This window comes from Canis aureus, chromosome 10 (assembly GCF_053574225.1).
Source record: "Canis aureus isolate CA01 chromosome 10, VMU_Caureus_v.1.0, whole genome shotgun sequence".
NCBI classification, from domain to species: Eukaryota; Metazoa; Chordata; class Mammalia; order Carnivora; family Canidae; genus Canis; species Canis aureus.
In genome coordinates, this window is record NC_135620.1 from 34,388,484 (window position 1) to 34,532,662 (window position 144,179).

The following is a 144,179-nucleotide window of genomic DNA, read 5'->3' on the forward strand; positions in this document are numbered from 1 at the left end:
TTGTATGTGTTTTTAATCTCAACTTCTCAGTTTTTCTTCTTAAAATGGAGACAATAAAATTATCTACCACTTAAGATTGTTTAGAGAATTGTATAAGTTAAACAAGGGCTTAGTACCTGCCATATCATAAGTACCCCCATAAAGGCTAGCTACTACTCTTTTTAATTTCTCTGTTTACTTTTACTCAGAATCTCTATTCCTTGGTTCTTTCCTCTAATGTACTGTAATGGTGTATAATGATTAAAATACCCATACCTTTATGTAGGACTATGTTAAGCTTATATAAGTGTCTATTATGTATATATTATCTTTTATCCCTTGCATATTTGACAGAGATTAAAAAGATTATCTTCTGATTTACCAGAAAGAGATTCCATATTACATGTTATATATAGTAGTATATATTCCAGAGCATATAAATAACACATAACATATATTTCTTTCTAATTTGAGAATCTTTGCATGAGAGAATTGTAATATCAAATTTGTACAACAATATGAGGGAATATAGTATTTCCTATAAGTAAGTCATTTAAATAATTTTAAATTGCTCAATTACCTTTGACAAAAGCCTTAGAAAAGCATATATATATTAACCAGGCAGTCTGATATGGTTCAAATAGCACTGTATTGGATATTGGACCTGATTTCTTTTTCTTTTATGAAGATTTTATTTATTTGAGAGAAAGACCACTTGCAGGGAAGGGACAGAAGGAGAAACAGACTCCACACTGAGCGGGAGCCTGAGGCAGGAGATCAGTGCAGGGTTCAATCCCAGGACCACAAGATCATGACCTGAATCGGAGTTAGACACTTAATGGACTGAGCCACCTAGGTGTCCCCTGATTTAGGAACTTACAATGTCTGATAAGTTACTTAGCTGTACTGGACTTTGATTTATTCATCTGTAGAATGACATTTTAGAATTACATAATATCTAAGGTACTTTTCTATAATTCTCTGATTTAAAATAATCATTACAAAAATAATTTGCTAGCACTATTCCAATGGACTAATTCTCTGAGGGACTGTTCAAAAGAATAGTGTATTTCGTACTACTTCCCTCACAGTAAAAATCCCCAGTATTTTATTTTCTTGGATCCTGTGGAATAAAAATTTTCTCTCTTCCTCAATGGTATAAATATATTCTACTCCTTTTCACTACTCTAGTGTCATTGCATTTAATTTCACCAACCAAAATAAGTGAAGTGATTGAGAGTGCTAATATAATTCTTTCACTTATTACTTAACATAACCTTAGGTAATTTATTCAAATTTCTTAAATCTCAGTTTTATTGGTACAAAAGAGATATTAACAGTAGTTATTTCACTTTGTGAGAAATAAAATTATTTATTCAGCAAGCCATAGATGGAGTTCTTGCTACAGAGAAGCATTATTCTATGTGCTCCTGAGCAGTAGTATGTACATGAAGGGGTTTGGGACAGGTTGTCCCAAATATGCTACCTTTGTCTGTGGAATATTTTGAGCTGAATGCAATCATGAGCCTATAGGCTCAAGGGAAACTTTTGACCCTGCCTTAACTACATAGAAGAATTTAAATTGGGGGTCTTTCTCAGAATGAGAGTTATTACTAGGGATAAATTTTATCTGAGTGATTCATCTACATGGCAAGGCAAACATGTACTTACCAAACATCTGCCCTTATTCTTACTTTCCTGTGAATTGAGTTCCTTTCCTTTGAAGTCTTACACCCCTCTACCCCCTCTCCTTAGTTTTAGGTGACATGTATACCTCACTTTGCCTGTCTTCAGAATTTCATATCTATGTGGATTTCTCATAAATAAGAAATTAAATTTGATTTTCCCTGTTCGTCCATCTCATGTCAATTTGGTTCTTAGTGCAACTAGAGAGACCTTGAAAGGGGCAAAAACAAAACAAAACAAAACAAAACAAAACAAAAAAACGCTTCCTCTCCAACACCTGACAAATGTAATGCCCTCATGGATCCTGCTTTTAGAAGGAGATACAAACAACAAACAAGCAAACTGATATGTCAGGTGATAGTAATTAAGGTAGAAAAAGTGGGGTAAATGTTTAGAAAGTGACACCATGGTGACTCAGTCGATTAGGTGTCTCGTCTGACCTTTGGTTTCAGATCAGGTCATGTCTCAGGGTCATGAGCTCAAGCCTCAAATGGGGCTCCATTCTCAGTGGAAGTCTGTTTGGGATTCTTTATCTCTTCCTCTACCCCTTCCCCAACCTGTGCACTCTCTCACTTCTCTCTTTCTCTCTCTTTCAAATAAATAAATCTTAAAATTAAAAGAAAGTGATGGACAGGAAAAGTAAGGGTGTGATGGGAGCTATTTTGACCCAGTAGTTAACACCAACAGATACAAGAAATACCCCCAAATTTCATTTCCTTGGCATTGTTTAAATTTACATGCTGCTTATGTCTTGGAACAGTTTGAGTTAGATTGACTCACAGAGAGCTCTGTATTAAGTGAGACTATTTTATCTATTTTATCTTGCCATTGTTTTTGCAGTTGGGGAAACACAAGAGGGAAAAAAATCATGCAAGTTTTTTTCAGTCAGCCTGATATGTGTGGCACACACATCAGTTCTATCCACATCGTATTAGTCAGAACCCAGTCACATGACCCAAACTTAGTTATGAAAAAGAGTGTGAAATGTAGCTTTTTTTGGTACAGCAAAGGAAGTGAACCCAGATTTGATGGACACTCTGAGAGGGACTTTTAGTGGAGTACACCGTACAGGCTTTTCTGCAGAGGAGGTACTGTGATAGAAATGTCCTGCTACAAGCTTTGCCAATTAAGGGGGGGGGTGGGGTGCAGAACTTACCATCCCAAAATATGCCTCTTTGGCATAAGGATTATCTTAACCTGGTTATTTTTAGGAAACTGAATACATAGAGGAAACTCTGCAAATCAAGCATTAGTTATCCTTTGGTAAGGGAAATTTGTTTATAAGGAAAATATCCATTTACTGTGAGGATGTCTCTTTAGGTAAGAGTGAAAGAGGAGAATCAGTGAATCTAGTAATTTATCAGTGGAGAAGGCATGGACTTCAGTCTGCATAACAACCATGCCCTTGTTTACTGTGATTTGCTGGAAAACCTCCCCCCATAGCTGGCACTTCTTACCCCCAACATCTTCTTTTGTCTTTAATCTAAAGACGTTCCTTAAGATGTCACTTGGGCCATTTCAGGGAGTTACTTTTCCATAAATACAAAAGGTATACATGTTATTAAACTGTTTTTTTTTTTCCTCCTGTTAATCTTTCTTTTTACAGGGATGGTCTCAGTCGAGAACCTAGAAGCATATAGGAAAAATAATTTTTTCTCCCCTGCATACTCAATGCAGAAAAATTGTTCATGATTGCCCTACATAATTGAGGTAAATTAACCAGTTTTGCAATAATTCTTACTTTTTGATCCCCAAACCATTATTCCTTCTTTCTGTATTCCAAAACCTGTGTATGTATATACATCATTCTATTCCTCTTGTGATCCATCACCTATTCCTTGATTTCACTATTGCATTATATTTTAATTATTTATGTATTCCTGAAACAATTTTTAAAATCAGTATTTTAATATTCAGTAATATCAGAAAATACCAACAAATAAAATAATTCAGTTACATTTGAATTTCATTAAAAAAAGAAAAACAATTTTCCACAAATTAAAGGTCCATATATATTTGAGTGCATGCCACATTTACATACACCCACACACAATGTGAGTTTAAGTGCACTTAAATTCAAGACTCTTTTTATCATTTTCTTCTCAATAGAATTACTCAACCAGAACAGATCCATTGGTTTCCAAGGGAGAAATTTTGTAAGTAGAAGCCTATTGCTTAAAGTAATTCCCCTATGGGACTACTACCATCTGGCAAAGAAATATGCACATCAAAGCAGAGAGAAAACAGCACCTCTTAAAAGTAATTTTCTCTAAGGGTTTGCCTGCTGGTATCCTGCCAACAGTAATCTTTAAACCCTTAGCTAGCTACACAGTGAAAAGCTTTCAGATTAGGGGAGCCCTGGTTTGTGTTTCTGATTCTGAATAAAATAAATAATAATATTTAGTGGAACCAAGATATAAACAAAGATCTTTAATTTTATGGCAGGAATATCACTGAGTTATTGCTTTTCCTTCATTAATCATGTACTGCTACTAAAAATAAAATATGGAGACCATTTTGGGATATTGAGGCAACTCTAATTAGTCACCTACTATAAAAAAAATTCATGCTGATGGCTCTCAGAATATGTGTAATGCAAAATTACCTAGGTATAGAAGTGAAAATAACAGTGATAAGGAATAATAATATAAGACAATAATGGTAACTGTGCTAGTTATTGTCATTTTGTATTTACTATATGCCAGAAAACGTAAAAGGTGCTTCTCATGATTTATTTACTTATATGAAATTACAATTCTAAGATAGGTCTCATAATTAACTTCATTTTACAGATATGAAAGTTGAGACACAAGAATAAATCATTTTCCAAGGATGCCTGAGCAGTAGAGATTTTTTTTAATTTTTATTTATTTATGATAGTCACACAGAGAGAGAGAGAGAGAGAGGCAGAGACACAGGCAGAGGGAGAAGCAGGCTCCATGCACCGGGGGCCGACGTGGGACTCGATCCCGGGTCTCCAGGATCGCGCCCTGGGCCAAAGGCAGGCGCTAAAACGCTGCGCCACCCAGGGATCCCAGTAGAGATTTTTGATACCACAATATTTGCTCTTTGCCCTTTGGCCAATCATTTTTTTATTCAAATAATCCTATGATACATTCAAACATCTTTCATCTTCAACCACTTTGCATTTTCTCTCTTAACTGTACCTTCATTATTTCCTTCATTTGGCCACACATGTTTTCACCAAGTCAACCTGCTTAAACTTCTATTGTTAATGAGTTTTCTTTGCTTAAAATTAACTTTCATTTCTCCCCAGGGACCATCCCAAAAGAAATTCAATAACCCTTATGCATGGTGGCCAAGTGTTTCATAAACTGCCACTTCTTTATTTGAAGCTCACACAATACTGGATTTTTACAAGAACAAGGTTTTTAGTAAGATTCTCTTGAATGTAACTCATACCTTCTACATATACTACAAGTAGCTTAAGTTTTCTAAGTATTTTATCACTTTTGAGCTTTGTATTAAGTTTTGCCTTATGATTTTATTCAGAGCAAAGTGATGTCATATAAAAAATGCGAGACATGGAATATTTTTTAACAAAAATTTTCTTTCTAGGGCAGTCCAGCAGTTTAGCCCCGCCTTCAGCCCAGGGCATGATCTTGGAGACCCAGGATAGAGTCTGACGTTGGGCTCCCCGCATGAAGCCTGCTTCTCCCTCTGCCTGTGTCCCTGCCTCTCTCTCTCTCTCTCTCTCTCTCTCTGTCTCTCATGAATAAATAAAATCTTTTTTAAAAATTTCTTTCTAGGTATAGTTCCTTTCTTGATCTCATTCTCCAAGTAAATTGTAACACTTCTTATTTTCTATTTCATATCTATACTTTGCCTTTCTTGCCTTAACATTCTGTTGCATCCATTACTGCTCAGCAGAATTTTCCTCCATTTTTTTCTAGAAAAAAAAATCTATTTATTTGAGGACCAATTAAAAATCACCTCCTCCAAGGAGTCTCCTTTGATCTTCCAAAGAAAGGTGTTTCTCCATCATTCAAAACATAAATTTATTACTTCTAGCATATTCTTCCTTGAAAGGTGTTTAATTATTATTTTTTGTCTATATGAAAAAATAGTCTTTTCTTGCCTACTACATTGGAAACTGAAGATCAGGAGCTATTTGAGACATACAGTAGAGCCTTCTCATAAATATCATGATGACTTCTATGTAGTAGAAACAATAGTCACTACTTGAAGGCAATCCATATATGTTGTAATTCATTTAACATTGTTCTGAAGTTGCAGTGCGCATTATGCACTAAAGTAGTACACTGTATAGCTTTACCTACTTAGGCGACATAGTATAGTAACTGTCCCTTGTGCATTTAATGCATCTGCCTTTATACGGTTATCAATGCACTTTCTGATGACCTCTTCTTTTGGATCCTAATTCACCAACTGACAGGGATGGTCTAACTTCCATCCTCCATTTTTTACTCTCTATTTCTTGAGTATTGTGCCATCTTCCTCATTGCTTCTTCCAGATAATTATCACTGCTGTCCATTCCCTTTTCTTATTTCCACATTTACAGATAATTTAGGCAGAACGTGCATCCTTAAACTATGACTTCTCACCGAGTACAGAACTTCTACCAAGTTGTAAAAACAAAATCTCTTATCAGCTCTGGAACAATACCTGCAGTTATTTCCCAGTTGTTTTGGCTAGACATCTTAGTCAAAATGAATTTATAACTACTGGAAATTACCATGCAGTTTATTTGGGTTGTATTTTGTTTTATGTCTGTCTTAGTACTGTCTCCCCCACTCTTCAGAGCTCAGAAGAGTAATGAAGGAAATGACAGCTATTGATGCAAATGTTAATGCATTACTACTGGTATTATATATCAGAAATCAACAACTGTATGAAGTTTCAATTTCAATGAAGCTTTGCTAATTTTAAGTGTTATGCATTTTTTAACATTTTATTTATTTATTCATGAGAGACACAGAGAAAGGCAGAGACATAGGCAGAGGGAGAAGCAGATTCCCTGCAGGGACCCTGATGCAGGACTCAATCCTGAATGCCAGGATCATGCCCTGAGCCGAAGGCAGACGCTCAACCAGTAAGCCACCCAGGCATCCCTTAAGCATTTTTTTTTTAAGAGAGAGAGACAGTATATGTGCATGTGTGTGTGTGTGTGTGGGGGGGGGAGAGAGAGAGAGAGAGAGAGAAAGTGTCTAAAATCACCGTATTTTCTCACACTGAGAAGATACCTTTTGGTATCGTCTCATGTTAATTCTTCAATGGACTTTGCAAAGCAGCTCCTTCAAAGCTAGTTATTTCCATTCAAAATTTTTTACTGTATTTCTGAGTTAACTGAGCGAATTAAAAAATAAGTAAGGCCTAATTGATGCACACTGATCTGGGTCCCCACATCCGTAGACATTTATTCAACTTCTAATGCAGCTTCTCTTAAGCCATATTATCTAAATAACAAGAAACTCTCCACAAGAAACTCCAAGGGAAAAAAAATCACACATATCTATTCTTATTTGATTATTTGGCAATATTTAACAGTTTACCCATCCTGTTTTTCAGGAATATAATTTTTATTTTTTTTTAACATATGTCTCATCATTCTCTCATAAATCTCTACCTAAGGAAAAAAAAAATTCTACCTATTCTGTAAGCCCATCCACCTCAAACTCATTACAAAATTTTCTTCCTTGATTTTTCTCTTTAAGTAGGTCTTTTGCTGGCCCCTTTTGTTTTCTCTCTTTTCTCCACATGCAACAATCTATCCCTTTCATTTTCTATCTCTGCCTTTCACTTCTAGAGAGCTAGGTAAACTACAAATACATAAATTCAATTGCTGACTCAACATCTCTGCTTTAAACCCTTACTCTACGAAAATAAAATAATAATTCACTGAAAACTCAACAATCTCTTTACACCAACTCCAAAATCTATTCTATCCTTTCTTTTTTCACTAAGTTACTTTCTTTTTTCACTAAGATATTCAAGGAAACTAGCTTAGTGCTAGGTATAAGCTTTGCATGTAAATAATATAAGTTTAATTTTTAATGGTAATTAAATCTATTTAGAGTTACTATGTGTTCTTAAAACCATGTTAAGGGACATGAAAAGAGGCTAGAATTAAAAAAATATAATCTCTGCCACTTGTAGTTCTTTTAAATCCTAGGATATTCAACTAATATGATGTCTCCCACATACTTTTTTTCTTTAAAGATTTTATTTATTTATTTATTTATTTATTTATTTACAAGTAAGAGAAAGAGAAACAGAGACAGAGAGAGACAGAGAGAGCATGAGCAGGGAAAGAGGGAGAATCAGACTCTTGGCTGAGCAGGGAGTTCAATGTGGAGTTCAATCCCAGGATCCTGGGATCATGACCTGAGCTGAAGGCAGACACTTAACTAACTGAACCACTCAGGCACCACCAGGTACTTTCTTTAAAAGATCAACTCTAGATTAATTTTGAAGTATAATTAATACACAATGTTACATTAGTTTTAGGTGTATAGCACAGTAACTAGACAACTCTATACCTTATGCTGTGCTCACAAGTACACTTACTATCTGTCACCATATATCACTATTCTAATTCCAGTTACTATATTCCCTATGCTGTACCTTTCAATTGTGCCTTATTCATTTCATAACTGAAAGCCTGTACCTCCCACTTCGTTTTGCCCATTTTGCTCATACACACAACCCATCTCCCCTATGTTTTGATGAAAGAGAACTGAAGAAATCATTTGAACTACAAAGAAATTCACTCTTCCTTATTTCCAATGAACTAAGCAAAACCATCTGAAATTCTTTTGAAATTATTTCTGCAAGTATGACACTTTTTGAACAACTTAATACAGTTGCTACACACAAGTCCAAATTCTTGACTTGGATACATTATTTTTTTAACCTCAGCTAGCAGTTTGAACATACAGATAGTGAACAGCTTGATTTAATATATCAGCAACAAAATACTTAGCTATCCTTTAGTGGAATAAGGGGTGAAAGAACATAATATATGTCACACTTTCATTCTGGATTGAATTGTCACACTAAACTGCTATAGGAGAGGAAAAAATATGATACTTCTAGGTTCTTTGCTCACCTAATAATTACATTGACAGAAGACAAATTAACAGGAGAAAACAAACTTAAACTCATGTGTCAGAGCCTGGTGAAACTAAGAGATCCAAGGGCAAGTCAGGCAGGTGAAGCTTATATGCCATCCTAAGCTAAGGAATGGGATGAGGCTGGGCATTAAAAGCAAAGGGGATAAGTCACACGACAATGAAGATAAAAGCAGATGTTGGGTAATTAGATGTTTGCCTGACATACAGAAAGGTCATTCAACTAAACTTTTATTTGTGGTAATAGCTCTCTTTCTGGGCCAGGCCACCTACCCAAATTATTTTAGATAGTTAAAGGAGAGATAAAAGTTTTTCTTGAATCTATTAGGTCTTGATTGCCTTCAGCTCACATTAATCTGTGAGCCAAAATGGCACATTTTGGGGTGGTGTATTCCACTCCCTTTCACTGTAAATATATACATTTTCAAATACCATAATATTTTATGGAAGATACTGATGGAGAACAAATATTAAATGCACAATCTTTTGACTCTATTTTCTGACTGTAAGGCAAAAATATTTCATTTACTTTTATAAAGCAAATTATATTTTAAAATATAATAGACAAGTAGTAAAAATCAAAGGCCTACTATTTAATGTAGGCCTAAGGCATATCCTCTTGAATATTTTTGTACTTTAAAAGATGGTTCTCAAAACTATTTGCCCTGAAACTTCTCTATGTAACTTTGAATATTCCCCTAACTACTTGTTTCCATGAAATAAAAATGATAATAGAATTTGATATTCACTTTTTTAGTATTTCTCAAAGTGAATTTAAACATATGTTTTCAGATTGCATCTTTTTATACCTTTAATTTGTTATGGTTCTATGAAAATTTTAAATTAGAATTTGGCTTTATTGCATTTGGCTTTAAAATATATAGTTTCACTTAGAAATTGTTTTAAAGATTTTATTTATTTATTCATGACAGTCACACAGAGAGAGGCAGAGACACAGGCAGAGGGAGAAGCAGGTTTCATGTGGGGAGCCTGATGCAGAACTAGATCCCAGGACCCAGGGAACATGACCTGAGCGGAAGGCAGACGCTCAACCACTGAGTCACCTAGGCATCCCATAGAATTTCTTTCCCCACAGTTTTAAACTACTGGTCATCCCTTAGTAAATTCTTTTTCAGTGTTTTTTGGGTAATTTTTGTGTCATTTAAACTCATATTAGGTAGACTTAAACACATATCTATTACAGAATTCCCTTTGAAATAAATTCTCTATCATAGATTTCTGTACTCATACATCATTCAAAAATAGATGTTATTTATTATAGCATAAATTAAATTTTATCTAAAATAAGTGATTAAAACTATTAAATATGAAATATACGAGCAAGATAGTATAATTTAATGGAGGGGCCATCACATTTGGAATAAAAAATTTAATTTCCATTTGAAGCCACAATATATATCAATTCTGTAATTTTGATCTATTTGGCTTCTTGGTCTCACTTGTGTCTGAAAAGCACATCATAATAAACCTACTTCTCTAATAATTTATATGTATGAATATGAAGTCAATATTTTGGTACCACAAAGTCATATATTTCCTAGTTATTGGAGTTAATGTTTTCTTGCTTTAATCTCCAACAAATTGTCATTTGTAGGTCTTTCAACCTCTTTTTATAAGTCATAGTAAAAATGTTAGTTTTAGGTGTACAAGATATTGGTAAAAGCTGAATATTAAAACATTTCCTTCTTCTGCCTATTCCTTTATGAATCCTCCCATCCCCTTCCCTGCATCCCCCAATATTACGCACATGGCACTTTGTGGGCCATGAAATGTCCCTGTCATTTGGATGAAATTTAGAGAAAATGTCTTTTTACCAAACATTCTAAATTCTTCACCTGTATGTTAGAGCAGCCATATTATTTTTATACCAAACAAGAGAAGAATGAAACTATTTTTGAAATTTAAAAATACTTAAATAGACTATGCACATTATGACAACCATGCAATTGCAAACATCTTTTGACTCTCAATGTATCTTAAGGCTTAGGCTTACCTGCTATTTAAGGCTTACCTAATATTCATTTAAATGGTATACTATTGAGCAGTTACAATATATCTATAATTCTAACTATAGAATTTTTGTTTTGAAATTTCTTAACTACTTTCATTTATCTTCTACAGGTCTCAATATTTGCATAATCCTTGAATTTTTGTTTAACAAAACTCAATGTTTTCTAAAAGATAAATCTAAATTAAATGTAATAAAATGTATTCCATGAACTAATCCCTGTAAATAGCTATCATATCTGGTTCTGGGCTGTAAAAAGATTCAGAATAAGTAAAGTAGCTATTATAACATATCTAATTAATTTCTTACTTCCACATCAATTTTAAATTGTGAGTGTAAAAAGTCTGATATGCTAGGAAATTATATTTTATTGGATTAATTTTATATAGATAGAAATTGCAGGTGGGTGAAGGCTTAACATTTAAAATGTAATTTGAGTTTATTTTTCTCATTAAAAAACTAGAATTGGAGTTTTATAAGATAAAAACTCTATTATAAGTGATACTTTATGTCTAATTTAGAAAAAAAGTTTCTAAAAGCAAAAAAAATAGTTTCTAAAAGCTCTATCTTATTTTACAAACCAAATGAATGCAATAGAAAGAAAGCAAAGTGAAGGTAAAGAAACAGTTAATTAGCAAATTGGATACTTACTTTGTAAATATAATGGAATTGAACAGCAAATATCTTTAGATACCCAATGGTCATAAAGGACAACAAAAAATAATATACAAAATAATTTATTAAGATAGAATTTTTTAAAGGTTGACCAAAGTATTAAGTAACCAAAATAAAGTAACATAAATTAACAAATGCTAGAATATCTTTTAATTATGATATTGAAGCTCAAGCACAAAGAAAAAATTCTATAAGCATCCAAGAAGAAAATTCAAATTAGCTAAATAGAGAAAAGAAACAATAGGTTCATTTGACTGATAAACCTCTCCTGACCAGCATTCAAGGCAAAATCACCAAAGGATCACAGATTCTAAATGCAGATGCTAAAAAACCATAATCTAAGTTTTGGTTATGCTTCAATGATGTTGTACATGAGCATGAGCAACAGAAACATCTCAAATGTATATGGCTAGGTGACCAAATACATAAGAACAAAACCCCAAGCCTGACATCCTAGTGTCTAAAGCATCACAGTGAAATACAGTGAGACAATGGTAAAAGTTTAACAAGAAAATGCATAAAAGGCAGAGAATAGAGAAATGTAGAGATATCATTTAAAGTTGAATACAGACGAGCACATAGGTGGCTCAGTGGTTGAGTGTCTGCCTTTGGCTCAGGTCATAATCCTGAGGTCCTGGGATAGAGCCCCAGGCTTCCTCAGGCAGCCTGCTTCTCCCTCTGCCTGTGTCTCTGCCTCTCTCTTTGTGTCTCTCATGAATAAATAAATAAAATCTTTAAAAAAAATAAAGTTGAATACAGAGAAAGTAGCATTCAGTAACATTATAAACACCAAATATATAAAAATAAGAATACTGGATACTCAGTGATGAAAGGAACACACATAAGTTTGTCTTTTTCTTAGTGACATAATGTAACATGTATAAAAATTAGAGAAAATGCCAATACAAATTCTTGAACATAAAATACTAAAGGAAGAGATCTACATCTTGTTACTAAATTAATGAAATTAATAAGAACATTTAAAGATACATAATATCATCTATCTATCCATCTACCCACCAAAATCTGTATTTTCACTGGCAAAAAATTGTAAGAGGGTATTAATCATAACTTCTTATTTGGAGTATCAAAAATAAGCCTAAGCCTGAGAAACAGTTGCATTCTTCTTCAGTTTAATATGGAAACCATATAACTGCCCTAGATTATGCAGGAAAAAAATTGCAGTGTTCACTTAAGCTATGCTAAGCTATTATAAGACAGGTTTTGACACTTTTAACTCATTACTCACCCAGATGATATTAATCAGGGAAGACCAGATCTCTGACTTAGAGGTACTGAAGAAACTGGGGAGCTGCAGAATAAGAATGTTTTCGTAGGCTCTTTTCAGATACCCGGGAGGATGAATCCTTGAAAAGGACTGAGGCTGCTCCTCTCTCACTTGAATTCCAGTGACATTCACACAAGAGAAGTACATAAGCTATTTGGCCTACGTTTTTTGGCATTTAGAGATTGCTGATAATTTACAAACAATCTGAAATCAAGATGCTGGCTGGCAGGGATAGAAAGGGAACCACCTTGAGAACTGCCTGCAACGTTTCCGATTTGGTCATGCAAAGACACTTGCTGCCTCTGTGAACCTGATTTAGTTCAACTGAACTAACACTGAAGAAAGAGGTCTAGATGTGAGTTATTTCACAAGAATCTACCCTCAAAAGAAATGCATTGAGAGGACTAGATCCCAAAAAGCCAGGAACTGTAAGGAAGATGAGTCATAAGTTAAAGATGAGGAAGCATTGCCCATACCAGGGAACTATAGTCCAAAGTGCCCAGATAAGGGATTTATGAGGAATCCCCCCCCAAAAAAAATATATATATACTATAAGAGGAAGGATCATGTTTGGTGCCCATGATCTGCTGGATTGCGTTTCGTCTAGATGTCTAAAACCTGTCCCTTTAGGCCTAACCCCAGAGGTACTACCGACAACATCTTGCAAGAGGGAAGGAAGGAGAGGGCAGGAGAAGAGATCACCATCACCTTCCAGTTGAATGTTGTATCAACTTGGGTGATGGATGAGAGTAAGGGAATTTGAAAGTCAGCTGGGTTTGTTTATTACCTGAGACTTATTCCAAAAGGCCAAAATTTCATCCAGATGTTTAAAAGAAAAAATAAAAAAGCATATCAAAGGAACAACTTAAAGGGATCACCTGTAAAACCAAATAAATTTGCTTTAGCTTGTATTTTATCAAGACCAGCTCATTCAATGCACTAGAAAAAAAGTAGAGTAAATATTGGGCAAGCAAACAAACAAATCTTGTCAGTATTTTTCCAGGAATAAACAAAGGATAGAAGGAAGAATTACAGTCAATTTTTTCTTCATTTCCATAGCATATGGAAATGAAAGGTCTATAATCCTGTAATTAGCATTAATATCTGTTAATAAATGAACTCTGTCAAAGCAAAAAAGATTTTATTGAGAGTATTCTAATTGGGCAGAGAATCCAGAATATGAGTTCAACTCTATTGAAACAAAGAGCTGAAATGTTTTTAATATTTGCAGCAGGAGGATCACAGTCCGCCTGTGTTTGTCAATTGGCCTTTTCCAAAACAAAAGTAAACTTCTTCATATCTTCCCAACTGGAGGTCATTTACAGCTTGTAGCAAGGCATCCACCAAAACCATCCAATAGAGACCCTGAGATAGGGGCATTATCTTCTTTGATTATTATATTTCAAAGAGATGGCTCTCAGTACTTGAGAAAGACAATCCTCAGTTATAAAACAAGAAGGATATTTTTAAAGTGACTTATAGCTCATATGGGGCAGAGAAAAGACTGACAATTACTTTTTTAAAAAGTAAATGCTCAGGCAGCCCTGGTAGCCCAGTGGTTTAGCACCGCCTTCAGCCTAGGGTGTGATCCTGGAGACCCGGGATCGAGTCCCACCTCGGGCTCCCTGCATGGAGCCTGCTTCTCCCTCTGCCTGTATCTCTGCTCCTCTCTCTCTCTCTCTGTGTCTGTCATGAATAAATAAATAAAATCTTTAAAAAAAAGAAAAGTAAATGCTCTAAGGGAACGGGTTGCATATTAATGCATAAACTGCCTTTTATGCATTACTATGTGATGGACTAACATATTTCTACAAGTGAATCTTAATATCCAAATCTCACTTTGTTACATTTTTTATTCATTTAGCTTTCACTTACTTTTGAGATGAAAGGATCAAACTGAATAACTCCAATGCATGTACTTAAATAAATCCAATATTAAAAACTCAAAAAGCTGAAAAACAATGTGTTCCTAAAGAAAATATTTTAGTAGCAAACATACAGATCTAAATAATTTCTTCTGAGATTCAAATAAGTGACCTGGAGAATCAAGTACCAGAAACATCTAAACCTCAAGAAAAATAAATAAATAAATGACTAAAAATATATGACAAAAATATAAAATGATGATTATTTTACTTTTTCTGTGAATTGATTTGAGGTTTGCCAGTTTTTTAATTCAATCGATAGCTTCTATCCTTTCTCTAGCACTCTTAATCAAACATACATAACTTTACTCTTATTTGTAAGCAATATTCCAACCATTTCCCCTCATAAAATACATTATTCTCCCTCCATTACCATTCAGTTCTTCCACTCTCTCTCTTCATGTTTTTGTTTTTAAGATTTTATTTATTTATTCATGAGAGACACAGAGCAAGAGAGGCAGTCAGAGACACAGGCAGAGGGAGAAGCAGGCTCCATGCAGGGAGCCTGATGTGGGACTCGAACCCAGGACTCCAGGATCAGGCCCTGGCCTGAAGGCGGTGCTAAACCGCTGAGCGATCCAGGCTGCCCATCTCCCTTCATGAGTTAAAGCATTTTGTAAACATTTGTGGTTTTTAATCTTCCTTTTCCCCGATTTATTTTTTTCCTTTTCCTATCTCCAATGAGTCTGTATCATTGCAAAAGCAAACAATCAAACAGAAATAAAAACAAAAATAACTGTTTTCATGTTTAAGGATATGGGATTTAACAGAAGCAAGTAGGTTTAAGGAAAAGGATTGGATGGGGTGGAATTCAGGAGGCTATGTGTGATGTCACTGCCTTGTGCTACAAGCTTAGGGGATATGATCTTTAGATCTGGCTGCTGTTGCCACTGAAAGTGTTCTCCCAAGGGTCAAGTGTCCTCAACCTTTGCAGGAACAGAAATAGACAAAGCTGCACATAGCAAAGCATGTAGCACAAGTTTGGCAAGTGAATTCACTTAATGGAAACTTATTTGCATCTAAATAACGTTGCAAAGGAGGATGAGAGGTTTTGTTTTACCTGTCCAGCCTCTGCTCTTAATGAAAACTTACTAGAAAGAAGTAGAAATTGGTACCAAATGTCAACTGATTACATGCAGTACAGTATAGCCACTGTCTACTGAATATTTAAATATATCTATTTGCTTATCCCTAAATTTTAACACAGCAATAATGACAGTAACAATGCATTTTTTGCTTAAGAAAAAGAGAAAGGAAGGAAGGAAGGAAGGAAGGAAGGAAGGAAGGAAGGAAGGAAGGAAGGAAGGAAGGAAGGAAGGAAGCTCAATCTTTCCCCAAAATGGACAAGCAGTTACATCAGTCTTTGTAGTTCTTTCTGGATAAGAATTATTCTGCTTCTAGTTAACTACAATGCCCCCTACATATGCTATAATTTAAAGAATAAGTTATATAATAAATAACAATAAAAATCTTTATATATATAATATAACTGGTAAGAAGAATAACAGGAAAAAAAAGATAGTTGCTTTATATACAAAACCAAACCAAATAAGGTCAAAGTATATAGATAACCATTATATTCTTTATTTTTGTACTTTGTCATAATCTTATTTATGATGTTCTTTTACTGCTTAATTCATATGCCCTAAATTCTAAAATAGCTCCTTCAGTTGATCAGTGATTTTTAACTGATGAAGTACCTCAAATGATTATGTATGAAATATCTGAGTGTTGAGGGTATTGCTTAGATGAACTGTAGATGTTTATTAATTTTTGCCACTGGTATGGAAGTACTCAGTTATCCCAAATAGTTCCCTAGACTCCAGATATATTCCTACTATTCAATCCCACTTCCTTTGCTTCCTAAAATCATGTCCAAAATAAACTTACTTGTACTCAAATCTTCCTCTGAAGTTTTTGTTCAAGTGAATAAAACTAAAGCAATTTTAAGGTCATTTTATTTAATTCAGTAATCTCCATCGTGCCCTGTTTGTTCAATGACATGAGGAATTTATATTTTGTAGGAGGAAAACTTGATATCTGTTCTATGAAATCATTGCTGGGTCTTCTAGTGAAAGCATCTTCCTGAGTAGAAAGTCCTCTGGATAAACAAAGTCTAAAGATTTAGGAGAAGAAAAAAATGTATAAGTGGATTATTAGATATAATGGTGAAACGACCCATTTCTATTTCCATCATTCTCAGGTCCATGAACACTAACTATGATATCTCAACCCCATATATAGTTTTCTGGTTTAGAATATAAAATATAACCTTTAAAAGAGTACCCAAACTTTATGGTATGTGGCCCTGTCTGGTATTTTATGGAGACTTTGAAAAAAGCATATCAATATTCTTAGTAGACCAGCTGCCTCTCAGTAAATTAATTACATCAAAAATAAACGAGAGGAAAAAAAATCATTGCATCCTATCAATAGATACTGCAAGAACATTTGATAAAATTCAACAGAGCAACATAATATAAACCCTTTACTATCACTGGACTAGAAAGCAATTAGGCAGGTATAATAAAGACTGTAACCAATAACCCAAAAGAAGGTGCATGAAAATTGATGACATAATGAACTACTTTGTTTAAAATAATTATCTAGACAAGGACAACTACTATCGCCTTTATGGTTTAACATTTCTTTGGAGAATTTGGCAAATACAAGATGAAAACAAAGTGATTTACATCAACTTCAGAAAATATAAAATCTCCTTGTTTTGCTAAATGAAAAGATGAAAACCTAGAAAATTCCCATATTAGGTTTGCTAGAATGAGGACATTTTGTCTTAATTTAACCCTAAATATCAAGAGTAAAATGAATGAAAATATTCCATTGGCAAAAATGAAATATACGTACTTAAAAAAAACTCATGAAGAAATACTCAGAAAAGACATCTACATGAAACAATTATAAAGCCATTAGCAGACATAAAACAATATATAAAAACAATGTAAAGTTATTTATAGAAAATACTTAGATATCATCATAAAAATATAAGTTCTCAATTAATATATGTATTTATTTGATGGAATCCCAATAGAATCCTGAGATTTTCATGTAATTAAATCGAATGATCTTAAAACTGCTTTAGTTTTATTCACTTGAACAAAAACTTGAGAGGAAGATTTGAGTACAGTAAGTTTATCTGGGACATGATTTTTGGAAGCAAGAGTGAAGAAAGAGGGGTAATGAAGAAAGGGAAAAAAAAGTATTCATAGTATAATAGTTTATGTTTGTGGATCCTGGGCATGGGGGGGGAAGGCAATCACTGGGCTGACCTAAAAAGTATGGAGAACTGTGCATCAGATTGCTAGGGGCCTGGAGTGATTCTCCACCATCTTTGTTCCTTTGTTCTTTAAGGATGGCTCCAAGGAGCATTAAGTCAGGACTGCACAAAACTAGGGCCAAATAAGCTGTAGGTGTTGCAAAAGTTCAGGAGCTGAAGAAAAATCTTAGATAAGACCTTGATTTTGTCTAGGGTCTGACAGTGACAGGTAAGTCTAAATTCCCAAGGATCATCTAATATACATGATTAAAGTTAGATCAAAAGAAAGTGACAGAGTATAGCAGAAATATCTGCAACAAAAATTGAGAATAAATAAGAATAAATGGTAATGTTATTAAACCACTTAGTGGAGCATTTCCTTAAAAAGATATTAAAATGTAGGGGAGTCAGACTGGCCTAGTCAGTAGAGCATGTGACTCTTGCTCTCAGGGTGGTGAGTTCAGGCCTCATGTTGAGTGTAGAGCCTACTTAAAAAATTGTTTTCTTTTTAAATAAAAAGATATTAAAATATAGAGAGTAGACACTAATCAAATTAACTTAGTGTTAATGTAAGAATATACAAACCAATCAAACGAAACAGAGAAATCAGAACTAAATTCCCAAATATGACATATTAACAGAGATGAATGCAGCAAGTTTGATTCAGTGGAAAATGACAAACACTTTCATAAATGGTAGCAGATACATGGTATTCAACAGAGGAGAAGAATGGATTCCCAGCCTTCATCACAGTCAAAACTAAAATCCAGGTGAATAAATTATTTAAATATTTTTAAAAGCATGAAAATGTTACAAGGAAATTCTAAGATACTGTATGAATTATTTGAATATAGAAAGTCTTTTCTAGGCAAGACTTAAAATCAATAATCTATTTAAAAAATAGATATTTGGGTGCCGGGATGGCTCAGAGGTTGAGCGCCTGCCTTCGGCTCAGGTCATGATCCCAGGTCCTGGGATGGAGTCCCACTTCAGGCTCCCTGTGAAGAGGCTGCTTCTCCTTCTGCCTATGTCTTTGCCTCTCTCTCTGTGTTTCTCAAGAATGGATAAATAAATTTTTTTAAAAAGATATTTGATGAGAATAGATCTATTGTCAATGGACAAAAATAGAACAAAAATATTGTATCATAGCAGACAAAATTTCTAAGTTATTTATTAGTAATGAGTAAATGAATACATATAATAAAAATGGCAGAGATGAATTGTTATTACAAAAAAGAAAATGTTTTTAAAATTGATAAATAAGTAATAGATGCTCAATTTAATAATAGATGCTCAATTTGCAATTCAAAGATGCATTATAGCTATATATATATTATAGCAATATATCAAAAATTGAAATATGTATTTCAAATGTAGACATCATTCAGTTATTCTACTTTGAAAAATTAATCAATTACAAAGTACTTAAATAAAATCATATTTATTGTTTGCTTTGTTCCAAAATATGGAAACAAAGTGAAGGACAACAGAGAAATAAATAGAAAAAAATTTAAGAGGGTACTTTAACCAAATCAGAAAAGCAATTATAATCAGTAAACTACTTAAATTTTTATAAAATCTATGATGACAATTATGTAGACAGTTTTGAGGGAATTGTCATATTTGAGGGAAACATATTTGGTAATATCATGGCTCATCTGTGTGTAGAGATGCGAGACTGTTATGATTAAGTAGATGCAGATGGATGATGTATCCATAGAGAAAAACAGCATATATGATATGGATTCAGTTAACTGAAGAGTAAGATTGGGATGACATTACATATGATTGTAGGAATAGTGAATTTTTGCTGTGTTAATTTTTTCTTGCTAAGAATAGGTAAATAGATCACACAAATTTTAGAACACATATAATGAAATATCTTCTAATAATTGCTATTATTATTTTTATTTTTCTGATTATATAAACTAAATATATTATTAAAATTAAATCATAATGCTTTTTTAAAAAGTAATTCCAAATTTTATTTGAAATATTACATTTATTAAATTGAGTGAATATGAAACAAAAAAGGTAACAATGAATAAAGACTCCAGATACATAAATATTACATATTTATATTAAAAAGCATCCTCTCAGTAATAGAGAAGAAGATCAATTAAACAGAATAAAAAGCACAAAAGAAAGTCATTGTCATATATAATGTAGGATATAAAAAAAGGCAGTTTAAGTCATTTGAGAAAGTATTAAATACTATAGAGAATATTGAGACTTTTTGCTGGTTGAAGCATAAAGTTTGGCTTTTCTCATTATATTACAAGAAGGAAGGAAAGAAGGAAAGGGAGAAGGAAAAGATGTAACATTTAAATATAAAAATGAAACAGTAAAAGTATTTAAGTGAATTATATTTTATAAAGGGAAAGCCCTTTTATTATGATACAAAAAATCAATAAATTACAAAGGAAATTATTAATAAACTTAACTACTACAAATGTGGCAAACATATAAAACATACAAAGCTAAAGAAAATTTTAACAAAAGACAATCTGGTCAGATAAATGTTACAGTTCCTTCTGGATTTTGTAATTTCAGCTATTTTTAATTTTCATAATTATGTTTTATAGATTCTGTTACTATAGTATTATAGTTTAAAAAGCAGTATATTAGTTTCCAAGAGTTTCTGTAACAATATCCTACAAACTAGATGGTTTACCACAACAGAAATCTATTCTCTCACAGTTCTGGGAACCAGAAAATTGAAATCAAGGTGTTTGTTTTGAGGGAGAATCTGTTATGAGCATTTCTCCTTGCTTCCGGTAGTTGCTGGCAACACTTGACATTCCTTGGCTTAAAGACGCATCACTCCAATCTCTGTTTGTCATCATATGTGTGTCTGTATCTCTTTGTCTCCTCTTAGGAGGATACCAGTGATTGATTTAGGACCCACACTAATCCAGCATGGTCTCCTCTTCACTTGATTATATCTGCAAGTGCCTTATTTCCAAGTAAAGTCATTTTCATTGATGCAAGGATTAGGACTTCCATATACCATTTTAAAAGACACAATTCAACATGTAACATAATGTAAATATCTGTAATTTATAGAGTATTTTTTTTCCAAAAAAAAAATCAGTGCTAGCCTTCTGTTTGTGTCATCCTCACCCTCAGAGTTTATGGAATATGTGTAATTAATAAAAGTAAATACTAATATGTTAACCCTTTAAGACACCTTTTGAGAGATTTCATCTTGACTTTTGTCCTTTGGTTTATTATTAGTTGCAGTTATCAATATATTCGGTATCTTGGGAAGGGAAATAATATTAGAGATCCACGTAGTGTCTGCATACTATGTGCATATATGTTCATAGTCAAGAAAAGAATATATATAAAATACACACCCTGTGTCTAAAAATCATTTTGTGGGTGGGAGAAAACTTTAGGAGTCGATGAATATGTTTAGAGCATAGATTGTGGTGATGGTTTTGCAGAAACCTTGCTTCAAACTCACCAAGTTGTGAACATTAAATACACAGCTTTTTATATGTTAATCATACTCAATAAAGAGGTTTTTAAAAATTGCCTTGATCTATTCATTCTCACATGTGTTTTTTTTTTTTTCAAAAGTAATCTAGAGGCTTAAAACACACACACACACACACGAACATTGTATTACATTGTTTAATCTTCAATAATGCTCTTAATGCCCCCATCTTCCGTAGTGCTCTTTCTTTCACACTTTCTCAGTTTCTAAGTGGCATGTCGTTCATTTATACTGGGTGCAATCTAAGATGTTTTTCTATATCACAACAAATAAATGTTAATACACCTTGTAAGAGATTACACAAATGTATTTAATCTTTTCAAACCTGTTACTAATACCATATTCTAGAGATTTCACTCACTGATATTTGCCATAGCAGAACCATGGACTATTAGAATAAAGTGTTCAAAGATACATTGTTTTTAAATTTTTTCTCACATAACTATGTGCGAAAATTCTTAATAAGAACATTCTTTTTTTTTTAAATTTTTATTTATTTATGATAGTCACAGAGAGAGAGAGAGAGAGAGAGAGAGAGAGGCAGAGACACAGGCAGAGGGAGAAGCAGGCTCCATGCACCAGGAGCCCGACATGGGATTCGATCCCGGGTCTCCAGGATCGCGCCCTGGGCCAAAGGCAGGCGCCAAACCGCTGCGCCACCCAGGGATCCCTTAATAAGAACATTCTTAATAAGAATAATGGAAGATGATGCCCGTTTGTTGTCAACTGTTGCTGAATGAATTTCCTAGAATAATGAAGGAGAATAATTATTAACAGTATCATTTTTACCAAGACTTTTAGCATTACATATCAAATTATGGACTCACTGATGTGTCCTAAAAATCCTTGCTGAGGAAGCAAACCTACAAGGGACAGAGGGACTACATGTGGGTGTGCTGGGTGCCCAAGAACAGAGGGGAGTGGAAACCCCTGTCAATCACCCAGAGGTCTGTGATCTGAATAGAGAGCTCTACTCCCTGAGAGCTTGAGTCCCTTTGTCCCTCACAGGCATGCTTTTATCGCCAAACCTCATGACAGAGAAAAAAAGTACAGGGAGGCCCCTTGTTGGTATTCGGTGTTTAGAGCTGCTGCACAGAGATTTTAAAAATCGTTCTTTGATTTTTCAATTTACTCTCTTCTAAGGCTGATAATGCTTGAGGGTTGTGCTGAAGAGAGATTAGAGACAGGTAATAGAAGCCACGGAAGAAGCAACACTTGTTTTCTGCTATGGTCAATATGAAAAATTATCCTACTTTGATGAATGGAAGCCTGGTGTGCTGAGAAACACGGAAATATGGAAAAATGTAAATTGCACAGCCCTTTTACATTCAAAGGGAAATTCAAGTTATGTTTAGAACTGGGTTCTCTCCAGATGCAAGTGAATGACAAACCCTGTGTGTCCCCAAAGAAACATTCTCTATAGACAGAAATACAGAATAAGGCCTATATCTTTATTTCTCTTTTTTATGCTGCATGGCAAAACTTTCGAAGCTAATCATTTTTACGTACCATACCTACTGGAGGGCATTTCTCAAACTGTTCTCTGAGAAATTCTTGCTTTCTGGGCAGCCCAAGTGGCTTAGCAGTTTAGTGCCTGCCTTCAGCCCAGGGCGTGATCCTGGAGACCCGGGATTTAGTCCCACCTCGGGCTCCCTGAATGGAGCCTGCTTCTCCCTCTGCCTGTCTCTCTGTTTCTCTCTCTGTTTCTTGAATAAATAAATAAAATCTTAAAAAAGAAAGAAATTCTTGTTTTCTGAGATTATTACAAGGTGCCTCTAACTACAAATTGCCAATCATAAACAAACGTTAGTAACATATTTTTCCAATAATTTGTTTTTAATATATATGCGATTACTTACATATCTGTCTCTTACTTGTCTAATAAATACTGGGAATTCCAGAGCATAAAGGAGAGATGAGAGACAGTCTACTGATTTGAAGTCAGATATTTTGTTTGATAAACTAACATATATAGTGCATTCACTATATGCTAGCTGCTGATCAGAAGTTCTTTGAATGTATTAATTCCTTTGATCTTCACAATGTAAGGTAGGTGTTAAATTAATTAAACATAGAGGCCATTATACTGAGGTGGCTCTAATGCCATGGCAGCCTGTGCAAGCAAATCAAAATCTAAGCCTCTAAGTGCCTCTGGGTTATGAATTGAAACCTAAGGACAATCAATCACAAGCAGCTAAAAGGCTTTAAGCTACAGTCAATCACATAATTTCCTTGCTTTGTTTTTGTCATCTCTCTACTAGAGTCTTTCTCCAGCTTGGAGTGGACCACTCCTAACTACTTCTGGTTTTGCGCTGCCTGATTCCAATTCATTTTTGTTCAAATAAACTCTTAAAATTTTTAATATGCCTCAGTTTCTCTTTTAACATAGATAATTTAACTGTCATCATTGTATGGAAAAGTGAAGCAATCCACCTCTTAGTGTAAGGACTGAAATTTAGATAATGGATTTGATTAAAGGCCAAAAGTAAGCCCCTCCCTACAAACATAATCACCTGATTTATAATGAAGGTACAAGTTGGCTAGATTTAATAAGAAAAGAATATCCTTTTCAACAAAATGTATAGAAACAATTGAACCTCCAAATGCAAAACTGGAATATTGATTTAGAAGTTATTAAAATTTCTAGAATGAAACATAAAAGAAAATATATGTGCTTTTAGATTCAGCAAAGACTAATTATATCACCAAAAATATGCATGAAAGAAAAAAATAACTTGAATCTTATCTAAATTTTAAAAAGTTTGCATAGCCACACTGTTAAGAAAATAGAAAGATAAAGTGAAGACTGGGAGAAAATATATATAAATCACATTTATGACTAAGGATATAAATCCAGAGTATATAAATAACTGTTAAAATCAACAATAAGATGATACAAATAGATATATTACAAATATACGAAGAGACATTTTGACAAAGAGGACACACTTTATGGGTGTCAAATAAACATGAAAATACACAACATCATTAATTACTAGAGAAATACAAATTAAAATAGAAATGAGATACCACTACCTACTTATTAGAATAGATAAAAACAAAACTGACAATACCAAGTTCTGACGAGGAGATGGAGAAACTAAAACCAACATGGTTGGTGAGAAGTTACAGGCAATTTGAAAGAGAGTTTGGCAGTTTCCTGATTGATCAATCGATTGATTGACTTTAAGATTCATTGGTGGGGAGGAGCAGAAGGAGAGAATATCCAAGCAAACTCCTGATGAGCATGAAGCCCAGCTCAAGGCTCCACATCACAAGCCATGAGATCATGACCTGAACCAAATCCAAGAGTCAAATGCTTAACCAACTGAAAACCCAGGTGCTCTTCTTATTTTTAAGCTTTATTCTTGAATAACTACTTAAAAATGGAACTATACCCTGAAATATTTTTTGCACAAAATAATTTATGTAAGATTTGTTTTCACTAAGAAAGATAATTTAATCAGGCTTCATTTCACAAGCTCTTCTTGTGGGTGTATAATGTCATCTTAAAAGTTTCCTTTAGTTAAATAACCTTTTAAAAATCTAGCAAGGAATAACAAGAAGAGAAAGAAATATAATCTGATTTGTGAGCAAGAGGAAATGGGCTTCTATATATGGAACAACAAATCAAAAACAGCAATGATGTTTACAATGTGTAATCACAGATTTGTGCTAAAATCATTGAGAGATATTCAGAAGGCTCCTTTCCTTGATCAATTTTCCCAATTGCCAACTAGTATCCCTTGCACCTCTCAAATGTTTCTGGGAGTATCTAAGACAGTCTGAGCCCAAGTTGAGGTAGAAAAGCTCAAGAGACTATTTTACAATAATAGCTCCATCTCTGCTGCTTTTCTACTTGTGTTCTGTATATCTACCCATGTTTTATATAGTGCCTCCGAATAAGTCAAAGTAGTTAGGTTCCTATTTCAAGGGGGAACACATAGCCTAAATCTCTTTCCAATACAAACCCCTAACCCCAAACAATAAAGAGACTCATTCTCCTTTCTTTTCTGAGTCTCCAAGACATTCCATCTACTATTCTCTACCTGTCACTTACTCTATTCAGTAAACTCTGCCTTCACTTTTGCTGGATTGCATTTGATTTCTATCCTGCCTGATGCCAAGCACCATCTTGGCTGATCCTTTGGAACCCCCTCCAGGTATTCAGACCCAGCCTGCCTGCATCAGTTACTACTGGTAGTACTACACATCTATCTTTTCAAATATGAATCTAAGCAAAAACTCTGAGATGTTAATGCTTTGCAGATAATTATGGTAAATAAAGAAGACAATAGTTCTCTGCTAAAAAAAGATCAGAAATTGAAATTTCAAAACAGAGATATTTTCTAATATATTGTTTTTAAAGCATCCTGCTTTATTTACTTATTCATGTTCTGATTTCTCCTGTTAGGAATGTAAAAAAGTTAAAAATGTGATTTTTTTTCATGAACCTATCAGGGTGTCATTTATAACTACCCAATAAATACAATTTGTGTAACACAGCTCATATGAGAGACAAGGCAGCAAATAGTTGATTCAATTGCCTCACAAAATCCTCAGTTCTATTGTAAAAAAATACAAGCCAAGAAAGAAACTCCCTGTGGTGTAACATGAGGATCAATTATTCATTTGATTCGTGTAAACTGGCAGGAATGACATTATTTGACAAAAAGCTTTTGTTTATATGATTGAAGGCAAATGAAAAAAAGAAATCAAATAACTTGAATATAAAGGCTTTATTTACATAAGAGGCTTATGAGATCCATGCAACTGGGGTTCAGTCAAAGCAACACTTCCATCAATGTATATTTATGATTATTTTAATTTTCTTTCTTTATATACATTTCCCAGAAAGAAGACACCTCAGCTTGATGATTCCAAGAACTATTTATGCTTGAAATGCAAAGGCTTTTGATTTGTTTTTTTTTTATAAAATATTTCCTGCATTATAGTGGATATATAAAGATAAAATAAAAGCCATAAATTATAAAGTAATCCAGAAATCAAAACTAAATTACTATAGAGGAAACTTTTTTTGCTGTATTTCATTTTTAAGAATACCTTTTTTGTGGGTAGAATGTTATATATATTCATTTATGAAAATCATAAAAAAGCATAATAAACGTATACTTTGATATTCCAAATAATTAGATACTGATTAGATTTAAATGTGTAGGTGTGCAATCTCTTTTAGTCTAAATAGTCTCAAATTGGAAATTTGTTTTTACTTTTTCCTTTCCTTTTTTAATTTCTATTTAAAAATGACTTCCTCACATCATCAGAAACTCTTAAGAAAAAGCATAGCCTAATTGACCTCTAATCATTACTTCCCCAAGTTTTATGTTATCTATTAAACATGTATCTCTTTCCAAATTTTTACTTTTACAAATAGTACAAAATATTTTACTTTTCATTTATTATGCTTGTAGAATGAATTCCTAAAATTAAATTATTGATTAGCTTCTAAATGTTATCACTTATTTTATATTGGCAGAGAAAGATAAAAAATGTATGCAAGCATACAGTTTTCCTACAATTGCTGATTTCATGATGTATGATTATAAATTATGTAGAAAAATAAATAATCTTTGTTTCTCATCAATAGAAAAATATAATTTTATAATTAATTTGTAAATTAACTATTACTTTTGAATTTTAACCTTTTTAAATTTATTATTGGAAAATTATCTTTTTCTAAAGAGTTTGTTGATGCATTTATTATGAGTACTCTCCTTTATGATGTGCAAGCTCTTAATTTATAGATGCTATAGTTTGGGGTTGTCAATGTTACAAGTGTTTTGTCTTCAATAAGCCACCATTTTTTGGTGCTTTAATTTTTTGTTTATCACAAGGTACAGAAATGTTTATGTGTTTACTGAGATTTGTTTTGTTGGGCCCAGAGAAAACTTTTTAAAGAAAATTTTGGGGGACGCCTGGGTGGCTCAGGGGTTGAGCTCTCCTTTTGGCTCAGAGTGTGATCCCTGGGTTCTGGGATCGAGTCCTGTATCAGGCCCCCCACAGGGAGCCTGCTTCTCCCTCTGACTATGTCTCTGCCTCTCTTTCTATGTCTTTCATGAATAAATAAAATTTTTAAAGTAATATAAAATTCAAGACCATATTTCTTATTTATGCTGTTCTAAATATTTTTTCTAGTTTTTATAGCTTCAACAGGTATACAACCATTATATTGCATATGTCAAAATCATAATTGAATAATTGATTCTCCATATGAAGTATCTTATTAGGAATTATTTTGATCAGTCATAAATTGTATCCATATTGTATTACTAAGAACTGATTATTCTGCAACATATAACACTTCAAATGTCTATGTAAATAAAGCTTCTGTTTTACATCATAGTCTTTATATTTTATAGGCAGAAGATTAAATTTAAATAGAAATGCCCTTATTTTATTTAAGAGGATCTCAAATTTGTTTACTAATTCCAAGGGCGATCTCCATGTATATCTGTAAAATAGGATTAAATAAATGAACATCTGTGGAGCTTTTGTTGGCATACTATGAGTGTAAGTGAGGTTGGATGATTATTCCCCACTAACATCTCTTCTAAATAAACAGTATTAAGAAAGTATTCTGTAAATTAGATAAGTGTCACCTGATGTGATAAAATAAACACTAACAGAAGTGAAACTCACTAAAAAAGCAGAGCAGAAGTCATCCATTTTAAGAGATAGAAAATTAAGGCATGTAAGCTATTATAGTGGTGCCTTATAAAAGCAGTAATAGTTAAGAAAGAAAAGAAAGACAAACTTTTCTCCAGAAAATTCTTGAATGCCTTACAAAACATGAATTTTCTTTTTTTTAAAGATTGTATTTATTTGAGAGAGAGAGAAGGTGAGAGAGAGAAAGAGAGTAGGTGGGGGGGGCATAGTAGATGGAGAGGGAGAAGCAGACTCCTTGCTGAGCCAGGAGCTCAAGGTGGGCTCAATCCCAGGACCCTGGGATCATGACCTAAATCCAAGGCAGATGCTTAATCGACTGAGCTACCCAGGCACCCCAAAATGTGAAATTTGTAATCAATAAGACCACTAATCTGAGAGGAGATCTTTTGTCTCTCTTTGTGGTTGGATTTTTAAAATCAATTAGCAGCTAGATTAATACAAAGTTTGTGTTTTAGATTTATCAGTCATGCCACTTCCTCTAACCAACCACCAGGCACGCATGTATGCATGCAGATGTGTGTGCACAAACACACTGAGTTTGGAACTAATTGAGGATCAGAAAAATTGTTATTAATGAGTTTAATTAGTTAAAATTGTGAAACTGAGATTGTTGAATTACAGCGAGTAATCATTGGATAGGATAGAGACCCTGAGAAAAAGTTTCATCTGCATAGTAACATAGCTTACAGATGGTTCCCACCTTATACTATAAGGCAAAAGAGGGAAAGAAAGAGAAAGAAAATGACAGGAATATTATATATATATACATAATATATATGTATATATATAGTATATATACATATATATACTATATATACTATATATATATAGCATTAGAAAAAAGGAGGGGGAGGAAAAGAGGTAAAGGGAAAGAAGAATGCTATTTTTAATGTACCCCCCCCCCATTAGAAGATTGATAATTCACTCATTCTCCAATGAGGTTAACAGTAAAACTAAAAATTGGTATTCTTATACAAATAGAACTTCACTAAGGGCACATGAGAAAAATGAATTTCCCTCTAAATATATATTATCAAACATGTTAGAGACAAATTTTGAGAATTGTCTTGTTTCAATAAAAGAATGAAGGAAAACAAATACACATTAAAAAAAAACCCACCTGTACCTGTCATGATTTACAATATGCAAAGTGTCTTCTATAATTATTGTCTAGTCAACTATAGCAAAGTTAAATTTAACTGGAAAAATTAAATAATAACTGCAATGTATGTCAACTTAACTTTTTAAATAAAAGAAGTTATAAAACAGCTTATTCTTAATTGAGAAGCAATAATTTTGAAAATATAATTATGGATATACATTATATGTCTCATATAAGTATGTCAATATAATTCAAATGAACATTTCTACAGTCCATTACACTTTATAAAACTTTTTCTAATGCCTATCTCACAGGACCCACTAAGATAGGTGAACATTGCTATTTAGGATAAGAGAATGAGGTCTTAATGAGTTTATGAAACTTATCTAAAATCAAATAGAAAGAATATTCTAGAATATGATCCCCAATTTTATGAATTTCTTTCTTCCATGATTAGAAAGAGATGAGGAGGGAGAGACAGAGACAGTGCCTGTGCATACATACAGGCCTATATTGGTGTGTATTCTGACCAAAATGGATTTTGGTCAGAATTGATAAGATCTAAGAATGATGATATGGGCCAGGTAATAATACGCAGGACGCTTTAGTTAAAATACAATGTAAATAAATCAAAGTGAATATGCTTAGGCTGGTTGAGCAATTTATTTTCAGGTAAGAACTTATAATGGTGCTACTCATCCTAACAGGATGAAAATATCTTCTATGTAAAGCAAGATCACTCAGATAATATATAAAACAAAGACAGTAATTTTGATCTTTGGAGTATGATGTGCATTTATTTAAGAATAAAGATGACATAATAATGATATAGAAGATAGAGTATTTTTGCCCTTGTAGAACCTACCATATAATTCAGTAATTCCACTTCTGGAAATATATCCAAAGGAAATAGAAACACTATGTTGGAGAGATATCTGTACCCCCATGTTTTTTTTTTTTTTTAAGATTTTATTTTATTTATTCATGAGATACACAGAAAGAGAGAGAGAGGGGCAGAGGCAAAGGCAGAGGGAGAAGCGGGGTTCATGCAGGGAGCCCAATGTGGGACTCGATCCCGGGTCTCCAGGATCATGCTCTGGGTTGAAGGCGGCATTAAACCGCTGTGCCACCAGGTCTGCCCTGTACCCCCATGTTTATTGCAGAATTATTTACAATACCCAAGACATGGGCATTCATCAATGGATTAATGGGTAGAGAAGTTGTGGTATATATGAACAGTAGAATATCATTCAGCCAGAAAAAAAGAAGGAAATCCTGCCATTTGGGACAACATGGTTCAGCCTTGAAGATATTATGCTAAGTGAAATAAATCAGATTTTTTTTAAAAAAGGCAAATACTATATATGATCTCACTTTAACATAGAATCTAAAACAAACAAACCAAAAAATAAAAAATAAAAATAAAAATCCCTCTTAGGAAAAAAAAAAAAAAAGGTCAGATTTGCAGCTATCAGAGGCAAGAGGAGAGAAGAGAATTGGAGGAAGGTGGTCAACAGACACAAAATTCCAGCAATAAGATCAATGAGTACTAGCGATGCAGTGTACAACAGAATGGCTATAGTTAATATTGCTGTATGGTATATTCGAAAGCTTTAACAACGGTAGATTCAAGGAGTTCTCATCATATTATCTGTATGACATGATGGATGTTAACTAAATTTATTGTGGTAATTATTTCATAATATATGCAAGTCAAGTCATTAGCCTTTACAAAAGCTTATACATGCTGTATAACAATGACATCTCAATAAAACTGGAAAAAAAATAAGTACAGGAAGATGGCAGCATAGGAGGACCTTAAGCTTATCTCATCCCACAACCTGGTACAACCAGATAACACTCACATCACTGTAAATAACCCAGAAAATGACCTGAATACTCGCAGAACAAACTTTACAACTAAACATAGAGAAGAAGCCACATTGAAGAGAGTAGGAAGAAGCATAGTGGGGAGCTAAATAGATCCCCAACCTTCTGCAGGATGGAGGGATCCTCAAGGGTGGACAAAAGAGAGAAACACACCATCACAGGAAAGACAAATCCCCATAATATTTGCTTTGAAAATTAGAGAGGCTGAATTTGATGAATTCTTAGAACCTGTGTGACTTAAAGCCTAGAATATTAAAAATCAGCAGGCTTGGTTTCAGGAGAGCCTGGAGGGTGATAAGAAACTGAGTCCTCACACTTAAAGAGAAAGCACAACAAACAGCCTGAGGAGATAACAGCTCAGAAACATCAGTTTGAAAAGCACCTGGGGCATGCAAAAGAGAGAGTTGTTTATGCATCTCTGAGGAGCGGAGATCACTGGAAGACTCCTCTAGGAACAGGGAAGTTGGCAAGCACCATTTCCCTTTCCCACCCCCAGCATAAACAACACCAACCACCTGTAGGAACCAGCCTAGCACTCACATTCACTACCTAACTAGCTTAAACCAAGCCCCATACTCCCACTGTCCCATACTTCAGCAGATTCACCCTTTCCAGTCATGCTTGCCTCAGTCCCTGCACTGCAGGTCTCTGCCCCAGAAGATCAGCATAAACCGTGCCCACCCAGGTCTCCTGACCCATGTGCTTTGAGGGCCTTCATTCTAAGCAACAGCAGCAGGCCCTACCTGTGGAAGTCCAGCCTGCAGTTTCTTAAAACTGCACACACCATACAGATCTGCCTTGGCTGGCCTTGATTCTGGCAGCAACAACAGCATGTCTCCTTTTGCAGCAGACCAGCATGTACCCTGTTAAAACTGTGACTGGTCCTGGAAAGCTGGTCCCACAATGACTGCAGGTCCCCTCTCATCAGTGTGAAATCTTGCAGGCACTGTGTACCACCCCCCTTCCAATATGCTCTTGGCTAAAGGCCATTTAAACTGGGGCCACAAGTTTAAATGTGTGTGCCAGGAACTTGACAGGGGTCAGCACCACTCCAAAGTGACTCTTGTCTTGGAAAGATAACCATGCACACCACTCAGACTGAAGCCCCTGCAGCAAGCTGGGGACAGAGAGTTGGTAATTATAAGCCCCATGCACAAATGAAAACTTTTCTGGTGACAATACAAGAAAAGTATCCTGCAGTTTAATGCTACTGCACCTCTAGCAAAAGCCTAGTCTGACTAACTCAAGTCCAAGGTGGCTCCAGAATGGTCCACTAACAACACAGGGACCAAATCCTGCCCACCGTAGGCAAAGAGAGTCACTGTAGATAAGTAGTCTGAAGGAAAAAAGTAGCCAAGATAAAACAGCAGGGTGTATGCAAAGCCCATAGGAGACACCCCTGAAGCACCAGGTTCTGGTGAACAGGGGACATTGCACTCCAGGGCACCACAGGACCTCTTCTTCATAAGGCCATTATTTTCAAGAGCAGAAGATGAAGTTGACTTTCTTAACACTGAGAAACTGACTCAGAGAGGTAGAAAAAATGAGGAGAGGAATATGTCTCAAATGAAAGGACAGGACAAACCCACAGTAAGAAAACTAAATGAAATGGATATAAATAATGAACTTGATAGAGAATTTAAAGTAATGATCATAAAAATTCTTGACTTGAGAAGAGAATGGAAGATATCAGTGAGAACTTTAACAAAGAGAGAAAAAACAATCAGAAATGACGAACACAATAAACAAAATTAAAAATACACTAGATGGAATAAATAGCAGACAAGAGGAAGCAGAAGAGTGAAACAGCGACCTGGAAGACAAAGCAATGCAAAGTAATTGAACTGAACATCTGGGAAAAGAAAAAAAAAAAAAAAAATATATATATATATATATATACACACACACACAATGGGATAGTCTTAGGGTAACAGTGACTCTATCAAGTATAATACTTGAATTATAGAGAGCTCAAAAGAGGGAAAGAGAGAAAAGGGGGCAGAACATATATTTGAAGAAATAATAACTGAAAACTTCCTGAATCTGGGGAAGGAAACAGAAATGCATAACCAGGAGGCACAGATCTTTCAATAAAATCAATCCAAGGTTATCCACAACCAGACAAGCAATAATTAAAATTAAATAACATGCTACTAAATGAATAAGTTAACCAAGAAGTCAAAGAAGAAATAAAAAAATTACATGAAAACAAATGAAAATGGAAGCACAATAGTCCAAAATCTTTAAGATGCAGCAAAAGGGGTTATAAGAGACAAGTTTATAACAATACAGGCCTACATCAAGAAGCAAGAAAAATCACAAACAAATAACCGAACTTTACACCTAAAAGAGCTGGAAAAACAACAACCAAATGCCCAAACCAGCCCCCAACCGGCTTCCAGGCAGGGAAGCCGTGGCTGGGAGGTGGGCTGAGGCAGCTCGGGTAGGGACTCAGGGCGCAGTAGGGACACGGGGCGCGGGACAGAGCCTCCCATCGGATCCCCTTAGGTGCCGAGATGCTCAAGGGAGCTGGGGCAACAAACAAGGGCAAGAGCCAGGAGCTAAAGAGGACACCTCCTGGCTTAGGTCCTGTGGTGGTGGACCCCAGAGGTGGTGTCACCATAGCCATCCATGCCAAACCCGGGTCCAAACAAAACATTGTGACAGACATGAGAGCAGAAGCTGTGAGCACGGCCATCTCAGCCCCCACTTCGGAAGGAGACGCTCATGCCAAGCCCTTTTGGTACCTGTCCAAGGTCCTGGAGCTAGGAAGAGTAAGTGGTTTTGGATGAGGGTGGTGAATCTCGTAAAAAAGTGGTGAAGCTATTAGCATCCACAACCACTGAAGAGATCTTGGAGAAATTAAAGCAACAGGTCTAGAAAAATATAAAAGCAAATTTTGAGAAATACATCCTTTTTTTTTTTTAATTTATTTTTTATTGGTGTTCAATTTACTAACATACAGAATAACCCCCAGTGCCCGTCACCCATTCACTCCCACCCCCCGCCCTCTTCCCCTTCTACCACCCCTAGTTCGTTTCCCAGAGTTAGCAGTCTTTACGTTCTGTCTCACTTTCTGATATTTCCCACACATTTCTTCCCCCTTCCCTTATATTCCCTTTCACTATTATTTACATTCCCCAAATGAATGAGAACATATAATGTTTGTCCTTCTCCGACTGGCTTGCTTCACTCAGCATAATACCCTCCAGTTCCATCCACGTTGAAGCAAATGGTGGGTATTTGTCATTTCTAATAGCTGAGTAATATTCCATTGTATACATAAACCACATCTTCTTTATCCATTCATCTTTCGTTGGACACCGAGGCTCCTTCCACAGTTTGGCTATCGTGGCCATTGCTGCTATAAACATCGGGGTGCAGGTGTCCTGGCGTTTCATTGCATTTGTATCTTTGGGGTAAATCCCCAACAGTGCAATTGCTGGGTCATAGGACAGGTCTATTTTTAACTGTTTGAGGAACCTCCACACAGTTTTCCAGAGTGGCTGCACCAGTTCACATTCCCACCAACAGTGTATGAGGGTTCCCTTTTCTCTGCATCCTCTCCAACATTTGTGGTTTCCTGCCTTGTTAATGTTCCCCATTCTCACTGGTGTGAGGTGGTATCTCATTGTGGTTTTGATTTGTATTTCCCTGATGGCAAGTGATGCAGAGCATTTTCTCATATGCATGTTGGCCATGTCTATGTCTTCCTCTGTGAGATTTCTGTTCATGTCTTTTGCCCATTTCATGATTGGATTGTTTGTTTCTTTGGTGTTGAGTTTAAGAAGTTCTTTATAGATCTTGGAAACTAGCCCTTTATCTGATATGTCATTTGCAAATATCTTCTCCCATTCTGTAGGTTGTCTTTGAGTTTTGTTGACTGTATCCTTTGCTGTGCAAAAGCTTCTTATCTTGATGAAGTCCCAATAGTTCATTTTTGCTTTTGTTTCTTTTGCCTTCCTGGATGTATCTTGCAAGAAGTTACTATGGCCGAGTTCAAAAAGGGTGTTGCCTGTGTTCTTCTCTAGGATTTTGATGGAATCTTGTCTCACATTTAGATCTTTCATCCATTTTGAGTTTATCTTTGTGTATGGTGAAAGAGAGTGGTCTAGTTTCATTCTTCTGCATGTGGATGTCCAATTTTCCCAGCACCATTTATTGAAGAGACTATCTTTCTTCCAATGGATAGTCTTTCCTCCTTTATCGAATATTAGTTGCCCATAAAGTTCAGGGTCCACTTCTGGATTCTCTATTCTGTTCCACTGATCTATGTGTCTGTTTTTGTGCCAGTACCACACTGTCTTGATGACCACAGCTTTGTAGTACAACCTGAAATCTGGCATTGTGATGCCCCCAGATATGGTTTTCTTTTTTAAAATTCCCCTGGCTATTCGGGGTCTTTTCTGATTCCACACAAATCTTAAAATAATTTGTTCTAACTCTCTGAAGAAAGTCCATGGTATTTTGATAGGGTAACATTGACATTTTCACAATATTAATTCTGCCAATCCATGAGCATGAATATTTTTCCATCTCTTTGTGTCTTCCTCAATTTCTTTCAGAAGTGTTGTATTGTTTTGAAGGTATAGATCCTTTACATCTTTGGTGAGGTTTATTCCTAGGTATCTTATGCTTTTGGGTGCAATTGTAAATGGGATTGACTCCTTAATTTCTCTTTCTTCAGTCTCATTGTTAGTGTATAGAAATGCCACTGACTTCTGGGCATTGATTTTGTATCCTGCCACGCTACCGAATTGCTGTATGAGTTCTAGCAATCTTGGGGTGGAGACTTTTGGGTTTTCTATGTAGAGTATCATGTCATCGGCGAAGAGGGAGAGTTTGACTTCTTCTTTGCCAATTTGAATGCCTTTAATGTCTTTTTGTTGTCTGATTGCTGAGGCTAGGACTTCCAGTACTATGTTGAACAGCAGTGGTGAGAGTGGACATCCCTGTCTTGTTCCTGATCTTAGGGGAAAGGCTCCCAGTGCTTCCCCATTGAGAATGATATTTGCTGTGGGCTTTTCATAGATGGCTTTTAAGATGTAGAGGAATGTTCCCTCTATCCCTACACTCTGAAGAGTTTTGATCAGGAATGGATGCTGTATTTTGTCAAATGCTTTCTCTGCATCCAATGAGAGGATCATATGGTTCTTGGTTTTTCTCTTGCTGATATGATGAATCACATTGATTGTTTTACGGGTGTTGAACCAGCCTTGTGTCCCAGGGATAAATCCTACTTGGTCATGGTGAATAATTTTCTTAATGTACTGTTGGATCCTATTGGCCAGTATCTTGTTGAGAATTTTTGCATCCATGTTCATCAGGGATATTGGTCTGTAATTCTCCTTTTTGGTGGGGTCTTTGTCTGGTTTTGGAATTAAGGTGATGCTGGCCTCATAGAACGAATTTGGAAGTACTCCATCTCTTTCTATCTTTCCAAACAGCTTTAGGAGAATAGGTATGGTTTCTTCTTTAAACGTTTGATAAAATTCCCCTGGGAAGCCATCTGGCCCTGGACTCTTGTGTCTTGGGAGGTTTTTGATGACTGCTTCAATTTCCTCCCTGGTTATTGGCCTGTTCAGGTTTTCTATTTCTTCCTGTTCCAGTTTTGGTAGTTTGTGGCTTTCCAGGAATGCGTCCATTTCTTCTAGATTGCCTAATTTATTGGCGTATAGCTGTTCATAATATGTTTTTAAAATCGTTTGTATTTCCTTGGTGTTGGTAGTCATCTCTCCTTTCTCATTCGTGATTTTATTAATTTGAGTCTTCTCTCTCTTCTTTTTAATAAGGTTGGCTAATGGTTTATCTATCTTATTAATTCTTTCAAAGAACCAACTCCTGGTTTTGTTGATCTGTTCCACAGTTCTTCTGGTCTCGATTTCGTTGAGTTCTGCTCGAATCTTTATTAACTCCCTTCTTCTCTTGGGTGTAGGATCTATTTGCTGTTTTTTCTCTAGCTCCTTTATGTGTAAGGTTAGCTTTTGTATTTGAGTTCTTTCCAGTTTTTGAATGGATGCTTGTATTGCGATGTATTTCCCCCTTAGGACTGCATTTGCTACATCCCAAAGATTTTGAACGGTTGTATCTTCATTCTCATTAGTTTCCATGAATCTTTTTAATTCTTCCTTAATTTCCTGGTTGACCATTTTATCTTTTAGCAGGATGGTCCTTAACCTCCACGTGTTCGAGGTCCTTCCAAACTTCTTGTTGTGATTTAGTTCTAATTTCAAGGCATTATGGTCTGAGAATATGCAGGGGACAATCCCAATCTTTTGGTATCGGTTCAGACCCGATTTGTGACCCAATATGTGGTCTATTCTGGAGAAAGTTCCATGTGCGCTTGAGAAGAATGTGTATTCAGTTGAGTTTGGATGTAAAGTTCTTAGATATCTGTGAAATCCATCTGGTCCAGTGTATCATTTAAAGCTCTCGTTTCTTTGGAGATGTTGTGCTTAGAAGACCTATCGAGTATAGAAAGAGCTAGATTGAAGTCACCAAGTATAAGTGTATTATTATCTAAGTATTTCTTCACTTTGGTTAATAATTGATTGATATATTTGGCAGCTCCCACATTCGGGTCATATATATTGAGGATTGTTAAGTCCTCTTGTTGAATAGATCCTTGAAGTATGATATAGTGTCCTTCTTCATCTCTCACTACAGTCTTTGGTGTAAATTTTAGTTTATCTGATATAAGGATGGCTACCCCTGCTTTCTTTTGAGGACCATTCGAATGGTAAATGGTTCTCCAACCTTTTATTTTCAGGCTGTAGGTGTCCTTCTGTCTAAAATGAGTCTCTTATAGACAGCAAATAGATGGGTCCTGCTTTTTTATCCAGCCTGAAACCCTGCGCCTTTTGATGGGGTCATTAAGCCCGTTCACATTCAGAGTTACTATTGAGAGATATGAGTTTAGTGTCATCATGATATCTATTCAGTCCTTGTTTTTGTGGACTGTTCCACTGAACTTCTTCTTAAAGGGGAATTTTAAGAGTCCCCCTTAAAATTTCTTGCAGAGCTGGTTTGGAGGTCACATATTCTTTTAGTTGCTGCCTGTCTTGGAAGCTCTTTATCTCTCCTTCCATTTTGAATGAGAGCCTTGCTGGGTAAAGTATTCTTGGTTGCATATTCTTCTCATTTAGGACCCTGAATATATCCTGCCAGCCCTTTCTGGCCTGCCAGGCCTTTGTGGAGAGGTCTGCTGTTACCCTAATACTCCTCCCCATAAAAGTCAGGGATTTCTTGTCTCTTGCTGCTTTAAGGATCTTCTCTTTATCTTTGGAATTTGCAAGCTTCACTATTAAATGTCGAGGTGTTGAACGGTTTTTATTGATTTTAGGGGGGGATCTCTCTATTTCCTGGATCTGAATGCCTGTTTCCCTTCCCAGATTAGGAAAGTTTTCAGCTAGAATTTGTTCAAATACATATTCTGGCACTCTGTCCCTTTCGGCGCCCTCGGGAACCCCAATTAAACGTAGGTTTTTCTTTCTCAGGCTGTCGTTTATTTCCCTTAATCTATCCTCATGGTCTTTTAATTGTCTCTTTTTTTCCTCAGTTTCCATCTTTGCCATCAACTTGTCTTCTATGTCACTCACTGGTTCTTCCACCTCGTTAACCCTCGTCGTTAGGACTTCTAGTTTGGATTGCATCTCATTCAATTGATTTTTAATTTCTGCCTGATTAGCTCTAAATTCTGCAGTCATGAAGTCTCTTGAGTCCTTTATGCTTTTTTCTAGAGCCACCAGTAGCTGTATAATAGTGCTTCTGAATTGGCTTTCTGACATTGAATTGTAATCCAGATTTTATAACTCTGTGGGAGAGAGGACTGTTTCTGATTCTTTCTTTTGAGGTGAGGTTTTCCTTCTAGTCATTTTGTTCAGTGCAGAGTGGCCAAAAGCAAGTTGTATTGGGAAAAAGAGAAAAAGAGAGGAGAGAAAGAAGGAAAGAAAAGAGAAAGAGAAAAAAAAAGGAAGAAAAAAAAGAAGAAAAAGAGAAAGAAAAAGAAAGGAGAAAAAAAAGGGGGTGGGGGAAGGAAACAAATCAAAAAGCAAAACAAAACAAACAAACAAAAAAAGAACCACGGGGGAGTATCTTCTGATTCTGTGTAGTCCCTTGGCTTCTCCTGGAAGTTGTCCGTCTAGCTGGTCTTCTGGGGGAGGGGCCTGTTGTGCTGATTTTCAGGTGTTAGCACTTGGGGGAGCTGCTCTGCCCCCTGCCTGGTGCAGGGCTCAGTGGGGGTTGTTTACCCCGTGAGGCCCCAGGAGGAACAACCCCAGTGGCGGCGGCCAGCTCTCCAACCCTAGAGTCAGCTCTGGCAGTAACTCCGGAGCTCTCGGTCTGCAGGGCCTGGAGGCTCCAGGGCGGGGCCGCTGCTCTGCTCAGCTCCGGGCAGGAGCGTCCTTGCTGTCCTGGGCCCTCCCGGCCTCTGCCTGTCCCGGGGTGAGGCTGGATCCTGGGCTGTGTCCCGGCGCCCAGTGCTCCCGGCCTGCGCTGTTGGATTCGCGCTCCCGCCCCTCAGCCCCCTCCGCGGAGCCGCCGCCCGAGCCCCTCCGAGCTGCTCCGGGTCCCGCCGTGCGCGCTGCAGCCCTTAGGGAGCTCGGGGCACTCTCCCGGGGCGCAGGTGTCTGTTAGTGTCCCCGGGAGCCCGAGGGCATCCCCGCCCTCCTGGGTCCTGCTCCAAGTCCCTGGAGCCCCTTTCCGCCCGGGAAGGTTGGTGCAGCTCCTGCGTCTCCGGGACGGGGCTCTCCTGTCCTGGGGACACTCGCCCCGGCCTCAGCCCGGCTCCTCGCGGGGCCCCTCCCCCTTGGAGGCCTTTGTTTCTTTACTTCTTTTTCCCCGTCTTCCTACCTTGATAGAAGCGCGAACTCTTCTCACTGTTGCATTCCAGGTGTTCTCTCTTTAATTCTCAGGCCGAATTCATAGATTTTCAGGATGATTTGAAGGTTTTCTAGGTAATTTGGTGGAGACAGGTGATTTGGGGACCCTACTCTTCCGCCATCTTGCTCCTCCCCCGCAAGAAATACATCCTTGAGAAGCTTTTTAATTGCTATCAGTGAAAAGGCTGTTAAGTAGGAAAATAAATTTCAGGGCATGGAAGAACAAGAAAAAAAAAAAAAAGAAAGAAAAAAAAATTAAGAATAGGACTCAAAAAAGCAGGAATTTTAAAGGTAATGTATGTTCAATTCAGATTCTAACATCCCTGACCCCAAACAGCTTGGAACATTAGTCTAATTTTATCACGTTACACAGTAACAGCTGGAAGAGATCTTCAAGAATGACATTAGTCAGTCCCTTCATCCTGTGGCAGGGCTTCCAGAAGTTGAGAGACCTGTTCAGGTCACATCATACAGGATGGCAGCTAGAACCAAGGCCCCTTGACTTCTGGCTGGATGCAGTTTATCCTGATTGTAAATGAAGATTATTTCCATGCCACTTCTAAGGTTCTGAGGATTTCCTTCTGTAGAGTTTAAAAGTGACAGAAGAAAACCTGTCACACTGCTTTGTGGTCTTACTTTATATTTTAAAAGGCTTATTTAAATACAAAAAATGCTTTTTCTGTCTTTTAAAAACTCAATGGACCATTTTGTGACAAAGTAAATAATAATCAGGACTTGTAATTTAATGTTAATTATTTTGGAGAAGTCACTGAATTTTCATCCTCATTGGATGGTAACTACAGTCTTCAAATCTGGTAGTTCTTATGAATCTCCAAAGATCCTTAAAAGAAGAGGGCCTGAAAGCTACTTTCCGTATTTGTAAAAGCCTATCAGAAATCATATCTATATTAAAGCTTCAGAAGCTAATAATAAATATGTTGTTTTAAAATATCCAATGCAAATTATAGTGACTTGGTCAGGTAAATAATAAGTTCATTACCTTTGTTGATCATAATCAAAGTAGATATGTGCTTTTGTCTAAGTACTTGAGAAAATATATTCGTAGACAAAATGTTTAAAAATACAAAATTCTCCAAGAAGAACAAATAATAAAAAACTACTGATCCTGAAAGAAAAAAAAAAAAAAGCCCAAACAGGTAGAAAGAAAGGAATAATAAAAATTACAACAGAAATATGTGATATAGGGATCCCTGGGTGGCTCAGCAGTTTAGCGCCTGCCTTTGGCCCAGGGCATGGTTCTGGAGTCCTGGGATCGAGTCCCATGTCGGGCTCCCGGTGCATGGAGCCTGCTTCTCCCTCTGCCTGTGTCTCTGCCCCTCTCTATCTCTCTTTCTACGTCTATCACGAATAAATAAATAAAATCTTAAAAAAAAAAAAGAATATGTGATATAGAAACTAAAACAAAGGATGTGTGGGTGGCTTAGCAGTTGAGCATCTGTCTTCAGCTCAGGGCATAATCCCAGGGCCTGGGGATTGAGTCCCACTCTGCGAAGAGCCTGCTTCTCCCTCTGCCTATGTCTCTGCCTCTCCCTCTGTCTCTCATGAATAAATAAATAAAATCTTTAAAAAAAGAGAAACTAAAACAACAATAAAACAACAAACAATAAATACCTATTTGAATACTTTTTATCCCCCCCCCCCTTTTTTTTTGTCTGGTTGCTGTGGCTAGGACTTCTAGTACTACGCTGATTAATGAAGATCAATAAAACCAGGAGCTGGTTATTTGAAAAGATTAACAAAATTGATAATCATCTAGCCAGACTCAAAGAGAGAGAGAGAACACAAATAAAAACACAAATGAAAGAGGAAAAAATAAAAATAGCACAGAAATACAAACAAGTTTAAGAGAATATTATGAAAAATTATATACCAACAAATTGGACAAACTAGAAGAAGTGGATAACTTCCTAGAAACATATAACTTCCCAAAAATTAATCAGAAAGAGAAAATTTGGACGGACTGATAACTAGCAATGAAATTGAATCAGTAATCAAAAACTCCCAACAAATGAAAGTCCACGACCAGATGGCTTCACAGGTGAGTTCTATCAAACATTTGAAGACGTTTAATACCTATTCTTTTCAATCTTTTCCAGAAAATAGAAGAGGAAGGAAAACTTCTAAATTCATTCTAGGAGGCCAGCATTACCCTAATACTAAAACCAGATAAAAATGCCACAAAAAAAGAGAACCACCGGCCAATATCTCTGATGAACATAGATGTAAAAATCCTTAACAAAATATTGGCAAACTGAATAGAACGATACCTTAAAAAAAATCATTCACCATGATCAAATGGGATCTATTCTCTGACTGCAAGGGTAGTTCAATAATCACAAATCAATCAATGTGATATATCACTAAGGCAAAGGATAAAAACCACATGATCATTTCAATAGATGCAGAAAAAGCATTTGACAAAGTACAACATCCATTCATGATAAATAAAACAAAACCAAAACATCAATTCAGTTCCTTTTAGAAGGATCATAACTCAATATAATAAAGGCCTTAAATGGAAAACCTACAGTGAACATCATCTTCAATGGGGGAAAAAAAAAAACCGAGAGGTTTTCCTCTAAAGTCAAGAACAAGGCATGGATGTGCAGTCTCACCATTTTTTAATCAGTATAGTATTAGGAACCAGACAAAAAAAAAGTGATAAAATGTATTCAAATTGGTAAGAATGAAGTAAAATTTCCCATATTTGCAGATGACATGATAGTCTATAGAAAATCCTAAAGAATCTACCAGGACAGCCTGGATGGCTCAGTGGTTTAGGCCGCCTTCAGCCCACGGTGTGATCCTGGAGACCTGGGATCGAGTCCCACATCAGGCTCCTCGCATGGAGCCTGCTTCTCCCTCTGCCTGTGTCTCTGCCTCTCTCTCTCTGTGTCTCTCATGAATAAATAAATAAAATCTTAAAAAAAAAAAAGAATCCACCAAAAAAACCTACTAGAACTGATAAATGAATTCAGTAAGTTTGCAGGGTATAAAATCAATGTACAGAAATCTGTTGCATTTCTATACACTAATAATGAAGCATCAGAAAGAGAATTTTTATTCCCATTTATAATTATATCCAAAATAATAAAATAGTTAGGAATAAACTAAAGAAATGAAAGATATGCAATCTGAAAACTATGAAATATTGATGAAAGAAATTGCAGATTATACAAATAAATGAAAAGACATTCCACACTCATGGATTGGGGGAAGAAATATTGTTAAAATGTCTATACTGCCTAGAGCAATCTGCAGATACAGTACAATTCCTATCAGAATACCAAAAGCATTTTTCACAGAACTAGAATAAAAAATCCTAAAATTTTTGTGGAACACTAAAGACTCCAAATAGCTAAAGCAATCTTGAAAAAGAAGAGTAAAACTAGAGATATCACAATTCCAGGATTTAAGTTCAATTACAAAACTATAGTAATCAAAACAGTATGATATGGTCACAAAAATAGACAAATAGATCAGTAGAACAAAATAGAAAGCCCCAAAATAAACCCACAATGATACAGTTAATTAATCTTCAACAAAGAAAACAAGAATATGCAATGGGAAAAAGACAATCTTTTCCACAAACAGTGTTGGGAAAACTGGACAACAACTTGCAATGAATGAAACTGGACCACTTTCTTAAACCATGCATAAAAGTAAACTCAAAATGGATTAAAGAGATCGAAAGATATGAAAATCCTATAAGGCAGCACAGGCAATAATTTTTCTGACATCAATCATATGTTTCTCTTGAGATAACAGAAATAAAAGTAAAAATAAACTTAGGGCTACATCAAAATAAAAGCTTCTGCACAGCAAAGGAAACAACCAACAATACTTAAAGACAACCTACTGAATGAGAAAAGATATTCGCAAATGACATATCTGATGAAGGCTTAGTATTCTAAATATATAAAGAATTTATAAAGTTCAACACCCAAAAAACAAATAATCCAATTATAAAAAATGAGCAGAAGGCATGAACAGACATTTCTCCAAAAAAGACATCTAGATGACCAAAGACATGTGAAAAGATCCTCATAATCACTCATCATCAGGGAAATGCAAATAAAAAACACAATGAGGCATTACTGCATATCAATCATAATGACTAAAATTAAAAAAAAAAAAAAACTCGGGATCCCTGGGTGGCGCAGTGGTTTAGCGCCTGCCTTTGGCCCAGGGCGCGATCCTGGAGATCTGGGATCGAATCCCACGTCAGGCTCCCGGTGCATGGAGCCTGCTTCTCCCTCTGCCTGTGTCTCTGCCTCTCTCTCTCTCACTGTGTGCCTATCATAAAAAAAAAAAAAAAAAAAAAAAAAAAAAAAACTCAAGAAACAATAAGTGTTGGCAAAATGTAGACAAAATGGAACCCTAGTGCACTCTTGGTGGGAATGCAAACTGGTGCAGCCACTCTGGAAAATATCAGGGAGGTTTGTCAAAAATTTAAAAATAAGACTATCCTGACCCAGTAATAGCACTACTGGATATTTACTCAGAATAACAAAAATACTAATTTGAAGGGATATACACACCCTTACATTTATTGGAACATTATTTTCGATAGCTGATCTATTGAAGTAGCTTAAGTGCCCATTGATAGATGAATGAATAAAGAAGCAGTGTATATATATGCAGAATGGAATATTCTTCAGCCATTAAAGGAATGAAATCTTGCCATTTGCAACAGCACGGATAGAGTTAGAGTATAATTCTGAGCAAAATAAGTCAGTCAGAGAAAGACAAATAGTATATGATTCCAATCATATGTGGAATTTAAGAACCGAAACAAATGAACAAAGGAAAAGGAAGAAGACCAACTAACCAAAAGACACATTCTTAACTATAGAAAACAAACTGATGGTTAATGGAGGAGATATGGAGTGGGGGATGGGTGAAATAGGTGAAGGGAATTAAAAGTACACTTAATGAGCGTTCAATAATATATGGAATTTTGTTTTGGGAGATTTTTTTGAAGCTTTTATTTATTTATTCATGAGAGACACACACACACACAGAGAGAGAGAGAGAGAGAGGCAGAGAGAGACTCCATGTAGAGGAGTGTAATGTGGGACTTGATCCCTGGTCTCCAGGATCAGGCCCTGGGCTGAAGGTGGTGCTACACCCCTGAGCCACCTGGGCTGCTCATGGAATTTTGAATCGGTATATTGTACACCTGAAACTAATATAACACTGCACATTGGAATAAAAATTAAACTATAAATAAAAAGAAAAAATAAAAAGAGCTGAATGAAATCTTATTACCAAAATATAACACTGCACACTGGAATAAAATTAAACTATAAATAAAAAGCTAAAAAAATAAAAAGAGCTGAATGAAATCTTATTACCAATGAAGCAAAGGTCCCTTCCTTGTTCCATGTCCCACATTTACAATTTTATCCCAGTTATGTTTTTGACAGATGGTACAAGACAATATTTCTTGTTCCAGATCAGAATGAAATTTCCCCTATCAATGTTAGTAGATTGGGTTCATTGGAATCACAAACTATTCGTTTTTTTATACCTGGCTGATATACTGACGTTCAATATATGTCGTTTTTTGGGATCCCTGGGTGGCGCAGCAGTTTGGCGCCTGCCTTTGGCCCAGGGCGCGGTCCTGGAGACCCGGGATCGAATCCCACGTCGGGCTCCCAGTGCATGGAGCCTGCTTCTCCCTCTGCCTGTGTCTCTGCCTCTCTCTCTCTCTCTCTCTCTCTGTGTGTGTGACTATCATAAATAAAAAAATAAAAAACATCTATGTCATTTTTTGTTAGTTATTGATATGCCTTACATCATCTTCACAGATTTCTGAGAAAAAAAAATTTGTTGAAAAATATTTGTACAGAGGAGCACACCAACATTGTAGTTTCTATTATATACTGCTAAATAAAAAAATACATCCTTTTAGAATGTGACTTTAATAAGGAACACTTTTGTTGACTTTTTTACATGTTAAAAATCCACTTGGGCAATTCAGTTTTACTTTCCATTATTATTGAATCAAATTCAGCAGTTGTAATGAATGAATGATTTTGTCACCAAAAAGGAAAGCTTTTCCTTTGCAGAAAGAACATATTCTCTACTCTACTCTAGTTTCATGACCCTTATGAATGCTTAGTTACTTGCAGATCATGAACTGGAAGGATACAAGAGTATGCAGGTTTCAATAGTTCTGTTGCAGTCACTCCTATCTAAGGAGTGTCCCTCTACAGAGAGTTTCCAGGATTCTTAATTCAATGCCTGTCATCCTAGCAATATGCACAGGACGGAGCATAAAATAAAACTCCAATAAATAGGTTTAGATCTGTAAAAATGACTGTAATTCTATTACTTGTACTTAAGAGAGTTATATCTACTTCCAAGTATTTATATTTCACACAGGGCACAAATTACTATAAATAGTGTTTGGTAAATTAAAGCCTAGTGATTCCTTAAGACTTTTATACACTTTTCTTTTTATCCTTACATTATGCCTAAGTCACAGGGATATCAATAATTAATATAGGTTATTAATTTCAGATGAAATAAAATGAAATCCCTATTCCATGTTGCAAAATGTAGAATATGAGACCACATCTTTAAATGTTATTTTTCTATTAAGCCATTGCTATGAGATTTGCTTCTCTAAGCTTTTTTTTTTCCCTACCTATTCTTCTTCCTCAAAGGAACACTTTGAAAATTAGTTGTACTTCTGTAAATATGATTTAGATTCCTTAAGAGAGAAAGCACTCAGAATATGGAATATGTAATACATTTATTCAGTAAATTGTTACATCAAATCATAATCTAGAGAGATGTTTATTGAGTTTGTAGAGGGCAGAAACCATAAATATATCATCTTAAAATGAAATCTTATAAAAACAATTTAAAAAGGGAAATTGGCTACCATTAATATACCTTTTTAAAGCTTTTATATTACCATTATACTACCTTTAGCAGCTAGTGTCCATTTATACTGTAATTCCAATTACATAATTTAGACTATATTGATTATACCTTAATTTTATTATATTAGAGATTTTCCATAAAAATCTTATATAGTGATATTTCTTTCTTTTCATAATTATTACAACTTTCTCTAGCTTTATAAATATTTCCAGTTTATGATGCCTAACTAAATAGAGAGCTGTGTTCCTCCTCAAATTTAAATTATAGAAGAAATTTAATGATTCATTATAGTATTAAAAAAATGTGAGGGGGGATCCCTGGTTGGCGCAGTGGTTTGGCGCCTGCCTTTGGCCCAGGGCGCGATCCTGGAGAGCTGGGATCGAATCCCACATCGGGCTCCCGGTGCATGGAGCCTGCTTCTCCCTCTGCCTGTGTCTCTGCCTCTCTCTCTCTCTCTCTCTCTCTCTGTGACTATCATAAATAAATAAAAAATTTAAAAATAAATAAATAAATAAATAAATAAAATAAAAAAGTAAGTCTTATAACTGCTTAAACTTTTCATAAAATAGAGATTTTAATTTTTTTTTGAGATTTTAATTTTTAATAGGGCATCATATTACTAAGATAAGCAACAAAAATTATAGACTTCTTGTTAGGGCTTAAAAATTGCACATAAAGCAAAGATACAATCTTTATTATTTGGGTGTGTCTTGAGACTGTTGTTAGAAATAACTTCTGCAAGAAGCTTTATGATATCAAATAGCATATCCCTTTCTGTAGCTGTATGGGGAGAATAAGTAATTCCTCATTTTTATCTTGTGAGATTTCTTTCACAGTTAGATAGGAAAGCCTGTGGCTTTTAAAACCTCAAGGGTTGGGATCCCATTAATTAGCAATGAGAGTCAAACAAAACATGACTAAGAAACTCAAAACTTAAAATGTGGAGAGGAAAGGAACAAAATCAGTCTATGAGCAAATGGATTACAGAAAATGGAATATCTTACAGACATAGCCTTTGAAAGCTTGCTAAAACCTTAAACAGATATATAATATTTTTAAGAGAATTAATTTTGTTTCAGCCTAGTCAATGAATATCAAAATGAAGATTTTTAAAACTAAATTTGGTAGTACAAAATAGAGAAAGCAGTGTTTCTCTGCATAAAACTTTGGGATAGCTTTTCTAGAGGATGTTTTTACTTTTATTACTGAAAGGAAGAATATAGAAAATCAGAGATGGGAGAGAGTCAGGGAACTTCAAAAAACTGAGAAATAAGAAGCGTGAAAATTATGGTAGACATTGCCAAAAGAATGTCTAAAATCCAGTATACTTTAAGAGTAAAATTCAACTACTTCTTGCCTAAAGATTTTTCTGGTGGTAATTATGATCACCTGGTTTCAAATCCTAGCTCTGCTACCTAGCTGTATGACACTGGAGAGCCATCTAACTTCTCTCTGTTTAAGTCTCTTATCTGTAAAATGGTGATAATTCTGGGACATACTTCCCATAGCATAATTTCTTTACCTGGTGAGGACTCATTGACCTAACACATTTAAAAATGTTAGACCAGTGCCTCTAAGAAAGAAAAGCATGTACATTCCATATATTTTCTTAGAGCAGAGTTTGCAAAGTAAATACACTCTTTTCTCCACATGATAGATTGGAGGATACTTTGTAGTAGGTAAAGGGTAAGTGACTGCCATATAATCCTTTTCTTGGCATCAGTGCTGGGTAGACAGGTCTTAACATTTTACAAAACAAATGTTTCCAAGTTTTGCTTTTCTGTTGATTTCTTTTTATGTATACAAACACAACCCTTCAGTAGTTTTGTACTGATGGCTTGGTTTTCTGTGAACAATATTTGTGACTGAGCCAAAATGACTAAGCTAAAACATGCAGTAAAGACAGGTAATATGCATCTAGACCTTTTGAAGATTTAGTTTAAGTTCTATCTATTCTCTAATTTGAAAAAGGGAAGGGTGGGCTGAATATGGAGTTGTTAATAATACTCATAACCACACCACTGATTTTGCTTTTGACACCCAAACATTAAAATTCCCAACACTCAAACTCTAAGAGAACCAATATACATCATGATCTTCTACCTGACTTGAAGATTAATGCTTATGTACTGGTTAATATTTCAAGTACTCCTGAAAAAAGAGAGAGAGAGAAACCAAAAGTTACACTACCCAGGGTTGATTTTCATGGTCTGGAGAATTTGTTTGTTCATACAGCTATGGTCAATTTTAATATATGCAAGAAACAAAATTGTTAAAAAATGAGACATTTGGGATAAAAAGGAAAATATGATGACTTAAAAAGAAAAAGGTAAAGAAATTATGCTATGGGAAGATCAAGCCATATACAAGAATTTGAAGTTCAAAGTTTTGTATAACATTTCAGAGGTTCATAGATTCTTTTGCTCCCTGAGCCTTTCCATGGATCCCCTTGGGATAACCTTGATAATATTGAATCTCCTGCATCCAAATCCAAATAAGTTTGAAAATTATTAACTGTGGTTGTCATACAACCTGAAAAACCTTGTTCTGATATTATGTTATCACTGAATACTATGTATGGTGCTGTGAACATATTCTCATAAAAAATGTGGGACCCAAACACAGGAAGTATCTGAATTAAGACCATTTCATATGGAAGTAAATTGATGGATTACTTGCCCAAAGCCATAATTTTTGTTTTTCCATTATGTACATTTGAATTAATGATCAAGTTTTATCTCAGAATAAAATGAGAATTATGGTCTGAAAAATATTTATAGGATATATGATCAAATGACCTGAACTAATATCAACAAAATATCTCCTGGGTATCTAACCTTGCCCAATGTAACTAACAGAATTCCCATGTAAGGTAAGGTGATTATACTGTATGCCTAGGTAAATTCAGATTTTACTCTACACAACTACATGCTATAAACCAGTTAAAAATTAGAACATAGAACATTAGAGCCATGCTGGAAAACTCTTTGATCTAAACCCTGGAATTATTACAGTAAACAAAATGGGAGCTCTCATGGGGCTTACATTCATATAGGGCAAACAGACAAACAAACAAGCAATATCAGTAAGTAAAATACATGATGTACTTGATAATGATAGGTACTAAGGAGAAAAGCAATGCAGAGGAAAGGAATAGAATATACTAAGGGCAGAGATTTTAAATTGGTATTTAGGGAAGGCTTCACTGAGTTACATTTGAACAAAAATCTGAAGGAAATGAGGGAAAAGAGCAAGTACAAAGCCCGGACCCAAAGAAAATGCTTTCCATGTTTGTGGTCCTGGAACTTCCAGGAGACCAGGATGACTAGAGCCGAGTAGGTAAGGGGAGGATGAAAAGAGATGGTAGATTAGACATAATAGGGACCAGACCCTGTGGATCCTCATACCTGTTGGCTGAAAAAAGGTGACAACTATTTGACAGATATCTGTAGAGTCCTGAAACAGCTCAGTACCCTGCTTAAGTGCCATTGTTGTTAGAACGATAAAAGTCACTTAAGAATGGCTAACAGATGGTCATTATTTTACCACAGATTATTACTTGGAGGAAACCAGTGAGGACCTCCTGGAATTTAGTAATCATTACCTGGAAATGTAGGTGGGGAACAAGAATTCTTTAGCTTTGTCTCCATGGGCCATGAATTGCCTCGGAATGAAAAGAAAGTTATCAAATCCACTGGCATTTTGTTTTTATACATATCAGTTGACATTCCATTATAAGGATGGCAGATGGGACACCTGGATGGCTCATCGGTTGAGTGTCTGCCTTTGGCTCAGAGCGTAATCCTAGAGTTCCAGGATCGAGTCCCTCATCAGGGTCTCTGCCTGGAGCCTGCTTCTCCTTCTGCCTATGTCTCTGCCTCTCTCTTTCTGTGTCTCTCATGAATAAATAAATAAAAATATTTTAAAAATATATATAAGGATGGCTGGAAAAAAATGAAGGGAAGTTTTCTTTAAAGAAAAGATACAATTTTCTCTCCCACAGGTGCTGTTCATTATGAATACAAAGGTAAATATGACAAGATTCATGGCCCAAAAGAATTTGCAATCTAATGGTCTGATACTTTTGGCAAAATAGGCACTAAATATGGAAATATTCTATGGAGAATTTTAGTTGTCACAGTTTAGAAATCAAGAACATTTCATATCTGGTCAATAATTCATGAAGTACTTTATATATCTTATCTTATTATTTCATTTAAAAAACTGCCTTACCTACTGAGTAACTCACACAGCTAACAGATGGTACAGAAAGAGCCTGAATTTCATTATGCAGGACCCAAAAATTCTTGTTCTTCCTCTACACTAAAATCCCTTCAGGCTATAGATATGAAAAGAATTAGACTTCAATCACTGTCACTACCATTAAGAACCAGATCTGACTCAGCTGACTTACTGCATGGTACATATCCTCTTCTCACCTAATGATTGCATAGTGTTTCTACTGAAATTTTAAAGAGAGATTGATCATTTTAGTTGGTAGGGAGTAGGAATTGTGTAGTCAATGACATATGAGTAACTCCAATCTGCGGGCAGAGAGACACATAGTAGAAAAGAATGGATGGGTCATTTTCATGACATTATTTAGGAATTTTCACCAGGTTTCTGAACCAAAAAATTGGAACACATATTCTAATAAACAGGAGTCTATTTTTAGTACAACAAATTGAATTCTACAAGTGAGAACTGCAGAATATTTCAGTAAAATTTAAGCTGTATGGTTTTATATATACATATCTATGCCATATTTTAACATGGAGATAAACTTAATCAAAAGAGAATATTAGTTACATTGGAACACCTGTCAGGCTAAAAAGAGAAAAATCAAACCATTGGCTTTCCTCATTAAAGGATCTTATAAGGGTAAGATCAATCATCTGCCATTTGTAGATAAAGAGTCCAATACATGCACAGGCAAGTCTACAAAATGAAATGATGGCCAGTTTGTGGCTATGATAATTCTCATTTTTTAAAATTTATTTATTCATGAGAGACAGAGAGAGAGAGAGAGAGAGAGGCACAGACACAGGCAGAGGGAGAAGCAGGCTCCATTCCATGCAGGGAGCCTGAAGTGGCACTCGATCCCAAGTCTCCAGGATCACACTCTGGGCTGAAGGCGGCGCTAAACCACTGAGCCACCTGGGCTGCCAGATAATTCTCAATTTTATCGGCTAAGAATATTTTGAGGAATTTTGGATTATTATATCTATGAACTGCAGAGTGACATAATTTTAACTTCAAGAGTCCCCAGTACCACAGCTTATAATTTATTTTTTTTATATCAGGTGTCATCTTGAAGAATTTGAATTCTTTTAATATGTTAAATATTATATTTAAATATATTTACTTTGACAGCTAAAATGGAATGGATTTTTTTTCTGAATAAATAAAATCTGTGATATCAGATTGTTCAATTCTAAATTTTTATTAAACCAAGTTTTATTTCCTGCTGTGGATCAGGAATTCATGAATAGACCCTGTTCCAAACACATATGGCTGAGTGTTTAAATACAGAAGTTTACGTGTATAATAAAGTCTGATTGCTTGCCAAATTAAAAACCTCCTAATGACAGAGACTAAGGATCTTTATAGAAGTTAAAAAATAGAGTTTGACTATGTTTTATATGCATTTCAACACACTGAAAATTTACTATCTGAAAATAAGACGAAAAATTTAAAATACGAGGGAAAATAGTTTGTGCTTAAAAGACTAAACAAACTAATTAGATATTATGTAATTACATTTATACCAATCAATGTTTGTGTTTAGTGTATTTTTGTAGTATTCCAATATTCACCATAATTCATTCTTTCAGAAACAAATCATGTTAGCTTATGTCATCGATGTTAGCTTATTCTGAGGAATCTGAAAATTTCACCTTGTGGTGATAGCAATTATTTCTATTGCCTGATATTTTTCCTATAGCTTCAAGTTAACCAAATCTTATTTTTGTCTTTTAGGTAAGCAAATTCATTCTTTAAGTGATCCAAAGAAAAAGAAGAATGTTCTAAAATGACTAGTTTGAAATTATTGGTATTATTTTAAAAGTTAAAAGCAAATATTTTATAATGTTCTTAAAACAAAGAAAAGTGATCCGTCTCCAAAACTATGCACATAATGAAATAGCCTATATAACTCATATATCTTCAGGTCATCTTCTAATGCTTTGTTTATACACAATGTACTCAGTTCTACAATAGATCTAGGGTTTTTGTTTTGTTTTGTTTTTAATATTTTTTTATTTAGGAGATACAGAGAGAGAGAGAGAGAGGCAGAGACACAGGCAGAGGGAGAAGAAGGCTCCATACAGGGAGTCTGACATGGGACTCGATCCCAGGTTTCCAGGATCAGGCCCTGGACTGAAGGCAGCGCTAAACTGCTGAGCCACCCAGGCTGCCCTAGGTCTAGGGTTTTAAAACCTATTGTCCTTCCTACTTCTCTACATCTTTCTTATTTCTTAGCAAAATTGATGGATGCACTTTTCAGTCCATAAGAATTGATTTTTTAGATTATAAAAACCAGTACCATATTGGATACTGTTTCTAGAAAACAGGTATTTCAAATTGTATTTAGTCATTGGGTCCCAAATGCATCACTTTCTTAGGCTTTTGTAGGCAAAAATAACAAGTTATCAACTCTATGTGTATAGCCCAATGTAATTGACAGCTAAAATTATTCCTTTTATCATTTATTTGCAAGACAATTAAATTTTCCACATACTCTTTTTATGTACAAATGTTCTAATCACTTTCATTTTATAGTAGAGGAAGCAAATTAAAATAGGTTACATAATTGTTCAAAGATGCTCCTCACCTTTAATAATTGATATCACTACATACATACTAAAAAGGCTAACAGGCTATATATTTTATATATATAAAATACATGTATACATGTTTATATATGTAAGTTTGTATGTAATAAAAACATATTTCATACACACATATATATACAAAATAAATATAGACACACACAGACAATACAAACAGCTAGCCAAAGTATAAAGCTCCAATACATTGCTACTGGGAATACAAAAGTCTACATTACTCTGATAATCAGTTTAACAGTTCTTAGAAATGTAAACTAGGGATCCCTGGGTGGCGCAGCAGTTTGGCGCCTGCCTTTGGCCCAGGGCGCGATCCTGGAGACCCGGGATTGAATCCCACGTCAGGCTCCCGGTGCATGGAGCCTGCTTCTCCCTCTGCCTGTGTCTCTGCCTCTCTCTCTCTCTCTCTCTCTGTGACTATCATAAATAAAATTAAAAAAAAAAAAAAGAAATGTAAACTAATACTTATAATATGGCCCACAGATCCCATGCCTAGCTATTTATCCCAGAAAAATAAAGGGCCATTTTCACACAAATACCTATAAACTTATGTTTATAGCATCTATTCATTTGGAATATTTGGATTTAATTATCTGAAAAATAACCCAAATGTCCTTAACTGATTAAATTAGCTTTTAAACACTGCAGTACATCATACTATTACTGTTACAATACTATTACTCAGAAAAAAAGAAATCTACTTATACATACAACTTGAATGAACCTCAAAGCATTATACTGAATGAAGGAAGCCAGTCTCAAAGGGTTGCCTACTCTATGGCTCCAGTTATATGACACTCTCCAAGAGACAAACTATAATGGTAGAGTGCAAGTCACTGATAGAGAGGAGTTAGATGTTGGAGGGGTGGGGATGTTTGGAGTGATGGCATTGTTCTATGCACTGAACTATTCTGTGTATTGTGGTAGTTACTAAAATCTAGAATGTGCTAATAGACATGTATACATCTAAAGAAACTGCTGGGTGGCTCAGCAGTTTAGCACCTGCCTTCGACCCAGAGCATGATCCTGGAGTCCTGTGATCGAGTCCCGAATCAGGTTCCCTGGGTGATTCCCAGGGTGATTCTCCCTCTGCCTGTGTCTCTGCCTCTCTCTCATGAATAAATAAAGTCTTTAAATATATATAAATATATATATTTATATATATGTATATATTTATATGTATATATAAATATATATTTTTATATATACATCTATATTTATATATAAATACATATTTATATATAAATGTATATTTTATATATATTTTATATAAATATATTTACATTTTATATTTATATATTTTATACATATTTATATTTATATTATATATATAAAAATTTAAAAATAAAACTAAATATCTAGGTACATATTGTGTATATACTTATATATGTATAGGTAACTGTATAATGATTATAATGCTATTAAATAGTGAATCCAAGATTAAACATCATTCTTTGAATCTGTGTATAATCCAAATTTCATTTACTAAATTATTTGTGAATAAATTACACATATATGTAATGTGGATTCACATATATGTAATGTGGATTATACGTATGATAGATCTCTAGAAAGAAGAATATGCCAACAGTATTGTAATATATTAGGTTTCTATACTGGGACATGAAATTTGTCAGTTAAGTTAAAATGTAAAGAATACCAAGCCTATAAATAAGAGCAATATAATGGAACCTAAGACAATAAACAAATCATTATATAATTTCCCTTGGTTTTCTTCTCACATGATGAAGAGAATATAGACTATATCAGTCATTGCCATGATGATTATATGAATCAGAACATTGTTTATCTTAGGAAAGAATAATTCAAGTAGTACAAAGATCAAAAAAGGAGAATGGGTCAGAAGAATTATAATAAAATTCATGTTTCAAATTAATTTTATAGAGACATCTTATTTAAAAATTATTTCTTCTTGTCTTCATCCCCATGAGTATGTTAGTAGCCATATATACATTTATCTGTATGTATTGCTGTCCAATCATTTCTAAAGTATTACAACTTCTAAAGAAGCAGTCTTAAAGCCACCAAACAAAGTTCTCAAGACTCTATCACTTTGTCCTCTATCAATATGATATTACGTATGGCTAGGAATTTTATATATGCACCACATTAATGGTATTAAACATCTATTTAAGAGAGTTAATTGAATAAAAATGCTTGCTAAGAAACTGTTTATTAGGCTTCTTGTAATTAATACAGAATATACCTGGCTGTTGGAATTGAGTTAAATTTTCAGGAAAAAAAAAAAGCTGCTTCTGATTCTACTGACTTTACTACTGCATTCTATATTTACTCAAATCAAAAGGACACTGTGGAAGGGGGTGGGGGATGAGATGGATGTAGGCCCAGCTTTGGACTATTACTACAGTATACATAAAATTGAATTTATGTCACAGAAGTAAGATCATGTAACTATTGAGGTCACAAAGATGAGTAACTTAACAATTTTGTAGCTCAGTTTGCTTATCTGTACAAAGGCACATGGAGTGTCAATTATTTCAGTGGTTACTACCAGCTGGCTGCCTGTTAATCAGTCTAGAATTTGAAAAGATAGCAGGAAAAATGTAATATTCATATGGCATGTCCTAGTTAGAAGCCTGAAATTCTACCTGAAATAAAGAGCAACAGTAGTTGGACTAGAACATTATGTCCAGTCTTTTCTGTCACTCAGTTAATTATAGTTATTACTAGAACCTCTGACTAAAATGCTAATTAAACATTCCTATTGGTCAATTTATCTGTTGTCACTTTGGTGAATAGAAAGCAAGTTGATATCTGGAATTGCTAGGAGAATATCACCATCAACACTACCCCCACCCACAAATATATGTGCAATTACCAGAAGACTTATATACTTTTTTGGTGGACATTGTGTCAGGAAAAGATTGCATCTACTTATGACGGCTCAGCTATATGAATAGGACCTTTCCCAGATGATAGCTAGAGATATACTATGTGAAAAGGACTAAGGTAAACAGACCAACTCCTATATAATACAAACATATTAACTAAAATATTATCTTTTTCAAATTGTACTCTTTTCTAATTTGTTTCACAAAGTATTACTAGAAAACAAAAGTAGGGAGAAAAATAAAACTAATATTAATGAAATGTCTACTGTTTACCAGAAATTCTAATGGAGATGTTTATTATGTTATCATGATAACCCCTCTTGTATCAGATTTGTACTGGTATTCTCATTTTGCATAGAGTAAACTGCCTAAGAATTTTCTTAAAGCTATAAGTAGAAATGTAGAAGTTTAAGTCAATTTCTCTTTGATTATAAATGGAGTGCACTATACCAAACAATAGCACCTATCTCTCGTTGAGAGTACAAGTTCCAAACTACAGGAAATACATTTTAGCCTTGTAACAATAAGATAACAACAACAAAAGTGAGTGGAAAGGGTAGGATATGAGCATACCAGTGACAGAAGCAAGGAGAGTTTGATGCAGTATTCATGGATATTTATGTACATAATTTATATATATGTTAATTTATGTACATGTACTATCTATGTATCTAATGTGTCCACCATTTAGTGATCTTGTCATCTAACATAAATCACAGAATCTAAGTGTCATTTCTTCCCTTAACATGGGGAAATAATAGTAATCCTTACCTCACAATGTTGCTAAGAGGACCATAGATAATTAATGGAAAAGTACCATCAATCATAAATAAAATATATACATTTAGAGGGCCTAAGATGGCAGAGTAGCAGGAGGACACTAGGCTGGCCTTGTCCCTTGAATATAGCTGATAAAATATTAAGTCCTTCTGAATATCCAAGAAATCAATATGAGGACTGACAGAACAAAATGCATAACTAGAGAAAGAAGAGGCCACATTGTGGAAGGCAGGAGGTGCATATGTGTGATTTGGGAGAGAAATGGATCAGGGTGCTATGGAGAGGAGGGAGCCCTGGCTATAGAGAGAAGCAAGAGAAAGAGAGAGAGAAAGGAATACACAGGGGATGATCACACAAGAAAAACACTTACCCAAAACTACTGACAAGGAAAACAAGAGGGGCTGTTTTTTGTGAGTTTTTACAACCAGTGGGGCTCAAAGACTGGAGTTTAGAGGTCCTCAGCATGGAGCCATGAGGGTGCTGTAGTGGTCCTATGGAGAAGGAAGGAAGAGAGCCCAGGAACAAATGGTATGATCTCAGAATCCCCTAAGAGAGACAATTCCCCCATGTTGAGCATATCTGGGAAACATGGCATTGCCTTTCCAGGGACAAAGGAGTTGGAAGGTGCCATTACCCCCTCCTACCCCTCAGCATAGGCACAGAGACACGTACTGAGGGCTGCTAACCTGGACACTGGCTCTTTGCTGCACTTTATTCCAAATGCCATGGCCCTGCACTTTGGTGTGATTGTCCTTCTGGGACAAAACTACATTAGTCCCAGTGTGGCAAGACCCCCCTCCCCAGAGGACCAGCATGAGTCTGTACCATGTGAGGTCGTTAAACTTTGGAATTTTACAACTCAGCCAGCCTGCCTGGGATGGAACACAAATGCAATGTGCTGCCAGGTGGACAAACATCCCTGACACAGACAGAATAAGGGCAGGGATCTGAGGGACTCACAAAGGGAGACTGTTTTCTCTTCTGGAGGGCTTCCTAAACAGTGGTGGGTGCAAACTACCCTCTCTGGGGACAGGGAGGGGGATGGCACCATTTCTCTCCCCCACCCTTCATCACAAACTTCAATAGGCAGCATAGTGCCAACAGTGGCAGTCTAACCTGCTTACACCAAGCCACACAGCCATGCACTCTTCAGGTGCTGCTTTTCATGGGTAACTGTGCCAGAGAACCAGAGCAGTAGGCTCCTCCCAGAACCAGTACAAACCCCCTACACGCACCATGTCTACACAGTATACCCAAGAGATACTTCCTAAAGCTCCAGACACTTCCTGAAGTTCCAGCATATGACCTCTTCTTTATAAAGTCATTAATTTCAGGAACAGGAAACATTAGAGGCTTTCCTAACACAGAAGACAGACACCTAGACAAAAGCCTAGATGGAGGAATTCATCCCAAGAGAAAGAACAAGAAAAGGTCATGGCCAGGGATCTAATCAAAACAGATATAAATAATATGCCTGATCCAGAATTTAAAGCAACAATCCTAAAAGCATACCTGAGTTTGAGGAAAGCATAGACAATATCTCCTGTACCTCAGATGTAAAAGACCTAAAAGCTAGTTAGGCTAAAATGAAAAATGCAATAACTGAGATTTGAAACTGATGAGATGAAATGACCACAAAGAGGGAAGAATAGAAATGAATAAGTGATATGAAAGATAAAGTTATAGAAAATAATGAAACTGAAAAGAAGAGAGAAAAAAAAATTACATGATGAATGTAGACTTAGGGAACTCAGTGACTCCATAAAGTGTAATAACATTCATATCATAAGAGTCCCAGAAGAGAAAGAAAAGGAGGCAAAAGGTTTATTTGAAGAAATTATAGCTAAAAACTTCCCTAATCTGGGAAAGAAAACAGACATCCAAATCCAGGAGGCACAGAGAACTCTCATCAAAATCACAGAAGCAGAGGGATCCCTGAGTGGCTTAGCGGTTTAGCACCTGCCTTTGGCCCAGGGTGTGATCCTGGAGTCCTGGGATCAAGTCCCACAGCAGGCTTCCTGCATGGAGCCTGCTTCTCCCTCTGCCTGTGTCTCTGCTTCTCTCTCTCTCTCTCTCTCTCTGTGTGTCTCTCATGAATAAATAAATTAATAAATCTTAAAAAAAAATCACAGAGGCAGTCCAACACCATGACTATATGTAGGCAAATTGAATTTAATTAAAAAAATTATTAAAGATATTTGAAAAAATTATTAAAGATATAATTTTTAAAAAATTATAAAGATATTATTAAAGATTATTTGATATTAAACTTGCAAAAATATATAAAGAAAAAATCCTAAAAGCAGCAAGACAAAAGAAGTCCCTAATTCACAAGGGAAAACAAATAACATCAGCAGTAGATCTGTCCACAGAAACTTGGCAGGCCAGAAGAAAGTGGCATGATATGTTCAATTTACTGAATTGGAAAAATATGCAGCCAAGAATACTCTATCCAGCAAGGCTATCATTCAGAATAGAAAGAGAGATAAAGAGTTTCCCAGACAAATAAAAACTTAAGGGATCTCTGGGTGGCACAGCGGTTTGGCGCCTGCCTTTGGCCCAGGGCGCGATCCTGGAGACCCGGGATTGAATCCCACGTCGGGCTCCCGGTGCATGGAGCCTGCTTCTCCCTCTGCCTGTGTCTCTGCCTCTCTCTCTCTCTCTCTGTGACTATCATTAATAAAAAAAAATTAAATTAAATTAAAAAAAAAAAAAACTTAAGGAGATCATGACCACTAAACCAGCAAGAAATATTAAAGGAGACTCTTTGAGTGGGAAAGAAAAATCAAAGGTGACAAAGATTTGAAAGGAACAGATAAAATCTCCAGAAACAATGAAAAAACAAATAATAAAGTAGCACTCAATTCATATCTATTAATCATCACTCTGAATGTAAATGGATAAATATTCCAATTAAAAGACATAGGATGTCAGAATGGATTAAATATAAAAACAAAACAAAACAAACAAACAAAAAAACAACACTCATCTATATGCTGCCTACAAAAGCTCATTTTAGACCTGAAGTCACCTCCAGATTGAAAGTGTGGGTTGGAAACCTATTTATCCTACTAATAAATATCAAAAGAAAGCTGGAGTAGCCATACTTATATCAGACAAACTACATTTTAAACCATAGACTGTAACAAGAAATGAAGAAGGGCCTTATGTCAAAATAAAGGGACCTATTCAACCAGAAGATCTGACAATTATAAATATTTATGTCCCCAATTTGGAGCATCCAAATATATAAACAAAAATTAATAGCAAACACAAAGTAACCACCGATAATAATACAACAATTGCAAGGGACTTTAACACCCACCTACATCAATGGACAGATCATTTAAACATACAATCAATAAGGAAACAATTGTTTTGAATGATACACAGGAACAGATGGACTTAACAGATATATTCAGGACATCTCATTCTGAAAGCAACAGAATACACATTCTTTTAAGTACACATGGGACATTCTCCAGAGTAGATCACATATTAGGTCACAAACCAGGTTTCAAGAAGTACAAAAACACTGAAATCATACCATGCATCCTTTCTGACCAAAATACTATGAAACTTGAAGTCAACCACAAGAAAAAAATTGGAAAGACCACAAATACATGGAGGTTAAAAAGCATGCTACTGCATAATGAATGGGTCAACCAGGAAATTAAAGAAGAAATTTTTAAAAATACATGAAAACAAATTATAATGAAATTACAATGGTCCAAAACCTTTGGGATGCAGCCAAAGTGGTTATTAAGAGGAGGTCTACCTCAAAAAGCAAGAAAAATCTCACGTATGCAACCTAACCTTATACCTAAGAACATAGAAAAAGAACAACAAATGAAGACTAAAGCCAGAAATAGGGAACTAATAGACTAGAGCAGAAATAAGTGATATAGAAACAAAAACAAAACAAAAAACAAACAAACAAAAAACAACCCACAGTAGAATAGATGAATAAAACCAAGATCTGGCTCTTCAAAAGATTTAATAAAATTGATAAACCCCTAGTCAGACATATCAAAAAGCAAAGAGAAAGGAACCAAATAAATAAAATTGTGAATGAGAAAGGAGAGATCACAACCAATACCACAGAAATACAATTATATAAAAATATTATTTAAACTATATGCTAACAAACTGCATAATCTAGAAGAAATATATCAATTCCTAGAGACATATAAACTATCAAAACTGAAACAGGAAGAAATAGAACACTTGAACAGACTGATAACCAGCCAAGAAATTGAATCAGTAATCAAAAAATCTCCCAACAAAAGTCCAGAGCCAGATGGCTTCCCAGGGGAATTCTATCAAACACTTAAAGAAGAGTTAATACCTGTTCTTCTCAAACTGTTCTAAAACAATAGAAAAGGACAGAAAATTTATAAATTCATTCCATGAGGCCAGCATTATCTTGATTCTCAATCCAGAAATAGGTCCAATGAAAAAGAGATTATAGGCCAATATCCCTGATAAACATGGATGCAAAAATTCTCAACAACATACTAGCAAATCAAATTCAGCAGTAACATTGAAAAAATCATTCACTGTGACCAAGTGGGATTTATTCCTGTGCTTCAAGTGTGGTTCAGTCTTCACAAATCAGTCAACGTGATCTACTGTATCAACAAAGGAGAGGATAAGAACTGTATGATCCTTTCAATGGATGCAGACAAAATAAAGCATCCATTCTTGAAAAAAAAAAAAAAAAAAAACACCCTCAAGAAAGTAGGAATTGAGGGAACACACCTCAACATCATAAAAGCCATATACGACAGATGCATAGTTAATATAATCCTCAATGGAGAACAACTGAGAGCTTTTCCTCCATGGTCAGGAATAAGACAGGGATGTCTATTCCCACCACTGTTATTTAACATAGTACTAGAACTCCCAGCCACAGAAATCAGACAACGAAAAGAAATAAAAGGCATCAAAATCAGCAAGGAAGAAGTCAAACTACCACTATTCCCAGAATACATGATTCTCCATGTATAAACCATTAAAGACTCCACCAAAATATTACTGGAACTGATACACATTTTCAGCAACGTTGCAGGTTACCAAATCAATGTACAGAAATCTGTTGCATTTCCATACAATAATAATGAAGCAGGAGAAAGAGAATTCAAGGAGTGGATTCCATTTACAATTGCACCAAAAACTGTTAGATACTTAGGAATATGCATAACCCAAGAGGCAAAAGACACACACTTTGAAAACTATAAAACACTGATGAAAGAAATTGAAAATGACACAAAGAATTGGAGAAACATTCCATGCTCATGGATTAGAAGAACAAATCTTGTTAAAATGCCTATACTACCCAAAGCAATCTACACAGTTAATGCAATCCCTATCAAAATACCACCAGCGTTTTTCACAGAGCTAAAACAAACAATCCTAAAATTTGTGTTGGACCACAAAAGACCCCAAATAGCCAAAGCTACCTTGAAAAAGAACAACACAGCCAGAGGCATCTCAATTCCAGACTTCAAGTTATATTACAAAACTGTAGTGATCAAGATGTTATGGTACTAGCACAAAAACAGACACATAGATCAATGGAACAGAATAGAAAACCCAGAAATGGGCCTACAACTCTATCGTTAACTAATCTTCAACAAAACAGGAAAGAATATCCAATGGAGGGGAAAACAGTCTCTTCAACAAATGGTGGTGGGAATACTGGACAGCAACATGCAGAAGAATGAAACTGGACCACTTTCTTAAACCATGCACAAAAATGAATTCAAAATGGATGAAAGGCCTAAATGTGAGACAGGAAACCACCAAAATTCTAAAGAACACAGGCAGCAATGTCTTTGATCTTGGCTGTAGCAACTTCTTACTAGACACATTGCTGGAGGCAAGGGAAACAAAAGCAAAAATGAACTATTGAGACTTCATTAAGATAAAAAGCTTCTACATAGCAAAGGAAACATTCAACAAAACTAAAAGGCAATCTATGGAATAGAAGAAGATATTTGCAAATGACATATCTGATAAGGGGTTAGTCTCCAAAATCTAAAAATAATTATCAAATTCAAAACCCCAAAATCAAACAATCCAGCTAAGGTATGAATAGGTATTTTCCAAAGAAGACATACAGATGGATACCAGATACAGGAAATGATGTTCAACATCATTCATCATCAGGGAAATACAAATTAAAACTACAATGAGATATCACCTCAGACCTGTCAGAATGGATAAAATCAACAATACATGAAAGAGCAGATGTTGAGGAGAATGTGAAGAAAGGGAAGTCTCTTATCTTGTTGCTAAGACTGCAAAGTGGTGCAGCCACTCTGGAAAAAAGTGCTTAACTCAAAAAAGTTAAAAATAAAACTGCCCTATGATCCAGCAATTGCATTTCTACATATTTAATCAAAGGATACAAAAATACTGATTCAAAGGGACACATGTACCCTGATGTTTATAGTAGCATTATCAACAATAGCCAAATTATAAAAACAGCTCAAATGTCCATCAACTGATGAATGGATAAAGAAGAGGTGGTATCATTTGCATTGATGTGTCTGGAGCTAGAGTGTATTATGCTAAGGGAAATAAGTCAGCCAGAGAAAGACAAATACCATATGATTTCACTCAAATATGGAATTTAAGAAACAGTTTAACATTGGGGAAAGGGGGGAAAAAGAGAGGGAAGCAAACCATAAGAGACTCTTAACTATAAAGAACAAACTTAGGGCTGCTGGAAGGGAGGGGGTGGGGGATAGGTTAAATGGGTGTAGAAATTAAGGAGAGCACTTGTGATGAGCACCGGGTGATATATGGAAGTTCTAAATCACTAAATTCTCCACTTAAAACTAATATTATACTGTATGTTACTAATTGGAATTTAAATAAAAACCTGAAAAAATCTTAAAAAGGAAAAAAGAGACATGGATACTGTATACAGTCAATAGGAATTCTGATTATAATACAGTAATAAAAAGTACAAAAAAAGCCCCACAATAATAGAGAATAAAGAAATTTCCCCTCTTTAATTATATATTAAGCAAAGGGTTGTAATTAGGTAATGCTTTAGATGAAAATAACATTATACAGACTTCACTTGACTCTTCAGGATTTTATAACTAATTAGTTCATCCAAAAGACAAAATGACAAAGTAACTTCTCCTTTCAATAACTGACACTAACCACTAAAAAGAATTAAGAAAGTATTCATGAATATTGTGATTTATCTTCCTACACATCATTAAATGCCAAGTAAATAAATTGAAGTGAGAAAAACATTTTAGAAATACCTAATTTGGACTCACCTTCTGATATTATTCACAAAAGTATCCAGTCTGTATTTTTTGTCTTAAGTTATATATAGTAATGATTAAGATTTAGTTTCTTAGCTCACTTAAAAATGACAATACCCAACCACATAGTTTTCCAATCAAAAACATTAATCAAATTAGATTCTATTTTCGTTAGCAGCAAGGTAAAATCACCCAGTACTTATTGAACACTCATATAAGGTGGAGTAGGTGTCCAGGGGGGTAAAGAAAAGGAATAAACTATGATTTTTTATCTCAGTGAGTAATATGAGTGTGAACTATAATTGGAAGATAAGCTAAGAAAGTTTTGTAAGGAAAATTACTAAGCTCAGTAATTAGAAAACAGATACAGAGACCATGATGAAAATATTGTCGATGTAAATGAATGTTATAAACATATCTCAAAAACAGAGAAAGATAGGATTTACAGAGAATGAGTTAGGCTCATTTAAGACTCTGAGAAATGCAAGGATGGGAGGTATACCACCATAGGTTTCTTGAAACAAGATTGTTTAGACTTTGAAACACTGGTTTTAGGTATTATATCTTTTGCTATTCTCAAAATGAGAAGTCATTGCAAATTTCTGAGAAGGATAAAAATTTTATTTGGGTAATAATGAAAAATAGAAGTGAAAATGTCAGGTAAACTGAGGGGTTTTTTTTCTTCTTCTTCTTCTTCTTTTTTTTTTTTTTTTTTTTTAGCATTGGCAAAAAATACCTAACATTGCACTATAGTGATATCAGAAGAAAAGAAAGAGAATATGCTATGAGAAATCCTGAGGAAACAGAACCATTGGGATTAGAAGCCCAGGAGTTAGTAAGGAAGATAGAACTAGCAATCAAGGTAGGAAACCTTTTTGACTTCAGACAGCTTTGAAAATTGAAATATTAAGATGCGTGGGGGAAGTACTTTAAAAGCCTGTTGAATTCGAAGAAGTGGATCATTTAAGTGGAAATATCTGGGGAATCACTGCAGCTCAGGAAAGGTAGACTAAAACTCCAGAAAGAAGTAAGACAGGAAAGAATAATTTAAGGGTCAGAGGATAGAAGTGAACATTGAGGCTGTGGACCTGAGTGAGGTCTCCAATGGAAAGGTAATAAAGAGAATGTTCCTCAAGAGAAATTCGAGAAATGTCTATACATTATGCATGAGAATTTTGAGAAAAAGCATCAGGGAGAGTTATATGTTATGAAATTGAGGGGAAGGAGTATTTTTAATAGAAAGGAAATGACCCATTGGTGTTGCTCTCTACAGTAAGGTCAAAGAAGGTGGAACAATGAGGAAAAACCAGACTGACAATTAGAAAAGCTCTGTTAAGAGATTAAGCTCAGAGAAGTGGGAATGAAAATCAGATTAAGGGACTCCTGGCTAGTTCAGGTGTTGAGCGTCTGCCATCAGCTCAGGACGTGATCCCGGAGTCCCGGGATAAAGTCTGGAATCGGAATCCCTGTGGTGACCCTGCTTCTCACTCTGCCTCTGTCTCAGCCCCTGTGTGTGTGTGTGTGTGTCTCTCATGAATAAATAAATACATATTTTAAAAAAAGAGAGAAAAGAAAGAAAACTAGATTAAAAAGATTTAAGAAATTAGTATTCGATGAGCAACTGGAGGCAGCAAATAATGCACTATGCTTTCCAGAATGCTTGCAACTCAAGATTTTAATTAGACAATTCTTGAAGGGATTATACCTAGCCAGAAGTTAGAAATGTTGAGGCCTAGATTATATATAACTAACACTAAGGAGTGTATGATATGGCTGCTGGAGTCAGGTCAGGGAGGGGGTCTGGACAGCAGTGAGTACTATGAGGGCTTGTGGGCCCCACGATGGGGTCTTGCGAAGGGCAGGCCTTTCAGAGGAGGCAGCCTGGTAACCAAAATGATGCTTCCAAAGGATGAATAGGCATTAGCCTGGAGAAATGGAGGTGGAGACAGATAAGGAAGGGCACTTGGTATCAAGCAGGTATCTCAGGGGTGGAAGACAGAATATCAAACAGTTGGGAAACTATTCACATCAGGGTGACTAGAAGGTATAATTTTGTGAGTTTGCTGAGAAATTATAAATCGTGTAAAGTGAGACTGAAAAGAAAATCATGACCTTATAAGCATGCTAAGAAATTACAACTTTCCCTTGAGTACAATGAATAATAGGATTCTAAGCAGGAGAGTGATATTTATCTCAGTCAATCGCAAGATTAGCTTTGCTATTTCCTTAGTTTATGAAAAAGGAGAAAGGCAGAGAAAATGAGTACAATCAATTTTCGATCATGGGACAATAAATTATGTCTGTTTCTTCTAGTTTTGAAATTTTTGATGCCTCCTAGCATGGGAATTATGAGAAGTATGAAACTCATAAAGGTACTGAATTTTAGGTTTATGTTATAGTCTACCTCTAATTTTAAAAAAAGAAAGTCTGTGCAGTCTCTGAAGTTAAAATATCAGCAACTTTGGAGCTGCTGGGAATGATTATTCATCATACAAGGGACCTTATTTGGATCTAAGGCTCAAACCAGTATGACTCTGAGAAAGCCAACAGGAACTGAAGGGAGGTGTTCAACAGAATGGCCAGTACCTAATGATAGCATCCAAACACACTGTTGCTAAAGTGAACTCTTTCCCTGAGTTGGAGAGATCTAATAATTTCTCCACAGCAGAAGAAAAAAATGTCTAACATTGGAATATATCACAAATAAAAAGTGACAAACTATGGTGCAAAGTAACCAGTCACCTGGAAATCATTTGCATACACCACTTGTTTGCAAAAATAGAAACAAATAAAATGATAGTTTCCACACATTTATTTCATTTGTCAGTGCTTCAGAGTTATAAAAAAGCATCTTTAAATCTTGGTACCGGGAATAAAGATATCAATGTAGCTAAACTATCCATCTTCTTGAATCTTAGTTGATGTACCAAAACTCATAATTTTCAAGAATTGCTGCCCAGAGGGAAAAAAATCAGTTATAAAAACAAACATAACAAGCAAACAAGTTTTAAAATTACCATGGGCAGGTTATTAGGGACAAAATTTCCCTAAATGAATTATCACATTAAGATTTGTGACCTACAACTGTTGCTCTTCTCAGCTGTGAGATTGGCACCCACCAACATGGTGTGTGTTCAGAAAAAGATGCTTTTTTAAAGATCTGTTAATTTAACTTATGTAAATGATTTGGCTGAAAGATGAAGAGTGCAGAATTTTGCCATTTGGATGCCTTTATTAACTGAAAATGCAGGTGTTGAAATACGTTTAAAGCTCAGTTATTCTGTTCTCTGCTGGTGTAATGTGGGCAGATTCTCACTTGTTAATTATATTGTGTATAAAAAAGTAGAAAAACTAAATTGAAAGAAATAAAAATATCCTATATCAGTACTTTTTTGCATAGAAGCTTATGCCCACAAAGAAATATGGCACTTGCTGTTACAAAACCAGCTTTGTCCTAATCACAATCCCACAGTCACAAATTATTATGACAGAATTATTTACCTTTTCAAGATACCGCTCCCCATTGTAAATAAAATCTCTTATTATTTTACCGTCAGCATTCACCATTATGCTATCGCTACTTAAAGATATCTACCCAGAAAGTAGATATCTATCTAGAAAATCATAACAAACTTCATTTCTTGTCATTTCATAGAGCAAGTCTCCAAAATGAAGTAGTGACACTACCTAATAATTTGTTAAGGATGCCTGAGTGGCTCAGCGGTTGAATGCCTTCCTTGGCTCAGGGTGTGATCCCGGATTCCCAGGTTCAAGTCCCACATCAGGCTCCTTGCATGGAGCCTGCTTTTCCCTCTCCCTGTGTCTCTGCCTTTCCCTCTTTCTGTGTCTCTCATGAATAAATAAATAAAATCGTTAAAAAATAACAATTCATTATTTCTGATTTTTCAGACTGCACATGATTTTGTAAATTCTGGCTTTAAAATTACCCCTCCTCCTCGCTTTACCCTGCTGTTAGAGGGTAAATTACAAGACTAGATTTCAATTCACTAGTTACTCCTAAAATTTTTAATGTTGTTTACTTGTGAGAAAAAGTGATTTCACAACTAATATTTCATAGGCCTGATTCTGCAAGCATGTCAGACATATAGCAGTTTACACCTCTTTTATATACATTATGAACCTTCATCTTTGCTATGGATTTTAAACACTAAAAGATACTTCTAAAATTCCTGTTCTGATTTAGATTTAGCAGATTAAACATTGAATAATTTATTTAATACGTACATATAAAACAATTATCAAATTGGATATATCTTTTTATATTTCTTTGTTTCCAGATTCTTATGTTCTTGAGAAACTTTTGGACATATGTAAAAATGGATATAAAGTTTGCTTAAATATGGAGTTTGTCAAAAGGTGAAATGAGGATAGTGAGTCTTATTTCACACGTCAGCACCTAGAAAAGTAGAAGATGATGTTTATGAAACAAATAATAATGATTCAGTGTTTTAATAAAAAAAATATAAATGAGGATAAGGAAACATAGCATCACTATAAGGTAGAGAATTTATTCCAATTTAAATTGGAATATTTAAGAACTGGAGGACACAAACCCAATGCAAATATAAGAACTAGCCCTGTGGAATTAAGTAAGACCAAAACAGCAGGTGAGTAAAAGCCAGCCACCAATTTGCAGCTGAGCTTCTGCTGTTGAGTATTAGTGATGCAACTCAAGAGTTTTCAGCAAGGCAGGCTATTTGGTGCATGTCTGAAATAGAGGCCAGGTACAATCAAGACAAACAAAATGTCCATCATGTCTCTGATACCCAGAGACTCTGGGCTGTAAGTTACCTCTGTTTCAAACTGAAACATTAAAAGGCCTAACTGTCCTGGGAGTAAATATTGCCACATGTGGTAATGGTTCAGGAAACAATCTTTACTTGCTAGAGGCATTGGGGAGATGCTTGCAACTCATGCAGAGGAGGAATAAGGAAAAGGCAAAGGAGTCTTAAAAATGGAAACAGTAGAAAAGAGTTCAGGAAATGAGTTAAAAAGTAAAGAGGGGTTTGTCTTTTGATTAAAATCATGAACTCTGCACACAAAAGGAGGCTTCTGGATCTTGCAAATGAGCCCAGGGACCTCTGTGCCTGGCAACCTTGACTTGCTAACACTGTCCACGAAACTCAGCTTCATGAGTAAATGAATTAGTTAGTCACCAATGAAGTGGAACATGATAAATTATTTCCCTGAGGTTTCTTCTATATTCCATGTTAACATATCAGAAAGCTCTACAGATGGGGGCAGAATTGTGAGATAAGGATTATTAAATGAGTTGTAGTATAACTTATATTTATTTTTTCCTTTTAAAAGACATCTGTCATATTATTTAGTCCTCATCTCTCAACGCTCATTTTAGAGATCAAGATATTTTGCACAAAAGTTTAACAAATAGTGATTTCTATGGATCAGACACTATATAAAACCTTGTATGTAAATTGAGTTAAAGAAACAGGGGGTCTATCTTGCTGAAGTTTATGAGCATAACAAATATTTACTAATCAACAAATGGAGAATAATACAATTAGAAAATTCAATTTCTTTGAAGCAATGTCCAGGGAGCTATGAGACCTAAATAAAACAAGGGGATCTAGTCAAATCTCAGAGCATCTAGCATTTAAGTGGAGAAATCATACACAAAGGGGAGTTAAAGTGATAAAAGGATGAAGTGGGGTGAAATTCCAGGAAGAGGGATGCCTGGGTGACTCAGCAGTTGAGCATCTGCCTTCAGCTCAGGTCATGATCCCGGGGTCCTGGGATCGAGTCCTGCCTACATCAGGCTCCCTGAATGGAGCCTGCTTCTCCCTTTGCCTATGTCTCTGCCTCTTTCTGTGTGTCTTTCATGAATAAATAAATAAAATATTTTTTTAAAAAAGAAATTTTAGGAAGAAGAGTAAGCAGGCCAAATACACAGAGACTAAGGGAGACATACTGAGTATAATCTAGCACAAGTATTATAGGTAATAAGGAAGAGTATTTGCAGATGATACTGGGATATCCTACAGGGGCTTGAAGGTAAAGAAGTCTAAGATATTTGGGCATTAGCTAAATAACTGACAAATAGTTTTAAACAAGAATGGAACATAACAAACTATAGCTGCCTTTAAGAAGATCCTTCTGCCTACAGGAGTGAATGGATTGGATAAGGAGGGATGGGGTTGGAGAGGGTGCATTAATAATATTGTCAGTATGAATGCTTAGGAGATTGTTATAACAGAATGACAGTCTTGGCTATCCACACTCTTTCTTCCATTTCTCCAAGCTCTGAACATTGAATGACCCAGGCCTTGGTGTTCTCTTCTCTTCTTTATCTATACTTACTATCTGGATTCTCTGTCAAGTCTCATGGTTTAAAAGTCATCTAATCTGTATTTCTCCATTATGGACTCAACACTTGAACTCCACAAACTTAGGACTATTTTAATTTCTAATAAGCATTTCATAATTTTTTTAAAGATTTTATTCATTTATTCATGAGAGACACACAGAAAGAGGTAGAGGGAGAAGCAGGCTCCATGCAGGGAGCCTGACATGGGACTCGATCCCAGGATTCCAGGATCATGCCCTGGGCCAAAGGCAGGCGCCAAACCTCTGAGCCACCCAGGCTACCCTCTAATAAGCATTTCAAATTTAACTTGCCCAATTGAAGTCTTTATTTGAATTCTCCAAATCTGTTCTTCCTATAGTCAACCCAATCTCAGTAATTGAGAGCTTTATTTTCCAAGTTTCTCAAATTTGTTGATAAAGTGTTGAGCCATTGTCTTTCTCACAAAACTTGCATCTAGATCTTCAGCAATTGTTATTCCAATAAATGCAAAATTCATCCTTGTTTTGCTACTCCACTCTTAACATCATAGTCCATGACATTAATTTCTCTCACTTTGATTGTTTTGATAGATTCGTAATTAATCTCTATTTTCTACAAATGTATTTGAGAGGTATTAGAGTCTTTTGAAATGAGAAAATATATAAGATGACTTACTTTGAATGTTGTGGCTGCACAAATGTGAAATACCAGATACCCAAGTGCCTCCTTGCACTGCCGCCTCTCCCTGCCCCTACAATGAGCTAGAAAGCCAGTTTTGTAGTCACTTCAGAGTCTACAGCTGCGTGAGTATGAGATATCAGCCTAAGCTGCCAGGCTGACCCCTAATACCATGCCTGTTCTTGGAGCTAGCTCCTCCACCTGTGCACCTGTACACTCCCAGTCCAACCCCTGTCACCAGCTTCCATTGTAGTACATGCATGCCCAGGGAAAAAGTAGGTAGCAAAAGGAAAACACACTGACAGTCAAGGTCCTTGTAACTATTTGTAAGCCCATAGTTGACCCCTTTCCTTGCTACCTGAGCTATCACTATGATTATGTCTAAAACTATCCCCTGTAGTTGGCCCCCACAGCTGGGTATATAGACACCACCAGCTCCAGCTACCACTGCTACCTGTCCTGCTCCCTTGTTAACAGACTAGGATGTACCATTTATATTCCCAACAGTTCTTGCAGCCACTTTGGACCTCCCACAGCCCTGGCCAAGGACCACACAGGTATTGATGCTATGGACTAAGAGTAGCTTGAGCTTAAGAGGAATCATGACCCTGAGGCCCAGTGTTTCCACACACCCCTGCACATGGTGCTCTGCACCACTAGATTTAGGGTCACAGCATGACACAACATGCCCTCACCCATAGGCAAAATGCTTCCCTTACCAAAGCAATCTATAAAGTCTGAAAGAAGTGACTGATTCTTCAAATGCACAGATATCTGTGCAAAGCTACAGGGATCAGAATCAGGAAACATGTCTTAATAACAACAGCAAAAAAATATAATAAACCTTTAGGAAATTGCCCCAAATAAATGGAAATCTAAGAATTGACCAATGAAGAATTTAAAATGTACTACCAATGCTTGAAAAGCTAGAATAGAACATATATAAATATTTAGCAATATCAAGAAAACAATACAAGAACAAATTGAGAAGTTCAACAAAGAGATAAAAAAAAACACAAAGAATAAAATTTGGGAGCTGAGAATACAATAAGTTAACTACAAAATTTAATAGAGTGCTTCAGCCCAAGAATTGAACAAGCAGAAGAGAGAATCAGTGAGTTTGAAGACAGATTAACTGACATTGTCCAATCTCAGGAAAAAAGGAAAAAATAATGAAAAAGAATGAAGAAAGTCTACATATTTATAAGATATCATCAAAAGAAATAATATAGTATCTTGGGAATCCCAGAAGGAGAAGTAAAAAGAAAGGGGTAGAAAAGTCTATTTAAAGAAAAAATGGTAAAAAAAAAAAAATAAAAAATAAAAAATAAAGAAAAAATGGTGGAGGCAACTGACTGGCTCAATTGGTGGAATATGAGATTCTTGATCTCAGGGATGTGGTTTTGGGCCCCACGTTGGGTACAGGAATTGCCTGAAAATAAAATCTAAATGCATCCATGCATACATATATACAACTAAAACAATAATGTTTGAGAACTTCCCAAACCTGGAGAGAAATTTGGAAAGTTCATGAAGCTAGGGGTAACTATAAAATTTCAATTCAAAACAATCTTCATCAGAACACATAATAAATAATACTACCTAAAACAAAGGATGAAGAACTTTAAAAAGCAACAAGAGAAAGAAAAATGAACAAACAATAAAAACCCTCTTTCATAAAAGAGAAGCCCTATAAGGCTATCAATGGATTTCTCAGCAGAGACCTTGCAGTCCAGGAGAGAATGAGATGATATAATCAAAGTATTACAACAAAGAAACCACCAACTGAGAATACTTTATCCTACAAAGCTGTCCTTCAAAATTGAAGGCAAAATAAAGACTTTCCTTGGTAAATAAAAGCTGAGGGAATTCAGCCTCATTAACACTGTCTTACAAGGACTGCTGAAAGGAATTCTTCAAGCTGAAACAAAAGTATGCTAGTTAATTACATGGAAATATATGAAAATATACAGCACACTAGTGAAGGTAATAATATAGTCAAGTTCAGGGTGCCCCAATACTATACTATGCTGATGTGTTAACGACTTAACTCTGATAAGTGTTAAAGACAAAAGTATTAAAAAGCTATAGTTTCTATAATTTGTTGATGGATACACAATATAAAAAGATGTATGTGACATCAAAAACAAGGGGGTAAAAGCATAGAGTTTTTTGTGCAATAAACTTAAATTGTTAGTATAAATGTTAGTGTAAAATAGACGATATATGGTTAGTGTAAAATGTAAAATTGTTAGTGTAAAATGGATTGATATGACACATATATCACATTATATATAGAGAGATAGGTGATAGACATAGATATCTATATGAGTGTGTGTGTTTGTATCTTACAACTGTTTAGCATGCACAAGATTTCATGCATCTCACCTCATTAATAATTGCTCTTCACTCAGGTATAAATAAAGAAGTATGTGATCTGAAAATGGTAATACTTTAATTTCTATACTACAAGGTTTGATCAAAGATTAAAGTTCCATGTCTCATAGCATATCATGGATATTACATAATGTTTTATTACTGTTTAATTTCTGTGATATGTAACATTCCACTTTTGATCCTGGCATATAAAAGCAAAAGAATCTTTTACTTTTATTGGGTAAATCTTGTGTTCACTAAATTCAAGTTGGTCATGGGGCAGATTTCTTTAGTATTACACTGCAATAAGTTCACTTAATTTTTACTAAGGACTCTAAATCTTTATTCATAATTTATATTTATCTAGAGAATAAATATACATAAAATGACATACAAATACATACATATATATATACATATATATGTATACATATATATAAAATTTTATATAAGCCTCATGGGAACCACAAAGCAAAATTCTACAATGGTAACACCAAAGATAAAGAGAAGGAAATTAAAGCATACCACTATGAAAAATCATCAGTTTACAAAAGATGACAAGAAAGAAATAAAAGATAAATGGAACTACAAAACAGCTAGAAAGCAATTACTGGAATGGCATTATTAGCCCTTACCTATTAATTATTATTTTAAATATTAATGGATTGAATTCACCAATCATAAGGTGTACAGAGACTGGACAGATTTTTAAGAAAGACCCAGTTGGGTGCTGGCTATAAGAAACTCACTTCAGTTTTCCAGAAATATACAGACTCTAAGTGAAGGGATAGCAGTAGATATTCTAAGCAAGTTAAAACTAAAAGAAAGCAGTGGTGGCTATACTTATATAAAATAAGCTTTTATCCAAAATGATAACAAGATACAAATATGGTCATTATATAATGATAAGAGGACAATTTGTCAAAAAAGATATAACAATCAAATATATACACAAACATTGGATAAACTACATATACTTAGCAAATAACAGATTTGAAGGGAGAAATAGACAACAATAATAATAGTACTCCACTTTCAGCAATGGATAGATCATCCAGACAGAAAGTCAACAAGGAAACCTTGGACTTGAATCATACTTTAAAACATACTTTAAAACCCAATGGAACTAACAGACATATACAGAACATTTCATCCAACAATACCAAAATACACATTCTTCTCAAGCACATATGGAACAGTCTTTAAGATAGATCATATTATTGGTCACAAACCAAGTTTTAGTAAACTTAAGAAGACGAAAAACATACCAAGGGATCCCTGGGTGGCGCAGCGGTTTGGCGCCTGCCTTTGGCCCAGGGCACGATCCTGGAGACCCGGGATCGAATCCCACATCGGGCTCCCGGTGCATGGAGCCTGCTTCTCCCTCTGCCTGTGTCTCTGCCTCTCTCTCTTTCTCTCTCTGTGACTATCATAAATAAATAAATAAATAAATAAATAAATAAATAAATAAATATTAAAAAAAAAAAAAAACATACCAAGTATATTTTCTAACCCCAATTGTATAAGACTAGAAGTCAGTAACTGGAGGAAAACTGGAAAATTTATAAACATGTGGAAATTAAAAAACATGCTCCTGGAAAACTAATAGTTCAAAGGAGAAATCAAAAGGTAAATCAAAACTGCCAAATGAAAATGAAAGCACAACATATCAAAACATATAGAATAGGGCAGCCCCTGTGGCCCAGTGGTTTAGCGCCACCTTTGGCCTGGGGTGTGATCCTGGAGACCCGGGATCGAGTCCCACGTCGGGCTCCCCTGCACTGGGCCTGCTTCTCCCTCTGCCTGTGTCTCTGCCTCTCTCTCTCTCTCTATGTCTGTCATGAATAAATAAATAAAATCTTTTAAAAAAAACCTCGAATAAGGATAAAACAGTTCCATAAGGAAAGTTTATAGCAACAGACATCTACATTAAGAAATAAGAAAGATCTCAAATAGATCAAAAAGATCATGAGAGACTATTAGGAACAATTATATACCAACAATTGGATAACCCAAGAGAAACCAATAAAATAGTAGGAACATTCAGCCTACAAAGACAGAATTATGAGAAAACAGAATACGTAAACAAACAATGATGTGTATGTAGAAGGAATCGGTAATCAAACACAACAGAGACAAGTTCAGGACCAAATGGTTTCACTGGTGAATTCTACCAAATATTTAAAGAAAAATTATTCACTTCTCACTTGTCAGAATGGCTGTCATCAAAAAGACAAGAAATAAGTGTTTTTGAGGGTGTGGAAGAAAGGAAATTGTGTACTGTTTGTGGGAATATGAATTAGCACAGCCATTATGGAGATCAGTATGAAGTTTCCTCGAAATGTTAAAATGTAAACATACAAACATACAATATATATACATGCATACTCTATATACACACTTTATATAAACTATATGTACACATATATACTATATATATTGTATATATACACATATATATACATAAACACACTATATATATACACACATAATATAAAGGTCCATTTGAGTTGTTACAAACAGCAAGATTTCCTTTTAGCTCATTACTGAACAATAATCTACAATGGAATATTGTTCAGTTATGAAAAAGAAGCCAATCCTACTACCTATGACACCCTGAATGAATCTTCAGGATATGATGCTAAGTTAAGTAAGTCATACTGAATGATATCACTAAAAAAAGCCAAATTCAAATAAACAGAGAGTAGAGGGTGGTTACCAGGGGCTGAGAGTGAGAAAAAAAAAAAAAAGAGACACTGATTATAGAGTATAAACTTCCATTTAAAAGATTAACAAGTTAGGGGAGCTAATATGCAGCACTGTGATTATAGTTAATACTATAGGTATTATATACTTCAATGTTGATAAGAGAGCAAATCTTAAATATTCTCACTACAAAAAAGAAAATAATTAATGTGAGGGGATAGAAATGCTATGTAGTGCAATGGTGGCAATCATTTTGCAATGTATAGATGTATCAAGTACCTTAAACAGTACTGTATGCCAGTTATCTCTCAAAATAGGAAAAAAAAGAAAAAGAAAAAGGAATACCATCTCTAGCTGATTCAGCCCAAAGAACAAAATGAATTAATAATTATGTTTAGATGACTCATTGGACATCAATAAGTAAGACAGTATTTACCATGATCTGTTAAATCTTACTTGATAAGATACTGTATCCTACCAATGTTCTCTTCACTCATCCTATTCCAACAATACTGACCCCTTAACATTCCTAGGACAATATCAAAAATACTCTTACTTTATGACCTTTGAAAATCTCTTATCTCTAATTATAAAGCTCTTGCTTCATGTATATATCTGTATGGCTGGCTTCTTCACTCCCTTTACTGATCTGTTCAAATGTCCTCTTATTAAAGAATGCTGCCTTCATCATCCTAAAGAAAAAAAGAAAGAGAAAGAAAGAAAGAAAGAAAGAAAGAAAGAAAGAAAGAAAGAAAGAAAGAAAGAAAGAAAGAAGAAAGAAAGAAAGAAAGAAAGAAAGAAAGAAAGAAAGAAAGAAAGAAAGAAAGAAAGAAGAAAGAAAGAAAGAAAGAAAAGGAAAAGGCCCACTTCTCCCCAGGATTCGTTTTGCTTCATAATTTGGTTTATTCTTTTTTACTTCTTCAGAGAATTTGTTATTGTATTTCATATTATGCATTCACTTGTCTGTCTGAATTCTTTATCTTTCTGCACTAAAATGCAAACGCTGTTAAGACAGGACCACTTTTTTAAGGACCACTTTTTTTAAAGTTTTTACTGTTATAATTCTAGCAACTAAAATTGGCAGATCAATATTTGTTTTTTAAATAGTAAATTAATAGGAACACCTATTAATTTGAGTATCTGCCTTTAGCTCAGGAGAGAGTCCTGGGATTAAGCCCCACATCAGGATCCCTGCTCAGTGAGGAGTCTGCTTGTCCCTAGCCTCTGCCCCTATCCTGCTCATGCTCTCTCTCTCAAATAAATGAATAAAATATTTTTAAAAATAAAAGAATAAATAGCAAATTAATAAATTAATGGATGGTGGATGGATAGGTAAATAAATGAGTAAATACGAAAGCTGAAGGAAAACACCAAATTTCTGTTTTGCCCAACTGTATTATAAGAACAGATATTATTCATATAGAGAATACAAAAGAAGAATCACAGGTTTGGGAAAAGGATGAAAAGTTTATTTCCATACATGTTAAATGTAATAATCTTTCAGGACATCAAATTGTAAGTTGGCAATAGAAAACAAGAGTCTCAGAGAAGCCCTCTTCATAGGGGTGAAGTGTAGGCTTTACTGCACATTTACAGAATGTAGATGTGGTGATTGAAGGCATTACTACGGATGGTTCTTCTAAAGAAAGTGTCTTAGTCTATGCAGGCTGCTATAGCAAAACTACTGTAGATTGGGTAGCTTATTAACAACAGATATTTATTTTCACATTTCTGGAAGCTGGATGAAGGCACGAGAAAATTTAGTGTTCAGTGAGGACCCACTGTCACATACAGTTTTTCATCTGTGTCCTCATGGAGGGGAAAGAATGAGATAACGCTCTAGAGTCTTTTTTTATGAGGGCAATAATCTCATTCATGAGGGTTCAACCCTCATAAACCAATCACCTCCCAAAGGCCACAAATATCACCATACTGGGGATTATGTTTCAACATATGAATTTTAGGGAGACACACAAACATTTGGTCTACTTCAGGAGGAAAATAAGTGTTAAGAGAAGAAGAGCTAGCATGCAATATGGAGAAGAAAAAATGTTTAAATTATGGTAGAATATTAAGAGCCAGAAATAAAAGAATGAGTAGAAAAAAGGGCCTTTAAGATAGAAGTTAAACCATGAAAAGCTACATGAATTAATCAAAACTCAAATAACAAATAATAGCATTTTGAACACAAGGATCCTTATTCCACACCTTATATTCTTTTCATAACTAGACAGTTGCTTCTCTAGTCAAACTATAACCACAGTGATAATTAATAAAGTAATATAATGAAACAAGGAGCAAGAATTGGCATAGCTTATGACTTAGAAAGGTATTTTTCATAGAATAGAAAGAGTATAATGGAACATTAATGCTTGAGCCATTAGCTTTCCAAGAAGTCTACTTCAAATTATTCAGTGGGCAAAAATAAAAGATAAAGTGACCAGAAAGCAAAATGAAGTAATTGGATATTGGGCAGGAGGTACCAGGAAAGATTCAGACAGATGGAAGGGGACCTAAAATGGTAAAAATATATTCTGGATGGGTGAACCATTATCCAAAAAGGTTAACTGAAATAGTAGATCATTTCTATGTATAAAATTAGGTCCTATATCCAGAGTTCAAAAGGCTTAGTTTACCTTCATGTGCCTCCAATGCCAGGCAATTAGATGAAACCAAAATCAATTTGCTGAGAGCTGGGCTTTGATTCAAAAACCCACAAGTTCTGGCTTGGCAATTGTAACTGCATTCACTCTGTTACTAGGAAAATCAGAAATAACAAAAAGTGGTGCGAGATGCTTCCAAGGTTCTGTCTCTTACAATTGCTTTACAAAAACAAACAGCTCTCATTCATTTGTTGTTGTTACTGTTTTTTGTGCAGTCAGCTTTGCCTTCTTAAGCTTAGGGAACTCTTTTTTTCTCTTGAGAAGCCAAAACAAATGTTCCTGAAAGGTGCTATTTTAGTATAGTTTTTTTTTTTTCCCCCCTGTTTCATGTCATAATGGTCTATTTTGTCATGATTTCTCTTTTCTTATTGTGCCTTTTGACTTTTGGTATTCTGGGGATTTTAAGAAAGAACAAAATGTAAAGTATAAAACGATGTTACCAAGACTAAAAAATTACTGAGGATAATACTGTCACATTTCACAAATAGTTTATTTCTTGGTAAGCTTTTAAGGTTGGTGTGATTTTTGTCAGCTTCAGTTCAAAACTTCAGCTTGAAGAGGTCGAAAAAATGTCTATAGTTGTATAGTTCTTGATCATACTCTTTTAAATAAAACTCTTAGTCCTAAAGCCATTGGCACTTAGTACATAATACTAAAAGTGATTCTAACACCAATTACAATGTGTGTGCAGGAATGAGTTTCCCCACCGATCAATGCTCAAACACCAACTAGGTATAATTCAACTGACTTCTAATACTATTCACCGTGAAATAGCAACAGATTCCATAGTTCAAGGGCTCAGTCTCACAAGACTGCCCTCCACTTCAGTTGTCCAGTACTTCTGACTGCCTGGCTGTAAATCAGAGGTTCCCATAATCCCTTCCTCTGCTTTAATTAATTTGCTAGAGCAGCTCACAGAACTCAGGAAATCCATTTATTCACTAGATTATTGGTTTATTACAAGAGCTATTAAAAGATAAAAATCAAGAGCCAGGTGAGGAGATAAATAAGGTGAGGTGCTAAACAAAGGAGCTTCTGTCCTCTGGAGCCTGGGGCTCTGCATAGTGGCACATGGAAGCATTCTGGTTCACCAGCCTGAAGCTCTCCAAACCTAAATATAACTGAGGAAGTCAGATCTGTGTAGGGCAAGGCATGGGGAAAGGGCATAGTTTCCTCATCCTCTCTATGCAGGCCAGTTCTTCCTGCATCTCTAAGTGTTCACCAATCCCAACGCTCTCTGAACCCCATCTTCTTGGGTTTCTATGGAGGCTTCATTATATAAGCATGATTGATCAAATCAACCTCCAGCCCTTCTCTCCTCCCCAGAGTTAAGGAGTGTGATCCAAAAGTTACCTCATTTACATAAGAAAAGACATATTTATCACTCTCTCATTTAGGAAATTCCACGTGTTTTAGAAGTTGGAACTAGAAACTGGAGGAAGACCAAATATATATGAGAAATACATTTTGGTCATTGAATCATTAAATACATAGTTATTATAAGTCACAGATGCCAAATAATTTGTATTGCTTTGTGTAGTAATTAAGGTCACAACATAGATTTGGGATTTAGGTAGACCTGAATGAGCAGCTCATACCCACCACATACAAGCTAAATTCCCTTGGAACTCTAACTTCAAGCTTTCTCATTTGTAAAATGGAGATAACATCGTATATCCTAGAATCCTCAAGATTAATAACACTATGTCAAATGCTTAGCACAGTACATGCTACATAGTGCTTATTATTTTTAAAAATTGTGCTCCAGCATACTATTCATGCTTATGATTCCAAATAACCGCTCATACTTATATTTCACTGCAATGCCTTGTTTGTTTTTTAAAGCCTTCGAAGTATTGCTTTTATATGCAAGGACATGGAAATTTGCATTAAGATGAGAGTCAGTGGGGCATAAGGTTTTCACTGAGAGATGGAGGTCACAGGTTTTTCTTTTAGCACAGATTTAGGGGACATGGCTTTAAGCCAGAAAAGACTCCACTGATTCCTCTCTGCTTTGAGTTTCAAGAAAGTAGGACTGTAATACAGAAGCATGTGCGCCACAGGGTTGGTTTGGCAGGCAAGCCCTTTGCTATTTCTGAAGCATATATGTTTCTTTCTGTTTCTAACATGCTAGAGGCTTTTCTCATTGCCAAAATTTCTCCTTTGTGAAACTCCATAGGAAACTGATGTAGTCCATGTTCAAAAGACATTCAATACAAAGCTATGAAGCTGCTATTGACTTCACATCTCCACTGGATGAAAAAAAAAGTTACAGGATGTCAGGCTAATCTTAAAAAGTGATGCTTATGCTATTACAAAGATCAAAAAATTCAGGTTTTAAAATATCCCTCTGAAAATGGTAGGTCTGTGAAAGAATAGAGATGCCATTGACAAAAGGCTACTAGTTCTTTCCTGTTTTTCAAATCCCTTTACACATTTCCTGAAGCATAACATCATGCTGTTATGAGACCTTCTCGTTGGGTGTGGATTTCACTTAGTGGTTTCCCATCAACCATCTCATTGCCAAGAAATAAGAGAAGATGGGCTTACACTCTTTCATTAGAAGCAACAACAACAAATAATAAACAACTAGAAACACTTTCATTTTTACTGTCCTACTTATGGAAGCCTTGAAAGCAGTGTAAACTCTAGGAAGTTTACACTATTATTATTATTATTATTATTATTAGAGTGTTCCTGTGAAGAAATTTTAGCAATCATGAACCTAAGAAAGCAACATGTAAAAATTTATGAGTTATTCACTGTGGTCTTTTTCCTTCAATTAAGAGCACACTGTGTAGAAGTATTTTGTATTAGTTAAGATACAAAAAGCGGCTACCATAAAAACAGCACCAGAATGTTGAGCTTTAAGTGAGACTGAAGATTATTTCTTTCTCATAAAGGAGTTTGTGGGTGAGTAGGCTACAGCGGCTAAGGGGCTTGAATATTTCAGATCATTTAGGGACTGATAGTTTTTCTATATTTCTCTTCTTCCATTGTTCAGGGTGTTGGATGTGTCTGTGGGGTTAAAGCTGGAAGCCTCCAGCATTGGTTCCCATAACATAAGGTGGAGGAAAAAAAAAGGGAAAACATATAAGTACATAAAGCTCTGAGGTCATTCCCATCCCCTTCACAAGCACCCTACTAGCCCTAACTTATTCACTATTGTCAACAAGATGCAGTAAAGTGTGAAAAATGGTCTCTAGGGAACAACTAAATCTTGATAAGGAAACAGGGAGGGAATGTTACATTACCTAAAGGGCGGGGGGGGGGGGGCAATGGATAAGTAGATATTAAGGATATTTGACAAAATTTGGTGTGAGTCTGAGTATTTTCCCTAGGAAATTTAATTGCAGGAATATTCCTAAAGGAATATCTCCCAGGAATATTTAGTTATGGAATATCAAGTTGTAGAGTCTGGAATGTTTAAAGAGACAAACTAATATTAGCGGGTTGACAGACCATTTGGGCTTGCTATACTTCCTACCAAGTTTTCTCTTAAACACACAGAAGGAAAAGGGTTTAGTGTAATTAAAGAAAAATGAAGGACACATGTAAATTTCATCCTGAATTTAAGCAAATGGCATTGTTGATGGAGATGAATTTAAAAGTATATTCTTGAACCACATATCTCATGCAACTACAGCCTTATAAAGCAGAACAGACATCCAAAAATAAAACAGGAAAAAATTATAATACCAGTAGTATTCCACATTCAACCACAATCTTAACAAGCCAAAATAGTTGCCAACAAGAAAGTAGGAAAAAATGACAATACATCTGACTTTACCAAATTGTGAGAACTAAAAGCTAAAATTTAGAAGAGAAGAGAAAATAAGCAACTTTCCCTCAAGTGCACAGAAGTTATCATTTTATTCTATGAGTGCTAGAAGTTCTGTCTCCAACCTTTGTCAACAGCTCTTTTCTCACTGGCATTGGGAGACTGCCGATATACATCACTGCAGGAAGTAGGCATATGCAGTGCTTCCTTACTTCCTGAAATGCAAACATATGGCAGGGAAAGCACCATAAAATATACTGAGACTAAGCTTAGCATGCTGCGAGCAGGGCACTCACAAACTGTAATGTTGAAAAGACGACTTCAAACTGCATCTGACTCTCTAGCTCGATCAAAAAATCCAAAAACATAGAAAATTAGACCTAACTTCAGGCCAGTAAAATACTTCAAATACCTCTAAACACAATTTACAAATTTTGACTTGCGAGTAAGGAGTTTATACATCAATCTGACCATCATATTGAAATCTGAAAGGAGGAAGTTATCACGTGGTGGTAACTGAACCTGAACTACATCAGGACTGAACTAATTCTTTGAACTCAAAAATGAAAACAAAAACAATAGCAGACCTATGAGCAGAAACTAGAAAAATGGATACAATGCCTTGATGATTCTGAAGATAATTATATCTTTCAAAACTTTCTCTCTATACATGACTAAAAAGGATAGAACATCTTGAAATAAAAGTAGAGATGCAATGGGAGCTGGCAGTTCAGAGGGAGGAAAGGAAGAAAGAAAAATCAAGAGAAAAGAAAAATTTAAGACACAAAACAAACATCAAAAACTTCTTTGGAAATAATAAATTTTGAGGTAAATAAAATGACTGTTTAGAAAACAATAATTTCACTCACAATGAATAGGAAAGTTAAAAATAAGAAGAAAATAATAGATGAATGATTAAATAGGGATAGACATTGTAAGAAGATGATAGAAATCCTAAGAATTATATGTTTTCAGTGGAAGAAACCATGAATAATATAAACAAAGCCAATAATCACAAATAATAACCACTACCATGTATGAATCATTTGTCATTTGCATCTACCGTTATCTCATTTAATCCCCAGGAAACTTCTATAATATATATTCTTACGTCTACTTAACAACTGTTGAGAAGAAGGTTGCAGGAAATTTTAAATAACTTGCCAGAGAGTTAGAAGCAGATGCTGCAAATCCAGCTGATTCACTTCTAGAGGTGATGTACTATATATTTACTATCAGAGAGCTGGAAAAAAAATAGGAATTCTAAGTTTGAAAGGGTTTTTGGTGCTTTATAGGAGAAAAATTTTCAAAAGCACTTCCCTCTTTATACCCTGAGGAGGAAAAATGTTTGAGTTTCAATAAGTTAAAAAACAACAAAAACAAACCTGGAATTATTTATAAAGAAAAAAGTGGTTTTGCTACTGCCACTACTAATTATTATTATTAATTAGATAAAAAGAGATTAGATTTAAAATTCTATTTATTGACTTAGACCATAAGAAGACACTGGAATTTTGAGGTGGAAAGTTTAGGATCTAAGTGATCCACACTTGACAGGCTGTCATTTGCACATAAAGACCTCAGAGAAAAATGCTCAATTTCACAAGAACTCTGGAAATACCCTTTTCTATGTAAGAAGATTATTTAAAGAACTAATCTAACAAAACAAATGTCAATCAAAATAAAGCATTGGGAAAGCTGTTATGATAAAGTAGGATTAAAGATTTTTAAAGCAATGTCTACAACCAACATGGAGCGCAAAACTACAACCCCAAGATCAATAGTTGCATGTTTGGCAGACTGAGCCAGGCTGGTGCCCCTGATAGGGTAGGCTTAAAGAACAATCATGGATTGAGAACATGAATTAATATGAATCACCTCTTTAAAGGAGAGTGACATGGAGTTGACCTGCTTTGGCTTTTAGGCCTGTTTCTAGTTCTCCCTGATTCCTGTTTTCACAGTTTTCTCTTGTTCTATGATGGTAGTACAGTAACCCTCATAGTAAGACTTCAGTAAATATGTTTGATAGAGTATAATGTATTGCATTTCCATGAATACAGGTTTCTCAAATAACCGTGTGAATTTCCTCCCTCCTTTGAATGTGGGTAGGGAAAACTCAGATTCTCCCACACAGGCATCATTTACTAAGTCATCAATCAAGATGCCTTGATTCAGATGGGGAATTTTCCGTGCTGTTTGATATCTACCAGGGCCCTTGAAATCAACGGATGAAACTTCTGAAAAACCCCTTTCTTGAAACAATTATCATTGGCTGGATTTGGTATTCTCCATTAGTCCTTGCTGAGAATGCTCATCCAGTGTGACATCAGATGTAGGTTATTGTTTGGTGAGGCATGGCAATTGCTGGGAGGAAACTGAAATGGATTGAACAATGTATATACAGGGGTAAAAGTGTGTGTGACTAAAACCATGCTCCTTGGTATTAAGTATACCACTGACAGCCACTGTAAGGACAATAATGTTCTTCTGATTCTGCAGCCATATTGATCTCTATGTTTCTATCATTTACTAAAATGCAGAAGACATCATGATTATTCGGATAGTTGTGGATGTTGGCATTGGATATAGGTGAAAGAACATCACAACAAACAGTACAAAAGATTGACAATGAGCACTTAAATTAAATGTTAACATAACTCTATAATTAGGTGTAAAATGCTATAATATATATGGGTTTTAACTGAATGGAAAATCATTTTGAAAGACTTCACATATTAAAATACTGGAGTACAAATTAATATTTTTTTGTCTAGGTCTATAATTAAACATTATGTTAACTTAGAAATAAGGGAAGTGCTAGCAGAACAAAGGAGGCTCAGTACCTTACCTTGAAAGTGATAACCTTACATTGTCTTTATTCATTCGAGTTATATAGACATGTTTATATTTGATATATTGAAAACCAGCTATAGTTTTCAAAATAACATTTATAATGTCCACACTACCTGCAGAGAAACACAATAAAACAAGACATAGTTTCTGTAAAGAATGTCAAAAGACATAAAACATAAAAAAAATAGAATAAAATGAGAAAGCAGATTGCCAAACAACTGTTAAATATTAAACAATAAATACACATGATTTGATGATGTTAAACTTTACCTCAGCCTCGTATTCCTGGAAAATATCTACAGTTGAGAAATCCTCCACCACGTTAATATTCTAGAAAATAGTTTACAGCAAAAAAACTATTTTTTCCCATATGACTTAGATGACACTCGTGTATATAGCCCCTTGTTTATCTATGACAAGGCAAGGCACAGATGCTTCAAATTCCCATTCTTTGTCTCATAAATGATTAGCTGAACTATTTGTCCCCCTGAAACTAGCAGACACAGAGATAAATATTTTCTAGTTGACTGAGACTCCCTGATTATAAAACAATCTCAGCTGTAAAATCACCCCACATATAACTTTTCTACTCCTCCTTATGAATGTCTAAGGCAAAAACCATCCTCTGAGATACTCTAATCTTCAGACCTGGTGTTCTATTCTTATTCTAGGAATCTGAATGAAATTAATTTCCCTAGCTGTTTGTTTTTCTTTTTGACTGGTGCCACAAAGTGCATGGGACTTCCCATTTCCTTGTATACCCCTTTTTTCTCTACTCAAGTACTGAGGCACCTGGAGCCCCTTGTGATCCACAAATGGAGAATCCCACAGTAAGTTCAGCTCCGACCCCCATATTCCAGACTTTTGCCCATGGCAACATGGTAAGGATTTAATTTTAATTATTTTGTTCAATGCTTTTTTGGGTTAGTTTTGTTGACAATTCTTATTTAACCTGATTACTAAGGGAAACTCCAATCGTTTTTCTACCTCCTTCAAAATCCTTGTAAATTATATATTTCACCACTGTAGCATCAACTGAGTTCACTACCTCCATTTGGCAGAATTTTACTCAGGATTATGTCTCTCAACGCCAAAAGACTCCTCCTTTACTTCCAGCAAACTCATGCCCTCTCTTCCCTCAAAACTCCTCACATATACTATCCCCAGCCCTTTTCTCACTATTTGTCCTTATTCTAGTTTCCCTTGTTTGCTTTCAGCTCTATTCCTCTTCATTACCTTTCTCTGGCTCCATTAAATCCCTCTACTTTTCAATATTGCATCCTAACTCATCTTATGGCTTTTTCCTACTTGTGATGACTAATGACCTGAGCACCTATCTGAACATCTTAAACCTTGATCTCATTCAGATTGCATGATATTGTCAAAGACTTCCCAGAACCCTGTAAGAATAGAAAATAAATTAATAATCATTTCAGCCTGGTCCTTGGGACATATTTTCCCAGGCTCCATGATTTATATTCACTTGTACAGCTGCTAGTGGGCTCAGGAGATAGACTCTCAAAGAAATTAGAACATGCCTAAAGCATGGCTGAAACCACAGGGGAGAATGAAAATTTATTGGATAAAGATGCAAGATTGCAGACAACAAAGAGATAAATCCAACTCAGTTATAAATCTAGATTAGAATGTATCTGAAAGAGCTACTGTAAGTTTGCTCTCAATAACTGAATCACTTCCACCATTGACAATTTCATTAAGAGCTTACAACAAAAGTTAGAGACATTACACACACACACACACACACACACAAACACAAAAGATAAACTGGTAGAATGTTTCTGTCTCTGAAATGAATATACTAGCTCAACACCATGAGGACTCTATTACAGAAGAACTGAATAATACATTGCAAATTTGTGCCTTTATCTGCAACTTAAATATTCAGAAGGAAACAAACCAGAGAAATCTCCCTACAAAATGCCTTTAGGTAGGGACACACTTGTAGATGTTGTTAAAAAAAGAGAGATGGGGGAGGATGTCATAGGACTTGGCCTTAAAATGCAAAAAGAAATAAAGAGTCCCAAAATCTACCTCCCCAATGATCTTCCTTTGGGCAACCATCCTCCTTGTTCCTACAACTAATTCTCAATAGGCAAGGGGAAATAATCATCCTCATAAATGGATACCTGTTCACCTTCCTAGTGGACACAAGGGCAACACATTACTCTTGTTTTCCTATAACACTCTCTTGGAATAGGCAAACTGTATCCGTGGTGGGACTTGATAGTCAATCTACCTTCCAATTTGACTTTATCTAAAGATTCCTTTGTCTCACAAGGACATCTCATTATTGGATAGGTTTCTGCTTAACCTTATTATCCCAGTAAAACTTCTGGGAAAACATATACTTTCAAATTGGAATATCTGTATTCGTCACTTTCCTCAATGTCTCTAATTCCACACCTACACACCTTCACCCTTTAATGACTTTCACTGCCCATAAAATAACTCTTGCTCATGAGAAAGCTCCTTCAACCCATTAGGGGAAACAAATGAGGTTAATGACAGCTGCAAGGGTATCCTTTGAAAAGAAGCCTAGCTACTAACCTATTGCAAGCTTTACCTAAGGAATTAGCAGTTACCTCCAAAGCTAAAGGTAACTCTGGCTGACAAATGTACTAGGATGACCACTTCCCAAAAAAACCCTTCTTCAATCACCAGTATGCATTCATTTACTTAACCTTTCTTAGAGTCTTAGAGTCAAGAACCTCTGCTTAAGGAGTTTAAGAGATAACTGCTGTTACCATCTGAGACTGAAAAACGTAACTGGAAATAGACTGGACAGCTGGGATTTTTTTGTTTTGTTTTGTTTTCCCATTCAGATAATCTTTGGATACTCAATTGACCCCTGATCTTTCCTTGGACCCTCACCTAAAATATAGTACGCAGTCTATGTAACATTACATATTATAATATAGAAATTCTTAAAGCTAATCTTTTACAAATATTGGTTAAGTTTCAGGTATCATTTTAAGATGGTAATCTCAATTTTCTCATCTATCAGATACTTAACCATGCTAAAAATGTAAAGTTGGGGTATGGACAAGAGCCAGCTTTTATATGAATTTAGATTTAGAATTAAAGCTATAAGCTATTTGTGTCTGTCTGTATGTTTATATATGTATATGTATAAATGTAATATATGTGTAGTATTATCCTCTTTCCATTGATATTATCAAATTAAATTATAAAATCTCTTAATGGAGATCTATTCTGACTAGCTTAAAAATAAAATAAGCACTTAATATTCAGTTTAATATGCTTTTTAAAAAAATACTTATTTGTTTAAGAGAGAGAGTGCACAGTGTGGGTAGTTGGGGGTCAAGGGAGAAGGACTTCCAACTGAGTGCAGAGCCATTACAGGGCTTAATCTAAAGACCCTGAGATTGTGATTTGAGCCAAAATCACAAGTCAGACACTTAAGCAACTGAGCTACCCAGGCACCCAATAAAGTGAATATTCTTAAGATTTTCAGAAATTAAGGAAATTTAACTAATATTTTTAATGTATAAAGAAAGTAATCTCATAGAAACCAACAGAATGTTTTAAGAATTTATTTCACACAATTTTAGGTATGCCTTTGGCCAACAAGACTCATATTTTTTTAACAAAAACAGCTATGTCTTCTAGGTTACCAATGTTAAATGCTGTATAGGCATACATTTTTATGCTAGTTGGACATGTCTCCAAACAAAAATAAGTGCATCTAAACAAGTTTATTAATAAAACAAGCTAGGATTACTCATACTAAATGTTTAAGATGATGCAAACATAAATTTGTATTCAATCAAATTGAATCATTCATCTGACAAATTTTAATTCAATAGTAATTAAGTTTTGTAGTATGTAACCTTGAAGATAGTTCCAAAATCTTTGAGTAACTTAAAATCTTAGACTTATGCTACATTAAGTTAATTAATGAGTGGTTGTTAGATTGTTTCCAGAAAGATAAAATACTGAAGCATACTTTTTCCCTTATTTTTATGTTACAAAAAGTCTGTGTATTGCTGTTAAAATTGTGTGAGTAGGATCTCTGCCAGTCTGCTACAAAATTCTGATATAAAAAAGTTCATAATTATAAACTTTTATCTGGGAAATAGAAGTAACTGTGGTTAAAAGTAATAATCATAGGGACCCCTGGGTAGCTCAGAGGTTGAACCTCTGCTTTTGGCTCAGGGCATGATCCTGAGTCCTGGGATCCAGTCCCGCATCAGACATCCTGCATGGAGCCTGCTTCTCCCTCTGCCTGTGCTTCTGCCTCTCTCTCTCTCTCTCTCTCTCTCTCTCTCTCGCTCTGTGTGTGTGTGTGTGTGTGTGTGTGTGTGTCTCATGAATAAATGAATAAAATCTTCTTTAAAAACCTCATAATCATAAATGACAAAGATATTCTGGTAGAAGCAATGGTGGTAGAGAGGAACAATTTTGTATGTCAGGTATACAAGATGTGTTTTTGTCAAGGAAAAAGAGAACAGTTTTGTTCTAAAGTAAAATGACTATTTTTTCAGGATGAGAAAACAGTAAATGTATGACAAGACCTAAAAGATATATAAACTTTTAGAAGTTTCCTGGTAAGTAAATTTCATTTGTCCTGGTCAAAGCTGGCTGAAGTTTGTTGTATTTATTAAGATTGTCTGAAAAGAGCTTTAGTTTAAAAATTATACTGATGCAAAATTAAGGTTTTGTTTTCTCTTTATAAAAATGATCAAATTTTTTTAGATTATTGGTCTTCTCTTAACGAGAGGTTGAAAAAGTTTTTTCTTTACCTTTTGAAAAATCTGCCTAAAAGGGAAACATATTGTATCATATCAGAATAATGAACTGTGCTTTAATGTAGACTTTATCAATTCCTTGATTATTTAAGAGAGCAAAGTCTTCTCATTTTTGAAAAATATGCTTCTTCATAATCATGTTACTTTCTTATTTTTTAAATATTTTATCATCATATTAGTTGAATAGGTAGCTGAGTATTGTTACTCACTAAGCCATGATCCTTTTAAGTAAGTGCTCAAACTTCCTAATAACTTTTGACACTTCCCTGTCCCAATGGGTTGTATTTTGCACCTAAAACTGTCTGTGAGATCTCTCAAGGCCTTCAATCTCTTACCTTGTAAAAAAAAATAATAATTGCTAAAAAATAATTGTATTTCCTATGTTGTGAGTTGCATAGGAAGTATTGTCAAATCAGAGGAAATGCTTAGCCCTCCCTATGTTTAATCTATATGGGTAAAATATCATGCATGTAAAAATTCCAGAAATTATATGTTGTATCCATGGTGTTTCTACTTACGAAAGTCTTGATGTTGCTTTGCCTGATTTTTTTTTTTAAGATTTTATTTATTTATGAGAAATACAGAGAAGGGGAGTGAGAGAGAGGCAGAGACACAGGCAGAGGGAGAAGCAGGCTCCAAGCAGGGAGCCTGACATGGGACTGGATCCCGGTCTCCAGGATTAGGCCCTGGGCTGAAGGCGGCACTAAACCGTTGAGCCACCTGGGCTTTGCCTGATTTTATACAAAAATATAGTACATTCAGAAATAGTTTCAGTTATCCTTTAAAATATTAACTTGGTTGCAATTTTATTTCTTTAATTTGAATCCAGTATGTTCCAGGCCAATGGTTTTCAATTAGGGATTCACATCACTTACCTATGAAGTTTTATTGACATATAGTTATTTAGGACCCTCTCCAGACACTGAATCTCTTTACTTAATACTCTTGATATATTCTAACTATAAATGTTTGCAATATTCCTGACATATTATTACTCATCTAATAGATGTTATATCTGAAGATTGTTTTCTCTGTAAAGATTATGTTAATCCATTTCAATAAGATAGATGTAAACACTGTTCTTTGAAAATAGGCCTCATCATGATGTTTATAGTTATTTTGTATAAACTTCTTTGCATTGACTATTCTGTTTTGCATGCTATAGTAAAGACCAAACTTCCTTGCCAGCTGAATTATATGTGTAATGAACTTGCATCAGATCTTTCACTTTTGAAAATTAGTAGTAATAAGTTGAACACAGTAATTTTAAATTTTTTGTCATTTACAAATAGATTTTTGTTTACTCTCATGCTTCCCTGAAAGTGCTTGCTACTCTGCCAAAGAGACTCATGGCAAAGGGCTACACCAGGTACTCTTGGCCTCTCTCCCTTATTGGCATAGCCTTAAAGTCATTCTTGCCTGTTTAAATGCGGTGTGATTTTTGCTTTGACAAGACCTAAGATTAATTATGGAGGCAAAGTTTATAAAGCCCTGTTGAGAAAATTGTCATGTATTCCTATGTACCGGAGTTCTAGCTTCATAGATGAGCAAGGAAGGTTTTTCTTGACAGGCTCAGGAAATTTAGGATTTTGGGGGGCCTTGAAAACAGAGAAATTCACCCAGAGAAATTCACTGTAGGTGACATATAGATAGTTCTAGGATTAGCTGCCTAGCCTCAAGAGATTTTAAAAGTCCAATCTGAGATTTCTGATGAAAATTTATAGCAAAGCAAACATAAAAAGGCCTATGTGGTAAATCACCATGCTTGCTTCACCTATATAAGTAATTAGACCAAAACTAATTAAATTAGTTTTATTTTATGATCAAGATAAATATTTCTTTGAGATAATCTTTGATGAAAAGGAGGGGAATCTATAGAGAGAAACATTTTTTCTTTTTTTTTTTTTTCTTTTCTCACTGTCTTTGATCAGGTCTTTATTTAAAATTAGCTGTCCAGAATGATTGAGTTTTATGGAATAAACAAATACAAGTTTTTAGGCAGCGGGCTTCTTCTCTTCCGTGGTAGGTTTCTTTTCTGCAGGTTTCTTGTCAGCTGCTGGTTTCTTGGTAGCTGCAGCCTTTTTTCCTACCACAGGGTTTCTTCAGCTTTTTCACACCAACAGCTTTCTTTCCTTTCTTCCCTACCATGGGCTTCTTGCCTGGAACCCCCTTCTCCTCTGATTTGGCTTCTAAGGCTGCTGCCGCCTTATCCATCCGGAGTTTGTGATTCTTGGCCTGGCGAAGAATGGTGTTCCGGCGCATGGTCTTTGCATACGGGTTTAGCTTCAACATGATTCCAAGGTTCTTCAGTGGATTCTTCTTCAGGACTCTACGATGAATCTTCTTGTGTGGTGCTCGGAGGGCTCTTTGGATCTCTGGGCTTTTCAAGATTCTGCTGAGGTCTGTATTGAGCATCTTATGCATGGGAAGGTTGTAGTTACTCTTGAGGGAGGCAGCCTTACGCCAAGTGCCATACAGATCGTCTAACTTGCAGAAAGCACTTTCAGTCCAAATGCGGAAACGTCCCACATGCCCACCAGGAGCAAGTTTCAGAATGTTCAGTTTGCTTACATTAAGTAAAGTAATTCCAGGGATGTTTCTGAAGGCCTTGATGATACCGTTGTCTTCATTGTAGATGATGCAGGGTCCCCTGCACTGGATGCGACGAGGGTTTCTCATTTTGCCCTTGCCAGCTCTCATTCGCTGAGAGGCACAGACCTTTTTGATATCATTCCAGGCTTTAAGTTTCTTAAGAAGCAAAACCGCCTCCTCGGTCTTCTTGTAGCCTTCAACTTTATCTTCAACCACCAAAGGAAGTTCAGGAACTTCCCCAATACGATGACCTTTAGACATGACCAGTGCTGGTAAGGTTGAGGCAGCCAGGGCAGAGCAGATGGCCTATCGCTTTTGTGTTGTGTTCACTCTGCGGTGCCAACGGCGCCAGGTTTTGGTTGGTGCAAACATGCGGCCTCCACGACACATATTTCCAAAAGCACACCCTGGCCAGAACGGTGAGGCCCATCGCCTCGAACTCTGGGAATTCCAGCCACGGCTCTGCCAGTACCCCAAGACTCAGCACTGGTTTGATGACCTGATAATTCACTGACAGCATATGGCTGTCTGTTGTTTTTGTGCAAGTTGGTGTGAACAAAGTTCACGATATCGGGTCGAAAGGGAGCCTTAAACACAGCAGGCAAGGTAACATTTTTGCCCGATGATTCCCCCTTTTCGGAGTACACAGATATCAACGGACGAGCTCACGCCATCGCAGGGAGGGGAGAGGGCCACTGAGAAATATTTTTTCAATAAAAAATCTGTAACATATCCTTTTAGACTATCAGATAGATTCTGATCCTGTTTGTTATCTTTGTGCTATTTCACACTTCTCTATAAATTTCAGGTAACTGATGGATATGCAAATCAGAGAAGTGGGGACTTTCTCTCCCACTGTGGAAAACCCAGTTGTTTTTATGTACCGGTTAATAAATTTAATCTATATATTTATTATGAGAACACATTATGTTCTATTTTCAGCAAATTTCAATCAAACAAATCATACAATATTATCAATTATAGACACCGCATTATACATTCAATCCTCAGAACTTATTCATTTTATAACTGAAAAGTTGTACTCTTTTACTAGCCTCTGCCTACTTCCCCAACCCCACAGTCCCTGGAAACCACTATTCTACTTTCTCTATAAGGTCAACTTTTTTTTTGTTTTGTTTTCATTTTAGGTTACACATGTAAGAGATACTGCATTTATCTTTCTCTGTCTTGTTCATTTTACTTAGTATAATGCCCTCCAGATTTATCCACATGGCAGATGATAGGATTTCCTTCTTTTTAAAGATGTGAACAAAAGTTGTTTCCAAAGCTTGGCTATTGGGATCCCTGGGTGGTGCAGTGGTTTGGCGCCTGCCTTTGGCCCAGGGCGCAATCCTGGAGACCCGGGATCGAATCCCACGTCGCGCTCCTGGTGCTTGGAACCTGCTTCTCCCTCTGCCTGTGTCTCTGCCTCTGTCTGTGTGTGTGTGTGTGTGTGTGTGTGTGTGACTATCATAAATAAAAAAATAAAAAATAAAAAATATTCAAAGCTTGGCTATTGTCAATAATCCTGCAAAGAACATGGTATTGCAAATATCAGTTCAAAATCCTGATTTCAACTTCTTTGGATACAGACCCAAAACTGGAATTGCTAGATCATATGGCAGTTCTATTTTTAATTTATTGAGAAATGTACATATTGTTTTTCATAGTAATTATAGCAGTTTACATTCCCACAAATGTGTACAGGGTTCCTTTCATTCTATATTCTTATAAACATTTGCTCTCTCTTGTCTTTTTGACAATAGCCATTTTAATAAGTGTTAGGTAATATCTCATTGTGGTTTTGATTTGCATTTCCCTAATAAGAACAGATATTGAACACCTTTTCATGTACCCATTGGCCATCAGTATGTTTTCTTTGTTTGGAAAGCTGTCTATTCAGATCCCTTATTCATTTTTTATTGTTTTTTTTTTTTTTTCTATTGAGTTATACGATTCTTCGTATAATTTGGGCATTAACTCCTTGTTGGCTATGTGGTTTGCCAGTATTTTCTCACATTCCATCAAAATGATAGTTTCGATGGTTGATGGTTTTCTTTGCTGTGTAGAAGTTTTTTAGTTTTAGTCCACTTGTTTATTTTTGCTTTTTTTGACATTGTATTTTGTGTCAAATCAAAGATCAATATCAACATAAAGGAGTTTATCTCCTATGTTTGTTTTCAGTAGTTTTATGGTTTCAGGTCCTATATTTAGGTTTTAAATCATTTTTAGTTATTTTTTTGTGTATGGTGTAAAATAGGAATCCAATTTTATTCTTTTGCAAGTGGATAGCAGTTTTCCCAACTTCCCAGTTTTACTTGTATAGTCTTGACTCCTCTGTTTAAAACTAATTGATGATATATAGATAGGTTTATTTCTGGGTTCTCTACTCTGTTCTATTGATCTATGTGTCTGTGCCATTACCACACCATTTAGATTACTATAGCTTTATAGAATAGTTTGAAATCAGCAACTGTGTTGCCTCCAATTTTGTTCTTCTCTTTCAAGATTGTTTGGCTATTTGGGGTCTTTTGTGGTCTTACATATATTTTAGTATTTTTTGTTCTATTTCTATGAAAAGTGCCATTGGAATTTTGATAGGGATTCCTTGAGTTTAAAGATTGTTTTGTGTATTATGAACATTTTAACAAAATTAACTATTCCAATCGATGAACATAGTATGTCTTTCCATTTATTTGTATCCTCTTCAATTTATTTTACCAATGACCCATAGTTTGCAGTATAGAGATCTTTCATCTCTTTGGTTAAATTTTATCCAAAGTATTTTATCATTTTGATGCTATTTTAAGAGAGATTGTTTTATTAATTGTTTTATATATTTTATCATTAGTGTGAAGAAACACATCTGATTTCTGATACTTATTTTGTATCCTGCAACTTTACTGAATTTTTTTGCTTACATCAAACTTTTTTTTTTTGCATGTGGCATCTTTATAGTTTTCTATATATAAGATCATGTCATCTGAAAACAGAAACCTTACTTTTCCTTTCTTATTTGAAAGCTTCTAGTACTATGTTGAATGAAAGTGCTGACAGCGGGCATCCTTGATCATTCCTGAACATATGGAAAAACTTTTGGCTTTTTAATGTCAAGTATGATATTAGATGTGGGCTTCTCATACATGGCCTTTATTGTGTTGGAGTCTGTTCATTCTTTATGAAGTTTGTTGAGAGGTTTTTTTGTTGTTGTTTTGTTTTTTTTTTTTACTATAAAGAAGGTTGCATTTTGTCAAATGCTTCTTCTGCATTTATTTAGATGATGGCATGATTTTGATCCTTCATTTTGTTAATGTGGTATAGCACCTTTGTTGATTTGCAGATGTTGAACTATAGTTGCCTCTATGAAATAAGTCCCACTTGATTATGATCCTCTTAATACACTGTTGAATTTGGTTTGATGATGCTTGTTGAGAGATTTGTCATTTTTATAGATCAGGAATATTGCCCTATAATATTCTTTTTGTATGTCCTTGTATGGTTTGGTATCAGAGTAGTGCTGCCCTTGAAAAATGTGTTTAGAATTCATCTCTCCTAAAAAAAAAAAAAAAAAATTCATCTCTCCTAAAAAAAAAAAAAAAAAAAAAAAAAAGAATTCATCTCTCCTCTTTAATTTTTGGAAGAGTTTGAGAAGGATTGGTATTAATTCTTCTTTAAATACTTGGTAGAAAAAATAAATAAATAAATAAATACTTGGTAGGATTCACCGGTGAAGCCATTTGGTCCTGCACTTTTGTTTGTTGGGAGCGTTTTGATAATTAATTCAATGTCTTTATCAGTAATTGTTCTGTCAGATTTATTATCTATAGTGTTTGTACTACAGACCTAGCTAGACACAGAAACATTTCTTGTTAACTAAGATTTCCTTTGATTACAAAAACAATCTTAATCATAAATGCACCTAAACTATATAATGTGTCTACTCCTCTCTTTAAATATGTAAGGTGAAATCACCCTACTAGGCTGATCTTCAAATCTGGATGCTCTTCCTAATGCATGAATTCCTAATGATGAATAAAATCAGTTCTCTACTTGTTTAGCTTGTGTCTTTAATGGAGTTAATTCTACCATCCAAGACAAACGGTTTCAGATTATGAGATTGCTTTTAATCTAACCATATGATATTGTCATCATGTCATTAATCATTCACTATTTAGTATATTACTTGAAGGATTTTTGTAAATGCCTTTTGTCAAGATGAGGTAGCCTCACTTATTGTGAGTTTTCCACAGCTTTTAACCATGAATAGTGTTGAATATTGTTCATTGATTTTTGTTTGCATTCATTGAGATGATCATGTTCATTTGCAAATGTTAAAGCAAGCTTGAAATATGAGAATAATAACCTCATTCATATGAAACAAAATCTTTTTAGATATTTGCATTAATATTTATGAGGAATATTGATCTTTGGATATGTTTGCTTGTAATGCTTTTGTTAGGTTTTGGTATAAGGATAATGCTGATCTCAAAAACAAGTTGGAAGTATTCCCTCCTTTTTAATTTTTTTAAAATTTTAGTCACTTTAGTATCATTTATTTTTTAAATGTTTGATATAATTACCAGTATAGTCATCTTATCCTTGAATTTCCTTTCTGTGGGAAAACATTTAATTACAAACTACTAAAATATTTAACAGGAATAAGTTTATCCATGTTTCTCTTATTTCAAAAGTGATTTGTATCTTCATGGAATTTACCTCCTCTAACTTGTGATTGTCAAAAAATTAATTGGCACAAAGTTGTTGTAATATTACCCTAAAATGCACTTAGCATATGCAAGATTGTAGATAATATTCCTCTTTGAATTCCCAATTTTGTAATTTTTGTATTTGTGTTCTCTCTTCCTCTCTCTCTCCCTCGCACTCTTTCACTCATTCTATTAAATGCTTATTTTTTCATTAACTTTTAAAATAGTAGTTTCAGGGGGTTCCTGGGTAGCTCAGTCATTTGGGAATATGCCTTCTGCTTGGGTCATGATTCCAAAGTCCTGGATCCAGAGCCAGGAGCCCCACACTAGGCTCCCTGCTCAGTGAGGAGTCTGCTTCTCCCTCGCCCTAATGCCTCTTCCCTCTGCTCATGTTCTCTCTCTCTCTCACTTCCTCTCTATCTGCTCTCTATTTCAAATGAATAAATAAAATCTTTAAAAATAAATAAAATAGTAGTTTGGGTTTCATTGATTTTTGCAATTAACTTTAATTTCTTCCTTCTACTTACTTTATTCTTTTTGATAGCTTCTTAAAGTAGAAGCTCACATAATAAAGTTAGCCTCTCTCTTTTAATGTAAACACTGACAATTTCTAAGCACTGGTTTAGCTACATTTGTAAATTATTACCTTGTGTTTTTACTGTCAATTACTTTAAAATATTTTTAATTTTTCATTTTGATTTCTTCAACCTGTTATTTTTCTAAAGTGTGCTGTTTAATTTCTAAAAGCTATTTGCTACTGATTTCTGATTTAATTACACTGTGATCAGAGAAAATGCTGATGTGATTTGTCTCTGAATAAAATACAATGTTTTATGGTCTGTGTTGGTCAAAATCTCAGTAATTTGAAAAATTCGCATTCTGTAGTTTTTGCTAATTGTGCAACTTTTCTTTTAATCCAGTTGTGTCTTTATGTTGGTAGTACACTTCTTATTGGCAGAATATATTTGCATTTTGTTTCTCTAATCAGCCTGATAATAGCTGGTTTTAAATTATATTATACTGGCCATTTTAATGTAATGATATGCTTGATTTTTAGGTCCACTGTCTAGCTATCTGTTTTCTACTTATTTCACTTGTTCTTTATTTCTTCCTTCTTGATTTCTACCTCTTTTTTTGGAAAAAAAAAGTATATTTTTAGATTATATTCCTCTGTATTTTTATCTTTCTAGCTCTAGTCATGGTTTTAGTTTATTTTACAAATGTACTTATTTATTTCATTGCTGCCACTGAGATTACAATATCCATTCTGAATTTATCACATATCTCTTACATTAATATTATGTAATTTTATATATAGGGTAAGAATCATATAGTAATATACAACACATATATCAGAGTCAAAATCTAGTAAACAAATTACTTCAGTTCAGAAAATAATATATTCATGACAAAATGATGGGTAAGTACTAAATCGTAATGAGAAACAAAGAGAGGAAGACATAAAAGGTGAACATCATTAATGTGCTAAAAGAAAAAAAGTTTTTAAAAAGGCATTTTTATCCTCTAATTTAATAGTTATGGGTAGTGTAAAATTCAGAATGAGTAAAATTTTCTTGCTTCTGTACATGCCTAGTAATTCTTACTGTATGACTGATGTTATGGATGCTATTGTTAAAATTATATTCCTATCTGCTTTCAACAGTTTTAAGTTTGTCCTGCTTGAAAAATAATTTACTGGTGATTGCCAATACTTGTTTTTAAGGTTTCTTAGAAATCTTAGTTTAGTTCTATCTATAAGAAAGATTACAGTACCTCTACTTTTGAGATCTTGCCTTTCTAGGGCTTAACTAAATACACATGTTGTTCAGTAGGATTTCCTCACTCTGTATGGTCAGAAATCTAAAGTGTTACTTGTATCTGATCCCAGAACCTCTATCCTGAACATGTTTAGTCAATCATTGTGCAGAAATTCCAAGGAGACTTATTTGTATACTCATGGAGTTTCCTTTCTGTGTGTTTCTCATTTCTGCTAAGTTGCACATTTCTGCTAAGTTTCTATTTCAGTTATCCTAAACTCTGATCAGTTTTCTCTGCTCAAATAATACATATGCTCTTTGTCTGGGCTCCACTTCTCTGTGTTTTTTTAAATGCCTTAAAGAGAAAGTTGGAATGAATGAAGAGCTCACTTTGTGTGTTTCCTTTCTTTCAAGAACCAGGGATCCATGCTATGTATTGTAAAATAGTTGATTCATATATATATTTTGCAGTTAACAATTGTTTACAAAAAGTGAATAGGTCTGAAATATATTATTCTCTGATGACCAGGAAGACCCCTGATAAAATAGTTTTTCAACTAGGCTGAAATAGTTTAGGACAAAAATGATTATAAATACAGAGTAATCTATTCAATCTTCCTGGAACAATTTATTCAGTACACCAAAGAAAACGGAAAACCACTTTCCAGAAATTAAAAATTCAAAATATTCTCTGATGAGATGAAGAAAATCCAAAATAATTGCCAAGACTTCAAATAAAAACATTCTTGATAGAAATTTAAAAATTCTAAGATGTGAATTATGTATCAAACTTAGAAAGAAACTATTTCAAATATAATATTTTTTTCAAATGTAATGATTTAAAAGTAAAATTACATATCAGCTGTTTGTGAGGTGACAAAAACTCAAGATGGGCATCTGGGTAACTCAGTAGGTTAAATGTCGCCTTTGGTTCAGGTCATGATCCAGGAGTCCCTGCTCCTTGGGGAACCTGCTTCTCCCTGTCCCTCTGCCTGCCACTCCCCCTACTTGTACTCTCTCTGTTAAATAAATAAATAAATAAATAAATAAATAAATAAATAAATCTTTTTAAAATCCATGCAAACCAATGTCAGTGAGAAGTTAGCTATTTAACAAAATTCAAATTTTAAAAATCCTTTTTATGATTTTTTCCCCCATGCTCCTCTCCAAATTTTCATTAGATATATTTCTCCTTTGGGAAGCAGAATTATAATGACATAGAGTTACACATACATCTCTATAAGCCAAAACTCATCATTTTATTTCTGGAGTACATGTTTATAACCATAATTTTGGCTTTAAAAATTAACCTATGAATATATTCTGGAAGATTTTATTTTATTTACCAGAGTACAAGTTCTATGAATTTTGCAATAGTACAATGGGTAGACATGGGGAATAAGAAGTGGTGAAATAATGTTTGGAGATGGATATGTTGACATATTTATTGGGAAAGTGTCTAAAATAACAGATCATGACACAGGTGATAACTATATATTATGTATAATTATACATATATATATAAAGAGCTATATATATATATATATAGGTACATGTATATCTACACATATATAACTACAGAAAGTATCAGTGATAAAATTTTTTAAGTTTCATAGGAGTAAATAAACTTTGCTTATGATCAAGAAATAAGAAACTAAATATGTAAAAATAATTATATAATTATGTTACTTACAGTTATAATTACATATAATTATATTATTTAGTTATGGAGATAACCAGTAACATTAAAGGCAGATATTCAAATCCTTATTTCCACCACTACCCCAGAATCTACTCTCCAGAAATGACATCTTATCTAAAGAAAATCCCCAACTTCGTGAATACCACAATGAATAAAAATAAATCCATGCAGAGCAATATCCTGACAAAATTTCAAGTTTCAAGAAAAAAGTTATTAAAGCCTATAAAGTAAGAGAAAAAAGACAAAGAAAAGATAAATGCATCCTTAAATTACAAGTCAAGTTTATATCAGGCTTCTAAGCGCTAATCTTAAAGACTAAAAAGACAATGGAGCAGTGCTTTAATATAATCAATAACAATAATTTTACAGTATTTTGAAGTCTTAAATTCTCTATTTTAGTGATATTTATTAGGAAATATGTTTTTTTAACTGCAAGTTTACTAAAGAAGAAAAGCTAGTTTTATGTTGAAGAATATTTTTTTTATTAACCAAAAACAATTATTGAATAATCCCATTGGCAAGGGAAAAAAATATGGAGAGCTAGAAAAGGACTGAAATGTTTATAGTTCAACCAAGAAAATGAGTAAGGCTGTGAAACAAGAATTTAGGAACAATACAACAGCCTTGTGCTGGAACAAGCATGCCAAGAGAGAACTGTTCAAAAATTATTGCATATATAATCATAAGAGACAGCATCCAGAAAATAAGAATTATAATTTATTCAGATGTAGTTCTGTGGCTCAGAGGTATTCACTAGCATTTTTCTAAATTCCAGGCTCCATAGTGAGCAATAGAAAAATAAAAATGATTTCATCAATATGTGCTTTTATAAAAATTCCACTGAAATATATTTGAAATATAAAGTACCATGGAGAAAAGGACACATTTAGCCATATATACTTTTACATTTAAACTGTATTTTCCACGAAGTTATTTTATCCTCAAAGCACCCTAGACATGGATATCATATCCCTCTACCCATGACATCTCCTCTCTGGCAGTTAATTACCTATTTTAGAGAAATAAATAATAAATGGTGAACTATGCAACTTAATATGTTGGCAGATATTCCAGTATAATTTCCAAATGTTTAAGCTCCTTTCTTCTAAAATATGTTTGATACTAGAAATACTTGTTATATTATTTCTAATTAAATCTCTTAACTGTGAATGCAAAAAATGTTTTTAGACATATTTGAGTTTAACACATTTTTAGTAATGTTAATTGAAGTTAATTTTCCCCTCCTATCAGTGAGAAAGATTGAATGCATTTGTAACTGACCTCTCTTAGGAAAATTTTTGTATAAATAGGTTTGCTATAGAGCTGAAGATCCAAGAGGAGAACTCTAGGAATGAAATTCTTTTATATTCTTTTATCATGAGTTTTAGCAGATTTCAGTATCGATCAATTCCTTTTAAAAACTTCTAACAATATAAGAAACAGACATATTAGGATAAACCAGTCAACTTAAATAACATATTGGAAATGTATCATTGAGCCAAAAGCACATCCCACTTTGCTGAATTCTGATTACATACTTGAGACTCTGGCTAACACTCATAAAATAAGTAAAGCAATCTTTAAAATACTATAATTTATTTAAATAATTAACTGACAACTTTTAACCATGTTGCTTTCTCAACATTTTACATGATGTTACATGCGTTGTTCTTCATTTACATTAATTATGGTTACAATACATGTAGCTCACACATTAAGTAATGGAAGAACAAAACATTAAGTTACTGAACTTCAGTAATACTATTAGCAATTAAAACATGTAATATAGCACAATGCAGGGGAAAGAAAAATATATATACGAGAATAATTTGGATCTTATTTTTTTGTTTTGTTTTGTTGATGTATGGGTACATATGTGTGTGTCTATTGCAGAGGGATAGCCTCAAAATTCTTTTCAACAGAAATAAAGGTAACTATAATGTCTCAGTTTGTCATTTTCTGATATCTTCCTCTTTATTCATCTTCTTTCTGGGTCAGGCAACAAGACAGAATTTGTTCCCAGGAGACCATAGCATGTTTTTTTTTACAGACTATAGAGAGGAAAATGTTTTTCTCTATTGGGGCAAAGATTGTCAGGTATTTACTGAAGCCCATTTCCCTTCTCTCTGGGAATGCACCTAGACTGCATTTTCAGTATCCCTGGGGATAGAGAAGTCAGTTATAATTAAAGTAATGATACATCTGAGCGGTAGGTGAATTTTTTTTCTTTGTGTTTACTGCCTTGTTTGGACTATAAAATCCTTCTATGTATCCTCCAACTTTCTCTTCATGGAAGCAATCTATAATGGAGAGGTGCTAGGAGTTGACTGAGAGAAAAAACAAGGAACAGACTCTTAACTATAAAAAACAAAGTCATGGTGACCAGAGAGGAGGTGCGCGGGAGGATGGAGGAAATAGGTGATGGGGATTAAGGAGAGCACTTGTGACGAGTACCGGTGATGCAGAGAAGTGCCGAATCACTATATTGTACACACTATATTGTACACCTGAAACTAATAAAACATTGTATGTTAATTAACCGGAATTAAGATAAAAACTTAAAAAGAATTAGGGGTGAAACAAAGACAATTTTATCATTGTTGAGCTACAAAATAAGGGCATGGAACAGCATGCAGGGCAGCTCTTGAAAGGCCTATATATAAAAGAGAAGAAAACTTTTCTGAAGTAAGGTCAACATTTTGTAAAGGTTTCTTCAAGTCTATCACTTCTTAAGAGAGAGCTCTTAAGCCCAGAGTCTCTAGGAGAGTCACGAGGCTATAGAGAGAAAGCTGAATGAAGTTCAGGGCTACTAAAGCAATCCAATCTTGAGGAGACAAGATCCTATAGAAAAAAAAAGAACTGCAGAGAAGTGAGGCCAAATCTGTCCTAGCACCCCACCCACTTCCCCAAAGAATTTTCAGTTGTCTCAGACTGTACATGAGGCTTTTAGTATACAAGTAAAATACACCAGCTAAAAAGAAATAGGACTATTAAATACCTTCAGGAATTCCACTGTGCTGGGAATACAAAGATCAGAGTTAAGAAACCACCAGGTTATTATTTGAGCCCTCATATGGGATGCATCTTGAGTAAAATCAAACCAAAAATGATATACCTTAAAAAAATTAAATGCAATGTCTAATTATTGCTATCCTCAATTGGAATAATGATCAGACTACTTATAAACTCTCATTGTAGGAAAATGACATCAACCAAAGTCTCTAGAATAGCCTTTTCCAATAAAATTTTCTGTCACTGTGGAAGCTGCCCTGCCCAAATGTGTAGCCACTAGCCACATATGGCTAATGAACCCTGAAAAATTATCTATTATGACTTAGGAACTTAATTTTAAATTCCATTTCACTATTTAAATTTAAATTTAAATAGTCACATGTAGTTCATGGATATTTTACTGGGCAGTGCATTTTTTATCAAACAATATCTGGCATTCATTCAAAAGTTATATATAACAAGAGATCGGACTAAATAATAGTAACTAAGAGGTTAAAAACAAAAACAAAAACAAAAACCAAACAAAAAAAATCATTAAAAACAACCTACCAGATACTACACTTTCTGGAGTTTTCGGGTACCTGTACACTTGATTTATTAAGAAAGTTAGTCAAAAAGAAACAGGAAGGAGAACGGATATGGGATAGGAAAGGGAAAGAGGCCAAGCCAGGGGTATGATCTCACATGGAATCCCCATCTCCTGCTGCCACAGGAAACTCTGGCTTGTAAATAGCAGACGGGCTTGTCCACTACCTCAGAAAATGAGCCGTGCTTTTAAATTCTTTTATCAATATGTCGTTGTTGAATACAGGATACTCAAGGGGGACAAAACTTAGCAAATGATTTTGGTTCTTTCCATGCCTGGGCAAAATAAAGTGGTCTAAAGAAGTTGCAGTATGAATTATTGGGATTGAAGTACAGAGAAGCTGGGGGATGAGCAGATAAAACTTAATTAAACAGATATTCAACTGCTGACAGCATCCTCTACAACAGAAGGGGAATCCACACTCTGGCAGCATTCTCTAAAGCAATATTTTTCAAAATGGAGTACCTAAGCCTGTAGCATCACCAATACCAAGGAACTTGCTAAAATGCAAATCTTCAGATCACCATTGTCAATCTTGTCTTTTATTTCTATACACTAGTATTTTAAGTATTATTTTAGAATCTGTGATAGGGAATTCCATTATGTGAAGCTCCCATTAATCTCTCTCTCTCTCTTTGGTCTCTTTTTCCTTCACTATTCTTTACATCAATATGTTTCCTTATATGCCAAATTACTTTTAATTCAAAGCTGGATTTTTGACATCATATTATTTTGATTTTTCTCTGTCTCACTTAGGATTTATCATTTATACATGAACCACTCTATGTATTTCAAGTAAGAATTTGAAGCTTAAACTACAATTAGAAGGGCTGGGGGACTAAAGGTTAATGAGGATGTATTGGTTTCTTAGAAAATTGGAAAGTTCAAAATCTCAAGAGAGGCAGCACAGGTGATGGTAGCTTCTGAAGCACCAGAGGGTACAGATTCTTAGGGAGATGCTTGAACAGCCCTCGCAAAAACCCCACATTTATCACATACATATGCCACATGCTTGCTTTAAGCTTTCACCAAAGAATAATAGCTTATTTTTCATACTCCACTTTCCATCTCTCGGAAGTTCTTTTCATCAGCTAACTCTAACTGAAACCCTGCTGGTAGAAAAGCTAAGAAAAGTAATTCCAATCTTTCAAATCTTTTGACACAGAGGGAATTTTAGAATGTTGGAATGAAATGAAACTGTGCCAAATAAAGTATCTGGACAGATATTACTATTATATTGTTTGCTTTTTTTTTCCCCTACCAGTAACCTAGATGGTTTTCTTTACAACACACCACCTAAGTATAGGTTTGAAAATAAATAGTATACATTTTAACTTCTCCTAACAATCATAAATGTTGGTTAAGGAGAATTCTGAACGCATGGAGATGCTGTTGAAGTATAATACTGTGTTTAGAAATAAATATTTGGAAAAAAATATCAGCTTTACTTGGATTATTACTCATGTCACATGGGATTGGTTTCTTCATTTCTTTAGCATCCTGCCTTGTATACTGATACATCTTAATAATATATCTATCATCATCTTCATCAAAAGCTAAGGTCTGACTACTCTTTAAAATAGAACCTTGATTCTAACAGGCAGATTGGGCCCATTTAGCTCAAATAGCTCTATTAGACAGCACATGAATTCTTTTGGAAATAAGAACTTTATAAAGATAACAAAGATTTGTTCAGAATAACTGAGCCTATATGCTTTAAAAAGAGCTATAAATATTTTACATTACATGGTTTTGGACTTTAGATAAAAGAAAGTACTGTTTCTTTCTGTGCTGATACATTTTTCCCTCCCTCTTCTTCCAGTGGCAAGTCAGTAAAAATTTATTTCTCTTTAGTCTCAAGAAACAGTCTTGTTATGGTTCAAGTCAGTAACATTTCATAAAGTAGGGATAGTTTGCATTTTCCCTGCTATTCCAAATAATCTTAATCTAGAGGACTACTTTTGCTTTCATGAAGCTAGATTTATAAATAAATTTGGAAATCTCCCATACCCTCCCCCAAAATGTCTATTTTCTGCAGTGTGTGAGATGACCTAGAATTGTCTTGACCAAGTTTTATTTGTCACGCTTTGTAAAATATGTTAATCAACTAAGAACTCAGTGAAAAATGCAAGTACTTTTATCTACTTCAGTGTCTTTTTATCTTAAGCTAAAGAAGTTGTCCTCATGGTCAATTTTGCTTTACTGAATCTTACCCTGAGGTTTCAGACCAACATTTATTAATAGAAAACAAGTATTTTTGCAAATTATTATTCTACCTTCATATACTCCTCTCAGACACATGTAAGAAAGAGTAAAATCTTTGACTAGACTCAGGTATTTGTGATGCCCTTTGGCCAAACAACACCTGTGTCAGTTTGCCTAGAACTGCCTTAACAAAGTATCACAAACTAGATAACTTAAAATGATATAAATGTATTGTTTTACAGTTCTGGAGGCTAGAAGTCTGGAATCAAGGTGCTAATATGGTTGGTTCCTTCTGAAGGCTGTGAGGGAGATTCTGTTTCATGCTTCTCTTCTCACATTTTGTGGCTCCCTGACAGTCTTTGGGGCACTTTGGTTTACAGTTACACCACATTAATCTTTTCCTTCATCATCTCATAACATTGTTCCTATGTCTATCTCCCTGTCTCAATTTGCCCTTTTTATAAAGATACAATCATATTCGATAAGGGCCTACTCTAATGACTTCATCTTCATTTGATCATGTGCAAAGAACAGAAGTATTAGGATAGATGCCTAATTGAAGATGATTCCACTACCATCTTTCAGTTTAGTCCTTCTGTGCATAATATAATAATAAGCTGAAACACAAAGATCTATTTTAATTTCAACACAGAAATTAAAAAAAAACACTTCAAAGAGATAAATTAAATATAACAATAATGTTTAATTCATTGACTATATTAGGTTAATAAATAGCTTGATTCAAACCATAAAGGTAAGTCTTCCTCCTCTTTTCTGCAGCTGAGAATGTTAGATCTATGGGACGTCTGGGTGGCTCAGTGGTTGAGAGTCAGCCTTCAGCACAGGGCATGATCCTGGAATCCTGGGATCCCGTCCCTAATCGGGATCCCTGCAGGGAGCCTAATTCTCTGCCTATGTCGCTGCCTGTGTGTGTGTGTGTGTGTGTGTGTGTGTGTGTGTGTCATGAATAAAAAAATAAAATCTTTAAAAAGAGAGAGAGAGAACATTAGCTCTAGCACTCTAATAGAGACAATAAATATGGTCATGAGCCAGTGGAAAGCAGGGAACTAGCTACAGATAAAAACCGTGTGCAGCGAAAACTAGGAACAGAATGACCTGTCCCTCCATTAAAGATTGGAAAATCTCTCTACAGCATTCATTTCTACACCAGTGCAGGAAATCATGTCTTCTATATAATGATCTGAGCGTGGAAAAGAATTGACAGGGATCCCTGAGTGGCCCAGCGGTTTGGCGCCTGTCTTTGGCCCAGGGCGCGATCCTGGAGACCCGGGATCGAATCCCAAGTTGGGCTCCCGGTGCATGGAGCCTGCTTCTCCCTCTGCCTGTGTCTCTGCCTCTCTCTCTCTCTCTCTCTCTCTGTATGACTATCATAAATAAATAAAAAATTTTAAAAAAATTGACATTTCCCCAGTACTGAAAACCTGGCTACAAATTAACATAAAATTATCATAATCATAAAATTAAGAACCATATGAGAGCATTCATTGATAATGGAGGTATCAGACCCAACAAAAAGGAGATAAACTCTATGAGAAGTGGAGGTAGTAAAATGTTCTACAAAATCTAAAAAAATGTAATGAAAACACTGTAAGGGTGAGAGAAGAAGTAAAAATTATGTTAAAATAATATATACTAAGAAATACCTATAGACTGACTGCCTGGATTTAATTTCCAATTCCAATCTTTGTATAATAATGGATACTCTTCTTGCCTGCTGTGTGCTTCAGTTTATCATCTGCAAAGTGGGGATAATTACAGTATCTACTTCATTAGATTGTTGTCAACAAACACTAAAAATCTGAAAATGTGCAGTCCACAGCTTCTTCCCATAAAGTAATGAGCTTAGAAATGAGAAAAAGGAAATATTTTTTTTAAAACACAAACTACTATACAATCTATAGTAAAGGTAAAAGAACAATTATTATAGAAAGTACCAAATATTTTTAGGCCTGAGAAAGAAGGCAATTAAAATACATCTAAAATTGAAAGATGCAATTATGATAACTGCACTAAAATGTATAGTTTTGGGGATCCCTGGGTGGCTCAGTGGATTAGCACCTGCCTTTGGCCCAGGGCATGATCCTGGAGTCCTGGGATCTGGTCCTACATCGGGCTCCCTGCACGGAGCTTGCTTCTCCCTCCACCTGTGTCTCTGCCTCTCTCTCTCTCTCTCTCTCTCTCTCATGAATAAATAAAATCTTTAAAAGAAATAAAAAGTTTAAAAAATAAAAAATAAAATTTATAGTTTTAGGTATTTTTATTGGAAAAGAAAAACCTTAAAAGTAATGAGTTTGCTTCCAAATCTAGAAGTTAGAAAAAGAATAATAAAATAATCCTAGAGAAAGTCGATGGAAGGAACCAACAGACTTAAAGACTGAGATTTACAAAATGGAAAATAAAAGAATGGTAGGAAACATTAAAAAGAATGAAAAGCCATTCTTCATTAAAAATAAAAATTAAAAAAATGACAAAGCTGGATCTTTGAAAGAAAACAAAAGAAGGCATAGATTACCAATATCAGACACTAAAAGAGAGGACATGGAATAAAGGTGAAGAATAAAAAACAAGATTGAAAACATACAGAAAATTATCTAGAAAAATAGACTTAAGCAAAAGAAAAAATAGAATTAAGCAAAATAAATTTAAAAAGAAAATCTGATCTTATTACTGTTTTAGAAATTTAATCCATAGTATATATCAAACTAAAAAAAAGTCGATAATTATGCCAGAGTCCATAAGCTGAATAAACTACAAGAACCAAAATAAAAATAATTAATAATAATAATAATAATTTATGGAGAAAAAAGAAAAAAAAAAAAGAACTCTTGCTTACATAAACTTCCAGAAACTAATAAAAAGGGGAAAGTATTTAAGTTCACTTAATAAGGTAATCTTATCCAGATGAAAACCAGACAAGGGCAGTACAAAAGAAAATTTACATTCGCGTTTATGTTTAAATAGAGATTAAAAGAAAATCACAAGTAAGATACAGGAGACAGCATCAAGCAATGTTTTAAAAGTACATTCTAATCCTTTATGGGGTTGTTCAAGGAATGCAAAAATGTTTTGTTATTAGAAAGTTCTTTAATGCGGGAGACCTGGGTGGCTCAGCGGTTGAGCATCTGCCTTCGGCTCAGGGTGTGATCTAGAATCCCAGGATCGAAGCCCACATCAGGCTCCCTGCATGTGGAGCCTGCTTCTCCCTCTGCCTCTGTCTCTGCCTCTGTCTCTCTCTCTCTGTCTCATGAATAAGCAAATAAAATCTTTAAAAAAAAAAAAGCTCTTTAGTGCAATTGTGCAATTTACCACATTAACATTAGAGAAGTTGCTACATTTAAAATTATACTGGAATACAAAAATACACATTTGATATTAAGCCAAAAACTCATAATAAAAAATAAAGTCTCAACAGCTTAGGGATAGAGAGTAATTTCCAAAACCAAATGAAAGGGAACTAGGAAAATTCTAAAACAAACACAATACTTAAAAGCAAAATATTAGAATATCTTCTCTAAGATCCATAACATTATATGGTTACCTGATACCAGGGTTTACAATCAGTATTTCTTGGAGACTTTATCCACTAGCATTAAAAAATAAGTAGTAGCTACAATAATAGAGAGGAAAAATATTTAGACAATATGACCATCAATAAAAAATTCATTAACATATGAAGACTATATTAAAATAAGAGATTTCAAGAAAATTGTTGGATACAACATCCATATGAACAAATTGACAGCATTGCTATTGGTAATTTATAACTTCATCAACATCGAGATACACCAGTGGATATAAGACAGAAGTATTTGTTTTCATGGAAATTAGAAATCAGAACATGTAATTAAAAATTCCTAGTAACAGCCAATAAATAATTTAATTACTTCAATCATTTGATAAACTTTAGTCATTTTTGCCTTTTTTTTTTGAGATACATCTGACATATAACATATCATAAAACTACCTCTTCTAAATTGTACACATCAGTGGTTGTTAGTAATATTCACAAGGGTGTACAACCATCACTCCTATATGGTTCTGAACTTTTTCTCACCCCCAAAAAGACCTGCTATCCATTAGAAGTCACTCCCATTCCCTTCATTTCCTAGTCTGTTAGCCAATACTTTTTCTGTCTCTATGAATTAGCATATTCTGGAAATTTAATTAATTAACTAAAGACATGGGGAAAAGGGGCAGAGGGAGAGAAAGAATCTCAAGCAGACTCTGTGCTAAGTGTGGAGCCAGATGTAGGGCTCTATCTCATGACCTCGAGATCATGACCTAACCCAAAATCAAGAGTCAGATGCCCAATACACTGAACCACCCAGGCACCTGGAAATTCCATTTAAATGGAATCATACAACATGTGACCTTTTGTGTTGGTCTACTTTTGCTTGTCATAACATGTTATCTGGATATAGAAAAATTTGAACCCTCATACTTTGTTAGTAAAAATGTAAAATGGTGTAGCCATGTGAAAAACAGTTTAGTTGTTCCTCAAAAAGTTAGAGTTATCATATGATCTAATGTAGAATTTTTGTCTTTTTTAAATTCAATTTCCAAATAATTGACCTAACCTTAGTAAACAGCCACTCCCTCACTTGCAGTTATTCTATAAGCCCACAAAAGGCAACATAATGTAGTATTTGAACACCAAAACTCTGGGAGCACCTGGGTGGCTCAGTTGGTTAAGCAACTGACTTTTGATTTCAGTGAGGTCATGATCTCAGGGTTATAAGATCGAGCCCTGAGTAAGGTTCCATGGTGGGTGTGGAGCCTGCTTAAGATTCTCTCTCTCACTCCATTTGTCCCTCCTCCCGCACCGCTAGTGAATGCTCTCTCTTTCTCTAATAATAATAATAATAATAATAATAATAATAATAATAACAAATACCCAAACTATAAAATCAGGAATATCTATGTTTAAATCTGTCTTACCATTTTACTTGGTGTTGACCTCTGTAAAATGTCAATAATATTACCATCTTCAGTGGGTTGCTATGAGGACCAAATAGTTAATTCATATAAACTGTCTAGAATGGTGCCTGAAAGAGAGCAGCAACTCATTTACTCAGCAAATACTTTTGAACTTCAGTTATTCCATCTTACATTATCTTACATGCTAGAGATATAATGATGAGAGAATAAACATATTTAAAAAACCCTCACTCTCCATGTTTCCATTCTATTGAAAAAAACATGCATTTTTTTTAGTTTTATTTGTTCATGAGAGATGCAGATAGAGAGAGTCAGAGACATAGGCAGAAGAAGAAGCAGGTTCCCTGCAGAGAGCGGGATGGCAGACTTGAGCCTAGGACCTGGGATCATGCCCTGACCTGGAGGCAGATGCTGAACCACTGAGCCACCCCAGCAACCCAAAAACATGTACATTTTAATGTTATTATGTTTCTTTTATTACTTTAAATGCTGATATATTAAAAATAGTATATATTTATAAATCTAAATATAATAAAATCAGATGGTGATAAAGTTTATGAAGAAAAATAAAGCTGAAAGTAATAGAGAACATGTGTGTGATATATGCAAATACGTAGTCATGGGTGTTACCTTTGTGAAGGTGACATCACTGCAGAGACCTGAATGAAATAAAATGCAGATATTTATAGGTACAACATTAGAGCATTAGAGACAAAGTAGAGACAAATGTGAATTTCTTGATGGCATTAGTTCTGGTGGCCTAGGAATAGCATGGATGCCAGAGTGGATGCAAAGTGATGGAGCTGCAGGATGATAACAATGAGGTCAGAGAGACAGAATCCAGCAAAGTAGAGGCCTGTGATAGTTGCAGGACAAGGAACAAGAGTGTGGTTCCTTAGGTCAAGTAAAGAAAATAGAACCAAAAGGAGGAGGTGACCAACTGTCCCATTTTACTCAGAAATCTCCCAGTTTTACCATGGATACTGAGACATCTGGTCACTCACAAAAGAATACTGAAAACTGACATTGGAATTGGCAACACAGAAACCTTTCTTGCCCTTCGTAAAAGTATGAGTAAAATGGAGGGAAAGCCTGATTTTCTTAAGTATTCAAGAGAATATAGGAGGAAATACCAAATTAGGTTCATGAAGAATACAGTCTTTCAGAATTTTTCTATAAAGAGAACAGAAGAAGGGAAAATAGATCATGGGTTTTCAGTTGTTTTTCTTCATTTTTATTAAAAATATTGAACCTGACCCAACTTCTTACATTCAATGACTTTCTTAATTCATCAGTATGGTGATATACCACCTTTTAACATTTGTTCTGCTTTAGACTAAATGTTTGTGTCCTTCCAAAATTCATCTGTTAAATCCTAATGCCCAATGTGATGGTATTTGGCTTTGGGAATTTGATTAGGTTATGAGGACAGAGACCTTGTGACTGGGGTTAGTGCCCTTATGAAAGAAGCCCCCTTTCCTCCTTGTGAGGACAAAGCGAAAAAAGGGCCTCCTATGAACAAGGAATCAGGGCCTCCCCAACACTGAATCTGAGGATATCTTAATCTTGAACTTCATAGGCTCCAGAATTGTGAGAAATAAATTTGTCTTATAAGCCACTCCTTTTGTGATGTTCTATCATAAAAACCTGAATGAACTAAGACACTCCCCAATAATTCTTAGAATTAAGGAATTTTGGAGAAGCCCCTAATATTTAATAATCCCATTTGAAAGTCCTTCTTTCTTAATTGTTTTGAACAATTTGAATTCTATATTTTCTTCAAGGCCCATTTAATTTTTTTTAAGATTCTATTTATTTATCCATGAGAGACACAGAGAGAGAGGTAGAGACACAGGCAGAGGGACAAGCAGGCTCCCTGCAGGGAGCCCAGTGTGAGACTCAATCCCAGGATCTGGGATCATGCCCTGAGTCAAAGGCAGGTGCTCAACCACTGAGCCCCCCAGGTGTCCCATCGAGGCCATTTAAAATGTTGTTTTCCTTGAGATTCAATTATATCCTCTAATTTTTTGTTTGTTTTTGTGGTGTTTTTAATTGGCTTTGACATATATCACATTCCTAGAGCCCTAGTAGATCTTAAACTTCTGGGTAGTGACACATTTCTATTTCTTCTGTCTCCTGTTTTATTCTCAGTGCATATATGTATGAATATATGTATGTATATATTATATACACACCCCAACCAAATGTTTGCTAGCTTGATTCAGTTTGAGGATGCAGTTCTAGTATATCTGAAGTGCTTTACCGTTAGGTTTCAAAAACCAAGGAAGTCTCAGTTCTAAGAGTAATGGATGAAGATATACTGTGTTTTGGGTGAATTTACAACATAAATCTTCTAATGGGCATGCCCAGATTCTCTCTGCAAAGTTATCTGACTAGGTACTGCATGTAGGTTCAGTACGTTGCTTTAGCTGAACGATGCTTTACTGCCAATACCCACTTCATTATTATTTATCTCAAAATAATAGAAATACATTATTCTCTCTTTTCTGTGGTGATGTTCAAATAGCGAGCCCAATTGTAGTGTTCTGTTCTTCTCCTAGAGCTGTAATTTAAATTCTGAGATACTCAGAATGAGAAATTAGAATGCCTTTTGCTTCATTTATAAAACCTGACAGCTTAATTCCAAATACTTTGGAGATTTAATTAATGAGAAGTGAATCAACCCTTCAACATTAAAAAGAAAATCTATAATTTGGCCTCATCTAGTGAGCAGAGCAAAATGTCAAATTATTGTAGGCCAATGGACAGGATTTTTTATAACTTTTATGATGTAGATGTTTCATAATAATGTCAAAACTTCTGCTCTATTAAGCCAGCATGTAACTGATCCAATACAAATTGCCCATGACACTAAATTGTATTGATGTCTTATCACAGAGATAAAGTTGGCTGTGGAAAGTGGGCCATGCTCCATCTGCAGCAAAAGAAAGATATTTGGGAAATCAAGTGACCAAGCTACTTACCCCTTCTGGAATTGCTTGCCTGTTGCAGCAGCTCTGAGGTATACTTGCTTAACCTTGAGTAATAAGAGTCGAAAGATCTAAATTGAAACTGACAGTCAGGTTTTATATGGTAATTTTCTATTTGCTCCTGCTTCTCTTTTTACTCAGCTTTTAGGTATATACAGTGTATCCATTAAAAGCACTCTAAGTTTCAAATTCTGTAGGATCAAATGCTTGGACTAGACAGCAAATGAAAATGTTGACAAATGTGATTTGCGCAAGTTGCTGCATTTATACCACTTTCCAGAGTATGTATATTTCTCCTTCAATTGTCAGAAGTAATTAAGAGCTACAAATAATTTGATAATAGCTCATTATAATACTATGTGCATGTATTTGCAATTATAAAAGATTTTGATATCACAAAGCCTTGAATTTACAAATCATGATAAGTTTTTCCACAATTATATATTTATGGAATATAGAAAAACACAAAAAGCTGGGGATATGAGAGATGGGAATATTTTGTTTTTATGAATGGTCAAATGAAATACAAATATTTAGCCAAGGTAAAGCAATGTTGAAAATAACTTTTCAAGTAAATAAAAAACTAAGGTGGAGCATAAGGATTAGGAACATTGTTTAATGCTTAAAAAGGCAGTGTACAAAGGATAGAGATCATAGGAAGGTGTATTTCAACTCAACAAAAGAAGTATGCTCGTATGTTTATTTAGCATTCTTTCAACATTGAGTTGGTTGGTTGGGGTAGGAAGTGACTTTTCCATCTCTGGATATTTAAGCAAAGCATATGGGATTAAAGTAGGGGTTTTCAATCTTGTTTTGACTATGTCTCCTACTACAAAATACCTTTAACACTGCCCTTAATAAACACATGTAAGCTTTATAAATATCATGTAAATGATATTTGTCATTGATACCTATGATATATTCTGATACTATTTATACATGTTAAAAAAAACTAGTGTTATGACTCTCAACATTTATTTTTGCATATTACTAATATTTCATAACAGACTCTTGGAAAACAATAAAATAAATATTCCCTTAAAACTTTCAGTCTTATGATTCTTTCAAAATAAAATAATAGTACACAACAAAATGATGCAAACAAATCCCCATAACAACTTTGCATCTTTATTGTTTGAATCAGCTAAATCTGACTTATAACTGACACAGAGCTGGAAAAGATTGTTTCTCAGTCACATGCTGGAGGTCTTAATCCTTTCTAGAATCATATCTGAGTCTTTGGAGGCCCAGTGTCTTAGTCCATTCAGGTTGCTATTTAAAAAATATTACTAGGTAGCTTGTAAACAACAGAACTTTGTTTCTCACCATTATGAAGACTAGGAAATCAAGATTAAGTTGCCAGAATGGTCTTATTCCAGTAAAAACTCTCTTCCTGGTTCATAGCCAGTACCTTCTCCTTGAGTCGTTTCATGGTAAGAAAAGCAAGGAATCTCTGTGGGTTTTTTCATAAAGCACTAATTCCACTTATGAAGGCTCCACCCTCATGACTTAAGCACCTCCCAAAGGCCCCATTTCCTAATGCCAGCATCTCTGAAGATTAAAATTTCAATATATGAATGGGGGGAGTGCACATGAACATTTATACCATAGCATCCAGAAATTCAGGAGAAGGCAAGGAAAGAACACTAATCACCAGTGTCAGAGTCACCCTTGAAGTGTTCATTGCCCCAAATCCTGTGGATCTTGAGATGAACAGCCCTGCTAACTCTAGAAGAATAGACAAGGAATCTTCAGTTTCAGCACTCATAGCCACAGTTCTGAACATCTGGTTCCCTTGACAGGAGAGACTGGAAATCTCAGTATCTGTGATGGAACAAACCATCACAATCTTGGATGCATAATATGTGTATTATGTTAAATGTATAATCAAAATAGAATACTACCAAAATGTGGCAACCCACTACTCTATTTTTGCATATATCTTTATTTTGTACTTTTTTGAAAAGTTATATGTAATTCAATACCCCTTCATTGTATTAACATTTAGTTAGTTGCTAGTTTGGGTAAAATCATGTAAATAATAGTGACTTGAGGTTATACTATAAAAATAATTGATACAAAAATATCATAGACCTGATTTAAATTCCCGTGTATTCTTACTTCATGTGCCCGAAAGTCATCGTTTTCCTTATCTGTAAAATAGTTCTCAAACCTGTAGGGTTGTCTGAAGGTTAAGCCATAGAAGAGTGCTTATAACTGTCAGAGCCAAAAGAACTTACACAGACATGACAACATAATGTAATGTGATGTCCTACATGGAACCCTGAACAGCAAAAGGACATTAGGCAAAAAGTTAAGAAAATCCAAATAGAAAATAGACTTAAGTTAATAGTGTATCAAAAAAAATAATAATGATGTATCAATATTGGTTCATTAATTGTGACAAATGTACCATACCAATTTAAAATGTTAAAAATAGGGAAAAGTATATGGAAACCCCCCAAACTATCTTTGCATTGTTCTCGCAGATATACAAATATTATCAAATTAAAAGTTTATTAAAAAGAATGCCTTAAACAAACCACACAATTATTTAATACACATACAAGGACTTTGTGGATATGTAGACATATTATATGTATTCGTATATTCAAAGGTATTGATTGAATATATATGTATGTACACATAAATAATATATGTGCATGCATATATGTTCCAATACTCATAAAAATGCACATATATACATAGCATGCTTACATACACATGCAAATATAGGAGAGATGGATTTCTAATAAGCTTCTCTCCTCAATTTTTGAAAGTTCTCAAAATTTTTGCAAGTTATATGAAATAGAATAGAATGAAGAGATATTTAATTTTTTCTCTAATTTTAAATCTTGAATTTCATAACAGATTTAATGAGGACTTCTTAAGTTTCTAAGATTTCACTAATGATGCAGGTATGGTTTACATAAATCTGTATTAAAGCAGTGATTAAATCATCTTCTGAAGATGATAACCAGTTTGTATTCCCTTTTTTAAAAGATGTTATTTACTTATTTGAGAGAGAAACAAGGAGCAGGGGGAGGGGCAGGAGAAGAAGGGGAAGCCGACTTCCCACTGAGCAGATCAGCCCCACTGACCTGAGCTGAAGGCAGAGGCTTAACCAGTTGAACCACCCAGGCACCCCAATCAGTTTGTATTCTGAAAAGGGTATGATTTAGTAACAGCAGACCAAAGGACTCTACTGAAGGCCTGTATCTACAATTCAGCTTAATTGGCTATTAGAAGTTTCATTCTGTTGATATTATTAATTCAGAAACCTGCATTCTTATATAACAGCTAATTGCCACTTGACATTTAAGCAAATTTTATCTGTTTTTATTTTCCCCTTGGGCCTCAAATTATTACTTTATATTATTAGGTTTCCATTTCCTGATCTAACTAATATAGGTAAATCCACAATACTGATGTCATTTAAAAGTAACATTTAATAATATAGCCTAACATCTCTTTTCTAACATTAAAATACCAAAAAACTGCAAAATAGCTTTTTCACATTCACCCATCTCCTTTCAACATATGCAGTCAACAGACATCACAATATTAGGAACACATACTTTGGAATTAGAATTGAATTGAGATATTGTCCCTGCTATTCTATTTGTGCAAGTTTTGATTTTCTTACCTGAATGAAATTAAGCAATGATATAAAATCCTATATATCCTGAAAGCATTAAATAACTATTTGAGATAATGTGGCCATCAGCCCAGGTGCCTTCTTCCCAACATTCACCAACACCCTCTCATAACCACTTCATGACAGAGTTCTATTTATTATTCTTTCTCCAATGTACTCAGATTTCTTTTCATCCAGAATTAACCTCATGACTATCTTGTTGGATTTTTTTTTAAAAGATTTTATTTATTAATTCATGACAGACACACAGAGAGAGAGGCAGAGACACGGGCAGAGGGAGAAGTAGGCTGCATGCAAGGAGTCCCATGTAGGACAAGATTACAGATCCCAGGATCTTGCCCTGAGCCAAAGGCAGACGCTCAACCACTGAGCCACCCAGAAGTCCCGACTATCTTGTTTTAATTCTCCTTTGTGAATTTTGAAAACCACTAGATTTAATATTTTACCACCATGTACTTCGGCAATTCTCTATCTGAAGTAGTATTTTGGCTTTCATTACAAGCTTTTATCATATCTAGACTCCATATAATACTGTGTTATTTAAATTTTACCTATATAAAATTATATCATAGAAATGAGAATTCCATTAGATAAAATATTATGGTGTTAGAATAAATTAAAAATCCCTTTTTACTTATTATAGTAAATAGTAAATAGTTTATTTTAAATCTGTGTAAAATAATTAAATTTCTTAAAGATGATTTTCTTACTATAAAGAAGTACTAAAAGATGTTACAGCAAACAGAAGACCATTTAAAGGTTAGTCATTTTTAGTTAAAAAAATGTAGTTAAAATATATCATACAAAGACTAAGGAATGATGCTTTTATCCCCTGATTACTTATTTTGTAATGATTTGAAACCCTCCTATAATTTGTATCCTTGAAGTCAGCTTGCCTATGGAAAATCTAGATTGATCTGCATGATGTAAACATGAATGCAAGCACCAAAAAAGGAAATCAAAAAAGTGATAATAAACTAGAATATTAGGATAAAAAAAGACTAGGATAAATTAAGATGAAATTGCATACTAAAGCATATACAATCCAAAAGAAGGTAGGAAGGTGAAAATATAATGAACAAAAACATATTAGACAATAGAACATGAACAGCAAGGGTACACACTTAAACCTACTCATACTGATAATTATAGTAAATTTACATTGTTTTTAAAAGCCAAATACTAGAGAGGTCTGGTGGCTCAGTGGTTGAGCCTCTGCCTTCAGCTCAGGTAGTGATCCCGGGGTCCTGGAATCAAGTTCTGCATCGAGTCCCCACAAAGAGCCTGCTTCTCCCTCTGCCTATGTCTACCTCTCTCTGTGTCTCTCATGAATTTAAAAAAAAAAAAAAAAGCCAAATACTAGACAGATCATCAAAGTGTATAAAGCATGACTCAACAATATTGTGTTTATATGTAATATATAAAGTAATATGTAGGTTAAAAGTAAAAAGATGGAAAAAGATATGACATTTAAAAAGTGATTAGAAAGCTGGAGTAACAGCATGCACATCAAACAGAACAGATTTGAGGATCAAAAATTTATTACCAGTAAAAGGTGTCTGGGACCTAATTTCCACTGTTGAGGAGGGGAGGTTTTCCCATGTACTACCAAGTGATTCTCTGGACACAAACTAAGTGTAGAACAATCTAACTAAATTCTAACGACTGATGCTATCTACTCAAGTCAGTATCAGATCCTATGGGTTACAGACTCAGTCCTACAAAACACTCCCTCTCCTCGTGGCCTTCAGATGCCAGTTGAAAGCCCAGGTTATGTGACCAACTGGCTATAGATTGGAGGTCCCAATGACCTATGCTGCCTTGGACTTGATCAATTTGCTAGATCAACTCACAGAACTCGGAGAAATATTAAACTTACTAGATCATGGGTTTATTATCAAAAGATATTACTTAGGAAAAGCCAGATGGAAGAGATGCACAGGGCAAATGTATGGGGAGGGGAGGGGAGGGAAAGATGGACAAAAGGGTCAAAACTCCTATGCCTTCTTGGAGCAGACTGTTCTCCCTAAATCTCTACCAACTTGAAAGGTCTCCCTGCTTTCTGGGTTTTTATGGAAGCTTCATTATATAGACGTGAGTGGTTAAATTCTTAGCCATTGGTGATTGGACTGTATCTCTAGCACCTTTCTTTTCCTACAAGGTCAGAGGATGGGACTGAAAGTTTCAACTCTCTACTCACAGGGTTGGTTTCCATGGAAAACAATTCCCCACCTTCAGGGGATTTCCAAATTCATCTTATAAACCCCATTCTTCTAAACCCAGTTGTGATCGAAAGGGATTTGTTATGTATAGCAAGACACCCATTTCATCTTTAAGGGTCTGAAGCTATTTTAGGAACTGAGGACAAGAAACCAAATATTATAATGAAAAATCTAAAAGTGTCCACATCTAAGAATAAAAATGTAAATACCTGAAAAACCATATATACCCCCAACCTTCCATCTCACTCTGTAATGTCTCTTTCTGACTCTCCATAAAAAGCAGGATATCTGAATTCCATTTGTTCCTGAATTATTTTATAGTGTAGGTGAAAATAATCTGCAATTTACTTCCACTAATATTTGTGCATATTTACCCTACAGATAATACAAAACCAAGTTTCCTGAGAAGAGCGTAATTCTTTCAAATGCAATCTATGTACATTTAGTATTTTTATTTTACAGTATTTAGAACAACCACGGCTAACTTTTTTCAGCATACAGATTATTAGTAGTCCATTAAGGCTAGTTGGGTTTTTCCCCCTTTAAGTCTTTCTATAATCCATTTATTTTTTCATTTAAAAAATACAATAACAAGAAAACTTCATGTTCCAAAGTAGTGTAAATTCTTCTGGAATTCTTTATCCTGGCTAGGGATTGGACTGCCTGTAGCCTAAAAGGGTGAGTGGGACTCCAAATTTATTTAATCAGAGTAATCAGAATTGTCACATGTGAGACATCTTAAGAGGAGTCGACTTTGGCATCCCAAAATTTGCCTAGTTGGAATCCAGATTATCTTGAGCATGTTATTTTTAAGAAATAGCAGATTTAGGATAAACCTAAAACTCAATGATTTTACCCTTTTGTAAGAAACATTTACATTCCTAAGGGAAATCTCCATTTGTAAAATAATCTACCTCTGTACCAGGAAAAGGAGGATGATTAGATCTCTAGAAAAGTTTATCCATGGAGAAGGCAAGGATTTAAATTTGCATAATAACTATAGCTTTCCTGTGCTTTACCTGACAACCTCCTATAATTAGCTGTTCACCCTCTAAAATCTTCTTTTGAACTGCTAACTCTGGGAAACGAACTAGGGGTGGTAGAAGGGGAGGAGGGCGGGGGGTGGGAGTGAATGGGTGACGGGCACTGGGTGTTATTCTGTATGTTAGTAAATTGAACACCAATAAAAAATAAATTAAAAAAAAAAATAAATAAATAAAAATAAAATCTTCTTTTGAATTTAGTTGAAAAAGTTATTTAAGGTGATGGCTTGAGCCATTTCAGGGAGTTTTCCTGGGTGTCTCCCATATATACAGGACGCTATATATATATATATATAAACCCATGATCTAGTAAGTTTATATATATATAAACTTCTGTTTGTTTTGCTCCTGTTAATCTAGCACACTAAAACTGCAATAGACGCTAGATGTCAGCCTTCTGTGATCCTCTCAAGTGACCTCAAGGAGCCATCAAAAAAAGGAAGAACTGGAAAACCAGGTAAGCAAAAGCATGCAGGCAATATGTTTTAATAAATCAGGTATGACAGCAACATAATGTATTAGGATGACCTAAAGATCTAATGTCTAAGTAGAAATCAGAAAAACTTTAATTTTTATAACCATAACAAATTATACCTTGTGACATGTATGTATCTGGAAAACTCCTTCCTCTTTTGCATATGTAATCCCCTGGAGCTAACAAGCTTCAGAGCAGTTCTTCAGAGCAATCTGAAAAACTGTCTTCTGGCTATAGTCCTAAGTAAGAAAATGAATAAAGCATTTACTAACCTACTTTAAGGTTGGCTCTCTTTCCACTGACAATCTGTCTTTCCTTGCAGAGTGGGTCTCATCCAAGAACCTAGAAGGGTAAAGGAAAATTATTTTTCCTCTTCTACAGTTCTGTAAGTGATGCTGCTGCACCTTTTTGAGGATTGAAAACCACTGATATCTAGAAATCTAATCAAACTAACGGTTTGCTCCCTCGTGAATTATAGATAGAGATTACACTAGGTAGAGCTTCACAAAAAGGAAACTATTGCAACAAATAAGGAAGTCATGGGGAATAACTTCCAAAGCCAGGACTCTTTGAGCAGGGGTGATCAGGTTCTTTATTTAGAGTTTTGAATATTCAGAATCTTCAGAAAGGAGAGCTTTGTCATGGTGATGAGAGAACTGCGGACTAGCTGAGGACAAAGCACATTGACCAGTCCTTGAAACTGGGAGAGTGACATTCCTTTACAGACTCAACTGCTTAGATGTTAATACTTTGCTAAGGGCAAAAGGCAACTTAGCTTGACTCCCAGGATCCTGTAAGCCTACTTTAACATATGAAAATTCCTTTAGAAATGTCCCTTTATCTTTAAACCCCCAAGATACCTATGGACTATCTTCCTTCAAGTACATGCCCCACTGACAAACATCTGAAGGGTCTCATGACTCAGGTTTTATTAGACAGTATTAAGTGACCTTTTTCTAACAACAGCTAGCCCCCTCAAGGTTCTGGAAACTTTGCTTCCAAAATTCCTTAAAGAGTACACTATCCTCAAACCCCTCCCAACTCCCAGGTATATAATCACCCACCCCTCACAGGCCCAGAGCAGCAGCCCTTCCTGCCCACGGTGTGGAGGCTGAGAAAAATCAAGGCCATTCCAACTCAAGTTTAGCGTTAGCACAAGTACAGCCATCCCAGGCCCCTGTGAATAAGAGCTGAAATTTACATTACTTCAGTTACAGGAAGAAAACAGCTTACAGCTTAACATCCTAGAAAGCCCCTATTAGAATAAGAACAGAGCCCAAGCCAAGGGCAGGAAGCCCCTATTAGAATAAGAACAGAGCTCAATGCCCTTGAAAGCCCCATATCAAAATGTAAACAGAACTTGAGAAATTCCTCCACCCCTTCTGAAGATCCCCTAGACCAGCCTATAAAAAACTAAGCTGAAACCCACCTCAGGGTCTAAGTCCCCACTCCGCTGCCTCGGGTATACTTGGACCCAAGCTGGAGCTTGTAAATAAACCCTTGTGTGTTTGCATCGGTGTCGGTTCCTTGGTGGTTTCTCAGATTCGCAATCTTGGGCACAACAACGGGTCCTGTCCCTGTGCTTTAATAAAACCACCATTTTGCACTAAAGACGTCTCAAGAATTCTTTCTTGGCCATCGGTTCTGGACCTCACCCCACCAAACTTCACCTATATTCCAAAACTTAATCAATGGCATGCAAATGTTGTGCTGGTGTCCATATGAATCCCATGTTAAGTTAATGAAGCTTATGCTCCTCACAGGGTGGACACTAACATTATAATGAAACAGAGATAACTGATGGGCAGAGAAGGGGCTATGAGCATACCTCTGAGAGCTGGTTCAAACCAGAAGGGATCTTTCCTTAGCTATCTCAAGACCTTGCTTGCTTCTGTAACAGCACTGGGAATTTTACCACTGACTTATTGTATCTGATATGGTTAGACTATTTCCTGGCCTGGTTGAAACTGTTAGTTTTTGTATTCCCTGACTTCTTTTACAATCCTTAACTAGTAAGATTTTTGCATTTCTTTATAATTCTGACATCTCCTAGGAAGTCCTGCAAGAAGTGTGCTTAGGCAAGTAGAGTCCATAGGGCATAGATCACCAAAAATAGAAAATAGCTGGAGGCCTAAAATGACTTCTGTGTCACAAAAGCTATGACTCATTTTACTTTTTCTGGAGACTCTTAATTCATTCTGCTTATGGAAATACAATTTTAAAATCTTAATATTGTTTTCAAAGTCTCATTCAGATGTATAATGTGTTGCATTGCAAAATATTGGTGTAAAAGAACAGAATCAAATCACCTTTACTCTTATTAGCCCTAGCTCTATTATAAATGAAATTGAGGATTGCTTTTTTATGTATTAATAGTTCTCATGTTTTGAACCAATGAGAAAAACATTGAAGACCTGAAATTGTAATTTATTGTGTACAAATATTATTTCCAAAGAAGTGAACCTAAACCTCACACTCCATTTTATAAATATTCATATTATTCACCTAAAAAGTATATTCTAAATGTCTCAGCTCAAAAAATAGCCCTTGATCCATATTAAATCTAAGTGAACATATGACTTTTCTTAATTTCCTAAATTAAACCTCAAGCATTTTGTATTTGTTAGATAAATTGTGCTCACAGTTTTTATTTTCATGAATATAAATTCCAACTTCAAAGACATCTTTTATCACAATAGATTTATGTCCTATTGCGAAGGAACAAAATAAGTCATTCTAAAATGTACTACTTTGATACGAGGATTGTTTGGAGATTAAAAATAATTAAGAACCAGCAGATTTAGGAAAAACTTTGTATCTCTCCTTCAACTGTCTAATAGAATTTAGATAGGAGGCCTGTACCAGGAAAAGAGCTATCACCAGAGATAAGTTTTTATATCAGAAAACCTTACCTGCAAGGCATAAGCAATTGTTAATAAAACATTTGCTCTTCTTTATGTGCTTTATCTTCTTCCCCTTTAAAGCTCCAGACCCCTACCACCGGCTCCTTAACTTAGGTTGATTTATAAGCCTCCATGGCCTGACTGCCTTGGAGTCTCATGTATTTGTGAGGTTCCTATAAGTATATAATTAATTTCTTTCCTGTTAATCTGTCCTATGTCAATGTATTTATTAGGCCACTTGAAGAACCTAGAAGGGAAGAAGGGAAAATTTTTCTTTTCTAATATTATTTTTCACTGATAGGTCTAGATTATTCTAATGGGTTAAGTATAGATGTATATCTAGATTACAAAAAAAGTGTGGACTTCATTGTAAAAAGTGGTATTAGAAGATGATATTTATTCCAGTTGTTAAAAACAAGACAAGGCCAGGGACGCCTGGGTGGCTCAGCAGTTGACCGCCTGCCTTTGGCCCAGGGCATGATCCTGGAGTCCCGGAATCAAGTCCCATATCAGGCTCTCTGCATGGAGCTTGCTTCTCCCTCTGCCTCTCTCTGTGTTTCTTATGAGTAAATAAATAAAATCTTAAAAAAGAAAAAAAAAAAAGACAAGGCCAAAATGGAATTGCTTATGCTACACCAAAACAAAACTAGTTTCCATTTTCCCAGAAATTATATCTTAAACCAGTTGTAGGGGGGGAAGAATTTTCTGATTCTTTCAAGGTCTCTATAACTGAACTAATAACTGACAATGAGACAGATTAACAAACAGAAGAAAACTAAATTTAATTTCCTATATATGAGAAATCCACACAGACATGAAACTCCAGGGACAATCAGAGAAAATGAGATTATATATATATTATCCTAAACTAAGGATAACGGGGTAGAAGTCTAGTACTTCAAAGGGACAGAATGCAATTCACAGGGCAATAAGATTTGTAAACATTTGGTAATTAGATGTTTGTCATACAGGTAGGTCACTCATAAAATTTATCTCTGGTAATGGCCCTTCATTTGGGAAGGACTCCCCAGTTTGGATTCTTCTATGTAGTTAAGTGAGGGACAGAAGTTTTTCTTGATCTCAAAGGCCTTGATTGCCTTTAGCTCAAAAAAGTCTCCATGCTAAAGTGGCACATTTTGGGGGGACCTAGCCCAAACTCCTTCACTGTCGTATTGGATAGATGGAGATTTCTGTGATTTGTCCTGCATAATTGACCACCCCAACCTGCAGGTACTCAGGCAGGCTAAAGAATGTTGTGCGAGAGTCTTGTGATGCATGAGTGACCTCAGGAGCCTGGTTAATTGACATTATGGGGTCTCCAGGTCAGAATTGGCCCTTCCTGGTCTGGAGGCTAAGAGCTATAAATTGTGCCTTGCATCTCCTCTGGATCCAGGCTGGGATGCCATCCTAGAATGGAATCTGGGAGGGGAGGCAAGCACACATGGCCCAGGCTTCTTGAAGATGTAAAGACATGATAACACAGAAATATAGCTTGCTCCAAACTGCGTATTGGCAAACAAACATTTAACTTCAGACCCCATTATTTGTCCCATTAATATGGCCCTTATGGAGAGAGTCAGTTGGAAGTCTCATTTGAGGGGAGGACACTCCACCCAGGCCTCTCAATTGAGACTCCAGCCTGGTTGTCTCCACAGGGCTTCCCAGCTAATGAGGCTGGATGTTGTAAGTACTCAATTTGATGTAACTTGTTTTATGCTCCTATACTGCTTACTATTGCCTTCATCTATGAGTATATTTCCCTTTTCTTCTTTCTGTTTTTATTAGATTTTTATAATATTAATAAAGTGTTTTCTCCCCTTCAAAACTGAGAGTATGGCTGCTGTGAACTGTTCTTCAGAACAAGTCAATCAGATATCATCTGATCAGCACATATGTAATCTCCCTGATAAACTCCTACCATCCCCTAAAGGAAAGTGACTTTGCCATAACCAATCTGCTTTTTTGCCTTGCACAACTTCCTTGTTCTTGTTCCCTTCTGCTAATAAAAGTCTTTCATTTTGTACAGCTCTCTGGAGCTTATTTTCTGTCTGCTACATTGGATGCTGCCCAATTCACAAATCATTGAATAAAGCCAATATGATCTTTAAAATTTGTTCAATTGAATTTTGTTGTGGTGGGTTTTTTTACACTTAATATTGTTTTGTAGAAGTTCTCTTTATATTATTGAAAATTTGGTTTTTTATATATTATTTCATTTTTCATCCAGAGAATATTATGTATATACTGTGGATAAAGAACAGGGACTAATTTATATTGACATCTTTAAAAAACAGATGTTCTGCAGTAGATAAAGGGTAGAGATACAGGTTCAATAAGCTCAAGTAACAACCCTAAAATACTGAATTTGATTTGGAAGTATTATTTTATTTAAAGATTGGAATTTTTTTTTTTTAAGATTTTATTTATTTATTCATGAGAGAGACACACACAGAGAGAGAGGCAGAGACACAGGCTCCATGCAGGGAGCCCAACGCAGGACTCAATCCCAGGTCTCCAGGATCAGGTCCTGGACTGAAGGCAGTGCTAAACCCTGAGCCACCAGGGCTGCCCTGATTTGGAAGTATTAGTAAGAAGTCACAATGGCATTTTTATATTTGTTCTTGTTGTTCTTATCACTGTCACTTGAAAGTGCCAAGAAAGAAAATGGCCAACTTATGACCAAATTGTGGTCTCTAAAATTCAACTAAAGTAAACCACAGTTTCTGAGATGGGTGAGTGCAGATCTAGAACAAGAAATACACTAGATTAGCCTGGTATGTCTTGTATGTATGGTATGTCTGGTATGCCTGGTATGTCTTACATAATAAACACAGACTCACTGATATCATGTAAATGATCTTACAGCCAACTTGAAGACTCTCTCTTTGGCTCAATAATAGAAAAACTTTATCATCAAGAAGAAATATAATTGCAATAGATTGAGATACATCACATTTATTTAAATCCACAGATCATAATGGCATTTAAAAATAGCAACAATCATTGATGAACATCATAAAATTCTAAAGTGCCCAGTTATTATTTTGAAAGTAAGAATCAAGAATTTATTTCACCTTTCTTTCAAACTACGTTTCTGGATAACTAAATAATTAAGAAAGGCATTTCTCCTTATTCAAACATTCCAGTCTTAATGAAAAGAAAGGACAGAATTAGAATATCACCATTTGTAACCACAAATGAAGTTATGGATCTAGGCAATGATCACTAAAAGGAAGCTATTAGGCAAGAGGCCTCGTAATGGAAAAATACAATAGCAACTAACTATGTCATATTCTTGCTGAAAATCAATATTAAATTGATCACACTTCTAGATCTGAGCATCAGTTTACAGAAAAATATATGAGACAGAGGAAGATATCAAATGCCATCTCTACAGCCAATAGAATCCAGATTATGGGATACTGAATAGACAAAAAAACCTGATATTTTTAACAGATATATTGTAAGTAAAACATAAAAGAGAGTCGTTTCTTTGTTTGTTTTTAAAGATTTTATTTATTTATTCACGAGAGACAGAGAGAGAGAGAGGCAGAGACACAGGCAGAGGAAGAAGCAGGCTCCATGCAGGGAGCCGGATGTGGAACTCAGTCCTGGGTCTCCAGGATGACTCCCTGGGCCAAAGACAGGTGCCAAACCGCTGAGCCACCCAGGGATCCCCAAGAGTCCTTTCTTTGATATTCACTTTCCAAAACTGTAGCCACTTGCCATATGTGGCTATTTAAATTTAAATCAATAAAAATCAGGTTAAAAATTCAGTTCATCTAGTATATTTCAATAGAGCAATAGCCATACATGGAGACCATACATACAAATGATTTCCATGTTCATAGCAAGTTCTATTTAACACCAATGCTACAAACTCAAAGAAAATTCAGAGCTTTATCAACCTAATATAATGTGTGGATTTTATTTGGATCATGTTACAACAAACAAAATATACACATACATTTATGAGACAAGCAAGAAAATTTTAACAATGACTTGATATTTGGTTATATAAAGGAATTATTTTTAATGCTTTGGAATGTTCCATGGTGTATTTTAAAAGCAGTTCTTATTTTTTTTAGAAATAAATACATATATATTTACATATAAAATAACTGTGTGAGTTTGCCTTAAAATTAATACAATAAGAAAAAACTAAATGGGGGTATATATGAAACCTGTTTGCCTATATGCTGGTAATTATGAAAACTATTGTGCAATGAAGGCTACTTACAATATTATTTCTTCTTTTACATTGGTTTTAATTGTCCATAATAAAAGGTTATTGAAAATACTGTTAGAGTAAAATTATTAAGTAGATTATAAATATGCATTCAGTGAGAAAATGTAATAATTTATGACTATAAAAGTGAAGTTTTTAAATCATGATAGTGAATATCAAATCACAAGTTATTTAAATACTCTGGATATAGCTATAAGAATGTTAAACTGTTTTTACAATAGGCTATTATAAACAATATACCAGAAGTAACAATATTTAAAATTGCTAAAACTTGTTAATCACTTTATTACCTATTAAAATTTTAAAATATTACTTTTTCAGTTTTATTGAGGTATAATTGACAGATAAAACTGTACATATTTCTTTTAAGATTTTATTTATTTATTTATTTATTTATTTATTTATTTATTTATTTATAAGAGATACGGAAAGAGGCAGAGACATAGGCAGAGGGGAAGCAGGCTCCATGCAGGGAGCCCGATGTGGGACTCGATTCTGCAACTCCAGGATCATGCCCTGGGCCGAAGGCAGACGCTCAACCACTGAGCCACCCAGGCATCCCAAAACTTCATATTTAAAGTGAATGTGCATGGGCAGCCCGGGTGGCTCAGCAGTTTAGCGCCGCCTTCAGCCCAGGGTGTGTGGGCCTGGAGACCCAGGATCAAGTCCCACGTCGGGCTCCCTTCATGGAGCCTGCTTCTCCCTCTGCCTGTGTCTCTGCCCCTCTCTCTTTCTCTCTCTGTGTCTCTCATGAATAAATAAATAAACAAATCTTAAAAAAAAAATAAAGTGCATGTGTCGTGATTTGATAGATACATACATTGTGAAATAGTTCCCCACAATTAAGTTAATTAATAAATCAATCATCTCACTATAGTTAATAACACTGTAGTGTATACTTGATATTTTCTGAAAGTAAATGTTTAGCATTTCTTCACAAAAAAATTGTTAAATACAGGTTTTTAAATTTAGATAAGAGTAACGTGAGCAAAAGTTTGAAGACTATTGTTTAAGCACTCGAGTGCATAAAAATCATTGTTAAAAATGCAGATATGCTGGGACACCCGGGTGGCTCAGCAGCTGAGCATATACATTTGGCTCAGGGCATGATACCAGAGTTCTGGGTTGGAGTCCTGCATCGGGCTCCCTGTGAGAAGCCTGCTTCTCCCTCTGCCAATGTCTCTGCCTCCTGTGTCTCCCATGAATAAATAAATAAAATCTTTTTTAAAAAATGCAGATTTGCCATTCTGCTACCAGGAATTCTAATTCAATAAGTTTGTTCTTGGAGTTTAGAAATCTATCTTTTTTAGAAGCTTCTAACTAACTTTGAAAGTTCATTTATTTTCATAAAACTTTGAGAAATGTTGCTTCTCTAAGCATCTGGATTGACCTCTCTAACTACCTCTTGCAACAAATAGGATCTGAAGGTAGAAAGCCACTCAACTTAGCAGGTGTTCCAGCCTAGATCTTCAACAGCCACAGACCAATCCTCAGAGACCTAAAAATCTATATTGGGTTGCCAAAGATATTATTTTCTCCCAACTTTACCTTAATCCACTTACTGTACATAAGTTGCTCCTAAAATTTTAGGATGAGGCTGATAACTGCTCTATTTGTGGTCTCTCTGACAGATTTCTTTCTAAATGCTTAGTATTTAGAGAGGCTTAACATATATCAATCCAAATATTATAGAAATATAGATCACTTTAATTATTTCAATCTGTCAATTAGGTTTAATTCCCTATAAATCTCTATAATGTGCCAAAATGCAAATAACCAATCAACTATTTCTACATTAACATAGTATCTGGAAAATACTACATTTTTCTTATTTTGGTTTGGCTGATAAGTAAATAAAAAGGAAAAATGCAACTGGATTCATAGCTAACAAGTTGTATTTTATGTAATACAAAATACAAGTATTTGAACTTAATTAGAAAGTTTTACTTTACTATTTTCATGAAACTCTTAAATGTTTCAATAATTCGAATGTGACTGTGATCTAATTACCCATCTTCTCATTCTTCTAAATGACGATGTCAGATTTAAAAAGGATGATGGTAATCATCGTTAATCTTTGCTAAGTCACCTACTTATTGATTGAAAAATCAAAAGAAGATGTTACTGTCTCATGGTGTATTGACTTGAAGAAGAGAGGTCAGATCAGAGGAGAGAGGGATGTACTAGTGAGAAGCAAGATAATCTGGAAAATAAAGGGTCATTTTTAGATTCTAATGGAGCAGTTTCTATATTTGTAGAAATGAGACAAAAGGTAGATACCTACCTACCATGAAGAAAGAATCATGCTTTTGCTTTCAAAAAAAGCCTTACTGATTTTATAGATAGGATATATATCACTTCCATTTCCAGCTGCCCACATCTTGGTTTTAATAACTTCTTTGCTGGTCTTCCTGCGATTTTTTCTTGTCATATTCATCCTCTGTATCAAGAATTAAGTAATCTGTGGTGCCTGGGTGGCTCAGTGGTTGAGCATCTGCCTTTGGCTCAGGGCATGATCTCGAGATCAGGATCGAGTCCCACATTGGGCTCTCTGTGAGGAGCTTGCTTCTCCCTCTGCCTATGTCCCTGCCTCTCTCTCTGTGTCTCTCATGAGTAAATAAATAAAATCTTAAAAAAAAAAAAAAAAAGAAAGTGATCTTTTGAAAAGGTATTTCTTTTTTTAACATCATCATAATAAAAATATCTAGCACATTCCCAATTAGCTATTAATTAAAACCCCAACTGCTTGCATTAACAAGCAAGATCCCTTTTGGATCGTTCCTAATCAGTTCATTAGCACTCCTCTGCATCAGTTTGCAACCAAAGCTTTTTGCTTTAGCCATACTGGTATATAGGCTTTTCAAACTTCACATGGTTTATTGGAATTATATGTCTTTTTAACATTAGTGACCAGGAATGCAGTTCAGTGTAATATCTTCTTAAGTGCTCTTTCAGAAGTCACACCATCGTGGAAAGACTTATCTCTTTGATGATCCCTTAAGCTTCTTTGTTTTACCACTTATATAACATTTGTCACATAGTATCTTTTCCTGAAGCTTTTTGTGTGTGAATGCCCTGACACATCTTTCTTGTATGTTTGGGAAGAATGTTGACAGTAATCTTGTCCTCAAAGGAAAATTAATAATTTGGCAGATGAATAAGACATATGGAAACTCAAGAAGGGATGCAGAGGCATAAATGCCAAGAAATGTACATGCAACCATGTATAGGGCTTTTTGTTTTCATCAGGCAACTGGCAGTAAAAGAAGAACCTTAGATATCATATTTGAGCTTTTTAGTATCCTCAATTATAAAATGAGGACAGTAATATTGTTGATATTAAATGTGAGATTATAATATAAAGAACAGAGAATAGTTACTAATATGTAGCAAGTGCCCATTAGTTTCCTTTGTTTTCCTCTATCATCTTCCCTGTTTCTTTAACTGGATCAATTTGCATGATTCAGTAGTGCTAAGAGTTAAGATAATTCCAGAGGGTTCTTTTTTTTTTTTTTTTCTCAAAGTAGAAAAATAACTATATTGAAATTAGGCAAAACCTGCATTCTGGTCTTCTTTTAGCTACAATTTTTATCTAATGCAAGTTAGTTCACTTCTCTGTCACCCATTTTCTTCAACTCTAAAGTAAGAATATTAGATTAAATACATTTAAAACTTCCAGCTGTGGCATTCTCACAGGTATTTTCCATAAGCAAAATTATTCCATCATGAAACATATGTGACCTCTTGAATGCCAAAGTCATTTTCACAGTTTTAACATGCTTCTGGGTTCAGTGCATTTTATTCTAAACTGCAGATAGATAGAAGACAATGGTAAGAAGTCCTTGGCACAGGTATGATCAGATTTTTTGTGAAGCCAGGAAAACTCAAACTGAAAGACCTCTCATTTTATGGATTGTAACCAAGTTCCTAGGAGTGTTTGATGCTTATGGAAATCAACAAGATATAGCACACACTAAAATCAGACATCTGAATACATTTACTTAGAACTATTGATTAGAAAGAAAAAAGAACTATTGATTAGTTCTATGGAGTTTACAGACAGGTCTTGGGTATAATTGAAATGTTTAAGAATTTCTGTACAAAATGACTTTAAATTTAAAATTAATATGGCTAATGGGTTGTATCTTTTCCTCTTATTCTCTGATTGTGTACTCCAGAGAAAACAGAGATATGATAACCCTTGAAATGATATATTGTTTTCTCTCCTAGAATATTGGTAAAGATAAAATGTTTACATTTATTTTAGAGAACACTTTCTCTACTTTGACCTATTTATACTCTTTTCACACCTATGATCTGTTAATTCATCTGTATGCTACACTTAGACAAGATAATTTTAGCTTTGTTGATTATAGATGTATAAGGAGGAAATGGGCATCTTGATTATTTGAGAAATAGATTTTTAAAAGAATGTGTCTCAAGGGTCCAATGGGCACATTTTCCTCATAAACAAATAGGTTCCAGGAATATTTGCTAACAAATTTATATCTTTATTTGGCCTGTTTGCTTAATATAGTTGTCATAATATAACCGAATCAACAACAGTTCTGCAATAATGGTAACTAGATATATATAATAAGCAAACAATAAATTCTTAAATGCCAGAAATTAATCAAAATGGGTGAATATGAATTTTAGTCCAAAATAAATGTGTAACTATGGAATGATATTATGGTTGTCTTAAAATATCAGTTTTATTTTTTTAACTTTTTTTTTAAGATTTTATTTATTTATTCATTAGAGACATAAAGCGAGAATGGCAGAGACACAGGCAGAGGGAGAAGCTGGATCCATGCAGGGAGCCCAATGCAGGACTTGATCCTGGGACTCCAGGATCCCACCCTATGCCAAAGGCATATGCTCAACCGCTGAGCCACCCAGGTGTCCCAATATCACTGTATTAAAAAAAATAATTGTTTTAATTACAAAAGGAAAAATTCATCTCTGAAGTTATTGATAGATTCTGTTCTCTTTTATTCCAAAGTCTAGAATTAGGGAAAGAACAGTTTAGTGATATAAAAATGTAATGGAAAATATTATCTGGATAATATGAAAAGGTTTGCCAAATCATGCATGAACTCAACAGGTCTATTATTATATTAGTTTTCCAGTGAATTTGCTGCTATACCATTTAAAATTTGGTAGTGCTTTGTGGTTCTTTATGTTTCCACCATGTTCCGTATTCATAGTGAAATTCATAATATACAGGGGAAAAAATCTTGTTGAAATACATATCCTGGTTACTAACAAATACCAAAATTATAACTCAAATATCATGAGACTTTCACACAACCAAATTACCTGTGTAAGTCAAAACCTGTTGATAGGGATCCCTGGGTGGCGCAGCAGTTTAGCGCCTGCCTTTGGCCCAGGGCACGGTCCTGGAGACCCGGGATCGAATCCCACTTGGGCTCCCAGTGCATGGAGCCAGCTTCTCCCTCTGCCTGTGTCTCTGCCTCTCTCTCTCTCTGTGTGTAACTATCATAAATAAATTAAAAAATAATAATAAAAAAAAGAACCTGTGGATAGAAATTAAATAAATTTTTTTAATGAAATGATTTTTACAAAATGATTGAAACTTTACTCTCAAACAAGGACATATATTTTTACTAACATGCTTAGAGGCTGTAAACTTCAATGCTTTGAAGTGAGCTCTAATATGAAACTTATTTCTCCTTATTGGACACAGGAAGGTGAATTATAAAGAATCTGGTCAAGGGTATATTTCTGCTTTGGCCTGAATTTTTTTTTTCCCCAGAATATTCTCAAAACCTAGAAAGATATTCCATATTGCTTTTTCCCTTTACTTTTATGCTCTATACATGTATTTAGTAAAAAATGTTCTTAATTTTTACATAAAAAACTTGCCTAAAGTTCAGTCTTTTTAATGATATTATTGTTTACTGAAATATAAGGAAGACTTGTTTCCTTCCAAACTGTTATATAAAATATTGTTTCCTGTATAACTTGCTAATGGGAATGATAGTAGGATTTATTTTCACTTCCTCGTATTTCCATTCTCTCTCTCTCCCTTTCTCTCTCTCTCTCCCAACTGCATGCTTTGACTTACATTTCTATGTGGTTTTACTTTATTTTCTCTCCCACAATCCCTTTTCTTCATTAACAATATATTTTTTCTTTCTATGGTAGTGAAGGGAAGGACATTTTAACCTCTTTGGGATCAAAGAGTCATTTTCTCCTTTGAATTCAGATGAAAACTGATTTCCTACTGTGCAGTGTTATGAAGCTTCCACTGAAAATCCATTAAACATCTCCTTAGGAGCTGGGAAAGAGATGAGTTTACCATTTCAAATTATTTCATATCCATATTCCCTTGGGCCATATTATAGTTGAAATTCCACTGTTCTACTTTTTCTTTCAAATCTAAGAAAAACTGGAGATGTTCAAGAAACTATTCAAAAAACAGTTCATTTATACTTGCTCCTCTAATACATTCCTGATAATCTCTATTTTTTAAAAGATATTTATTTATTTATTTATTTATTTTATTATTATTATTTTTTTTTTATGAGAGAAAGAGAGAGAGAGGATGAGTGAGCAAGAAGCAGAGAGAGGAAGAGAGGAAAAAGGACAAGCAGACTCTACCCTGAATGTGGAGACTGACATGGGGATCAACTCCAAAGCACTGAGATCATGATCTGAGCTGAAATCAAGAGTCAGAAGCTCAACCAACTGAGCCACCCAGGAACCCCTCTTGATAATCTTTAAAACTTTAAAGATTCTATCCGTTCAAGATGATTCCTCTTTAAATAGATACTTTAATTGCAGGATGACTGTCTATTTGTAATTTCCTTAGTAGAAATCTATTGATTCTAAGGCTGTATGAACTATGGAAAATTAGTGTGACAAGAGAAGAAATGGGGTTTATATGAACATATTTGAAAACTAGAGACTAACTTACTATTAATACATCTTAAATTATAACTTTTCTTAATCCGGCCCTAATCCATGTTTATTTCCTTCTGTAGTCTCAAAATCTTACATTAATCTATTCAAGTCACAAAAAAATTATTTCAAATTATTTTGATATAAGAATTTTTTTAAATTTTTATTTTATTTATTTATGCATGAAAGACACAGAGAGAAGGCAGAGACATAGGCAGAAAGTGAAGCAGGCTCCTCACAGGGATCCCAGTGTGGGATTCAATCCTGGCACTCTGAATTACACCCTGAACCATAGGCAGATGGTCAACCGCTGAGCCACTCAGGTGTCTCTTCATATAAGAATTGTTACAAAGTAAAAGAACATTCTACTTCAAAGTGGATTTTTTTGAATTGATGGATGCTAAATACATAGTTGTGCAACTTTAAATAAATCTTGAATGTATTATTAATTATTATGTGAACTCTATTGGGTTGTAATGATCAACTATGTCTTTTTGTAAAGTACATATGAAAATTATACGCAGAGGACTTCTAGTTCAGTTCCATCATTAAAGACATTGGAAGAACAATTTAAACAAAGCATGCAAAAGAAAGCATAATAAAAGTTAGAGTAGGATTCGGGATGCCTGGGTAGTTCAGCCGGTTGAGCATCTGCCTTTGGCTCAGGGTGTTGTCCTGGAGTGCCGGGATTGAGTCCCACATTGGGTTTCCCGCATGGAGCCTGCTTCTCCCTCTGCCTACGTCTCTGCCTCTCTCTGTGTGTCTCTCATTAATAAATAAATAAAATATTTTTAAAAAATTAGAGAAGGATTCAATAAAATTGAAAACAATGGAAAAATTGAAGAAATAAAAAAACTGTTTTACTTATAAAATCAATAAATTTGATATGCTTCTACTCTGGCTAAAGAAGAAGAGAAGATAAAAAATAACAGTATCAGAAAAGAACGGTCACTTCTAGTGATCCCATGAACGTTAAAAGGGTTACAAAAAATGCTGTGAAAAACTAAATGCCCACAAATTTGATAATTTGTTTAAAATAGATCAATTACTAGAAAGACAAAAGTAGGGCAGCCCTGGTGGCACAGTGGTTTAGCATCGCCTGCAGCCTGGGGTGTGATCCTGGACACCCGGGATCAAGTCCCACTTGGGGCTCCCTGCATGGAGCCTGTTTCTCCCTGCCTGGTTTCTGCCTCTCTCTCTCTCTCTCTCTCTCTCTGTGTGTGTGTGTGTGTGTCTCGTGAATAAATAATAAAATCTTAAAAAAAGAAAAGAAAAGAAAGACAAAACTACCAAAAGCACAAATATAGAGAAATAGATAATCCTGACAGATATATATTTATTAAATAAATTGAATTAACAATCACCTTCCAAATAAGAAAGCAACAATGTCATGGTTTCACTGATGAATGCTGACAAATATTTAAGGAAAAAATTAGAGCAATTTTCTGATTTCTTTTCATAAATTAGAGGAAACACTTCCTAACTCATTCAAAAGGAAGCTGAAGAAGCATTATTAAATTCACAAAAAACAGCTTCAAAACAAAAATGATCAGGGATAAGAGGGCACTGCATGATGATAAATGGATCAATTCTCCAAGAAGATATTCCAGGGCAGCATTACCCTAAAATCAAAACCAGTTAAATATATTACAAGAGAAACTATAGTCCAATATCTTTTATGAATAGATACAAAAATCCTCAACAGAATAGGAGCAAATTTAATCCAACAATGTATGGGAAGAGTCATATACCACAAGCAAACATGTATTATAGGTATGCAAACCTGATTTCACATTTGAAAATCACTCAGTATAAACCACCACATCAAGTTAAAGAAGAAAAATCATATGATCCTAATGATCAATGCAGTAAATATCTGACAAAATTCAGCATCCCTTTGTGATAAAAAATTCAGCAAACTAGGAATGTAAGAGAGCTTCCTCAACTTTGTAAATAAATCTACAAAAAAAAAAAAAATCTATAAACCAAACAAGAAAACAAAAACCAAAAAACAAACCCTAAAAACAAAAAGATGACCCCTACAGTTAACAACATATTTAATAGTGAGGAATTGTTTTCCCCCTGAGATCAGGAACAAGGAAAGGATGTCTATTCTCACAACTTTCATTTCAATAATACACTGGAATCCTAACTAGTGCAATAAATGAGAAAAAGAAATAAAGTATACAGTTTAGGAAATGGACTATTTGTTTGCAAATATCATGCTTGTGTACATAAAAATCCCAAAGAATATATATATATATATATATATATATATATATATAAAATAAATACCTGGAACTATGAAATGAGTGTAGCAAGGTCCTAGGGTCTCAAGATACAAGATCAACATCAAAAGTTAATTCTTTTTCTGCACATTAATGTTTTAGTCAGCTTAAAGCGCCATATCAAAATACCACAGACTAGATGACTTAAACCACAGAAATTTATTTCTCACAGTTCTGGAGATTAAAAGCCTGAGATCAGCATGATCCAGTTCTGGTCAGAACTCCCTTTTTGGTTTACAGGTGAGTCCCTTCTTGCAGTATTCTTACAGGGGAGAGAGATGGAGAGACAGAAAACCACTTCCTAGTGTTTCTTCTTCAAGGTCACAAATCCTACTGGATTAGGGCTCAACCCTCTGACCTCATTTAACCTTGCCTCCATAATGGCCTTATTTCCAAATAAAGTCACACTTGAGGTTATGACATCAACATACAAATTTTTATAGAAACATTCTGTCCATAACAATCAACAATGAAAAAAAGAGGTTTAAAGTTTTAAAAATATCATTTACAATAGAACCAAAATAATGAAATACTTTTGTTAAGATAACAGTTCTTCCCAATTTTATCTATAGATTCAATGTCATACTAATTAAGCTGATTTATTCCTAGTTTGAAAGTGGATTTCATACCTCAAAATTATTCTCTGTAAACCACTTCAAGAGGCTAGAGAATAAAATTATAGGAGCATATCAATTGATGCTTAAATAAAAGCATCTGGTGAAACTCAATACCCATTTGTGGTTAAAAAACAAACAACAAACAAAAACTTCAGCACACTATTTTGCAGTGCTATTTTGCAATATCACACTATTAAAACAAAACAGATAACAACAAAACTGATTCTAAAGTTCAGATGGAAAGATGAAGACCTAGAAAGAAAAAAACTTGAAGGACTTATACTAACCAATCTTCACACTTACTACAGTAAATCTATAGTATCAAAACAGTGTGGTACTAGTAAAAGATGAGATACATACACCAAAGGAACAAAATTGAGAGTCCTGAAGCAATCCCATTCAAAAATTGCCAACTAGCCTTTGACAAATGCATGATTTAAGGAATAGTTTATTCAATGAATGGTGCTAGAAAAACTGGGTATCTACATGCAAAAAAAAAAAAAAAAAAAAAAAAGAGCCTCGTTACAGACTTCACATTTTCATAAAAATGAATTAAAAATGGATCATAAATTAAATGCAAAATGAAAACTACAAAATATCTAAAAGAAAACAAGAGAATATCTCTGTAACCCTGGGTTTGGTGATGTGTTCTTAGATATTACACCAAAAGCAGGAGCCAATAAAACAAATAAGTTGGACTTGGTAAAATTAAAAACTTCTGTTCTATGAAACAGGAAATGAAAGATGAGCCAAGCCTGGGAGAAAATATTTGTAAACACATATTTCATAAAAGACATGTATCAAAAATGTTACAAAGAACTCTTAAAACTCAGTGAGAAAACAAACAACCCAATTAAAAAATGGGCCAAAGAACTGAACAAACACCTCATCAAAGAAGATATATAAATAGGAAATAAGCTTAGGAACAGATGCTAGCCATCACTGTCTTTAGAGAAATGCAAATTAATACAACAATGAGATGCCACTGTACACTTGGTAAATGGTTAAAAAAAAAGAATACTATTTATTTCCAATAATATTTAGCAATGGAAACTCTCATTGTTGGAAATGCAAAAAAGTATAATTACTTTGAAAGAAAGTTGGAAATTTCTTACAAAGTTAGACATAGCACCACCATACAATCTGGTGGTTGTACCAAATATTTTGAAAACTTAAATGTATAATAGAACATGCACACCAATATTTATAGCAACTTTATTCAAAATTGCCAAAAAAAATGGAAGCAATTAGTATTTCCTTCAATAAGTGAATGGATAAACAAGTATGGTATATTCACACAATAGAATATTATTCAACAATAAAAAAGGAATGACCTAATGCACCATGAAAGATGGATGAATCTTCTATATATATTCTTCAGTGAAAGAAGCCAATCAGAGATGGCAACTTAATGTATGAATCCCTTCTTTTTCTTTTTAAAGATTTTATTTATTTATTCACAAAACACACATACACACACAGAGGCAGAGACACAGACAGAGGGAGAAGCAGGCTCCCTGCAAGGAGCCCGACGTTGGACTCTATCCTGGGTCTCCAGGATCACACCCTGGACACCCACGATCACACCCTGGGCTGAAGGTGGCGCTAAATTGCTGAGCCACCCGGGCTGCCCATGAATCCCTTTACATAACATTCTGAAAAAGTCAAAATTATCAAAAAGGTAAACATATCAATACCTGCCAAGGATTTGGAATGGGAGGTGGATGAAAATAAGGAACTTAAGCATGCCTATAAAATTTAAAGAACCCATTAGTAAAATTTAAAATATCATATATATTTTTTTAAACATCAGATTTCTCCTAAACACTACTTACATAAAGCTAACACCGAAATAGATATATAGAGAGATGATAGATACAAATGGATAGATAGTATGTTTTCTCAAATTTTTGTGTAGTGGTGGAACTACTATTCCTACAACAAAGAAATGTGGTTAATATTTTTTAACAGGTCTGAACTCTTTTCCTTCTCATATCAACGGTCCTTAGTGTGTTGTACAACCTACAATAAGGCAGGAATTATCAACTGACAGAATCTTGAGAGAGAGATCCTCATTTGAAATAGGGAAGAAGGGAGAGAGAAATGTAGGCTTTGATTGCATTTCAACATAAAATTGTTGGATAATAGTTAATTTGACCAAGTTATTTTTGAACTGGCTAGATGAGTTTTCAGCTATTTCTCAGAAATGATGTCTTCAGGTTAAAAAAAAAAGATGTTTGAGGACAATAAAAGTATATTATTTTTCCACCATGTCTGAGGATTCAGCTCTACAAAAATGATAAACCATACTTTCATATTTTACTCAGGTAACATAATAGAAACTAAAGTTTAATTCCCGGGGTCTGTGAGATTACTTTTTCTCTTTAATATGGATGAATACACACATGTTAGTGAATTTTGACAAGTAATGCATTAATCCATTTCTGAAAACTATGGCTTTGAGGTTTTTTTGTTTGTTTGTTTTGTTTTGATTTTTCTCTCCCTATTCTGGTTGTTCTTTCTAAATGTTCTCTACCATTCTCTACACAGTGAGTTGTAGTTATCTTTGAAAATGACAGACTCAAGAGTGTGGTTAAGATTCTTAGTCCTTACACTAGTATTTTACCATTTTGCTTTGTTTTGTTCTATTTTGTTTTAATGCAGCTCTGAAATATAAGTAGCTCACAAGCAATGCCATTATGTTTAATCTTTACTACCTTGTATTTTTGTCATTTTAAAAACACTATGCTTGAAACTAATTTATAAACTTGTGTTTTTTTATAGCTGAATAGGTGAAAATATTTTCCAAGCTTAAGGTTATGATAGAGAAAAGTACATTAAGAAAACATTGAATAGCTTTATCCCAGGAATAGAGATTCGATTCCTCCTTCCAAACACTGACCTTCAACAGTGTATAATTTACTCTCAATAGACTATTTAGCACCATAAACATCTACATTCATTGTTGATTTTTTTCCTGTCAGAAGTTGTTTAGAGTGTCCTTCTTCCCTTTAGACATAAAATGTTCATTCATTATGTGTGTTTCCACTTCTGAACAAAATTCAACATTTGGTTAAAGCACTTCTGGGACTCATAGTACTAAGTTTCTTGAATTAAGAATAGTAAAAAAAAAAAGAAAGAAAAGAAAGAAACATGTACACAGTTCTTCATGTCTTCTTTTCCTATAAACATAGACTTTATTTTGCTATTTGTAACAATGCACTTTTTTTTTCCATTTGAGAGAAAAATAAATGTAATAGTGAGTGCAGGATGTATTTAAGAAATACGAAGTTTTAGTAGTTATTTTTTTTAATGTCATGAAATTTGTGTTTTGAAATTTGTCTTTATTTCACTTTGCCATGTCCTTCTTACTGATATGTGTTCAGAAAAAAATCTGACAAGTGTACACGAATAGGTTATATAACAAGACAGAAAATGCAGAAACTCACCAGAAAATGATAAAGAAAGAAATGCACAATCTAAGACATCAAAGAATTCTAAATTCCATCCTAGAAAGCCTGGCAGGAGTTACTGTGTCAAGTTTCTGTTTTAAAAGTTTATTTTAATATAAAGTGAAGCTAGAATTCTAGTCAAAGTAAACTAGCATATACATGTTTTGAAATAAAAAATCTGTCAAACTTTGTGTACAAGGTGTAAAGAAAATAATTTAATGAGAAAATCAAAAGGAATTCAATGTGTAGATGTGAAAAGCTAGTTATGTGCTATTGAAAAGATATGTGATAATTATACTTTATAAAATAATTCTATTTGTTTCTAAAATCAATAGCTTTATAATCATGTTTATATGTTTTTAAATCATAGCTTTGAATAAATATGATTACAATCAAATTTAATTAAGATTTTCAGCATCTTTGCTGTATTTGCACAATAGAAAAATAAGGAAGTGTCCCAATAGTTGATCACAGCAAATTTTAAATGTTGCTGTGGTGTCCAACTGAAACTGAATGTGTGAATGCTGTGATTTGAATGAGCTCATAGGAAAAAAATTCCAAAATTCTTACATTAGATAATAAATAGACTTTTGGTGATATTGTTTATGCTCCCAAATATGCAATGTTGGTGACAGAAGTGTAGTCTTTGGCAGAGGTGAAAATATAATGAGTGAGATTAATAAGATCTGGATAGTTTTGATATAGCCAGATGGAAAAATTCAGTAGAAAATTCAGAAAAGTTTTCTGTATTGGAGAAGGGACTGTCATATTTATGGATAAGAATAAATAGGCCAAACTGAGTAGCGATTAAAGAATGAAAATGTACACTTTAGGGCTTTATAGGAAATGCCAATAATGTATAAATGGAAATGGGAAAAGAATATGGTTTGGGAGGCCAAGAAAGCAGGATAATTATTAAATATTTTCAAT

General features: G+C 34.8%; 2 long non-coding RNA genes and 1 pseudogene across 3 annotated transcripts; all 3 read right to left on the reverse strand.

The window, feature by feature from the left end:
• Positions 1-16,635: 16,635 nt before the first annotated feature.
• On the reverse strand, positions 16,636-117,645 carry LOC144321641 (uncharacterized). 2 transcript variants are annotated; one of them, XR_013387233.1, is made up of 5 exons: positions 117,510-117,645; positions 115,410-115,462; positions 113,056-113,084; positions 112,426-112,532; positions 16,636-16,811 (listed from the first exon to the last, which is right to left on the reverse strand). It is a non-coding gene; the product is annotated as an uncharacterized LOC144321641 (long non-coding RNA). The 2 variants fall into 2 exon arrangements; XR_013387234.1 differs by lacking the exon at positions 16,636-16,811 and adding an exon at positions 110,869-111,094.
• Positions 40,310-45,775, reverse strand: LOC144321642 (uncharacterized). The gene is made up of 2 exons (XR_013387235.1): positions 45,584-45,775; positions 40,310-40,610 (listed from the first exon to the last, which is right to left on the reverse strand). It is a non-coding gene; the product is annotated as an uncharacterized LOC144321642 (long non-coding RNA).
• Positions 92,832-94,181, reverse strand: LOC144321640 (large ribosomal subunit protein uL4 pseudogene; annotated as a pseudogene).
• Positions 117,646-144,179: the final 26,534 nt, after the last annotated feature.